This window comes from Thrips palmi, unplaced genomic scaffold (assembly GCF_012932325.1).
Source record: "Thrips palmi isolate BJ-2018 unplaced genomic scaffold, TpBJ-2018v1 HiC_scaffold_19, whole genome shotgun sequence".
In the NCBI taxonomy this organism is placed as follows: Eukaryota; Metazoa; Arthropoda; class Insecta; order Thysanoptera; family Thripidae; genus Thrips; species Thrips palmi.
The window spans coordinates 1,979,232-2,088,999 of NW_023144628.1; the positions used below are offsets into that span (position 1 = coordinate 1,979,232).

Consider the following 109,768-nt stretch of genomic DNA (forward strand, 5'->3'; position numbering starts at 1 on the left):
CCTTCGTCAGCAATGTGAGGCGGAGGGGCGCGGGGGGGGGGGGGGGGGGGGGTGATTGGCGTGGGCATCCCGTGGTATCCCCAGCGGGCCGGCCGGTTCTCCTCTTAGCTTGTCCTGCCCGAAGGCGAAAGGTCCCCGAGCGCAGTGCCATCAACATTTCATCGAGTCCTGCAAACTGCAAACCTGCAGGCGCCATCCCGACGCGTCCCGGATGGCGGTGAGGTCATGACCGCCTGCTACGCTCGTCTCATTGCGGACGTTGTTCCCCTGCCCTCAGTGGTGCCCGTCAACTCGGGCGCGGTTCGCCAGTGGCTTCGGGGCGGCGACCTGGACAAGCTGCAGCAGCTGGTGCTGGACGGCTACGGCGCGCGGCTGCTGGGCGAGTACTCGCCCGACGCGCGCGTGCGGGCCTTCATCCGGTGGCTGCCCAGCGGGCTGGTAAGGCTTGCGAACACTCCGGTGCACACTCGCGGCAACGGGCACCGAATCCTAAACCGCGTGTCCTCTGCAGAACAAGGTGGACGCCGCCCACGCCGCCGCCGCCGCCGGCCAGGTGTCCAGGCTGGAGTCGGCGCTGGGGGCGGGCCGCGCCAGCCAGGGCGGAGGCGCCGGCGCGCGGCTGCCCCTGGTCATGTGCAAGGACCGTGCGGGGGCCGGGCTCCTGCACAAGGCCGTCTTCCGGAGCCAGCGCGAGGTGGTGGACTGGCTTGTCACCAACTACCCCGACACGGTGCACCTCAAGGACCGGGTGAGTACGACCATCACGCACGGCGGCCACCTTGACCTCCTGGCAGCACACACGTCCCGCACGACCTCTGTGGTTGTGGTTGAGCCCAGCCTGTGGCGCGATTGATTTGCACCCCGCCCCGCCACTTGAGTGTGACCTTGTCAACGGCGGGCTCATACACTTACCCCGGCCCCGAACGCGCCCCGCGCCCCTCGCGGGCTGACTCGGGTCGGCCTATCTGAAACTTTGATACCTCGGGGTGGCGGGGCGCGGCGGTCCGCATCCTCAGCGGGGACAGGACGGACACGGTGGACACGGTGCGCGCCGGGACCGACCGCTTTGGCATCGACCCGGCGCGCAGCCGCACCGAGGCCGTGACCAGGCTCATCGATCCCCAGACTCATCTCGATACAGTTTCCGGCCCGAACGGGAAGGCCGAATCAGCGAGGAGTGCGAACCGGGAGCACACTCTCTGAGCACACGGCACGCACACGGCACAGACACGCGGAGAGCCGAGCGGAGGGCCCAGGCGAGGGCCGCCAAGAGAATGGCGGTTTCGATTTCCTTTACTCATCCCCCCCCCCCTCCCCGACCCGCCTGGCATTATTTTGGCGACGGTTGGTGCGGCGCCGGGGAAGGACGGCCGCGGCGATTTCTTTGGGGGTAGCGAGCAGACGTCTGTTCCAGGCAGAGGCCGGCCTGCCAATGAGCCGGTGCACCTTCGGTAGCGTGGGGTGGCCGAATTGATGGAGGCTTCGTTCTGGGGGTCGGAGAGTGCGGGTTCGATCCTGGACAGATCCCTGCCATTCGCCGTATACATTTTTTAAAGCCGCAAAGGGCGATGGGGTTGCGTCCAATGACAGCGGTTTTTATCGTGTGGCGCGAGGTGCGGCGCCACCACTACGTTATTCCAGTGCAGTGCAGTGAACTGAAAGCGTTCCGCCCCCAGGAGGGCCGCACGCCGCTGCACTACTGCGGGGCCTGCGAGGACGCCGACGGCATGTGGCAGCGGCTGGTGGACGCCGGGGCCGACGCCGGCGCCAAGGACAACCGCGGCCGCACCGCCGACTACTACCTGGAGAAGTCGGACGAGCTTCGGTTGCCCAACTCGCCGCAGCACCCTGCCGAGTCGCGGGGCAAAACTACTGACAGTAAGTTACCAGGGTTCGAATCCCGCCATTTCTTTTTCAGAGGACACTGTCTTTGTATTCTTTTTCTGACGGTTCCGGACATTGACCTGTCCGAACGCGAGCACAGGTGCGTCGTTGCCGCTTGTTGGCGTGGCTGGGTGCGACCGATGCTCTGTCCAGATAGCAGTGCGGTGTGCACCTAGCCCAGCGGTTCCCAACCTTTTGCGGTTCGCGACCCCAAATTTGTAGCCAAAACTTTCCGCGACCCCCAGGAAAAATTTCGCGACCCCACGCGACCCCTCCTTGCCTTTGTTATGGAGTGCGATTATCTGCCTTAGTTTGGGAGCAGTATTGCCGCAAAGTTGATCAAAACGGTCACAAATGTCTTAAAAAATCGTGTTTTGGGCCGACTTTAAGCATCTACTGCGTCTGATCCGAGGCGGTAAATCGTCCTCCCTCAACGGGCAATTGGTCTTTGGACGTTCCTTTTGCATGCCTTTGTTACGGAGTGCGATTATCTGCCTTAGTTTGGGAGCAGTTTTGCCACAAAGTTGATCAAAACACGATTTTTCAGACATTTGTGACCGTTTTGATCAACTTTGCGGCAAAACTGTTCCCAAACTAAGGCACATAATCGAACTCCGTAACAAAGGCATGCTAAGGTAAGGTCTAAAGACCAATTGCCCGCTGACGTAGGACGATTTACCGCCTCGGATCAGACGCAGTGGATGCTTAAAGTCGGCCCAAAACACGACTTTTTTACAGACATTTGTGACCGTTTAGACCAACTTTGCGGCAGTACTGCTTCCAAACTAAGGCAGATAATCACACTCCGTAACAAAGGCATGCAAAAGGAAGGTCCAAAGACCAATTGCCCGTTGAGGGAGGACGATTTACCGCCTCGGATCAGACGCAGTGGATGCTTAAAGTCGGCCCAAAACACGATCTTTTACAGACATTTGTGACCGTTTTGATCAACTTTGCGGCATTTAAGCAGCCAGTGCTCGGCGTGTGGGCCAGCCGGGAAAACACCGCGACCCCAGGCGACCCCAGCCACCTCGCCGCGACCCCTCGAAATTTTTTCGCGACCCCAAGGTTGGGAACCGCTGACCTAGACAACCAGGGCCGGTTGCCCCCGCGATGTGACGGTCACCCCATCTGCACTGTCCGTCTGCACGGTCCGTCGCGACCCGCCCAACTTTGGTCATTACGAGCACTCCCCGGCCAGGCTATTGCCCCGCCCCGCCCCGCCCCGCTGCCGGCCCGCGGCCCGCCGAAATTGATTTTGCAGCGGGGCTGATACATGCACGCTCCTCGGCCCTCGGCGCCGCGAGCATTCACCCCCCGCGCCCCCCTCCTCTCCGGCCGGCGCCGCCCGGGCAAACATGCAGTGTATGCAGGCAAGACTGTTCCCACGGTGTAAAACGGCGCGGCGTTCGCGGCCCGTCGATCATGCATCGCGGAAAAACAGGGAAAACCCGCGGCGGCCGCCCCACACTGTGCACGGTACGCCACAGGGGGCGCCGCCGGGGAGAAAAGGCAGGACGATGACGTGAGGCGTGTCCACCGTGCCCCGCAGGCCTGGTGGTGAAGCCGGCCAACATCCGCATCTGGATCCACGACCGCGACATGGCCAAGCTGCAGCAGCTGCTGTGGGAGGGCCACGGCGCGCGACTCCGCAACCAGACCAGCAAGTACCCCATCGTCAAGCGCTTCCTGGAGGGCGTGCCGTTCGTCATGGTGAGTCGTCCTGGAGCACCTTGCAGTGGTGTGACTTCCAGCACCTCGATCTGGTTTTCGCTTCGGCGTCGCTCACGGCGTTGCTTCCCAGGGCGCCATCAAGGACGTGCACGCCGCGGCCGTCAGCGGCGACGTGGACGCCTTCGTGAAGCGGTCCGCGGACCCCGTGCCCAAGGACATCCTCACCAGCAAGGACTCGAACGGGCTGACGCCACTGCACAAGGTGACTACGGCGCGCTCGCGTACCCCTTCTCGCCCACCGCGGCGCGGCTCAACTTTGTGTTCTCTCCGCGCAGGCCGCGGGGCTGGGCCACGGCGCCATCGTGGACGAGATCCTCCAGCGCGCCCCGAACGCCGCGTCCGTCACGGACTCGGAGGGCCGCACCGCGCTGCACTACGCCGCGCTCCCCAAGGACGGCGGCGAGGTGTACAACAAGATCGTGCGCGCGGGCGCGGACGAGCTGGCCCAGGACCACGTACGTACACGGGCAGTGCGCCGCTCTGTCTCTGTCGCACTCATGGGGCGTCGCGCAGTGGTGCGAGAGAGACAGAGCGACGAAGCGGCTGTTCGGAGTGGCTCGGTCGGCCGGAAGCCGAAGCGGGCCGAACAGATTGACGGAGGGGCGCGCGAATTGAAACAGTGACTCAGGGCGTTCCTGGCTGTCTGCCCACGTGGAGCACCGCGGAGCGCGAGCACCACAAGAAGGCCAGCGGGCCGCCGAAATGGAAGCCGCCGCGAAGGTCGGCTCATCCACCGCCTTTGTTCGGCCCAGGGCCAGGTGGGGGTTCGGCCCAGGTGGGGGAGGGAACTGGAAAGGGGCAGGCGGCCTCAAAGGCGCACGGCGCAAAACGACGCATTGACGGATCACGGTGTTATCGTCTATCGAGCGACGCCCACGACGCCCACACCAGAAATCAGAATTCAGGTTCGTCAGTTCATTATTCGCCTTCAACTCATTTTCTCATTTTCCTGGTCTTCGGCAGCTCGGTCGCACCGCCGAGCACTACAGGAGCAAGCCCAGCGACATCGACGCGGCCCTGCTGCGGGTGGTGCCCGACGCGCCGCGGACGTCCGCCATCTACCCCCCGGGCTGGGACTGGAACGTCATCAGCGACCCGACGGCAAGGGTGAGGAATGGCCTTGCATCCAAAACTATTATTTATTCATCTCGCGAGCGTTTTCGAGAGTGATTCACTTGGCCGCTGCTGCAGGTGACGAACGGCCGCCGGGTGTACGAGAACGGCGACAGCGAGAGTGCCAGTTCGAGAGACAACGAGGTGAGGACGCCGCGACGCCAGGTCGCCGATGGCCTTTCCTACTTGCTATCACTTTACTACTTAGCAGCCCTTTCTTCTTACTCTCGAAATCTTGGAGCTAATCCAGTTACTATTAGACTTTGTTTAAGCCTTGTACAAAGCAGTTAATGCTCAGTCGTGCCTTCTCGTTGGAAAACATGTCTGTAGTGTAATGGAGTCGCGGCCTTGATCACTAGAAATCTAGACTGGGAAAACGAACGGTCGCTACGGCTCCAGTGCGCCCCACTGCCTGGTTTCGTTCAACGCCGACCCTTCGCCCCCACCCACAAGGCGCTTTGGAATGGAGCTGGTCGTCAGGGACACGGCGTGGGCTGGCTTGCCAATCTGGGGAGACTGGTGGAAACCGGCGGTGTTGAACGTTAACGGATTCGGAACTTCGGAACGCGCTTCCCGCTTGGCTCTTGGTCTCGGCTCCACTCCGGACCCTCCGGACGCAACGCAACCCGCAACGCTGGGCCTGCTCTGCCGCGGCCAGTCGCACTGTGCATTGCAGCATTGCACTGTGCGTTGCAGCATTGCACTGTGCATTGCAGCATTGCACTGTGCGTTGCAGCATTGCACTGTGCATTGCAGCATTGCAGTGTGCGTTGCACCACTGCTTGCCTCTAACGGAGTGTTCCCCACAGGACGTTGTCACGCCGCAGGGCAGTGCGGAGGGGGGCGACGCCCCCAGTGAGGATCAGGGCGGGGGGGAGGTCAACGGCCAGGATGGCGACGAAGCTGCGGCCGAGGACGCGGCGCCCACCGACGACGGCGATGTCGCCGAGGGTGGCGGCGAGAGCGGCGAGCTGCCACCGGAGGCGGCCGCGGCCTCGGCCGACCTTTTAGAGTCCGCTGGCGAAGTCGCTGAGGCTGCCGTCGAGGCCGCCGAGACTGCAGCTGCCGAGGCCGCAGAGACTGCATCTGCCGAGGCCGTAGAGACCGCATCTGCCGAGGCCGCTGACGACGGGGATGGAGCGGCAGAGGCCGCCGCGGCTGCTGAATCTGTTTCTGAGGACGCGGACGCCCCCGCCGAAGCCGCTGGCGATGCCGAAGTTAGCGAGGTAGGCGGTGGCGATGGCGAAGGCGGGGTTGAGGTGGAGGACAACGGCGAGGTAGGTGGCGAGGACCCAGAGCCGGAGGAGGGCGGCGAAGAGAGGGACGAGGACGCCGAGGAGGTCGTCGTGGAGATTAGGCAGGAAGAGCAGCAACCCGAAGCCTCAGACGAGCAACCGGAGGGGGAAGCTTCTGAGGAACAACCTGAAGGAGAAGCTTCTGAGGAACAACCGGAAGGGGAAGCTTCTGAGGAACAACCGGAAGGAGAAGCTTCTGAGGAACAACCGGAAGGGGAAACTTCTGAGGAACAACCTGAAGGAGAAGCCTCTGAGGAACAACCGGAAGGAGAAGCTTCTGAGGAACAACCGGAAGGAGAAGCTTCAGAAGATCAACCAGAAGGTGATACCCCAGAAGAAGCCTCAAGGGAACAACCTGAAGCGGATGACCCGCAAGCTAGTCCGCAAGGGGAACCTGAAGGGGAAGCCTCGGAGGAACAACCGGAAGGGGAAGCCTCAGAAGAACAACCGGAAGCGGAAGTAGAGGCAACCAATGAGGAGGTGTCTCAGGACGAACGCAGCGCCGCCCCAGCTGAAGAGGCCGCGGGCGACGACGGGGAGTCCGGAGACGTCCCTGGAGAAAAAGAAGATGGGGACGGTGACGGAGGGGAAGACGGCGGGGAGGGTGGTGATGAGACTGGTGCGGGTGGTGGTGACGGCGACGCAGCGGACGGTGCCGGCGATCAGGCCGACGATGAGGCCCAGGACGGCGCTGACGGGGGCTCCGAGGCCGCCGCCGACGCCCCGTCGGACGAGCCGGTCGGCCAGCAGGAGGGGGAAGGGGAGCAAACGAGGGAGCCCGAAGAGCCGAGAGTGTCCGAGGACGCCGCGCGCCCCCCGCCGGTGAGTGCAGGAGAGCGATGGCCTGCACGGCCTCGGCCCGCGTAGAGGCCGCCTCGCCACGTCTTGTTCACGCGTCCACGCGTCGTGTCGGCACGAGGCACTGGACCGCGAGGTGGAGGGGAACACGCTATGGCATGGGGCGTAGCCCGTAGCAGCGCATGGGCGTAGCCATGGCATAGCGCGTAGCATGGGCAAGCACGCACAGCCCGGCGCGTTCCGAAAGCACGCCCCAGGAGACTCATCCCGAAAGTCGTTTTCGTCGCTCTGTCTCTCTCGCACCTTCGCACATGGGACGCCCCAGAGTGCGAGAGAGTGCGACGAAACCGATTCTCGGAATAGGTCGGGGGCCAGGCGAGGGTCACCTGCTTCTGGAACGCCCTCGGAACACAGAGCACGGTGAGGGTTGGGGCAGGGGCGGCCAGAGTGGCCGCGGAGAAGGGAGTCTTCAGGCTCGTGAGGGCCACCCGGGGCCACCGCCGTGGGGGCTCCCTCCTTCGCCGGACCAAGCTTCGCGACGCCGCGGCCCAAAGCCACGGCCAAGCCGGGGGCACACTGGCAACACGCTGGAAACGGACGAGGCTTGCTTGCAGACCGCGGAGGAGATCGCGACGGTGTCGCTGCTAGCGCCGGGGGTGCACCGCCGCCGCCAGCGCTTGGCGCGCATCGTCAAGGCCATCACCATGCAGATATACATGGTGGAGCGCGCGGCGGCGCGGCGGGAGGTGGACGCGACGGCGCCCAAGCGCGAGTCGCTGGCGCGCGCGCGGGCCCGCTGCCTGTGGCGGCTCGCCGACGTGGTGGTGGTGCGCACGCTGCGCTGGATGCGGCAGGGCTGCCCGCTCGAGGCAGACACCGACGCGGCCGACGAGGTGGCCGAGGTCATGGAGGACGCGGAGCAGCTGCTGGCCGTGTACTTCCCCGGCCACGGCGATTGGCGGCTGGACCGCGCGCGCTACATGTGGTCCCTGCTGCGCAAGGAGGTGTTGGACATGTCCGACCGCACGAGTGACTTAAGCGACCCGAGCGACGGCCTTGCCGACGTCCGCGACGGCAGCGCGAACCTGCACTGGGCCAAGCTGCGCCGGCATCTCGCCGAGGTGCTGGTCTTGGGTGGCCGCGGCGAGGACGGCGACGACTCAGGGGTAGGACGGCCTGCCAGGCCCGCCGTGCTCTGTGCTCTGTCGTGTCGTGGCGTTGCGTGGGGTCCATGTCTGCGTGTCTTTGTCTGCTTCTCGTGAACCTTTTTTTCATTGCTCTTTTAATTTTTTCGGTGGAAACATCAAATTCATCGTAGACGGAAATTGGAAATGATATCTATCGTTGGGAGCTACGAATCTCATGTATACGCACGAAACTGGGGTAAAAAAAACCCTCGCTTTTCCAATAATCTATCCTAAATTTTCTACCATAATTTAAAATTTCTTCCTTTCGTTAATTTTGTTTTGCCTAAAATGGGGAAACGTGGTGTCCTGCGTGTGTTGAGATTGGTTTTCAATGTTCGTGCCTCCGTCCTGTGGTTCAACGTGCGCTTGCAGCACCTGTTCGTCGTCTTCTGTTTTGGTCTCGTTTGAAGAAACGAATGTTTTTGTGTGGAAGTGGGAGGCTGATTGGTGGTCTGTTTGAAATGGAAATCTCCGGGCAACTGCTTGCTTCTTCGTCGGAATCATTTAGCACCAATTCAACTAACGCCAGCAATATGTTCTTCACCTCTATGGGTTCCACCGTGACTTGACAGTATGTAACCACCCGCATCAAGACCGTGTTCACCTATGTGTAGATACATTAGAGAAAACACAGACTGGTTAAATGGCACCCGTGAATTCATGTTTTAGAGTAGTTATGTGTAATGTTATGTTACGTGGAATGCATTTTAGAGCAGTGTTCTAGACAAAATAACCTTTCTTCTTGGTCGGAGGGGAGTGACTACGGTCAATATCGTCAATAATTAAAATATAAATTATGCATGTGCTTCATAGAACTCACGTGCATGTGATAAATGTTCCTACATGTTTATGTGTTCAGAACAGTGCTAAAACGGATGTACGTTGCACCATCGTTCCAGTTGGAGAAGGTTGGTTTCTTGTCACCTATAAATAAAGTAAATTGGGAACCCCGGGTCCAACTGGACCGTTGGTTTTGAAATGCTAGCCATGCACTTTGTATTTACACATTATAGCCTGAAAATACGTTCACCCAGAGACCGTGCCCAAACTGCAACGGCCGATTGTAGGCGATTTTAGATCTGTGCTCAAGTCTCTCCTCCCTATGAAGTTGAGAAACAGGATTGCGGCCCAAAATCGGCCCTTTAGTTTTGGTACAGTCCCTGCCTTAGCGCACAATGGGATGAATGGAAGAAGTCGACTGGGTCTTTGTGTGATATTTCGGATTTGGCGCGCTCAAACATAGTTACTATTCTAGACGAGTTAAGGATAACCGCTCAAAAGTACTGACAAGTGTGTTCGCGAGAAAGGGGGAGGAAAGTAGAGGATCTGACTGATTTGTCGAAGACTGTTGTTTGCAATTTGGCATGAGAAACTGACGGTTTGTAGGAAGTCTGTTGTAAATCACGGAGACTGCACTTCTGTTTAATCCGATAAATGTTGCTTTTTTTAGTGTGGCACTGTCCGTTGCATGTCTTTTGTAGACTAAATAAAGTTGACGTAGAAACATAAACACTGTCGTTTCGTTTCATCCTTTTGCTCTAAACCGCAAAATAATAATACAAGAAAAATAAAAAAAAAATGATTAAATAATCTTTTAGCACACATTTAAATTAACATAAGCGGTCGGTTTTTACAAAATAAAAATAAGCTTAAACGCGTAGAAATAAAACATAGTGTAACAAGGAGTTCTTAGCGGCTGTGTAAGGGCGCTGATTCACCACTCCTCTCCTTAACCCGAGTCCTCGGCGTGTGGGTTCGCAGGGCGGCACGGGTACCACGGGTACGGGGCAGAGCGCCGCCACCACCGTGGCTCTCGACGGCACCCCAGACCTACAACCAGAACCACCAGACTCACCTGTATCACCTGAACCACCCGAACCCAAAACCCAAACCGACGAGAACCCGGAGGTAAAGTTGTGTGTGGCCCGTGTGTCGTGTGTCTATGTGTGTGTGTCACGACGCCGCGGCCGAGGGCCCCACCCCGCCCTGTCACGCACCACCCCGTGTCCCCGCACCGAGGGTTCGAGCAGCGTCGGCATCCGTAGACAGATCTCACGCCGAACACGGCAAAGTGCTCGCAGGCCAGGGGGAAGGGTCAGGGCGGCCAGAGCGCCACGGCAGGCCTCCCTGACCCTTCTGGCGATGCGAGGCCTGGACAAGGCCAACCCGACCGAACACGTGCTTTACATATTTAGCCGACGCATGTTTGGCGCGGGTAGGGCGGGCCTTGGGACCAGGGTGGTCCGCTGCATCATGCATCGCCGCCCTGGCCAAGGCCCCGGCCAAGGCCGCCAAGGCCGCCACCGAGGCCGGCGACCCTGCACCAACCTGCCCCGGCCGTGCATCATTGAGGGCCTCGGCGGCGGCAGGGTCTCGGCCGCACCGAATCGGACCCCTTCTTTATGGCCCGGGACCCAGGGCGCGTCCCATGCCCGAGGGCCGACGACTTAGGCCTCGGCCTTGCCGATCATGATGCAGGGTCGAGCCTTCCGCACGCGGGCGCCGACGCCGCGGCCGCTGGGCACGGTGCTGGCCGACGGCGAGGATGAGGAGGACGAGGGCGTCGGCGAGGACGACGACGACCGCGAGCTGCGGGAGCCGGGGCAGTTGTCCGAGGCCGAGCTGGACGAGCACATTGCCCGCGGCGATCTGACCGTGCTCGCCGACCTGGTGCTCAGCGGCGAGGGCGACCGGCTGCTGAGCAAGAACACCAGCAACCCGGAGGTGCAGAGCTTCCTGGACCATGTGCCTACCTATATGGTCCGTACCGAAAGAAGTCAAAACAAAAGACAAACGAAATAGAAATTAGTTTCGAAATGAATGTGCTAAATTCCCCGGCCTTGAAAACCGCAGAGCAAGATCCGGGCCGTGCACGACGCGGCGCGGACGGGCAACCTGCGGCAGCTGCAGGCCGCGCTGGACCGCCGCAAGTTCGCGGTGGCGAGAGACCGGCGCGCCGCGTCCGCGGCCACGCCGCTGCACCTGGCCGTGCTGCTGGGGCAGACGGCCGTGGTCCGCTACCTGGCGGGCCGCTTCCCGGAGACCCTGGTGGCGCGCGACCAGCGCGGCAGGACGGCGCTGCACTACGCGGCGTGCCTGGCCGACAACGGACACTACTACAACCTGCTGCTCAACCTGGGCGCCAACCGCACCATCAAGGACAAGGTGGCGGCCCGGTCCCTGCATGTCCCCTCCCACCCTGTCGACCCGCACCCCGCTCATCTTGGCCCACTTCTTTGCAGAGCGGGCGCACGGCCGACTTCTACCTGCAGAACCCCGCCTCGCTGACACACCGCCAGCTGCTGGCTGACATTGGTGAGCCGGAGAACATCGCCGACGAGACGTTCAGCGACAAAGGTACGTGCAGGCACGTGTGGCGTGGCGACCTTCCGCGGAGCAGAGTCCTGGTCCCTTGCACCGTGTGCGTCCTGAGACCGCCACCCTCAGCACTGTGTTCTCCCCCTTCCCGCGGTTGCCTTCAGTAGCAGGGGTGAATCTGTGAGGGCGTGGGTGTGCGTGGGCGTGGGGTACAGCCAGGGCAGGGCGCAGGGCTCGTCTCGGGGGGTATCTCCGTCCAGGCCAGGCTTGCCACGCTTGACGTTGCGTGCCGGTGCAGTGCCCAGCGACACGGTGTCCAGCCGGCGCGACGTGCACGACTCGGACGCCATGTCCATGATGGAGCGCTGCTTCCGGCTGCTGATGGAGTCCGAGGACTCGGACAGTGAGGACTCCGGAACGGCGGGCGCGACCGTCGTCGAGGTGCAGCCGCGGCCCCAAGTGGTGGCGTACCGCGACCTGCGCGAGGTGCCCGAGGCGCCGCCCGAGCGCGGCCACACTGACACCGCCGTCGTGCTGCGCTTCATGCCACGCCACGTGTTCGACATCTGCAAGCGGACGCTCACGCGCCGCGACCACAGCGTGCTGGACGTCCTGTGGCCCGCCATCCTGGACAAGCAGGACCGCGACGACGTGCGCAAGGACGGCAACCCGTACGCGCGCCGCGTCCGCGACTCGTACATGGACGAGGCGGGCTTTGTGGCTCCAGACCTCGAGTCGTACGCTGTCTTTGCGCCGCTCATGCTGCCCGTCATCAAGTTCCTCAACGGGCTGGACACGCGTGCCGCGCTGCGCGACCACCCCGCGTCGCAGTTCTTCGAGGAGCCGCTCGCGATGCGCACCACGCACTCCGTGGACGACGGCGGCGGACTGGCGGCGGCCGCGGCAGGCAACGGCAAGGTGTCGACTGGGGAGCGCGCCTCGGCCTCGGCCGCTCCGTCGCCCGTGTCCGCGCTCACGCACTTGGAGGTCCGCGCCGTGGACCACCCCGCCCTGGACCTGGACCCGACCGGGCGCGTGATCCTGCGCAGCGTGGTGCACGTCGGCCGCAACCTCAAGGACGTCCGCCTGCCGCTGGACATGACCGAGACGCAGCTCACCGAGGTGGAGGACGCGCTGCGCCGCGCGCTCCTGTCCATCGACGCGCGCCTGACCCCGCGGCAGCAGCCGGCCGCCACGCCGGGCCGCCGGATGAGCCAGCTGACGGCGCTGCAGGACGCCATGGCGCTGCAGAGCAACAACAGCGAGTACTTCTCGCTGCCGGACATCCCGGCCGCCACCAAGGAGCGCCTGCGCCGCTCGCGCCTCTGGCCGTACATCCCCCGCGAGCGCGACGGCGACGACGAGCGGCTGCGGCGGCTGCACGGCAAGACGTGGCCCACGGGCCGCGGCGTGTTCCTCAGCGGCGACGCGGCGCTGGCCAGCCTCGTGGCCTGGGTCAACGTGCACGACCACGTGCGCGTCATGGCGGCCTCGCTGGACGGCCGCGGCGGCCAGCTCGGCGACGTGTACCGCCGCGCCGCCAACTGCGCCGTCTCCCTGAGCCGCTCCGGCTGCCAGTTCGAGCGCGACGACAAGCTGGGCTTCTTGCTGGCCAGGCCGTGGGACGTGGGCTGCGGCGTGCGCTTCCAGGTGACGGCGCGCCTGGCCATGCTCGGCCGCGACCCCGACGAGCTGGCCAGCCTCTGCAAGTCCAGGGGGCTGCGCCTGCGCCGCACGCTGCACCCCGAAGTGTTTCTCATCGCCAACAAGCAGGTGCTCAGCGTGTCCGAGCACCAGGCGTACCGTGACTTTGTCACCGCCATGGCCAACATCATCCAGCTGGAGCACCGCGCCGAGAACCGCTCGTTCAAGCTGACGGCGGTGCTGAGTCGCATGTTCAAGCGGAGGCCCTCGTAGACCAGGACAGGACCAGACTGAGGCCGCGTCACCGTGGTGCCCGTGACGAACAGACTGGCCGTCCCCGCGGTCCCCGCGATGTGCCAACAGTGTAGTGTAGTCTCTTCCCTGAGAATCCCTGCCATCCCCAAAGTGACTGACGGCCCTGCGAGTGGCGGTGTCCGGCCAAGCCCGGCAGTGCCCGGCCACGCTGGGGTGCGAATAGTGGCGCGACTGCCAATAGCGGACGCCGTGCAGATCGTCGTGACGGAGGCCACGCCTCGAGGTTAGTGCGTGTTCGTGTCGTCACGTGTCGTGTCGTGTCGTGTCGTGCCATTCGTGTCGTGGTGTTTGTGTTGCATGCGCAGGGTGCCGGGCCGCAGGGTGCCGGGTCCGGCGGGCCGCCGGCGGACTGCCGGTGGAGGGGAAGGCCCAAGGATGAAAAATTACGCGCGCCCTCTCCGGGGGAGAATAAAAAGAAACAAACCGAATGCATCATTCCTTGCCAGCCCATCCCGTGCTCCTGCACGCTGCCTTTTCTCACGCAGAGTGCACCGAGTGGCAGCCTGCACCACCGCATCCCGCGCTTTGCCTTGGGCATGAGTGGCTTAATTACTCCAGTGTGGCCAGTGCGAACAGTCTATATGCACCACACACATACACTCACACACGCGCTCGCGTGGCCTGCTGAGGGCGCTCATCGATTAGCGAGCACTCACACTGACACACTGCCGCAGTGCCGCCGTGCCCGCCCCGCTGTTGTCTCTCTCTTGCAGCTTGCTTCCAGCCGCGTAGCATTTCCCGGCCTTGTCCAGCCCCGCCGGCGGCGCGCCGCCCCGCGCGTCGCGGTGCCCGCCGAGTCACGCCGCCACTCAATGTTTGATGCGGCACGCGGCACGGTGGCCGAGTCGGCAACGAAATCGAACCCCCGACGCGTGGGCAGGGTGGGCAGGGTCGCGAGTAGGGGAGCGAGCGGTAAACAGCACGGTGTCCGGAGACTGAAAAAATGAGGGGGAGGGGAACTTGTTCGGCTCCTGCAGTGCGTGCAGCTCTCCGCACTCGTCGGGCGTCGGGCTGCAGTGGCGCGAGGGGGAAGTCCGGTCGGCGGCGGGGCGGGAAGGCGGGAAGGTCTCCGCCAACGCAGCCAACGCCGTGGCGCCCAATGGCGCCGCACGCGGCCCCACGCCGCACCGATGCACGCATGCCAATCGTTGTATCGACCTCGCGCTGCCCCGCGCCGCGCCGGGCAGGGCCGGGCCGGGCTTGTCCACCTGCCTGTTGGTGGCCCGGCCCGGCTCGGCCAGCCTGGGGTGTAGCGTGTGGTAGCGTGGCGCAGCGCCCCGCCAGTGGCGCTCCCTCGTGGCGCTTCGCAGCCCCGGCGCGCTGGCGGTCAATTCAAGCCCGCCCGCCGCGCCAGCCCGTCGTCGCCCCGGACCCGCACTCGATTCGCTGCGATTCGCCCACCACCGTCGGACCTTTTCGCGCGCGCTCGCGCCGTGCCAGCAGCGCGACCAGCTCGACGTCGGCCGGCTTGAAGTCCAGCAGCAGCGAGCGGCAGCGTCGTGGCCATGCAGCAGGACGCGCTGAGGGCCGTCATCGCCAGCCTGCTGGACCGTACGTACCGGGCCACGGGCCTCTGGTAATCGCTGCGCTGCGTCGGCGCCGCCGAGGCCATGCAGGCCGCGGCAACGGACACGTGCATGTCGGTCATTTTGGTCGAGGGACAGGCCGCGCCAGGGCCGCGCTCTCATTGGCTGTCATTCGACGAATCGCTCGGCCTTGTCCGGCAGTGTGCTGACGGAGGGCGCGGTGCTGGCGGTGCTGTGCCACTTGAGTCGCCGGGATGAAACTTTGATGTCGCCGTGGCCACCGTGTGCCTTCTGGCCCTGCGGTGGGCGGCCCCGGCTCCACCCCGGCGGGCCCACGAGGCCGGCCGGCCATTGGAAGGTCGAACATGCATTACTCATTCCAAGGCAAACGGGCAACCACGGCGAAGACATGCCAAGGCCGGGGCCTGGAAGGGGAATGCAGCAGCCACAGCACCTAACAGACCGAGTTTCGGATTCTCCCGTTGGCGAATTCCGCGGGGCGTCCCGACGTTCCCGACCGGGATCCCTTTAGGAGCTTCCTCGCCGCGGGCCAGCGTGGCCGAGGCCGAGGCGGCGCCCGCGTTTCACCGAGTGCGGGGCCCAGGCCCAATGACGACCACGTTGCGTCAATCACCGGCCGCGCGGCGCGCTGCGGGGCGCCCGCCTCCAGAACTCGATATCAGTCACTGGGGCTCGGCCGGCGGACATGCAGGGGGAAGCGGCGCCGTCCTCGCGCGCGGAGAACGAAGCTCTTCCGGGAGAGCCTCAGGAAGACCCTCTGGGAGAGCTCCTGGGAGAGCTCCTGGAGGACGCCTTCGGCCAGCCCGTGGAGGAGCCTCCTGATGGTCCTCTAGAAGGGACGGACAACGGATTGCTAGGTCTATCTCATTCAAGGGCGCTTTATCTCTCCCCTTCAGGCAGTTTTCTTTTCAAAATGTGTTGTTTGAAGTGCACTCTTGATTCGCCCGCCACAAAAGAACGACGTCTCCTGTTCCAGACCCGTTGACTAAGGCCGCTCCCAAGCTGGGCACTTTGTTCGGTAGCGAGGATGGCAAGTACCTCGCGGCCGGTGAGTAGCATGGACAAAAGTTAGACTTTATCGGCAAAACCGTATTTCGGGTAGAGCGTTTAGTGTACCGTAGAACAGGAGAAGCAACGTGGAATAAAACGTCAGCTATTAGATAAGATTATTTGGTAGAACCATGCCACAGATTTAATTCGTTTGTTTGTAACTTAAACGTCTGTCCGCTTCGCACCCCTTTATCCACACGCTTCCTGCACTCTCGGCACATCGATACCTCCTAACGAGAAGCGCTTACCAGGACCCATGCCAATATATAACCGCTTACCAGCATAGGAAACCCTGCAGCGGTAAGCGGTTATGAATCGGCATAGGTGCCCGTACGCGCTTCTCGTTAGGAGGTATCGACATGTCCCCTATTCCGCAATACAAGCGTCCTCTCTGTCCTTTGCGAGACTGTATATACACTGCCACGAATCCAGTTCTGCGTCATTAGCCTTTCGACCCACCGACCTAATCGTCTCGCCGTGCTTGTCTCCGCAGCATTGGGCGAACCGCTCCTGCAGGGGCTCAACGAGATCGCCGAGAAGAAGCCTCGCGACCCGGTCGGCTACCTGGCCAACTTCCTGTACAACTTGACCATGGACGGGAACGCGCCGGCCGCGCCGGCCGCCGCCCCCGGCGCTGCACAGGTGGGGAGAAGTCGCCTGCAGTGGCATTGGAGGGCGCCCGGCAGGCTGGACTGTCCCGTCGAGCACCAGTGTGCAGCGGGACTGCCTACCCTGCAGGCGCCCGGCAGGCTGGACTGTCCCGTCGAGCACCAGTGTGCAGCGGGACTGCCTACCCTGCAGGCGCCCGGCAGGCTGGACTGTCCCGTCGAGCACCAGTGTGCAGCGGGACTGCCTACCCTGCAGGCGCCCGGCAGGCTGGACTGTCCCGTCGAGCACCAGTGTGCAGCGGGACTGCCTACCCTGCAGGCGCCCGGCAGGCTGGACTGTCCCGTCGAGCACCAGTGTGCAGCGGGACTGCCTACCCTGCAGGCTGCAGGCGCCCGGCAGGCTGGACTGTCCCGTCGAGCACCAGTGTGCAGCGGCTACCTGCAGGCTCAGCGGCAGGCGGACTGCCCGTCGAGCACCAGTGGCAGCGGACTGCTACCCTGCAGCTGCAGGCGCCCGGCAGGCTGGACTGTCCCGTCGAGCACCAGTGTGCAGCGGGACTGCCTACCCTGCAGGCGCCCGGCAGGCTGGACTGTCCCGTCGAGCACCAGTGTGCAGCGGGACTGCCTACCCGGCTGGCCGCAGGCGCTCCTGGAGGGCACCCGGCAGGCTGGATGGATTGTCCCGTAGAGCAGGCTATTGCTATTGATGGCGTGCTCCGCAGCGCGGAACAGTCCTCCCTCATGGCTCTGGTTCTTCTTGCCCGTGACAGGAAGGGCCGGTGCTGCGCGCCGAGGGTCTCCCCGACATGACCGCCGTCGGGAACGAAGCTGTGCTGCAGAGATCCGACTCCCAGGGGTCCGATCTGGTCCCGCCGGAGTCCGCGTTCAACGTGTCGAACCGGGTAAAAAGCGAAAAACAAAGCACTCAAGTTCAAATACAATGAAGTGATAACTAGCATTATTTTGGCTTGATTGGCGTGCAGGACGAGTTCGGGCAGTCCCCGCTGCACTTCGCGGCGGCGCGCGCGCACGGACGCGGCGGCCTGATGCAGCTCATGAACGACGTGGACCTGAACCCCGCGCTGCGCGACGAGCTGTACCGCACGGCGCGCGACGTGGCCATCCAGGCCGGGCTGCTGGAGAACGTGGCCGAGATCGACCGGTGGGTGCTGTCGCTGGCGGCGCGCGGCTCCACGGACAGGCTGGCCGAGATGCTGCTGGCGGGCTACGACTACATCCTGGGCGCGAGGGAGGGCCCCGACGTCGGCATCGTGGACGTGGCGGCGCAGCGCGGCCACAACGAGACCGTCGCCTTCCTGGAGTCCATCCCCGCGTTCGAGGTTCGACTCCCTTTAAAGCCTTGTGAATGAGTAAAAGGAGATTGTGGTACTCGAACCCGCGCCTTGTCCGCTTCCTCCAGGAGCGGCGTGACCGCGTGCTGCGCGCCGTGCGCATGGGGGGCGGCCAGGGCACGCAGGAGGTCGCCGAGCTGCTGCAGGTGGGGGACTCACGGGCGCGCCTGCTGGCCACGGCCAGGAACACCATGGGCCGGTGCTCGCTGCACGTCGCCGTGCTCTGCCAGCAGGAGCAGCTCGTCGCCTTCCTCGCCCACAACTTCCCCGAGACGCTCGCCGTCGGCGACAACGTGCGTACCGCGACGCAGTACTTTGTGAAGGCCGCTTTCGAAGGTTTCCCGTTGACATGTTTGTTTGGACCCGCAGCTGGAGCGCACCGCGCTGCACTACGCCATGGGCGTGGAGGGCGTGGAGTCCCTCAGCAAGCTCCTCATCAAAGCAGGTGCCAAGCGGGTTGCCAAAGACTTGGTGCGTTCCGTTTCCGCTTTGTTGTTTTGTTTTTGGTGCCCATCAATCATTGGTGATATTTTACTCTCATTTTTTTTCTCTTTTCTTTTGTTTTCCACCTGCAGAAGGGGCGTCAGCCTAGCTACTACTTCATGAACAAGAGCGACATTCAGAACCTGCAAGAGGAGGAAGAGGCTCAACTGATCTAGAAAGCGGAAGACTCAAGAGTGTGATAAAGTATTCAGAATTTCCAAATGCGTTCTGCTCCTTCTCGGGATCAACTGGTGTTTTGTAGGCATGATTCTCAGGTAATTTAGTAAGTTTTACGATAAGGTAGCAATAAGGGAACGATGTACCCATGGGGGACCTATTTATTGCTAATTGTAGTTTTGTTATGTTTATGTTATTTAATTAGTTTCTTTTAGTACATCACAAATTCAGAAAAAGACGAAGGGAAAAATGTAGCGATAGGTTCGTATAAAATCAAGTGCCACAAATTTGTAGAAACGAGAAAATTCACTGGGTGGTCGGTAATGTAACCCTAGCCTATTACAGACACTCTAAGCAGCTGATAAAAATGTGATTCTCGTCCAATAAACGACGATTTAACAAACGAAAACAAAAACAAGTGTCCCTTTATTGCTTCCTTGCCCCGTGCCGGCCACCAGGCCCAAGGCCAGGCCGCTGGCCCCCGCGCGCCGCCTTGGTCCACGGCACCGTGTGGAAGGCCTCGTACGTGGTGACGCCCGTGGCGCCCACCGGGCCGGCCTTCTCGTCGGCCAGCTTGCGCTCGTGGATCGTGTCCAGCCACCTCGTGAAGCTGTCGTGCGCGCGCCGCTGCTTCTCCGCCGCCGCCTCCTGGGCCGCCTTCTGGGCGGCAGTGGCAGCTTGCCGCCGCTCTGCGCACCAGGACACCAGGACGCCGTCGTCAGACTCACGCGCTCCCCCACCCTCGCGCGGTCGCACGCGCCCCGGGCCCCGGCCACACCTCGTTGCTGCTGGTCCTTGGCGCGCCGCCACTCGGCCAGCTGGCCGTCCCGGTCGACGCGCTGCTGCAGCGACGCCTCCTTGCGGGCCTCGCCCCAGCGCCTGGCCGCCTCCATGCGGGGCGAAAGCTCTACCGGCCGGCCCGCCCGCCGCGTTCGCAGCCGCCAGTCCAAGTAGCGGCGGTACTCCACCTCCATGCGGGCCTGCGCGTTGGCCTCCGCGTTGCGCGCCGCCATCGCTTCCCTCGCTGACGCAGCGGCGGCCCGCTCGCGCCGCCGCCGGTCTAGCTCCCTGCACGAGTACCCAGTTTGGCTTTTGCTTGGAAGCCAATCTACGGTGCAGTCGGGACGTGACGTACTTTTGCAAGGGGCGATAGTGGTTCCACGGCCGCCGCCCGTCCAGCTTCACGTTGTCCACTACCCCCTCCACGATGTCGGCGGCCTCGTGAGCCTGAGGCGCCTGTGGCCCTGCGGTGGACGGCGGCCTGCTCGGCTGACGCTCCACCACGGCCGGGGAGTGATCCTGGTGCTCCTCCTGGGTGTCGACGACCTTGTCGTCGAGCAAGTGCTGCTTCTCCAGTTGTTCACTCAGCTGCTGCACCTGGTCCTGGCCAGCGTCGGGGCTGGCCGTCGCTGACGCCTCTTGCTGGCCGCGGAGGTGCTCTCGCTGCCGGCCGCGGCTCTCCGCCACCTGCCAGCAGCCATGAGACACAATCTCGACGGCGCGCACGGCCTGCGGCAGGCCGGGCACGGGCAGATCTGCGGGGGATGCGCCCACCTGCTGCATGCGCTGCTCCTCCCGCTGCTCCTCCCGCTGCAGCTGCTGGTGCAGCTGTTGCCGCAGCAGCTGCTGCTGCTCGTCGTGCAGCTTGCGGACGTACTCGTCGTTGCGGTCCTGCCTGCCGAGGCGCAGCAGGTCGTTGCGGATGTCCTCCCTGCGGCGCTGCAGCCGTTCGCGCCGCTTCTCCTCGATCTGGCGCAGCAGGTCCAGCTGGTAGTGCTGGTCCCGCTGGCGCCGCAGCGCGCGCACTTCGTCCTCACGCCGCGCCGGGTAGCAGTCCTCCAGCCGCAGGGCCAGCCCGTCCCGCCGCGGCCCTGCGGGGGTCACGTCGCCCTGGCCGACGTCGCCGACGTCACCGCCGTCCCCGGGCACTTCTGGGAAGCGGGGTGGCTTGGCGGTGACGTCCGGGAGCGGCCGGTCCTCCGCCCCGACGTCGCCGTGTGGGGTGGACGGTGGCGCGGGGGTGGCGGCATCGCGGCCCGCGAGTGCTCCGTCAGGGTCCGCCATGGTGGCGCTCGAGGCTGCGCGGCCTCACCGCGTACAGCTGTCAGTGACGGGCGCGTTTCACCTCCTGCAGTCGAAGTTGCTGGCGTCGTGGAGCACGGCGTCGACCAGGGAGAAGGGCGCGATGCGACTCTGGCCCACCTGTCAGCGCGGCCCCCGAGCTGCAGCCGGCCTGGCGAAGCGGAGAAGCCCCCCGCGGAGGGCAGGGGGAGGGGGAGAGGGGGCAGGCATTGTCGTTTCCCCGGCACTGCCGGCACTGCCCGATCCCCCGGGTTTCATTCTTATGGCGTGTGTCATTGCCATGCTATTATTGCCGCCCGCGTCAGCGGCCAAGAAGCAGTTTGGTCATGTTTTTTAGGGAGTTTAGAAGGTTTGCTTGGAATGATTCTCAATTTCTCAAGATGAGTTCAATTTATTTAAACAAGGCAAACATAGCATTTTGGAAAGAAAGATGACTTATTACATGCTATGGCGGTACAAAAATAATAAATTAGTCACGGCACATTTACAATATTCATCACAGAATGATCGCAACAGCCACGGCTAGAGCTGTCACTTACACAATACCTAACGCCATGTTTTCTTTGAGTGTATTGTTGTAACATCACACGACAGCTTTCCCACCACAAAGTTGGATGCTTGTTTATAATACAGTAGTTTAACATTACACCAAAAAAAATGACTATTAGCACAGTATGGCCACAGAGAGACTTCCCTAGTATTGATCACAAAAGCCGTGTTTAAATAATGGCAAAGGAAAAAGCAGAGCTTGTGCAGATTGTCGTTATACATTTAACCTTTGCAAGAGACGACACTCTATACTTTTAGATTGAACCAATCTAGTAATACTAGCAAACACGCGTGATACCCATTCGTTCCTAATATTAGTCATGACCTCACGTCAATGGAAATCAATTGTAGCTTTTAATTGATTCCCAAAGTGGGAAACCCTCTTCTTTGTCTTGTTTCATTATCACACTAAAATTATTTGACACACTTTGTGGCAACATTATAACAATATACAACTAAAAAAATATATTTTAACATCAATACCCTTACAATAAGACCAACCATACGTTAGTTTTTAAAAAAATATTTGGTACAAGATTTTGACACAATTAGCTAACTGTTGCCCACTGAACACATCACGTAAATACTAACTGATTTGATGTGGTGTGTCTAGTGGGCAAATATTTGGCAAGAAAGACAAGCCTCATAAGAAGAAAATAATCACAGTGAGGAGTAAGTAGTAACTGTGGCCAAGTCGTTGTCAATTGAGAGCTTTGGCAAAAATATACATTTTTTTTTAACTTTTCTGAGAAACTTTCAAATTTCAGGCTAAATACAAGGGGAACGGGATGTGACGTGACCTGATTCATTGAACACAATAATACGCAGTTAGAAATTCAGAGGAGATTTCTACGGTGGTGACTTGAAGCTTGAACAGAATGTGGAAAGGGGACCAGGCAAAGGGCCAAACGAGCAAACTGGATGAAAGGGAGGGGGGGAGGCTACGGGGCTAGCTGGAGCCCTACCGTAGGACGGCAGCTCCGGATGGCCGGGAGCGTGGACGCGGCCGGGACTGGCCCGTCTGGCCGAGTCATGTCCGAGGCCAGTCGCCCTGGCTGCCCTGGTCGGCGGCGTGCTTCCTGGTCTGCACCAGGCCCTGGCCGAGGCCGCCGAAGCGGCTGTAGTCGACGACGGGGCCCAGCGTGGCCACGATCACGTCCTGGCGGTGCATGGGCAGCATGGGCTTGGAGGCGCCGACGCCGCGGCGCCGCTGCACGCGCTGCATGAGGGCGCGGAAGGTGAGGAGGCTGGCGATGAGCGACACGACGGCCAGCGCCAGCAGCACCGCCACCAGCACCGCCTGCGAGCTGAGCAGCGGCCACGCCGCGCCCACGTAGTTCCACGACACGTCCGCGTCGACCGCGTCGACCCCGTCCGCTGCAACGAGAGAGGCAAGCAGGTAAGCACGAGGCCCGGCCGGTTAGCTACAGATTGGCGGCATCAGATTCCCACCCGCTATCGGGGTCCAAGGCACTGGCCACTGGCCGCTGGCCCGATAAGCGGGCCATAGCGGGCCATGCCGATCGGGTTCGGATCGGCTAGACACTTTTCGGCACTGTAGGCCCGCCCCCGCCCCGCCACGCTTTGGCGCGCGGCCACGCGACTGGGATGCCGCGCTGCCTTACCTGACGCGCTATCGTCGTCGCTAGGCTGGTCCGAGGACGGCGACGTCTCCTGCTCGGCGTGAAGCCCCGCGGCCTGCTGTCCAGGCCGGTACGCGGCGAACACGCTGTCCACGCCGTCGTCCACGCCCGGCAGGGGCCGCGCGCTCATGGCGGCCGAGATGTAGGGCGCGCCGCAGGTCTGCTGGTCGTGGTCCGTGTCCACGAACTTCTCGGCCCGGATGTCGTGCTTGCGGAACGCGCTCCTCAGCGCCTCCTGCGCGGCCTCGGAGAGGAACGGCCGCCGGCTCAGCACCCAGGACACCACTGCGAGTCGGGGAGTTGAGTCACATTTGGTTCAAACTCAAAAAGTCTAGAAGCAGGCCTTAAAGAAGGCGCAGCCGACGAGTAGCTTACCGTTGCGTTCAAACAGGTTGGGCTCGTTGCACCCCCACAGCAGGGCGAAGTCGTCGTAGTCCGTGGCGATGAGCTTCATGTCCACGGAGCGCGGCGCGGCGGCGCCGGCCAGGTCGTGGAACGTCAGGTTGAAGCGGGGGTACCTCTCCGAGTTGGTGTACTGGGCGAACGCACGGATGATGCCGTCCCCCTCCCTGCGGTTCCAATTCCAAAATAACACACGTTGCGCAAGAATAGGCAAAAGGGGATCAGTTTCGGGTACTTGAACCCGCACCCACCTTCCGCGGTACGCCAGCCGGGCGTGCAGGCCGAGGCCGTCGTCGGACTTGGCGAAGTGCCAGCGCGTGCAGCCGGGGGAGAAGGCTGCGTCGTGCACCCCGGGCACCGCGAAGGCCTTGATCTCGTACCACGGCTCCGACACGAACTGCAAGCAGCGCAAGACAGTCACAAACAGGCCTTCTGGCCGGCCAGACAGAGCGGCGGCTGGGCGACAGGGCGACACTCACCTGCTCCTCGTTCCAGTCCGACACCGGGGTGCTGAACGGACAGATGCCGGGCTCGGTGATCTGGGCGCGGACGGCGACGAGCGCTGCGAGCGCCGTCAGCAGCGCGCCCGGGGCCCAGCCCATCCTGGAGGAACCTGGAACACACGAGACGACCGTCACAGACAAGCCCCTAGCGGGGTTGGCGGCCAGGAGAGGGGGCACGATGCACGCCCTGGTGCACGCCGCTCTGCGATTGCAGCAAGCCCATCCTTTTATCGGTCAGCGCGACGCTGTCACGCTGTTGCCGGGCAAACGCCTAGCAGGCTAGGACTAGGCGCGGCTAGGCCGGCCAGGTGTACTGTGCCCCCGCCCCCGTCACAATGGTCAAATCTAGGCAGCCCGCTAGGAGCACGCGTACGTGCTCCGAGGCCCGTAGGCCCCTTCAGCCATGCCGATAAGCGGATCGCGGGCTGCAGCCGCCACGCACACTCGCAGACACACACATACAGGCAGCTCCCCTACCCTCCAGTGTACTGACACTGCGGAATAATAGCGACATTTTGCGGCCCCACCGCAGGCTACAGTGCGATGCGAGAGAGACAGCCCGAGCCGCGTTCGGCATCAGTCTGCAGGCGGGGACTGCGGCTGACTGCGGCCTGGCTCGGGGCGGTGCGTCATCGTCGCCGTGCCCGAGCACAAAGAGAAGCGCGTCGCGGTGGCGGCGTGGCGGCCGCCACGAAGGCCGCCACAAAGAACCCGCGCACTGTACGGCCAGCTGCGAGGTGGCGCAGGACCACCCCAACGCCCGGAAGACTGATTCACACTGTCTCTCTCGCACTCATGGGGCGTCCCGTCAAAATGCGAGGGAGTGAGACAGAGCGACGAAACGGACTCAGTCTCCGATGCGGGTTGCGCCGGTCAATTCCCGCCGTTTCCCACGCTCGCCCTCGCGTCATCGGCAAGGTCACGAGGACTGTCACACGTGACGGGACGCGCACCCGGCACCCTTTCTCTGTCTTCCTCGCACGCGACTTTCGGCAGCGCGACGCTTTCTCTGTCTCTCTCGCGCGCGCGACGTGACCCTAGCCGGCGTACGCGCGGCGCGCGGCCCACGCACGATAGGCCCGGCCCGCCCCTCCAGATGCCGCAGCCAAGAAGATAAGGCACCGAGTGGCGCCAAGCGAGGCCTGTTTGAATAAATTCGCGCCACGCTCGGCGAGGACGAAGCCTCTGTTGTGCGTTTCCCTTTGTTTCTGCGGCCGGCTGACATGACTTGCAACGACTTGCACGCGCCGCTTACGGCCCGCCGCCACCGCGCCACGAGGGCCGGGGCCACCTGGGCCACCTGGGGCACCTGGGGCGAGTGCACCGCGATGTCCACCAAGCAAGCAAGTCGGGAGGGGAATTTGGGAAACGGCTCAAACGCACACTCTACCACCAGACTCATTCCGAGGGTCGTTTCCTGTCCCTCTGCTTTGGTGCGAGAGAGACAGGGACGAAGTCGTAAACAGCAAATAGAAAAAGCACTGGTGCTCGGCAACACGGCGCACATGGCTGCACCACGGGCCGGCAGGCGAACTTGTTGGCCGGTGGAGGCAGAAGGGGAGGGGGGGGGGTCGACGCATGCGCGGCGAGCGCGGCGGTGCGGCGGGCATCGCGCCGCGAGCCGTCTGACAGGCGGCGTGACAGGACAGGCAGGCCGCACGCACGGTGTTGTGACTGCATCAGCTGTTCGCTGCGGCCAGGCTCCAGGGGCAGGCTGCACAGACTCCAGGGGCCTCCAGCCTGCCTCAAGCGTGCCGCCACTGATGTTGCTCCCGCTTGGCGTTCCAGGACGATTGCTCTGGAGACGCGTTCGCTCCAGGAACAAAGAAGAGCGCGCCAGTGAATGGTCCTCTGTCGCGGCAAGTCTGGGCGTGACGAGCACCTGACGCACTAGGGCGAAAAGGTGCTGGCCGGTCGCCAGGTGTCGTCACAGACCACTTCCTCAGAACCTCCCCCACTGCCCACGCCCCCACCCTCCGCCGGGTCACGCCACCCACCGTCACTCTCTCGCACTGTCTCCCAGATTCACCCTCCGGCACTGTCACTCACATTCACTTCCCGCACTGTCACTGAGGTTCGCTCTCCCACACTGTCACTGAGATTCACTCCCCCGCACCGTCACACAGATCTCCTTTTTCCGCGTCAGATTCACTTTCCGCGCGATCACTCTTCTATTCACTTTCGCCTGGACGTGCGGCGGACGGCGGGCACCTGCTGGTCGTGAAGCAGCGGGTCCGGTTTACCTGCGGACGCGTTCACGACGTCGAGGTGGTCACGGAGTCGCGGCCCGCGGACGACCTTCCTTGACGGCAAATTGGCGGTTCGCAACGCTCCGAGAGACGTTCGCGGACGAATCGCGGGTGAGTCTGCCTCGGCTCGGCCTGGCGCGGCGCGGCGCTGTCAGCGTAGCGTGGTGGCGTACGTGAGCCCAGGGCCCCCGCGTTCGGCTCGCGGTCGGCCCCGCTTCGGGGCACTTCGCGCTCGCTTCGCGCTCGCTTCGCGGCCCCGGCTCGGCTCCGCGCTCGCTTCGGCTCGGCCAGGCTGGGCTCGGCTCGAAGCGGCGTCCGTCGCGACCGACCGGCTGTCCTTGGCAACCAACATGGACGCATGTGGCGTGGCGTAGCGCAGCGGCGTCGTTGCCAGCGCCGTCGCTAGGTGGCGCTGGCGCGGGCGTCGCGGCGCCTTGCCGCCCTGCCCACCCCACAGACCCACCACCCTACCCTCTGCCCAACCCCGAGGCTGCGCTTGCACCACGACTAGGCTTCAGAAAGGCACACTGCGAGTGCTCCAGACGGAGGGAAGTCCGCGTCCACACAGGCCGCCGCCGGGCCGCCGCCTTGTGTCTCACGCGGTGGCCGATAAGGCTGCCGCTGCACTGCAGCAAGCAGGGCAAGCAGCAACCGCTGTCGCGAAGCAAGGCCGGCGATACCCCGTGCTGACAGAGCCTGCACCACACGCACCACACGCCCGCCCAGCCCCAGCACGGCGCGGCGTCGGAGTGCGATGGGCTGCCAAGCTGGCAGGCGGCGCGACGACGCGCAGGACCCCCAGGACCCTGATGGCCTGCTGGGTCGCGAGGACGACGTTGCCGCACTCAGAGAGGCCAAAGTCGGGTAGTGGAAGACGTGGGCGGTTCAAAGAATACTCGACGGACACTGGCATGCTAGTGAGTCGAGGTACACGGTTTTCTTTGTCATCGTTACGATCGAATATCCCAAGTTACGCACCCACTACATACTCACCGTGCGAAAGGCGAAACACGACACGCACGAACACGCACACGAGCGCGCATGCACACTCACACACACACACACTGACACAAACGCGCTCTCTCACACACATACACACACGCGCGCGCGTGAGCACGCGGCTATTGGGCCGTGACTAAAATTAGCGACACGCATCGCTTAGCACGTGTTGATTTGCTGTATATTTCCTGCTCTCTCACAGGCGCCGGCGAAGACGACGCCGCGACCTGACCCGACCCCGGTGACTGCCACCCACGCGCGGGGACACAGACACAGACACACACACACAGACACACACACACACACACACGTCCACCGTGTCCCCCCAACACGCCGATGGGCCACCACCCTTCAGTCCCTTCACCGCCCGGCCGGCCGACTAATCCCTACACGTGTCAGACGCTGAGCTCGCACACCACTTGTACTTTGTCACACATTTCAAAAAATCGAGTTGCAAATGTTTTCAGAGTTTCATGGAGACAGCTGCAGAAACAATCCCGGGATCGCCTCCCCCCCCCCCTCCCCCCTGTCCTCCTCAGCGGCCTGAGCGATCCCCCCGATGCCAGTGTGCCAGTGCGGCTGACACGCAATCATCGGGGGGCCTGATGGTCCGATCACCCCGGAATAAGAATGGAAGCACCCTCCATCTTCCCCGACACTGTCGAAACGCTGCCCCGTGCCCCACGTCGCCCTGTTGCCCGATCCGGCGGGGGCCTCCAATTCTGACGGTGTTCCGCAGGAGGTGGATGGTCGCCGTCAAAGTGAATCGCTCTGTTCCGAAAACTACTCCGTCATCCGATCGGGGAGGCTATTTTTCAAATTTTAAACATCGCCGTCACGGGGCGACGGGGCGGGCGGGACGGGGCGGGGCGGCGTGGCGGCGGAGGTGCCCCGGGCTGCGACGACGTCGGCGTGGTCGTGGAGGCGGCGGAGGCGGCGCGAGAGACGCGGGGCCGTGACAGAGTCAGTCCGAGTGGTGCCTGCGTGCTGGTCGCGAGGGTGATCGCACGAGGGCGCGACGGAGTGACGAACAGTGTGACGGATCGCGGCGTTGTGACAAACAGTGTGACAGAGGCAACGTGACGGGTCGCGACGTTGGGACGAACAGTGTGACAGGGGAGAAACGTGACGAGTCGTGACGAATCATGCTCACCGGCCACGGTTCGAGCGCGGTGCTGGCCTAAGGAGTGGCGGTGGCAGTGGTGGTGGTCAACCAGTGAGTCAAGTTGAGGAGTTCGTGACCTAGACGTGACCCGCGTCGCTCTCATGAGACTTCGGCCGCCGAGGTGAGTCTTCCAGGGGTCGCCGCTCTGTCTCTCTCGCACCCCTACGGAAAGTGCCGTGGGTAAGAGAGAGATAGAGCACTCCTCGGAATGAGACTGCAGGTAGTCCGATTTGTCTGCAACCAGCTGCTTGCTGCACAGGCCATGGCGGCATCCCGCCCACCTCCTGCTCGCCGTCTTCCTGGCGTCGCAGCTGCTTCTGCTGCAGGCCGCTGCACGTGAGTACGAAGTGCGAGGTCGGGCCCGGGTTCGACCCCGCGCGCCAAAGACACTTTGCCGCGCGGAAAGGCAAAAGGAGGAGGAGGACTGAGTGTTGCCGGTGTCGCCGTGGCGGTGATTTAAAGCCCTCGCGTACTGCGTTGCGTGCCCCCGACAGAGAGCGGAGCGTACCCTGACGGACCGGAGGACGACGGCGGCGAGGCGGACCCCGCGGACCCCGCGGACCCCCAGTGGGACAATAACGTGGCCGACTACAGCGACGAGGATGGTGAGGCACAACGCAGCGCGCAGCGCGCAGCATGGCGGCAAGGCGGCCAGGAGAAATTCACTCACTTAATTGAGTTGAAATAAAAAGCTTGCCCTCACCGGGTGTATCAGTCAAGACGTTTCAGTCGGTTTCAGTAGTTCAATCTGTTGACTGGTGCGCCCGATCCGTTCTGAAACTGTCCTCTTCATGCTCATGAAAACAATCCCTGATTGTGAGCGCAGAGGACCTCCGCGGCTCCATCACGGCCAACACGGCGTTCGACGGCCAGGTGGACGAGGCCAACGGGCCCTGCTCGGACTACAAGCCCGGCGAGGACGACCTGCAGGCCTTCGACTTCATCCGCAAGTTCCGGCTGGACCTGCTGGGCACGCAGTTCCCCGGCGTGACGCGCGTGCGGGGCTCCAACCGCGTGCAGACGGCCTACCGCCTGGAGAAGGAGGCCAACCTCACGCTGCGCACCCGGTACGTCTGGCCCGTCTGGCCCGTCTGGCCGAAACCCCGGACGCGTTTTGAGCTCCAGAGTCGCTGAGTGGAACTCGAACCGAACGTGTGACCCCACCAATGGATTGCTCTCCGAACGAGGAATTCATTGGTGGGGTCACACGTCCGATTCGAGTCCCATTTAGCGACTCTGGAGCTCAAAACGCGTCTAGAGTTTTGGCCGCCTCCACCGGTCTTCTGGCCCACTGTGCGGCGCCGCTTGGAACCTAGATCGCGCCCTCCGCAGATGGGTCACTGTCCACGTCGTGTTTGTGTTGAAGTCTAGCCAAAGCCACAAAGCTCGCGGGGCGCGGGGCGCGGCACGCAATCTGAAAATCGGGCGGTGGCGAGGCGATGGCGATGCCGACGGCCGCCGCGCGCCCTCAGGGGAGGTGCCGCCCGCGCCATGCCCTACTTCGCGTCCACGGCGCGCAGGAATAAAACAAACCTTTGTCGGTAGGGACATCTTCCCCACGGGGCTGCCGGAGCAGTTCTCGTTCGTGTGCTCGTTCCGCGCGCGCAAGGTGCCCAAGACGTCCTGGCACCTGCTGCGCGTGACGGGGGCCTCGGGCGCCACGCAGCTCGCCGTGCAGCTCAACCCGCAGCGCGAGAGCGTGGAGCTGCAGCTGGCGGACTACCAGGGCCGCCCGCAGACCATCGCCTTCACCAACGCCGTGGTCAGTGCGGGAGTTTCGCTGCAGGCGTTTCGCTCAAAAAACATCTCTCTTAAACCTAAAAGGAAATTCTGCTTTTTTGGTTAGAACGTTTTTGACAGGAACTGGCACAAGATCCACTTCGGCGTGTTCCGGGACCACGCGGTGCTCTACGTGGACTGCGAGGAGGCGTCGTCCGAGCAGCTGGGGCCGCGAGGACACCTGGACGCCAACGGGCGCATCTCCATCTCCAAGATCGTGGACAGCCAGCAGACCGTCCCCGTGAGTCACTGTGCCCCCTAAGTTGTCTTGTACACGACAAAAGTACAGAACCGACACCTCCGTGCTCCTGCAGGTGGACCTACAATGGATGGTCATGAGCTGCGACCCGCACCGGCCCGAGAGAGAGACCTGCGACGAGATCCCGGTGAGTGGTTCGACGAGTGGCCCGGGCAGTGGCTGTCCGTCGGCGTGCTCACGGTCTTCTTCTGCTGCAGAAACTCCCCGTCAGGAAGCCTCCGCCGTCCATCGTGGTGCCGGCGTCCTGCGAGACCATCTGCCCCCAGGGACCGCAAGGCTTCAACGGCACAGCGGTAGAGCAGCGACGGTGTAACTGATTTTGTGACTTTCTCGGCACTTGTGCTCCTGGTTCCAACAGGGCTGGTTGCTGTTCTAGGGCCCGGTCGGTCCGCCTGGTCCCGCGGGCTTCCCTGGACCCCAGGGCCTGCCCGGCCTTCCTGGACTGCGCGGCGAGCCGGGGCCGCCGGGCATCGGCGGCATCTCCGGGCTGCCGGGCCCACCAGGCCAGCCAGGGCCCAGCGGCTTCCCGGGGCCCGTCGGCATCAAGGGGGAGCGCGGAGAGAGGGTCAGTCGCCAGTAGAGCACCACGCCGTCGGCCGGCCTGCCGCCACGCGCGAGTGGCGGTTGGGCTGCCTACCCGCCAGGCGCCTCCAAGTGCCTCAAGCGGCGCTCGCGCCATCAAGTTCATGTTCTGCAGCCTCGCCTCATCGACCACACGCTCTCGTTCTCTTGTTGCAGGGTGACTTTGGCCTAACGGGGGAGAAGGGCGATCGCGGCGAGAGCGGCTACCCGGGACTGCCCGGGCCTCAGGTAAGACAACTGGCGGCACGCCGTCGCCGAGGTGGTCGAGGAGGTCGAGGGCGTGGCGGTGACTAGCTTCGTGTTGCAGGGGCTGCCGGGGCTGCGAGGGCCTCCAGGGGACGTGACCAGAGCGCCTCCCGTCGTCGGGCCACCGGGCCCCGCCGGACTGATGGGGCCTACGGTAAAATGGCCGACAATGTCGTCAGATGGTCCCCATGTCATTCAGGAACAGTTTGCTCCAGTTTTGGTTTCTCGCAGGGAGCGCCCGGTCTGGAGGGAGCCGTGGGTCCGCGCGGCTTCCCCGGAGAGCCGGGCCTTCCTGGCGCTGCCGGCCGGGACGGCCTCCACGGCGAACGCGGGCTGAAGGGCGAGCGCGGGGAGCCCGGCCTCGCGGGCCTGCCTGGCTCCCAGGGGCCAGCGGTACGTCACGCCAAATTTTACAACCCTTAAGAGAAAACCCCGGAAGTGACTAAATCGTCCTCGTTTTGTGCACAGGGTCTACCGGGCGCGCCGGGGCTCCCTGGCGCCCAGGTTGAAGGCGAGCACGTGCCGGGTCCCGCAGGACCGCCTGGACTGCCGGGAGAGGCTGGCTTCCCAGGACTGCCCGGGCCCAAGGGCGCTAAGGGGTCGCAGGGCGACAGGGGCGAGCCGGGCGCGAGGGGCGACAAAGGTGAAGGTCACAGCGAGTTTCTCATATTGGCAGGGAATGCCGTGCAGCGCCTGCAGGCTCGCCCCAAACGGTGGATCCGTCCCGCGGTCTCTCTCGCACCCAAGGCGCGTCCCGAAGGTGCGAAGAGACGGGACGCTGTTGTTTGCGAGCGTCCTGCAGCTTCGTTATTTGAGTGTGTCCACATCCTTCATCCTTTCTCTTTGCGCTCCGAGGCACTGTCTGCCACACACGCCATACTCGCGCCTGCATCCGCAGACACGCGGCACGTGGCCTAGGCGTGTTGTGCTGCACGCCAACCGTCCCGGGTTCGAGACCCGCCGAGGCCGCTGTTGACGCCGGCCTTTTCCTTGCGCAGGTGACCGCGGCCCCGCCGGCATGCCCGGTCTGGACGGCATGCGCGGCGAGCCGGGCAGAGACGGCCTGGCGGGACCGCTCGGCTTTAAGGGAGAGCCGGGGTGAGTAACTGAGGAACTGTCCAGGGGCCCGTGGTCTAGCCCTTAATGGTAATGGTAATGGCAAGGTAGGCCACCGTCTCCGCTCGGCTGTGTTGCGCGACGGATCGGTGGCCTACCTCGCAGGCGCTACACTTCGCATCAGGGGCAGACTCTCTGCGGCTGGAGCGTAGAGTCGGCAGCCCTCGATTCTGGGGACCGGCGTTCGAAGTCCGCCATTTCTTCTCGTTTTTGAGCCGCGGTGAAACAATAAAGTTGACTTTGCCGCGTTTGCACCGATTCGACCTCGTTGCCATGCAACAAAAATAATTTAAAATGTCCCGAATGTGTGTGAATGTCAAGAATGTTTTTGAATAACTTAATAAGCAATATAACTGCAGAACAGTGAATGCCCTCTCGCATCGCCAAAGGCATTGTAGCGCGAAGGCGCCCAGCAAGTACCCCTGGGGCACTGCATGTAAGACACCACCTGGTCCTGACCCTACTTAATTTAAATTGCAGGAGGCCTTCAATTTGCAGTGTCGGGGAGTTCAAGTAGTGCCCCTATGATGACTCAGCTTTTAATAGATTAGTCACTCAAATTGCAGTTTTAATTTTATGGGTGTCATATGGGACATTAATTTTGTGCCACATTTCCACCAACAAATCCACAGCATCGTAGACCGCTTTCCATTGGCTTTCCATTCATTGTAAACAAACGGTTACGCGCTTGGTTCATGGACTCGAGAGTTAGAGCTAGCTGGCATCTCAATTTGCCTTGACTGTTCTATGTATGTTGTAAAGTTAAGGTATCATCTGCCAAAAATTTTTGTTGATGGAAGCCTTGCAGATAAGTGGCTGCTCCTGAGGACTCCGCCACGCCCCGCCACTGTTGTGCTCGACTGTCGCAGGTTAATGGGGCCGCACGGGCCGCAGGGTCTGCCGGGGCTCATCGGGCTGCCTGGGCCGCAAGGCGTGCCGGGGCTGCCGGGGTCGGCGGGACTCAAGGGCGACGCGGGACGGCCGGGGGAGCCGGGGCTGCCCGGGTCGGCGGCGGGCATTGGTGAGTGGTGCAACGCGCCGCGTCGCCGCGTCCTCGACCCAGCGCAACGTTGACAGAGCGGCGCGGGTTCGAGTACGGACGCGGCCGGTGCCCTTCCTTAAGCTTTCGTGCTCAGGTGAACCGGGCGCGCCGGGCCCGATGGGTCCTCGCGGCCTCCCCGGCCTGGACGGCGCGCGCGGCGAGAAGGGCGAGCCGGGCCCCCTCGGGGGTCAGGGCCCCCCGGGGCTGCCGGGGCTGCAAGGCCCCCCCGCCAAGGACGGCATGCCGGGCCAGGACGGGCTGCCGGGCCGCGTCGGCGAGCAGGGTCCGCGCGGCTTCGAGGGACCGCCGGTAAGTAGGCAGCCCGCCGAACGACGGACTTACCTAACCTAACCTCAGGCCGCTCATGTCCCGTTGCGGTTGCTTCCAGGGCCTGCCCGGAAAGCCAGGGCTGCAGGGCCTCATGGGCAAGATGGGCCTGAAGGGTGACTCCGGCGACAAGGGTGAGCTGGGGCCGAGCGGGCCCAGAGGTCTGCCCGGGAACACGGTGAGTGCAGCGCAGTGCAGCGCCATGAAAGGTCGCCTCGTCCTCGCCATCCGCCTCCACCTCGTCCTTCTGTTGCAGGGCTCCGCGGGGCTGCCCGGCGTCCCCGGCACCAACGGGCTGCCCGGCATGGAGGGCAAGCCCGGAGCGCCGGGGCCACCAGGACCGCCGGGGCCACCGGGGGAAGTGGTGCACAGCCCCGTCGGCTACCTCGAGACGAGCAGCCACCCCGGCGCGGTGGGCCCCAGGGGGGCGCCAGGACCGCCAGGACTGGTGAGTCGCAGCATTCACGATTCGCGCCGCAGATTCCGGCCTGAAGATCCGACTGTGTCCGGCTACAGCCGGACCGTCTGGCTGAACGGTGTCTGTAGCGCTGCTTTATTCTGGCCCTCTATTTGCAGCCTGGGGAGCGTGGCCACGGCGGAGAGCGCGGCCCGGAGGGATCGCCGGGGCAGCACGGCATGCCAGGTGCGTACGCCTGCGTCTTCGCGGAGGGCGGGTCCCCAGAGTACGCGAGCCGGCCCTCTGCTTCACGCTCTCTGTGGCCTCGCCGCATCGCCGCAGTTTAATTTTACTGCGAGTCATAACGCGTCCACAGCGGCTTGGCGGCTTGGCGGCTTCAGTGCCGGGGCAGTTTCCAGCTCCAACGTCGACGCGATGCTGATGAGTCGCTTCCGGCGAGCATGCCGCCGCGCCGCCCACCCGTACCGCGGTCCGCGTACCGAGGCGTCTACCAGCCCTTTGCCTCGGTCCAGGGACTGTCGCCCCACTTCGCCTCTCTGGTGTTTCATGTTCCACTTCGTCCACTTTGCAGGCAAGGAGGGTCCACCCGGCATCCCTGGAGCGCCAGGCCAGCGCGGCCAGCCAGGGCCTCCCGGACTGAGCGGCCCCCCGGTAAGCTGAACCCCTTGGCGGGGACCTCATCGGACACGTCATCGTTCTAGTAGCTGGCTCTCAAGCGTGTGGTCTTTGAACCGTTCCAGGGACGCACCTACGCCGAGTCGGAGTTGCGGGAAATCTGCGCCGCCGTTCTCAGAGGTGAGTGTGCACAGTGTGTGGGATGCAGACGACTTTGGATCTTTGCGGCCACAGTTAGCGAGCCGAGTACACGTTGGGCACGTTGTCGCGACGCGACCGCGCTTTCCGCGGATGCGGATCGCCTCCAAGTGGACGGAACGGAGTGGCTCCAAGAAGTTAGAGTCGGTGACGCGGCGCCGGCAGGGCAGGACAGTGAGGGGCGGGGCGGGCGGGGCGACTCGGGCGTCACGCGTCGGCAAATAAGATATGATAACAAGCTGTCGGAGGCGTGTCCTCTCCTCTTCCTCGTGTTGCAGACCAACTGACCGAGCTCACCGCCACGCTGATCGGCCCCCCGGGGCCTCCAGGACGAGGGCGCAACGGCCGACCCGGACCACCTGGCCCGCACGGACCCACCGGTAAAATCGATCCTCAAACAATTTTGCTGACATTATCGCAACCTGGCGCGCTGGCGGCTTTGACGGCGGACTGTCATTTCTTTCCTTTCCAGGGGAGCCAGGCCGGCCCGGGCTGCAGGGCGAGCGCGGCTTCATGGGGCTGCCGGGGGCGGTGGGGCCCCCGGGGCCTCAGGGCGGCCAGGGCGAGCGCGGCGACAAGGGAGACCGCGGCCCAGAGGGGGTGGGGCTGGAGGGGCCTCCAGGACCCAGAGGACTGCCAGGTAAGCGAGGGAGCGGACGCCTGCCCCTTTCTCTCGCACTCATGGGACGTCCCATATGCGAGAGAGATAGGCCTTACTCCGCGGAACCGCACCGCGAGGGGCGGGTTCAAAGGTTCAAACGCCGCCTCATTTTCGTGTTGCAGGGCCTTCGGGGCCGCCGGGCGTGGGCGTGCCGGGCCGGGCCGGCGACAGGGGCGAGCCGGGGCGCGGCGGCCAGCAGGGGCCGCGCGGGTCGCCCGGGCCGCAGGGGCCGCCGGGTTTCTGCGAGTACTGCAACATGTCGCCGCCGCAGATGCAGGCCGGCAACTACAAGGGGCCGTGACCGTCAGCGTGACGTCCACACTGGTAGCGCTATGCTATGCGGTACATGTCGAAGCGAGAGCATTTCATATTTGTACGTAGCCCCTGAGAGAAGAGAGAAATCGTGCCGCCTTTTGGTTTTGCTGTTTTGATCTCAACGACGTCAGTGGCTGGAACTGGCATGCATCCAGCTTGGGAACAATTTTCATATTTTACAATAAAACATGCGTTCAGTGGTTTCGACATGGTTCCGCTTCACACCGCTCACCCTCCGATCACCGCTTCAGCCTGCATATGCCCGGGTACAGAAAACGGAAATCTGCAAGAGAAATGTGGGTCACTTTATGAGATCTCAGTTGATTGGTGGACCGCGGCGTTGTCGCTGAACTCACCAGACCCGCTCACGCAGTTCTGCGCGTTGAGGGCGCACAGGTTGGCAAAGTTGTACATGAGCCCCGCGCCGTTGACGGAGCACAGGGGCTCCCAGACGGCCGGGCAGTTGATGTTGCAGGAGCCGTAGGGCGGCACGGGGGCCGGCGGGTAGCCACCACCGTACGGCGGCAGCGGGTACGGCAGCACCACCACGGAGGGGCCGGCGGGGGGCTTGGCCGTCGTGGTCGTCTCGGTGGGCAGCTGGGCCAGCACCACCGTCCACCACAGGGGCCCTGCCATGGCAATGCATTGCCCGGGGGAATGAGAGGCCGTAGATCTCACAGGTCGCGGCCGTGCACGTGGCAGAGGCCGTCGGCGTGAACCCATTAGCACAGGGCGTCCATCTACCGTCGAGACCGGCGCCGGACCGGACCCCGGCGTGCCCTACCGACCTTACCAGCTGGTCCGAAGGGGTTGCTCAAGAAAGGCGGCTGCAGCGCACTGGTCGGCACGGTGAAGACGGCGGGGGACCCCATGGCGACGGCGGCGAGTGCTCCGCTGCGCCGCGGCGACGGCTCCCAGCCGCTGCACCGCCGGCACCGCCGGCACCGCCTGCACCGCCAGGGCCGCGGCGCCTCAACCCTTTACGGCCACTTCCGGCCAGATAAGACCGCCAGGATGTGGTGCCGGGGGCCGGGACCCAGGATCCTATCGGCCGTTTACGCGTTTAGGGCCAATCGGCGGCGAATAAAGGCGCCTTTCTCGGACGCGGCGGCCGGCGGCGACGTGCAAAAGTGCTTTCAGGATCCCTAGGCCGCGGCGCGGCAAGGACACGGACCCTGCGAGCCAGGACCAATGACCAAGGACCGCGGCGGCGGCTGGCGCCGTGCCAATGAGCCGCGGCTAGTCTTATCTGTGAGGCCGGACCCGCACCCCACACCGCACCGCACCGCGCACACATGGAGGCTGGTGTCGCACCGCGTCCCGTCCCGTCCGTCGCGCTGCACCGCGTCGTGGGGTGCAGGCAGCGCGGCGCCGACGCGGTGCAGCACAGCGTCGCGCCGTCCCACACCCCTCCGTCGCGTGTGCGCGCCGCGCGCCGCGGCAGGGAACGGGAATGGGAGCGGAGGGGTGGCGGGCGGCGCGACGCGGCTGCGCAGAGCAAGGCGGGCAGGGCGAAGGCAAAGGGCGAGAGGGCGAGGGGAGCGCGGCGCGTCGCGGGGCAGCGCGACGGCGCGGTGCGGCGCGCGGAGGGGGAGTAACCACTACAACTACACGGCGGCGCACAGGCCGCGCACAGGCCGCGCCGGGCCACACCAGAGCGGAGCGCCGCACGGCGGAGCAGATCGGTTCGGTCTCGTTTAGCTGCGATCCAGGGCGGTGCCCCCGACAGGATGTCAGACGCGGGTCGCAGGGACTCGGGCGGCCCGCAGGAAGAAGCCGCCCAGGACAACGGGGCCGTCATGAAGAGCACGGCGTCGGACGGCGCCGAGAAAATGGCCTGCAGTCAAGACGTGTCCGCGGCCACACCGCCCTGCAACGCCGCGGCCGCCGCGGTGCAACCCCAACCCCAGCCCCAGCAGCTCGCCGTCGGCACGATCGATCGACCGTCGGCGCAAAGGAGGATAGTCAAGAACGTGCAGAGCGTGATCCCGAGGAACAGGTGAGGCACGGGCTCGTTTTAGAAGTGTGTCGCCGTGGCGGTTGCCCTGTCAAGACCTTCGTCCTTCCCTTGGGGAATGCGGCGCGCGGCGAGGCGGCCGTCAACCACCGGCACATGGTTAGGTTATGTCGCCCTCCGCCCAACAACCCCATCCCCTTGGACAGTGGGTCCCAGACCGGCCAGTCCGTCCTCCTCGTCGCGTTGCAGGGCGAGTGTGTCTACGCCTCCCTCGGCCCGCGCTGGCCTGCCCAGGCCTGCACGACAGGTGCGGTCACAGCCTCCCCCCGTCACACCCCTCCGCTCTGTCACTCCCTGGACCCCCGGGCTAGGCAACCCGCTCAGCGTGGGAGGGAAGTTGCAATGAGGGAGAAAGTTTTCCGTCGAATCCAGGACAGGAATCTCTGTTTCATCGCACTGCGCGATTTTGTTTATTCCTGTGATTATGTTCATTCAATTTTAGTATTTAAAGAAAAGTAACAATCTTTATTTATGGTAATTTATTTTTTTTAAACGAGGTTGGAGTTGCTGAAATGGAATGGCTGGGGCTACAAGGACTCCATGTTCGAACTCAAAGGAGACTTGCTTTGCTTCACGGGAAAGAGGTAACGTATTAGACAACCCGCAGGCTTAGTCGCGTTGAACCTCTTTACGCCTCTTGAACGCCTTGGTTGCTGCAGGTACCCCATCGGCAACCAGACGCTGCCCTACTTCACAGAGTGGGCCATCAACAAGCTGGGCATCGACGTGAACCGACGGAACAGGGCCCAGCCGCTGCCCAAGCCGGCGGACTTCCCTAAGCCCCGAGTCGAGACAGGTAACTTTTGCGCTAGCTCCCCTTGATTCGGCCTCGTCGGTCTTGTTGGTGGCTGTCACCGCGCACGTCCCGAAAACAAGTCTCGCTTTCGAGGAGGCCGTCGCGGTGTCCGTTGTGTATCATCTCAATTAGCACGTGTTACACGCGAGGCCGACCGCCGCAACGGCCGCAACGGCGCAGAGACAGTGTTTGCATTTCGCACCCTTGTTCCGTGGCGCACTTGCTCCAACCCCCCCTCCCCCTCCCCGCCGAGAAGGTCGTTCTGGCCACCGGGATGGAATAACAACGGGCCCCGTCGATTTCATGTCTTGAATGGTCTTTCTGTTTTGTTGTTTTCAGCGTTTTTGTCGGAGCTAAAGGGGCACCGCATAGCCCATTCCGTGTCCGGGCTGGACCGCCTGGTTCGAGCCCACGGCCACACGCTGCACGACATGTTCGTCCTGCGCGAGGGGGCCTTCGACCGCATTCCCGACGTTGTCGCGTGGCCCGGTAAGCCTTCTCTCTGTTCTCATGGCTTGCTGGGTGAGCAATGCGTTCCTGGTTTTATTCTGTGTCTTCTCTCCGCAGAGTGTCATGATGATGTAGTGAAAATTGTGGAATTGGCGGCTAAATTCAATGTCGTGGTCATTCCCTTTGGGGGTGGCACGAGTGTTTCTGGAGCTGTGTCCTGTCCTACAAAGGAGCACAGAACAATTCTTTCTTTGGACACATCTCAAATGGTGAGCATATAATTTTGGAATTTACAATATTTTTAAATATTTTTATGTAATTCTTTTGGGGGATTAATTTAATATTCTTCCATTTAGAATCGAATCCTGTGGATTGATCATGGAAATTTAGTGGCTTGCTGTGAATCAGGAATAGTCGGACAGGATTTGGAGCGAGCATTACAAGCGCAGGGCTACACTACAGGCCATGAACCAGACTCATATGAGTTTTCGAGGTTGGAACTAGCTTTTATTATAAACCTATACTTAGAGGATTTTTTCTCTAATAACTATTATTTTATGATTTTTCAGCTTAGGAGGCTGGGTTGCTACTCGAGCATCTGGGATGAAAAAGAACACTTATGGAAATATAGAAGAGTTACTAGTATCTGTTCGATTTGTAACGCCTACAGGAGTGCTTGAAAAAAGAACTCAAGTGCCCAGAATGTCTTGTGGTCCAGATTTCAACCATATTGTGTTAGGATCAGAAGGTAAATCACTGCTAGTTTGAAATGTTTTCTTCTCCATCCATACAGTTCATTCCTTTGTAATGTAAATTTGTCTTTTGCAGGCACTCTTGGTGTCATTACCGAAGCCACAATCAAAATCCGTCCACTCCCGCCCTGCAAGAAATATGGGTCCATAGTTTTTCCAGACTTTGAGTCAGGAGTGAAATGTTTACGAGAAATAGCAAGACAGGTAACTTTATTGTTGACAAATAGACTTTTAAGAATTTTAAATACTTTGTTGGTTTAATGTTGCACTTTTGAATGTTTTCAGAGGCTCCAACCATCCTCCATACGCCTTATGGACAATGAACAGTTCAAATTTGGACAGACACTTAGGCCAACTCCTGGATATCTAGGATTAATATTTGATGGGCTTAAGAGGATGTATATTACTAAAATAAAGGGCTTCAATATTGACTCAATGTGTGTGGCCACTCTGGTGTTTGAAGGTAAGAAAATGGACAAAAATAAAATAAAGATTTGATTTGAAAAAAATAATTTAATAACTGGCTTTTGCTTTTACAGGCGAGAAAAAAGATATAGAATATCATGAGAAAAAGATTAATGCTATTGCTGCAAATTTCAATGGCATCCCTGCAGGCGAAACAAATGGAGAGCGTGGTTACATGTTGACTTTTGTGATTGCTTACATTCGAGTAAGTTTACCCACCAACAATCATTTAGATAAGTCAAACAAGAATACATAATTTTCAGTTTGAAAATATCTTTTTCAGGATTTGGCACTTGAATTCAACGTTGTAGCTGAGTCATTTGAAACATCTGTTCCATGGGACAGGACAATTACACTGTGCAAAAATGTGAAACACAGAATAGGAGAGGAGTGTAAATGTAAGTATTGAAATACACATATTCATAATGATGTTACTAACAAAAATAAATCAATAATGATTCCATATTGTTTCTTTACTAGCATTAGGAATAGAGCACTACTTCATTTCATGTCGTGTAACCCAGACCTACGATGTTGGAAGTTGTGTCTACTTTTACTTTGGATTCAATTGGACCACTCTACCAGAAACATCTGATCCTCTGTCAGTTTATGAACGGCTTGAGGAGATGGCAAGGGATGAAATACTTGCATCTGGAGGTTCCCTATCCCATCATCATGGTGTAGGCAAACTACGTGCTAAATGGTTCTGTGGTCAGGTGTCTCCCCTTGGTGTTCAATTGTATAGTGCCACAAAGAGGCAGTTAGATCCCAAAAATATATTTGCCTGTGGAAACTTGGTACATATACCAAGTTCTTCTTTGTAAAGCTGAGAAGCTTTACATCTTGTTGAAAGTGTAGATCAAGTTACCTCAAATACTGATTAAAAGTACAATAGGTTTTGTTTAGTGTCATTGACACAATATTTAGACATGTAGCTCATAAACAGGGTCAACAATCCCTGAAAATCTTGTCATCCACATAACAAGTCATAATTGTCACCATTTTACTAGTCTTGTTTAAAGTACCCTGTAAATGCAACTTCACTAGCTTGCTAAGTATTTTGTAGATACGGTAAACGTTTTTATAACATTGAGCTTGTTATGTACATCACATTGAGGTTACAATGTGGTAGTGATGTTTTTGTCATGGCATTGTTGTGAGATATTTAGAGTACCTAGTTCAATCATGTTTCTTTGATGTAATTCTCTGACCCTCTTTAGAGATTATGCCAACTCTTAAGACTGAAGGCCATGGAGCTCTATAAATTTTAAAGAGACATGAAGTTTCCCAGAGTCTAATTTGTTCTTAACTAAAATTGTGAAGCTCAGGTTTCTTTGCAAGTTTACCATTGAAGTGTTTCCAATCTGATAAGGCTTCACTTAATATAGAGCAACAATAAAATTCTTTATTAAAACAGTAGTGTCATGTGTAATTCATAAGGCTGTATCTACTCTCTGTGCTAGAACAATTTGCTTTGCGAGCACAACTTTGATTAGCCATTTTGTTTATGTGTGCCATTTTTCATTTGCAGCACCGAATTTCCTGTGTTGTACCTAAGTGCACAGTGAGTGCAACACATTTTTCAACAGCAAACATTCTTAATAAAAAAATAGCAGATGCTTTTTCAACTTTACATTAGTGATCCTTACCCCTTTCAAAATAATTTTCTTGTATACATCGTTACTAACAAGACTAGAATAGGAATTTCAGTAAACAAAACACATAAATATTTATCACAGTAAAATAATTTAAATCTCGTGACCAACTACAGTACTTCTTGGGGTAGTTTCCAGTTAAACAAGTCACTCAGGGCTGACACTGAAACACCAGAAAGCAAAAGTATGAACTTAAGCATAAACAAATGAATAGAAAGCATGTAAAATTAAGCAGACTTACAGTGCTGTAACCATTCTTCTTCAGCCAGAGAATGGAGGGAACTAGCAAGAAAGCGATGGCAATGAACATAACACGTCTCCATGTTCTTTAGCTTGCTCATGGATACCTTGGATAATCCACATCGCCACATTGCATGGAGTTTTTCAGCTAAAACTACAAGCTGGAAATGTACATATAAAAAAACAGAAAATATATAAAAATAATGTCATTGTATTAACATCAAGATCCATCAGCAATTTCAAAGCAGCAAAAATGTCTTTGAAAATATGCTATATTGTATTCTGTACCTGGAAAAGTGAATTCTTGATAGGATCTGGATTGGAGGCATTGATACCTTTCAACAGAGCATTTTCCAAAAATCTTTCATGGACTAAAGAAACAAAAAGGATAGGAAAATTAATTGAAAGTCTCTTTGAGACTACATTCATGACATAATTTAACAAATGTACAAGCAGAATGTCAGTATTACCCTTGATTATTGAGTGCATATCTTTGGCATGTTTCAAGTCCTCCTCAAACTTCATCCAGAGCCCATTAAACACATATCCGGCCAAAAAGTTATAGGTGCCTCTTATAATATTAAGGAGCCAATACCTCAGATGATACATTCGCTTCAAAACTGGAGAATTGCCAGTATCATTAAAGTCTGAAAACAGGATAAAATAAGAAAATCATTTGTAACTTTAAACTATTTGATTGTTTGTATTAATTGGAACACTCACCTGCCACATCAAGCTTTTCTAAATTCCAAAGTCCCCATCTCATTTTAAGAAGCAACTTGAAAATCAAGTTGTAGGCTTTCTGACTCTCACTTTTTAAAATAGCGCACAATGGCCAGTCCACCTGATAAGTAAAGAAATTATAACAAAATACGTAGTTACAAAAAAACTAAACAGCAACAACAACAAAACTAATTACTTGGTATTTAATCTCCACCAAATCAATTATTTCTAGACTGTTCAAGTCTGAATAATTTTTATCCTCAGATGTGGTTGACAGTATAAAATGGTCTGAATCCATACAATCCTGAAGAAGGATGCTTAATGTATGTGAATTGATGACTTCTCGGTTTAATATCTGCAACAAAAAACAAGTACTAAAGTACTCTAGTTGACAATGATAAATATAAACGAAAGAATAGACCAAAAAGGAAACGCACCAGCTTGAATAATTGTGATAAAAATGGCTGCAATTTATAAGAAGCTTGTAAAAGAAACACATTGTGAGCAGTGTTCATATGATATGGGAGCTGATGTTCCTGGACTAAAATGTTAGCAACTAGAGCCCCAGCTATACTATTCCAATCAGCAGAAAGACACAAAACTGCTCTCTCTACACAAAATTCTAGGGGTAAGTTTTCTACAATTGAGTGAGATATAAGCAACAACCTGAAAAAGAGGCAACCGTTAATGAAAACTTAGATAATTTTTAAATTGGCAAAAACCAAACATATTTTGATTAACTGTACTTCTTGAGGGAGTCATCCTCAAACTTTTCTGGCTTTGAGTCACACAATTTGATTCCAGGTATATTTTTAAACATAGCTTGAAAATCTTTCATAAAACCAGGCTCTGGAATACGCTGAAGCTGACTCATGACAGCTTTCACATCAACAGCTGTGTTCTCATATGGGGTGGGATGTGGTGTTTCTTGTTTTGTTTCTGACAATCCTTCCTGGAAAAATTTCAACACACAATGAACAAGCATGTCAGGGCATACTAAACTGCAAATGAGATGTAGGTTTTTGTGTCTTACTGTAGAAATCAAAAGGTCATCCAATTTATTCCACCACGCACTAGTAGATTCCATGAGGTTCTCATCCTTATTAGTTTTAAGTAACTGAGAGGGGCTCAGATCGTGGAGCAAAGTCTGCAGGAATTGGTGCTCTAAACTATCTACATTGTCAATAGAACAATAAATTTATCAAACAATGTGTTATTCAGGCAAACCTTTCAACTAAGGATAAACAAATGAAATGAGAAATTTTTACCTCTTCTGGATGTGTGTTTACTAAGCTCAGGCAAACGGTTTAGCTCACAGAGGACGAGGAGAGGTTGGGCTGCCTCCAGCAAACAATGTGCAAGGACTTTCAAAGCCTGCGGGGGTTCAGCCAATCCAAGGGCAGCCAACTCCTTTTCCCAATCTCGCATTTCAAACGATGTTTGAAAGCTCAAACAAGTCTTGTCCCTCCTTTAAGAAGAAAGATAACAGAACAGGTAGGCATGCAAAACATAATCTCAAAAAATACAGGAAATACTGTAATAGCATACAATCTTACTTGAATATAAAGAATTCATCATAAGTATCGTAGAGATGACCACTTGTTAACCACAAATCAATTATCTTAATGTAAACTTGGAATGTTTGCACAAATATCCTAAAGAATATGGTGACATTTTCAGCAAATCGCAGCGACATTAAAACATGTGAAAGCAAGCTGTAAGCCAAAATAAGAAAATCAGAAGGCGGTAAGCACAACAGGGTATTCCAGAGAGACTACAATCTTCAACTAGGTGTTAGTGCACACCTGCAATATAAATAATGGTCTAAAATGAGATAGATGTTTAAGAGGTAATACTAGGTAATACATACTGTGTGGCACAGAGCCAGTTTGGATTCTTTTTCCAGTCCAGTACAGCTGATTTATGTACTTTGTACAAAGAGGAAATGGTGACCATCCATGGTTCAAGCTCTTTCAAAAGAGTTAAAAGAGTAATAGTACGGTCTGGAAAACAAAAATGAGTCACACAAAATCCTTTTGAAATAAAATTGAAAGGTGAGCCAAACACTCACTTTGAATATGTTCTTGTGATTCTATCTTTGATATTGCATCAAGAAAATGTTGCAGTTCACTTTGAAGGGCATGACCATATGCTTTGTATGTGCCACAAACTTGTTTTTGTCTCTGAACCTCTGAACAAAAATTTTGCAGCTCCTCAATCATATCTGCATGGCTACAAATAGAACTCATCAGAGAGGCAAAAACATCTTGGGTAAGGCTCGGTATTGTTACATGAGGACGGACACAGAAGTTACTCCTTAATCCATCTTCACTTATGACTCTAACAAAGACAGCTGTATCTTGAGGAGCTGACAGCAACCACATGCATTCTAGAATTACTTTGTGCTCACTCAATGTTGAGGTTTCAATGCTTTTATCTTGAGAAAAATCACTGAAAATGAAAAGACAAGAAATAACGATACAGTAGGTAAATACTGACAGTAATAAGCATTTAGAGCTTTGTTTAAAAAAATATTTCGTACTATAGAAATGCAGAGTTGGAATAGTTGTGATTGCTTTCAGGCTTTTCTTTGACATGTGCTTTGGACCACCAGCTGTTTTGTAAATTTGCCTTCAACCAGCTTTCAGCATTTAAAATACTTGGTCCATTCAACATAATGTGTGGCTTAACACTGGGTGAGGGTTTCACCGTCAATGAATCTTTACATTCATGACTTAATGCAGAAGCAGGTGTGCCATGCAAAGTATGCTTCGAAGTTGATGGTAAGCAATGCAGCTTTGACTCTTCGGTCGCTGGTATCATTCGATCCACTTCATCTTCCTTTTGAACAAAGAAACCAATTCATTACATAGTGATCGGGGGAGCAATAAATACAACAAACCAGCAGACAATCGTATTTCTTACATCACTTGGACTGTCATTCCAATCTTGATGAAATTCCTCTTCACCTTCTCTTAAATAGGCCCCCCAATCAAATGCTTCTTCAGCTTCTGATATAGCAGAACATTCAAGGATGCTCTCATCTTTGAGAAGAATATTGGTTGGGTTTTCACCCAAGAGAAGAAGAAGGGACAGCAAACTCCACTGAATATCCACCTTGACAGAGAAAATACAAATAATAAGGATAAGATGATACTTTACAAGATAGTAATATGAATCAGTCGACAGACTTACAGTTTCGTGACCTTTAAAGTGACAACTTTGCAGAAACTGATTCACGAGGGAGTGTAGTTGCTGCCCTCTATCAGAAAGACCGTGAACTTGAAATTTCAGAACCATTCCCTCTATCGATCGACGAACGGCGTTTGCATCAACAGACAAGAACCGATGATGGAGTAGGTTTGACAGTATGAAGCGCTCACTTGCTTTGAAATTATCATCATTTTCCTGCAACACGAGCGTTAGGTCAAGGATTTAAATTAACACGACACGGAAATTATTAATATTCAAATTTTGGCAAAGTTCTTACCTCAAAACCAGTTAAGTTCCTAATTAATGCACGAACGTCTTCTAATATTATATCTTTGAGTTTAAGAGCCATTGTAAATGACAGCTAAGGTTAAGAGAATCACAACCTTAAATGTGACGATTTTTTAAATGTCATGACGAGAGATTTGCACACACACACAAAATAAAGATTGAAGTGAGATGGGTTGAATTTTAGTTCGCGCTGCTATTGAGTCTTGGACAAAATAAACCAAATACGACGAGGAGTAAATAAGACACTCTCCACTCGCTCCCGCGTCCAAAATTCAATTTAGTCTCATGGACAGTACCAACCAACAGCTGATACAATAAAGACTCTTTGTTGCAAGAAAAATAAATAAATGTGGCATCAGAACTGTAATTTACAGCCAAAATGGCTGAAAAAATAATATTTTCTTCAATCGAAACGCCTTGGTTTCACAATAGTTAAGAATGAAGTTTAATTTTGGGTTTGTCGGGTTTGTCTTGTCAAGTTTTCAGTTCAGTTGAAGGGAAGGAAGACGTTTTCCACTTGTCTAGAAGGCAGTGCCAAATAATGCACAAATTTTGTGCGTCGTAAACTGGATTATTTCCAAACGTTATATTTGGATTCAGTAATTTGTTACGTTTAGTCGTTCTCATAAATTTATGAGACTTCAATTCTGCACCAGGAAGTTTATCTGTTTGAGAAAGGTACTTTTGATTAAATTTATCATGTGGTGGGGTTATGATCATTTGGAACTCCCCCAGTACACATAATGTCATTCATCATATTGTTTAACAATTATGAGTGCATTTAACGGGAAAAGAAAGCATCAAAGTCCAAGCAAGCTGCCAGCCCGCTCCAACGTTGACTACCATCGCAAGTTATCCGGCCTGAAGAGAGTCATCAAAGACATAGTACTCGAGAATGCTTACCTTTGTGATGAAGTAGCTCAAGTCCATGAAGACACTTTGGTTTTGAAGGAGGAAGTGCGCTCTCTTTTGAAACGGCTGCACCAAATTGAAGCGAGTGCTGGTATTGAAAGTACGTTGCAGCCTCTGGGCTTCAGTTCTCAGGACGGCCAAACTTCATCCCCTGCACCAAAAAAGACTGTTAAGCGAAGGGCAGTTCCAGATGAAGAGGTGAACGGAAGTGCCTTGCCACATGTCTACAAGCAGAAAGTTGGCGGAAAGAACAAGGCAATCAAAGAAGAGCACTTTGAAGTAGATATTGCTGACTAGTAATTGACTTGATAATACTCTCAGTGGATAACCATCACTTCTGAGACTATACATCTTTTTAGACTTGTGGTGTGTACTCTTAAATAATCTTAAAGTGTTGTCTGAAAGATGAACCTTTTTTTTTGCAATTGCTTTCTTGTGCCTTTTTTTACCCAAAATTCATTGTTAGTTTAATTTCAACTCTTATAGCCTTTCAATTCATACATATATTTTGGCTCATGTAGAAAAGGATCCCCAACATTATTTGCTCACAACTTTAAAGAGATTCTTTTGTAGTGAAGCTTATAGTTTTACCATATAAGCCTTATTTTCACTGAGCTTTGTTACATGTGCATTTCTTGCTTCCAGAAATCAAAGCATCTATATCAAGATGGACGATGAATTACAGCATATGGCAATGGACTCTCCCATCAGTGCTGCTGCGTTAGGACTTCCTGCCCATCTGACTGACATCACCCTGACTGCAACGTCACCAAACCTCCAACGTGTAGCCAATGGTAATGGCTTTCAACAGTTACCTCCAGGCCACTCAAAGTATGCACAGTTGCTTGCGGTCATAGAAGAAATGGGCAAAGACATTCGCCCAACATACGCAGGCAACAGGGGTTCTGCAGAAAAGTTGAAAAGAGGCATTGTGCAAGCTCGAATCTTAGTACGAGAGTGCCTGATGGAGACTGAGCGAAGTGCTAGACAGTGACCTGACAGTAACCCTGTATCAATATATGTATCAGGACTTTAATTTTGGTGTTAGGTCTTCAAGCATCTTATGCTCTTTTATATGAAACTTTTTTCTCTAAATTTTGTGCTTCTATAGTACAAATATGATGTTCATTCTCCTTCTGGAAATTCTTATCTAATGTAGGTTTGATGTGTCAAGTACCATGTTTGTGTTGTCGTTATCTTTTCATTCTTAGTCAATTTAGTGTTGTCCATTACCATAGTTCATTTTAGCCCAATATATATTTTACACCTATATTTTTGATTGTATATATTAGAGGCAGCTTTGTGATTAATGTGAACTCAGGGATTTGGTACTTGAAGTACTCAGGGATTTGGTACTTGAAGTACTCAGGGATTTGGTACTTGAAGTACTCAGGGATTTGGTACTTGAAGTACTCAGGGATTTGGTACTTGAAGTCATTGTGTACCGAAGTGATATGTTGTTCATTTGCTCTCAAAGATATGCCAAGTTTATTGGTACTTTCTCTCTTTTTTTAAAATGTGTAGGGATTCACTAATTTGTGCACTCCAATGGGTGCTTCAGTGATGTGGTTTTAATGTATCTGCACTTGTAAACCATTGTGACTGTTAAATTAGTGGCCCTTAAGCCTTCCTGTTCACTTCCTGGTGGGTGGTTGCACCTAGCTGTATACTGCAACTAAAGAGTCTGACCTTTATTTCCCATTTCTTTCAAATGTACCTGGGTTTTTATTTTGCTTTGAATTTTTCCAAATGGTAGCTCTTGTTTAAAATTTTAAAAAATGTTGTTTCCCTATTTAGTTTTTGGTAATTGTGATTTTAATACTGTTGAGGCTGAGTCACTATCAAAGCTGAGATATTTTTGTTAACTGATTGTCCCCTCTAAGCAATATTTTGGTTAGGTATTTTCTTACTCATGTAAAAGCTTATGCGAAGACTGCTTTATCTAGGTTGTTTGTGTGTGATGTGATGTAATAAACCGTGATTTATTCAATCTGTCATAATTTAACATCCTTTTCCCTTGAAGTTCATTGAGTAAATTAGAAATGAAACCTAATTTGAAACTTAATTTAGTTTAACTGATTTGATTTTATCCATTCTTTGCAGACATGACTACAGCAAAATTTACAACAGTCTTTGACTGGGATACAATCCAAAGTGCTGATTCAACTGAGTGGTGTCCACTAGCTCCAAATCAAAATGTATTTGTTTGTGGTACTTACCAAATAGAGAAGAAAGAGGGGGAGGGCAATGATCCCTCATCCCCACCAACGCATCGCCTTGGCAGAATTTATGTTTTTGAAGTATCTGATACACTTGCTCTGAAGCCGCATCAAGTCTTGGACCTTCCTGCTGTTCTTGACTTGAAGTGGTCACTCCAGAAAATCTGTGGAAAAACCCTCCTGGGTGTTGTAACAGCCACTGCTGCATTGTTAATACTGGAATTGCAAGAAGACAAACAGCTTGTAAAACTCTTTGAAACTGAGGTGAAAGGTCCTAATGATATCAAAGAAACACTGGCTCTTTCTTTGGATTGGTCTTGTGGTAGATCTTCAGTTGATGCCTTTGGGGATAATCAAGTTTATATTACTGTTAGTGACTCTCAGGGTGGAGCAAATCTGTTTAAAATTTCTGAAAATATGGATTTGACTTTATTGAAAAGGTGGCAAGGACATGAATATGAAGCATGGATTTGTGCATTTAATTATTGGGAACCATCAGTGGTGTTTTCTGGTAGGAATTTCTTCGTTTAATTGCCCTCTGTGTCATTAGGCTGGATTTTTCATGCTAACCTTTGTTTTATTTTTATTTTCCGGCCAGGTGGTGATGATTGTGTACTGAAAGGGTGGGACATCAGAACAGGTCTGGACACTCCTATCTTTTTAAATCGCTCACACAATGCGGGAGTCACAAGTCTTCAGAGTAATGCGTTATTTGAAAACATATTGGTGTCTGGAAGGTCAGTGCATACGTAAAGAGTTCCAGAGATGACAATAAAATATGTTCATGCATGAGTTTCCTGGTTTTATGTCCATGTTGGAGAATAATGGTTTGTTCTTTTCACGTTTCAGTTATGATGAGCAGCTACGGATGTGGGATACTCGAAAAATGAAGAATCCTCTTCATTTGCTCAATTTATCAGGTGGAGTGTGGCGTGTAAAGTGGGATCCTTTCTCTCATAATTCGATTTTAGCTGCATGCATGCATGGAGGTTTCCATGTGGTCAAATGCAAGGACACCCTTAATAGTTCAGGTGAACCAACAATCTTAGCTTCCTATAATAATCATGCTAGTATTGCCTATGGTGCTGACTGGTGTCATCTTGACTCGCCATCTGTGAAGATGTTGTTTGCTAGTGATGAAGGTGCTCTGCAACCAACTTTGGAATATGATCATAACTTAACCCTGGTCTCTACTTGTTCCTTTTATGATCATAAACTTTGTGTTTCTGTGTTGTCTGAAAAACAAACCTAAATTAGGATCTTTCTTTATTAATAAATTTTAAATATATGTGTACTATGTTTAAATATTACAGCAAAAAAAAAAAGGTTACATAATTCAATCAATGACTAGAATTATCACAGTGTGCAGATGTAAAACAATGCAATGAACACAATTATTTTGTGGTGAAGTGAATATGCAGGGCTTTTCCTAATGATTCACACCATTCCTAACAGGTCACAAACAGGCATATTAATTATGGCTGCTAAAACAGGTTGTGATTGTCCGTCTTTTACAACTAAGACTCTGACTTGATCTGAGAGAGCTAGTTCCGATATGTTCCGAATCATAGTTTCAAAGGGATACTCTAATCCAGGCACCAAAAGTGGGACCTGTAATAAGCAGTTTTAAATAATTAAGGACTTGTCTTTAACTGAAATATTCATTTAAACAACAAAAGTTTTTAAATTTTACTCACATTGATGAATGGTTTATCCATAGAGTACATCTTGTCATCAAAATGAAAGAGGATACCCAATCCTTGGATCATAGAGGAAGCTGATATGTTCTGAAGAGAAATTACCATTTTAAATAATGGCCCCAGTCCCAAAACCTGTGATAAGAAAATTGTCACAATCTGTAGAGGTAGCTGGCATCACTAGGTTACTTTCAAGACTTTGCCAAATTACCTGTGCTGAAAGTTTGAGTGGTTCTGCCCCTTCCAGAGAAACTGGGTTGTTGCATGACTGCAATGCTTTCACACAGGCTCTGGCCACATCCACTCTAAGCTGGAAGAGGTCTCTTTGAAAAGTCCTGTGCATCACTGCAATGATTTAAGTAAAAATTAATAATAATATTAAATGAGAGGGGAAAACAACAACAAAATGGTGTCTACTTACTGACGCAATTATCTCGTTCTCGCATTGTCTGGTCAAGAAATAGTCGGGTCTTTTTGGGAATTTGGAGTTTTATTTGTTGGGCAGCACCAGGTGCAACACTGGCAGTATTGCCTCCACCATTCAAGTTAAAATGAGCAGTCCTTTTCAGAATCTTAACCAAAAGACTGCCATCTAATAGCATTAAAAAAACATTGTTACTTTCAATAAAATAAGAGACACAGAAACAGACTGCAGACTATTCTCTTAAGAAAAGCAAATAATTTTTATCAAGAAGTCTTAAAGGTGCACTTACCGACAGTGAACATTATAAGAGCATTTTCTTCTTGCCCAAATCTACCAAAAACTAGCCCTGACACAGACTGTGGGGCTTTTATCACATCGACCAGCTGTCTGCCATTGTAAAGTTGAAGCAAACCACCATTCAAGGAAACAGCAACAAGAGTTGCACTCTGGTGCGGCAAGGGTACTGGACACAATGCACATGCAGCAGCAGGTAAATTGATCATCCATTGCAGCTTGCCCTAAGATATGAGGAAAATTAATTAAAATCATAGTCAAAATTGTGGATAAATTAAGGTTTATAAGTAGCGGCTTAATCTCGAACCCAATGCAAGCAAAGGAGCAACAAAATACCTTTTTTGAATAGCACTGCAGTGTTTGATTCATCAATGCAATGGTTATTGAAGCATTGTCTGGACTAATAGTCATGGCAACAGGTTGAGCAGGAAGTTGAACCAAGGTTTTAGTTTCAGTCCATCCTCTACGAGCAAGCCTCAAACTGCCATCTCTGCAAGCTGCCACTATGCGAAACTCCACAGCATGCAGACCACATGCAGAAAGTACAGCTGGCACAGCCAGTGTTGTACTATCTTCGTCTGAAAGTTTTATCTGAATAAAAGAAGTTTCAAGAGTTACATTAGGGGAAAAGTCACCTGTATATCCTGGTTATTAAAATTTTAAAATAACATACCTTTTCTAGGATAGTAAATGCTTCTGGATCTAAAACCAATATCTCAGAACTTTCTGTACCAACAACCAAACACGACACTGCAGTCTCCTCAGCTAGGGCCTTTTTTAATGTTGTCATGCATGTAACTACAGTCTGTAAATAATTTTTATTCATTATTTTTCTAACGATTGAAAAACATATTTCATTTGATGTTAATGAAGATAAGACTGACCTGTCGTTTTACAGGAAATTTGCAGTTTTGTTGGACAAATGACGATGTATTTGAGGAGTCTAAGGTTAGCAGATGTTGAGACTGTGTACTCATCTGGGAAAACCCAATTTCAGCGCGTAGATTGTTCAGTAACTCAATGAAGACTCCATGTTCAATTTGTTCATCTCGTACCTGGAAGAATAAGGAGAACATTACGTCAAATTTCTGAACTTGAAGTGTCAAAAGACCATACAAATATCTACCTGCATCCACAAATCTTTCTCCAGAGGGTTGATATCCATTGAAGGCAGGGAAAATTTAAAATAGGGACGCATATTTTTATAAATGTAAATGTTGGACCCTGATGCTACAGCAATGGCTGTAAATATACATTGAAAGTGGTCAATTCAAAAACTGGGGAGTCTCCAAATGTTTCAGTTTTAGGAAAACTTGACTACCTGGCATTCTAGGCTCATTTAAATCCATGTAAAATGATGTTACGCCAGTGGGTACATCCAGTAGGGCTGTCTCAGAATGTAAGGAAGTTCCTTTATAAACCTGAAAATAGTTTAATAATTTTTAATTTAAAAAAAATTTACAGTTTAATAAAAAATTTGTTTCAAAGAGCAATACACTCTCAAAGAGCCTGGTATATATATCCTGATATACCTTTAGTTTGACATTCGTTGAACCAGTACCAAGATCTGCAACTACTAGCTTAAAATCACCATCAGCATTTAAATCTGCCAACGTTATACAAGAGCTGAACGTATAAACTGCTGCACGGGTGTCAGTGTGAGCATTAAGCCATAGCTGCTCGTATTCCAAGTTTCTTGGGGAACTCATCATTGTAATGATGTGTGCAGTCCGAGGACTTCCACGATCAAATCCTGCAAAACATTCCAGCGCCCAAACAAACAAACAAACAAAAACAAGTAGCAGAAAGCAGCACAGGTAGCGCCACCGTCGCGGATGGAAGCGAGCGAGATCTCGAGAGCAGACGACTTGTCGGCGCAGATGGCGCTGCGGTCGCCGTGTTGTGTTGCTGTGTTGTGTCACGGTTTAAAGTTTTCCACAAATTAATGCACTTCAGCAGAATCAGAGAAAAATTTGGTCTAGCTGGATTTTGGAATTCTTAAATAATGTTAGTCATACCAGGTCGTTTTAACTTGCTTCGACACCAATATTAAGGAGTTATGTCTTAGTTGGGTTAACATCTGCTGTTGCTGAAATTTCTTCATAAGAGACATTATTTGCTATTTTGCTGATGTGTCAACGAACATTTTGAGATGTTGATCGATGACACGCTGGTGTTGAAGTCGTGAATATGCCGTTTATGTGATGGCAACCTTGTCTCATTCTTCTGAACCCAGAGGGGACTGGAGTTTTTGCAAATATTGTTCAAATGTGAAATTCAAAGTCCTCCAGGACTTAACTCGGTATAAATGCATAAAATTTAGTATTAAATTACTCATTTATTTCTTCTTAAGATCCGTTCTATTTATTTGTCTTAATTGCAGACATTTACGAGAAAAGCACTGTACGAGAGAGGGAGGTTCCTATGTGTGTCGATATGGACACAATGGTGTATGTTCATCTCTTCCTGTTGATGGAGTGAGTGATGTCGACTACGAAGATCATGTGCTGCGACATCATGTTGGAGTCACTGGCTTACCTGCTCTAGTTACTAATGGAAGTAATCAGATCAGTCAGCTGGAAGTGCATAAGATGTCGGGGAACTTAAGTCGAAGAGTCAGTTACAGTGATGCACCGCTTTTAGCGACTGAAGGAAGTAAATGGACTGTATACTCTGGCTCTCAAAACTTACCAGCTGTTCTAAATGACCCAAACAGGGGCAAGCAGGTTTGTAGAAATTACAGTGATGCTAAGGATAAATACAATTGATAGTAGTTGTATGTATTCATGTTCCAAATTATTTATCTCTTGCAGAAAGATTTTTTCACTAAACTGTGGGGTGATAGTTTTGTTGAAAGGACTGACATTCAACCTTCACCTTATTTACCGGAAATAACAGCAGCGCATTTTGAATCATATCTTCGAAAAATTGGAAAGGTAGGGTTGTGATAGCTTTTTTTAAACTTTTGTTTAAGTGGTAATATTGACTTTATACTGAAACATTTTTCATTCAATGATGCAGAGATACAAAAAACATGAACGTATGAAAGTAAGTGCTCCTCAACCTGAGAACTTCCAGCTGCTTCACTCATTTCCTAATTTAAGGGTTCCTCCCCTCCGCTCAACAGGTAATTTTTGTCAAAATTTATTTTATGGTTTGAAAATATTTTCAATTTGCCACTAATTCAATTTTATATTGTTTCTATCTTTTTTACCTTGCAGATAAATTGAAAATTGAGGTTGATGCTATTCCCAAAATTTTTTTGCAATCCAATTTTAGCCTTAGTGACCCTGAGACTTTTAATGCAGTGTACCATGCATCTGCAGACAATGCCTCTGCATCAGTATCTAGTGTGTCATCTGGAAAATTACTACAAGAGCAGGTAAATTTTCCATCTCATGAAACCTGAGAGGTTTCCTTTAGGTCAAAATTTTACTATACTCTCATTTCTTCTTATTATGCAGTTAAGTCATTACTTGGATATGGTTGAAGTACAAATAGCCCATCAGGTAGCACATAAATCTGATGCCTTCTTCTTGGCTATGAGGTCACATGATGCCCTCATGGAACAAATGACAGAAACCATTTCTGTGGTTAAATCATTGCGGTGAGCTTTTCATAAGAAATTTGGTAATGTTACAAGAAATTGTGGTGTGATAACTCTTCATCATTTCATTTTTTCTGTTATATTACAGAGGCAGTGTAAAAGTATTAGATGAAACACTTGTTCAAGATTCTTTGAAAATTCTCAAACTCAAGAGAGCTCGGTCCAATTATGTACGGGTCTATCAAAAGGTATATTATTATTATTAATTTAGTCTGAGTGTGTGAACTTCTGCTATTTGACTCATAACTATATTTTCATTAACCATTTTGCAGCTTAAGCTTATGGCAAGTGTGAGAGAGACTCAGCCCATGATTCAGTTATTGCTATCAACTCCTGACTATGTTGCTGCTCTTGATCTTATTCAAACTTCTCAAGAGATGTTGAAGCAGGAGCTGCCGGGTATTTTGAGCTTTCGGTATGAAACAAATTTGATAAGAGCTTTGTTGTTTTGACCTGAACTTTTTATCAAATTAATGTAAATGATTTAATTTGAAACAGACATTTGGGCTCCCAATTAAATGAGATGGGTCGTTTGATTGACAAGATGCTTAGTGCTGAATTTGAACGTTATGCTACAGCTGACTTGAACCGTCCCTTGGATGGTGAGCAGGGTGTTCTTGAAGGAGTAAGTACTTTTTCTTGTAGAAACTTGGTTCATTTACAACAATGTATGATTCAAATGCTCATCAAAAAATTTATTCTAGGACAAATTGGTGTCAATCATACTTGGGCTTCTGAGGCAGAAGCACTTCAACTTCATTGATACATACAAGTCGGAAGCATTCACAACTATTCGTGCTGTTGTAAAACAGGTGAACCTCCTTCCTCCTTCTATCTCTGATTCAATCAAATTACAGAATTGCTAATGTTTTCTTGTGTATTTCAGCTGGTCATTGAAGTGGTTGCAGCAAGTGATGGGATTTCAAATGATGCGGACTTGTCCCTGGGAGATCAGATGCAAGCTCTTTCTGTCTCAGAATGGTTTAATCTTATTCAGCGAGCCACAGATACATTGATGAATTTGGTACTCCATGTTAAGGTAATGTGCTCTCAACAGACCTTTTTTCGTTTTTGAAATGCTCTTCATCACATCTTGACTTTGATTTTACGTTTGAATCTAAATCAATCTCATTTTTCTAGGCTGTCTATGATGTTATGAGAGATGCAGCAGATGTTAGTGCTGGAGTCACATCCCAAAAATCAGGAGAGGCGTCTAGTGGTCAAGTTTCTGTGTAAGTGTCTGTTTGAATTACCGTAATGGATTTATGTTTAAAAATCATTTTATCATTTTAAGTACTTTTTCCTATTTTTTTATTTTAGGTGTGAGCCTCCAGATATTTTTTTGTCACCTGAAGAACATGAACGTGTTTGTGGCAAACTTGAAGAAATGCTGGGAGCTGTTTGTGATTCAGTTCATGAAAGATGTGCTCAGTTACTCTGTGCTCAGCCCTCTAGCACACAGTCTGCATCATCCCGGTTAGTTATAGTTTAATCAGCAAGTCATGTTGTTTGTTGGACCTTGTCTATTAAAATTCTTGATAAAATTTAGGGACTCATCATCTACATCAGCTGTATCGCACAATACTAGTACTGTCAATGGAAATGCAAGCAGCAGTGCCAATAGCTCCAACCCAACAGCTGGGTGGTTGGTAGAGAGAGCTTCTCCTTCACAAGTCTGTACTCTAAACAGGCTAGTGGAGAATTTTTGTGAACGTTGCCACCAAATATCGGGTAGGCAGAGCACTGCCCTGCGTTCTGCTTTCAAAATGCAGGTTAGTGGTTTAGAACCAGAACCTAGTTGTCCTATATTAATATATTAAGTCTTTTGGTATTACCGTAATATATTAGGCCCTTTTTTATGAACACCTACCTCCCTTTTCAGGCAAGCAAATTTGTAGTTAGATTTAACCAAGAGAGACGAAATAAGTTAAGTCTCATTCTTGATAGTGAACGATGGCGCCAGGCAGATGTCCCTGCTGAATTTCAGGCTCTTGTTGGTCGTATACATTCTACAGGTGAGTGTTCTCTAATATTATCAGACCAATTTGTTTGAAGTTTCTTTGATGTACACCTAATTGAATTCAATTTTATTTAGGAATATTTGGGACATCTCGCCCTGAAAGCAAAGCTGATGAAGGTGACTCTGAGCAGCCAAGCTCTGATTTACTTCAAGTTGGAAATGAGTCGTTTGCTGTTGTAGGGTAAGTTACCAAAACTGCATCTCACATGAATTTTGGTTGGCCATTTATATATTTATATTTATGAACTTTCTGTTTTTTTCTCAGAACTGTGTTGCTAATGGTCAAAATGACAGCCGATTATTGCAGTTGTGCGTCTGCTCTTCCAGTTTGCGCTTCTGCTCTTGCTCGCTCAGTCGCAGAGCTGTTGATGCATTTTAACTCTCGCTGTTGTCAATTAGTTCTTGGAGCAGGGGCAATTCAAAGTGCAGGTTTAGATACAATTACGACAACCAATCTTGCATTGGCATCTCGAGCACTGCAATTACTTTTATGGCTCACTCCACATGTCCGCGTTCACTTTATGGGTAAGTGTAAACTTGGTTATGCTGCACTTGATGCTTTAACATTCCATGAACTTTTTTGATGAATCAGTATAGTTTACCTACAATGATATAATTTTTCTTGCAGGATTACTTTCAACTAATGGTGGGAGTGCAGTGGGAAATCCTCTGGTGCGCGCTAGCCCTAGCAATCCTCTTGTTCAGCTAGACACAGTAGAAAGAGATGTAGCCAGCCATGTTCAAGAAATAGAATCTAAGATTCTTACAATTGTGTCTTCATTACTTAGTGTCCAACTGGATCGATGGGAAGTAAAGCCCCCTGTACCCAGCCAACCTTTCAGGAATATATCGAGGTATGTTTTCTAGGACCCCTTTGCATGTTTGTATTTTTTACTTCAAGTCAATTTGCACACTTTTCTTATTTTTGTTGTTTTTCTTTGACCAGGCATTTAACAAAGCTGCACAAAGCGGTTGCAAACATCATGCCTCAGGAGCAAGTTCAGCGCTTGTATCGTGGAATGCATCGCAACTTCAAAGACCGTGTGTGGGATCATCTTGCCAGGATTGGTGTTGTCAATAATGGAGGCCCCCAACATGGGTGTGTATTTTGATTTTGATTTTTATGAACGTGACTCGTTTGAGATAACATGTTTTAAAATACTGCATTGCACTATTTCAGAGTGGTCACAGCAGAACTAACATTTTACTTGGAAACTTTGCGGTCATTGAAAGTACTTCCAGCAGAAGAATTAGGAGATCAAACTTTGCAAGAAGTGTGGAGGTGACAACTTAAGTGATAGTTTCTTGAGATAACATGGTAGTATTTGTGAGGAAAATATTATTTGCCATAAGACTGAAAATGTCTAAATATTTAGTGTATTTTGTCAGTTTTTCTTTGGAGTTGTTTCCCTCATTGGATGTGCAGTGCACTCCTCTCAGCCAACTCTTTGCCTTTGCCTCAATAATGCAAGAGATCACTAAATATTGTTTCTGTAAAGTTTCTCTTTTATGTTTGTTATGCATGATGCATTTCTATTGTCTAGTCATCATTGGTTTGTTATGTTGTCATACCACGTGTGTCAGAGTCTGTGCACTCCTACCAGCATTGTTGGCATTCTTGATAGAGATCTGCTGCCCATTTTATGCATCAATCTCATACTGATTGGTTATTTTGTTTTGCTTTTATAAATGATTAATATAAAGTGTTTTTCTATTATTAAATGTTTTTCTAATGTTAAAAACTCTTTGGTCACTTATTTGGGATGAGAAATGAGGACAGGCTAGGTCTAATTTTCATATTCCACTATGTTTTGATTTTGTATTTTCCAATACTGCTGTCTTGTTCAGCTTTTTGAAATCAAATTTTTTAAGAGGTTGTATGTTACTATGTACATCCTGGATTGTCTATGTCAATATTGTTATCAATTTGGAGATCGTGAGGAAACAATATGAACTAACCATTGCTGGGACCAATTTATCTCCTCTCTTTGTTTTTGTATCCCCTGTGACCATCATGCTGTGACACTGAATCTAGTAAACTCAATCAATCTTACTACAGGATAATCATTGGTTTACTCCATGTGTCAATTAAAATATCAAGTCCTTAAATAAACAGCAGTATTATATTTTAACAATTTATTCATTTCCTCTTCAAACTACACACAATCTTACCCTTCAAACCGACTCCTTTCGCAGACCAGGTGCTCTGCTCACAGCGAATCGCACATCTCAACTCAGTGTAATCTGAGCAGGCCACCTTCACTCTTAAGTTTTAGCGGCCTCTCGTATTATGGAACCTTTAACGCCTGTGAGGTAGGCCACCGGGCCGGCCCGCAACAGACCTGTGTGGAGACGGTGGCCTGCTATTCTCGCAGGGGCTTGGTAGACCGCCGTCTTAACACCTGTGTATTGCGGGTCGGGCCGGTGGCCTACCTGGCAGGCGCTACCATTACCATTAGAGGCTAGACCACAGCGCCAACAGATCATGGGCACGCGGTGCTCTCGAAGGACATGAGGGTAGCTATATCAAACTCAAACGACGAAACTGATGGGGTGACGTGCTATACGTCGATGTACTACAGCCCTCACAATTGTAGATTCTCAAACTCAAACTCCTCGGATGTTTTCCCCCTGCCACCACCGAATGCAGCGCCGGGGCGCAGTTCCAGACCAGCGGTTTCCAACATTTTCTGGCCTGTAAAAAGAAACGGCTGCAAAATTTTCACCCCCTCCCCCTCTATATTCATCTCCTTCCCTCACTCAAAATAATTTAAAAACATAACAATGATATATTTTTTCAAAGTATTGGTTTGTGCCAGGGTTGAAAACATTAAAATTTTTATGAGACACTGATTTTTGGGTCGCAAGACATATGGAACGAGTGTTTTTGCTCCTCTTAAATGTGGAGGGATATTGCGGTGCGACCACACGCCACCCTAGCCACAACGACAACAAGGGTTGGGTGGAGAACCGCAGCGCTGGCCGCTAGCCGAGCCGAGCCATTTCAGAGAGTCCTGCATTGGCTCTTCGTTTCGTCTCATGGGACACCGGGGCACTCATGGGACAGTGGAGAGACAGCGACGGGCCGCCCGCCACCCTTGGCGATGCCGTGACGATGCCGCGGCGATGCACCACTGGAAGCGCGGGAAGCAACAAGCACTGCGAAGGGGGAGGGGCCGCGCCGCCCGCACCGCGCCGCGGGATAGGCGTGCTGGGCCATGGCGTAGCGCCGGTGGAGGGGGCGGGGTCGGGGCGGGGCAGGCGGGGGTCCTGAGACCGGCGCGGCGGCGCGGCCATGTGGAGTGGAGCCCCAGTCGCACCGCACCGCTTCGCTCAGTCAAGCCCGCCGCCCCGCGCCCCGCACCGCTGCAAACACGCCGCGAGGCACGGCGCAGCACGCGCAGCACGCGGCGCAGACGACACGACAAAGTGCCTGGGAGCCGGCGGCGGACACGAGACACGGCCGCCATGTGACGTCAAGTGACACACGCCCCGTCCACCCGGCAGTGCCGAGCGACGCAGTGACGCAGTGACACAGTGACACGTCGAGGAGCGACTCGCCTCGAGTACCCGGGACTCCCCGTGGACAGTCCGACAGCCCTCGGCCCCGGTGCACCGGGGTGGCTGCGAAGAGCCTCGTCCTGGTGGCGTTCCGGGCCGAGCGAAGACCGAGCGCGGTGCCCGGCCTATCCCAGCCGGGGATTCCCGTTTCAAATCATCGCGGTCGCCTCCACCCTCGAGCAGTCCAAGCTGTGCTAGTGTTGTGCGGCGTCCCGGCGTCGCTGCGGTCGGCTATCCTGCCACCGCGTTGCGACGAGACACGAGAAGACCAACTTAGAGCGCGATCGAACGGACAGGGCCAGTGCGAGTTTCGATTATCTCTGAGTGCCTCAAACTAGAAAAGGAACCGCGGTGCGTCGCTCCACCTAGTGATGCCCATCGAGAGATAAATCTGGCCGGTGCTGCGTCTGTGTGCGTGCGTGCGTGACCGCTGCCCCGCTGCCCCGCATCTCCGTGGCGGCGCTAGCGCTAGAGCCGGCCCGACAGGCCCCACACCGGTAAGAGGAAGAGGCGACGCCTCCCCGTTTTGTTTTCGTGTCGGCGCGCTGCTGACTGATTCCGAGACTCGTTTTCATCGCGCAGCCATAGGGTCTCCCGTTCAGGTGCGAAAGAGACAGAGCGACGATAACGACTCTCGGAATCAGTCTGCAGCGTTCACTGCGTTTTCTGCAGCAACACACCACCTTGCCCTCTGCCCTGCCTGCCGTCAGTGCGTTCCCTTCCCAGTACCTTGCTGGGTAGTGTTGCGCCTTTTCCTTCTAGCAGGGCCGAAGTAGTGCTGTTTGCCTACCTTGGTGTCCAAGGAGTCCCGGATCCGCGCCTGCTTGCCGTGCCTGCCGACAACTTTTTTCATTACCAGGCACGCCGTGCCGCTCCGCGCCGAGCCGAGCCGCAAACAACGTGCGGGGCCGCTTGTCGCGCAATTCACTTTTTGACAACGTGTGGGATTAGCGCGAAGGGACAGCAGCCGGAGCTAGCAGCACACGTACTCCGAGAGTCGTTTCCGTCGCTCGGTCTCTCTCGCTCCTATGCGGGACGCCTCGTGATTGTGAGAGGGACAGACAGAGCGACGTAAACGACTCTCGGTCTGCAGAAGCGGCGGTGGCGGGACGCGTCCCGCGGCGTCCCGCGCGCCTCCGCCATCCCTTGGTCTCGCCTCTTTATTTTCTTCCAAAGTAGTCTCCACGGCCAATTGTCGCTGGCGTCGCGGAAAGTTGCAGCGATGTAACGGAGAAGTTTAGAGTCCGGTCGCCCGGATGCCAATGTGTCCCCAGGGTATCAATAATATCGCACTGCTGGAACTCTCCTCCACCACCACCAGCCAGCGCGCTCCACCAGGCTCCACCAGGCCCGACCCGCCGGCCACTGTTTTCCCAAACTGTCGAGGCGTGCAAGAGAGAGACCGCCCAGCACTCGGCATCAGTCTACTGCCTTCTGCGACAGCAGATGCACGTGCAGAAACGGCCACCATTCAGGTGTAGGGTTGCCAACCTTGTTGTCCGCGTGCCCGTGCGAGTGTGTGTATGTGCGCGCTCACACCCATTTTCGCGCCAGTTCGACCGCCGTGGAGGAGGGAGCTCATTTCCGGCGGGAACCGCATCCGGAACTGCACGGCTTGCACAGCGACGCCGCGCGGTGCCGCGGCTAGGCGGCCAGGCCAGGCTAGAGTCCTATAGTGGTCCTATAGTCCTATAGTCCTAATTCTAAAGAGCATTTCGAGGGTGGCTGGCGATCAGAGTATGAAAAATTCAGTTGGTTCACTCTTCTCTCCCACTATAGGACTCTAGGCCAGGCTAGCGGCCGGGCTAGGCGAGGCGGCCGGGTCAGGCTCCACGGTGAGTGTCCGCGGCGGCGGCGGCGGCCGTGTGTTCGCCGCCTTTGCGTTCGCACGGCGCGGCTCGCCACGGCCGGGCCGGGCCGGACAAAGCGCCGGAAGAAAAGGAATTGTCAAATTGGTCGAGACCGGTCGAGACTCTCGAGCGGCAAATGGAGCCGTGGGCTTCTCCTCGCGCGCCACTTGTTGTCGCGGGCCGGCAGGGCAGCGGAGGGCCGCGTTGGCATTGTGCCCCCACCACCCCTCCCCCGCCCTTCATTACTGCCAATATGCCGGCGACAAAGCCGTACAATGCCCGTTGGCACGCCTGTCGGCACGGCCCGCCCGGCCCGCCCGGCCCGGCGGGGGTGTCGCCCAGTGTCGCCACTCTTTTCCATTCCGAATGATATAATCCTTTTGTAAACACGATACGCTAATAAGCCGCCGCGCTGCTGTGTGCTGCCCGTGACATGCCAGCGAGGGGAAAAGGAGGGGGGGGGGCTGTGCGTTTGACGGGCACGCGGCGGGAGTCTCACCCCATCCCACCTCTCACAGTTTGGCAGTGTCCGCGGCGCCTGCCAAGCACTGCCCAAGTGGAGGGTCGTTTCGTCGCCCTGTCCCTCTCGCACTCGCCGGGGCGCCCTCTGAGTGCGAGAGGGACGGAGCGGCTCTTGTAACACCGGCCGTCATCATCAGGAGGTCGAGACCCGACTCGGGACGATCCCGCCTCCCTGAGGACCTTCCGCTGGCGCGCTGTTTTTCCCCGTTGGGCTGGGCAGTGCAGGGGCCGGCGAGGCCCAGCACCCAGCATCCCGGCCCGGCCGGCCAGCACCCCGACAGGTGCGCCGGCCGTCCTCGTCACAAAGCAGGCAATCACGTGGTGACGTCCGGGAAATTGCTTTCTCGAATGAGGGACATGGATCGGGGTCCGCACTGCCATCGCCGAGGTGGCTGGCTGGAGTCCTAAATCCCGAAGCCCGGTCCCCGGTATCCCAGGCCCGGTGCACTCGTTCCAGAGATGCGGCGATGCAGCCAACAGTGTGCGGGCCGTGCCGTGGGGGCCAATCGCCCTCCTCCTTTTGTTCCGTTTGGCGGCAAACTTGATCCGTTGTGACGGTTGTGATGGGTGGCGGCGATGCGGGCCGCGGTTCGATCCCGGCTCGCCCCAATTAATTTTTTTGCGCGCTATCGCGCGGGCGACGGGATGACGGGGCGGGCAGCTGCCACTGACGGCGCGCCGCACGTCGCGTCGTTAGGAACGGATTCAGATTCAGATTGGGATCGTGTCGCTAGCGGAATGCCAATAATAGGAATCGCAATCGGGCGCCGTGCCGCCGTGCGCCTCTCTCTGTTGCTGGCTCCTTTTTGTTATTTTGCTCGGCAAAGATTTATCGGACGCGTTGACGTTGTCGCCACCAGAGGGACGCCGCAGCACGCCGGGCAGCAGCACGGCCAACACGGCCAACACGGCCAGCACGGCCAGCACGGCCTCGGTGGCGATGACTGGGATGACAGATGACACCTGACGGGGCCGGACGCCGCTGCATCGAATCACGGTGCATTTCCGCTCGGCCAGGCCGGAGGGCCGGAGGCGGGGGCCCGGCAGGGTGGCTGTCAGGGGGTGGCGGCCCGGCGGGGCGGCCAGGCGGCCCTGCAGGGCAGGACGTGCCCTGCAGGGCGGCGTGAAGCGGCCAAGGGAAAGGGGCTGGGCTCATTAACATGCATGCCGGCCTACAGGCAAAGCACTGCACCAGCCCAGAGCCCCCGTACAAGACCGTGGCTCGCGTGGACCCCTCAGCAGACAGCGTGCAGCATGCAGCGGCGTGGCCTCGGGGGGCGGCTCGACGGCGGCCTCGGGCCCGAGGCGGCCATCGGCACGCTGGCGTCCGGCCGGGTCCAGCGGCGCGCGCTGCCGGCCGGCTACATACAGCTCGCGTTAATGGACGCACCGCCACTTTGTGTCTCTTAGCCAAAAATTAGAGAGGCCTAATTCGATAATGTGTCTGGACCGCCCCCTGCCCGCCCCCTGCCCCCGCCTCCCAGTGGGCTGGCCGCTTTCCATCCTCATCTCTCTCGTTTGCATGTCCGCTGGCGGCCTGGCGGCCTGGCGGCGCGTAAAGAGCCTCACGGCGGTCGTGGCCGCGATGACGCGGACCGGGCGCTGCCGGGGACGACGACGGGGACGTACGAAGGGCCCCGTCGACCGCCAAACGGCAACGGCCGGCCCCGGATCACGTCGCGCCCTCATTATGATTTCATTATGATTTCTAATTGGATTAATCGTTTGGCTGCCTGCCTGTCTGCCTGCCTGTCTGCCCGCCAGGCCCGGCGGCCGCGAGGCGGTGGGCGTGGCCGGCGTGGCCGAACCACTGCGGCGAGGCGGCCAGAGGCAGATGCGACGTGGCGATAGGATGCGCCTCGTTCATTCATATTATTGGACACGTCCCCGATGTTGTTGTTGATGGTGCAGCCCGCTCGGCCCGTTCGGCGTGCTGATGGCGGTGGCGCTGCAGTGCGGCAGTGCGGTGGAGTTTGGCTCGGAACGTCAAAGCTTCCGGGGGGCTCGGAGCGTGGCGCCACGTCCTCGTTCAGGGTGCGCCTTGGTGACCGTGGTGGCCCCGGTGGCCCCGGTGGCCCCGGTGGTCCTGGTGGGGTGTGCTGCCTGCAACCAACTGATTCCCTGGGCCGTTTACGCACGCCGAGCGTGAGAGCCACTTTGGCGCGGAATTTGGTCCGCGTTTCTCGGCGTGCCTCGCCAGCCCTAAAACTTGTGTTGCTGTTGTTGTTGGCCGCGCTCTGGCCTTCGGCCTGGGCAGTGCTCGGAGGCTGTCATTGTTGTTGTTGTTGTTGTGCTGTTATCGTTTGTGTTGAATCGCGCGGCTGGCGGTGCGACGGTGCGCGGCCGAAGATCGGCCCGCTCGCCGCTTTGATCTTCGGGCGTTTCCGGTCCGACTCGAAGCGACATCGACAGCGCGTAGTGGTGTAGTGGCGGCCGTGTGGCGGTCGACGTGCACCTGCCCGCCCCGCCCCGCGGCCCGTGAACCGTGAACGCCCGCGAGCTGCGAGGTAGGCCACCACGGCGCGCAGCGGAGTGGCGCGGGCCAGTGCACCCCGCTGGCCGCAGGCGCTTGTCCGATCTCCAGAGCAAGCCGGCGTGGTGCTGCGCTCGCCTTGCCGCCCCCGCCTTGCCGCCCCCGCCTTGCCCCGCCGCCGCGCCCCCGCCTTGCCGCCCCCGCCTTGCCGCCCCGTCGCCGCTTGCCGCCGCTCGCCCGCCCCCCCACCCCCCGTCTCGTCTGCTCGGCGCGGTGCAGCGCGGTGCAGCGCGAGGCGACAAGAGAGTGGGGGAGGGAGAGGGACCACGGCGCCGAGCCCCTCACGGCCGAGGCGCCCCATTCAGCCGGCCCGCCGTTTTGTCGTTGCAGGTGTCGCAAAACAGCCACCCTGCTTAACGCGGCCCTTCTAAAGAACAAACCTTCCGCTTGTCAGAATGTTTGACGTGCCGTCCAAAGTTTCAAAAAAGGATTACAAAAAAACGGGAATAAAGAAGTTGATTTCATTTAGCATGCTCTGATTTCACCAACAGATTTAAATCATCTCAGCAGCGAGTGAGACGCTTTCGGGAGTCGGTCAAGCCATTTTGAGAGTCAGTGAGGCCATTTCTAGAGTCGATGCGGACGTAGGCGGACACGGACTAGTCGCTGTGGAGAAAAGAGGGCGATGCTTCTTCAACACGTGTTTAAAAACAACTACAACAACAACAGCGAAAAAAAGACAAGGAAATTCTAATTTCTGAATTGTTAATGAGATTAGGCGGCCAACTTGGAAAGTTTGCACGCGGTGCGCCAAGCGGTACGCGGCGTCGACGTTGTGCGTCGTCTTCCTCTTCTTCGAGGCATCGCAGCATGGCGGCGTGGCGGCCCGCCCCGTCCGTCCGAACGCCGCAACTCGGAACAACACCTATCCCCGCTCGTAAACTTGATAAATGAAGCCATCTAATAAAATTAGCATGGAGGCGTGGCGCGGCGCGGCGCGCCAGCCTGCCCATCAAGCGACACTTTGTAATCTCGCGTCCCGACACGGCACGGCTCGGCACGGCAGTGTTAATTGCTAATGAAATGTTATTGGCAGTCGTATGAGGTACTGGCCGTACTGGCCGCGCGCGTGGTTGATGGCGGCTGCGTCTCCGGCGCGTCGTCGTGCTGCGTCTGTGCAGATGCGCGAGAGAGAGAGAGAGAGAGAGAGAGAGAGAGAGAGAGAGAGAGAGAGAGAGAGAGAGAGAGAGAGAGAGAGAGCGGCGTCTAGCCAGGTGCGAAAGGGACTAGTGCGTGCGTGCGTGTCATAATTCTCAGCTCGTGTCATCGATGCAAATCCCCGGGCCCGTTCGTCGTGTTCGCCGGCGTTCGTCGGCGAGGCTGTCCTGGCTGTCCTGGGGCTGTCGGTGACGTGACGGCGTGACGGCTGTCGCCGCCAAGTGCGTGGCGGTTCATCCCGGCCATCCCGGCGTTCGACGCGCCGCCTCACGGCACGTCGCCCGGTCCCGGGCCTGCGGCAGGGCGGCAGGCCGCGGCCGGCGGGCCGGGCATTCACTCCTCGGCCTCCAGCGCCTCCAGCGCCTCCAGCCTCCAGCAGCACCAATCGTAGTGCAGCTTCTGTAATCGCTTTATGAGGGCCGGGAGCGAGTCCGGCGCTACCTCATTTGCATATCAAGTCGCCGCCGCCGCTTGCGCCGCGGTGGGCGATCCGCGTACCTCTGGAATGTAACGACTGGGATTACTTCTCGCCTGTGTGTGTGTGTTCGTGTGTGTGTGTGTGTGTGTGTGTGTGGTGTGTGTGTGTGTGTGTGTGTGTGTGTGTGTGTGACGTGTGCGTCGTGATTAGCTCTTTCTATTGCCGGTTTGCTGTGAAAAGAAAATCAAAACAACAACTCCTTCCTTGGCCGGTATTCGAACGCACGACCACGACCGCCATAAAGTCGGTCATTTTGTCTGCGAGACGTTTCGGCTTGGGTCGGGCTGCACGGCCTGCGACGGCCTCGGCCTCGGGGGAGTACTTTATCGCGTGGTGCCGTTGTCCCCCAGTCCCTGCCCTGCCCCGGGTGGCCGTCGCCGCCGTCGCCGCCGTTCGTGTGCGCGGCACACTGTCGGGGCCCAATGAGCTGTCTCGCTGTCTCGTGGAGCCGGCCGAAGTTGGGTGTCACGTCGCGTCGGTGCCAGGACCGCCAGGACTGCCAGGACCAGGCCGCGGCGGCCTCCTCCACCTTGTCCCCGCCCCGCGCCGCGCCGGTGCCGGTTCCCGGCTTGTCGCCGGCGGAGGCATCAAGGCGGCATTATTGGGGAATAAAATGTTAATTTACTCGCGCCCTTGGCCCACTGGCTGACTTCGCCGAGTTTGTCGTCAAGCTGTGCCAGCGGCCCGGCCCCGGCGGCGCGGCGGTCGTGGCAGCCAGCGGCAGCCAGCCGATGCAGCGGCGGCGCCAACGACTCGCTGACGGCTGACGTCAAACGCCGAAGTGATCCTGGCGTCCTGGCGAGGCCTCCGCTGGAACTGCCGCGGAACTCGCGCGGGCCGGGCGGACGTCTGGCGAGGACTTTGACGAGGCCGCGTCCGTCCACGGCGGCCGTGGCGGTTAGGTTCGGGCCGGCCTAGCGCCTGCAGGGTAGCCCGGCCCGCGGCGCCCTGGAGTTTGGCGGGGCGGCCTACCTCCCGGTTCGCAGGCTCTCGGTGCCCCGAGAAGCGCCACTGACTGGCCGACGAGCGGAGCCCTGCGAAACCCTGCGGAACCCTGCGGGCAGGCGAGCGGGTTTACCGCAGTAAGCCTATCAGCGGCCTGTTCCTCCCGTCCAGCAGCCAGCCCCGCCAGCCCCGCCAGCCCCGCCAGCCCCGCCAGCCCGACGGCGACTCGACCCCGCAAACAAGGCGAGGCGGCAGCGCGAGAGGCCCTGGTTAGCCCCGGTAGGGCCGCGCCGGGCAGGACAGGACAGGGCAGGGCACGACAGGCCGACCCACCCCGTGCCAGGGCGGCCCAGCAGGGCGGCCCAGGGCCTGGCGCGCCACGCCACGGCCAGTCCTGAATTATTCCCACGTCACTCATCCGTAATGGGGACTGTCGCTGTCTCTGTCGCGCTGTCGCGTCGCCGTCTTGGCTGCAGGGCTGGGCTGGGCCGCCGCGCTGGAGCGAGCGGGGCGGGCGCGACTAATGACTTCATCGCATCGCGTCCCCCTCCCCCCCTCCCCCCGCCGGGATCGTTTTGTTTGGCGGCGGCTATTTTCCCCAATCGCTTTCGTATTATACTGACTGGCGGCGCGCGGCGAGGCGAGGGCAGCCGTTCATAAGGCATGCGGGCGCCTCGCGGCCCTCCGCGGCCCTCCGCACAGTGGGCCAGAGGACCGGTGGAGGCGGACAAAACTCTCGAACTCCAGAGTCGCTTAATGGGACTCGAACCGAACGTGTGACCCCACCAATGGATTGCTCTCCAAACGAGGAATCCATTGGTGGGGTCACACGTTCGGTTCGAGGCCTGTTTAGCGACTCTGGAGCTCAAAACGCGTCTGGAGTTTTGTCCGCCTCCACCGGTCTTCTGGCCCACTGTGCTCCGCGGCCCTTGGAGGCGCTTCGCCCTTCCGCCGCCGTTGGCCTTTGTCGTTGCCGGGATGGCCATCGCCAGCCGTCGGCAGTGTCGCGGCGAGGCAGTGTGCCGCGACCTCCGCAGCCTCCGCAGTCCGGCGCGCAGATGGCGCCACCAGCCCTCGCAGGCGGGCCTTCCCTCCCGGCCGTCCCGGCCGTCGGAATAATGAATTTCGCCGTGAATATGGCCGGTTTATATCGCGGCTTTATCTCGCCGTCGCGCCATTCCGCCATTCCGGGGCAAATCAGACAAATAAGTGCCGCCCGAGTCGCCCCGGAGCGCCGAGACGGCGACGACGACGACGCGCAGGGCGAGCAGGGCGAGGACGGCGGGGCCGCAGCGCCACGGGCAAGGGGCTTTTCCAAATAAAGGCCGAAAGAAATGCCGCTCTCTCTCTCTTCTCTCTCTGTTTTTTTTTGGCAGTGTAGGGGCGAAATGCGGATCAATAATTTTGTGGTGCCATAGCCATAACGTGTCACGGCCCCGGCTTCCGTCGCGGCCCCGCCCGTCCCTTCGAGCCTCGGGGCCGTCGGGCCGCCAAAAACGAAACCCTTTGATGTTTCTAATTGGCCGCTAAAGACGAGCAGCGATGCTGGCCAGTCATCAGCGAGGACAGCGTCGAAACCTTATTTCTCCAGGCTTCGGGAAACCACGCCGCGCGCGCGTGTGTGAGAGAGAAAGAGAGTGCGAGAGTGTGAGTGTGTCCCGAAACCTCTCCTCCACCGTAAACCCAGGCCTGTCCCGCATACTAATTGGACGTTTCACTTTTAATCTGCGACGCGATGAGGCAAAGTGGCCGCCTCTGACAACTCGCGGGGCGTTCGGGCGCGGTTCGCGGTTCGGGGCGTCGGAGGCGTTCGGGACGGCGGCGCCATGGCGGCGCGACGCAACACGGCCGAATGGACCAAAGCGCTTCAATTTAAACGAAAGCGCTTTTCCGCGCCGAAAGCAAATCGGCTTTCCCGCCCGCGCACCGCGCCGCGACGCGCCGGCGGTTCCGTCGTGTTTTTCTTTCAGTGGGTTTTGGTTTTGTATCGGCATCGGCTCGGCGCGAGGCTCGGCGCCGCCGCCTGTCCGCACGCTCGCACCCTCGGCGCCGCCGTGCCGCACCGCGGGCCGCGCCACTGTTAAATATGGCTCTTGGCGCGATTACTACCGGACCCGCCTCGCCCTGCTGCTGCTGCCCCCACGGACCTGGCCATCCCTGCAAGGCGGGGCGGGGCGGGGCGGGGCGGGGCGGAGCGGGGCGCCCAATATTTGCTCCGAGTATTGCCAAACACACTGGCTCCGCCGCGGCGCGGCGCGGCCGTGCTCTGCCGGTGCGGGCGGCGTGGACAGCGAGGACGCCAGTAGTATTTAGGATGTCAGCCCCACCCCGCCCCGCCCCGCCCCGCCTCGCGTGCGTCGGTGCGTGCGTGCGGTCGAGGAAGGGGGTGTTGTCGAGATGGAATTTTGTTTGCTGAGTAACCGCTAGGGTCCCCGCCTGCCACGGGCGGCCACACCGCACCACACCACGCGTGCGTCGGCAGGGACCGGGATCGAATCCCCGCGAACCCACTTTTTATTATTTTTGGAGTGCTCAAGTCCTTGGATCCACATCTGCTGGGAAAAACGCAATATGTTGACGAGGGGGGAGTTGAACCTCGCTCCTCACCAATGGAAGACTGCAGCGCCAGTGCTCCTCCCAAGGCTGCGCCGTGTTTACAGCGAGCACTTTTCTAGACTCCTCAAGTCCATTTGCCTTCTTTTACCTGTAGCCATTCCAGTATTTTCTGTTTTTTGAAGGGGGATTAGCCTTTGTTCGAAATGCGATGATTTTTCGGCGACCCTGAATCGAAAGTGCGCAGGGGGGCGGCTGCTGCAGAGTCGTCCTGAGCGGCCCGGCCCACAGTGGGCCAGAAGACCGGTGGAGGCGGCCCCACGCGTTTTGAGCTCCAGAGCCACTAAATGGGAGTCGAACCGAACGTGTGACCCCACCAATGGATTGCTCTTCGAATGAGGAATCCATTGGTGGGGTCACACGCTCGGTCCGAGCCCCGTTCAGCGACTCTGGACCACAAAACGCGTCTTGAGTTTTGTCCGCCTGCACCGGTCTTCTGGCCCACTGTGCGACCCGGGCTTGCCTCGGCCGGCCTTGGCGGACACAATAACGGAACCAATAACGAACGGGCAGCCGTCCGGCGCCGCGCGGGATTACAATCTAAACCGAAAGAAATTAGAGATTGCGATCGCGCGCGTACATTAGCGAAACAAATGTCACAATCTGTTGAGGAGGCCGCGCAAGCCGCGCCCGGCGTAATGGAGGCGGCAGTGTATCTGCGTGATGGATGGAGGGGTCGGGCTTCGGGCCGTGCTTCTTGTTGACGGCGATCAAATTACAGTCTTTGGCGCGGTGGCGCGGCCGAGGTGGAAATCGGTCGCGGGTTCGACTCCCGGCCGGGGCGTCGCCGATGACGGCGGCGAGGTGCGGCCGGCGGACTGCAGGGACTGTACCACCACCGCGCGTCACCGAAGTCATTTTTTTTCGCTGCCGTTGGGTGACGAACGCGGATACTCGTAGGAATTACTAGGTTGCGCGCAGCCTGATTACTGTCTCTCTCGCACCCCCGCGGGGGCCCCGCCCGGCCCCGCCAGACGCTCAAGAGCAAGCGAGACAGAGCACACGTTCAGCCCGCAGCGCAGAACCCAGCACGGCTCTGTCAAATAAAGTGATTCCATTGTATACAGTAAATAATGAACACATGCCACGGCAAATCCTGGCTCTGCCAGTAAACCCTGAGCATTTATTAGATGTGTACGTACATGGCATGTAAAATACGCAGCCTTGGCCGTAAACAGTCGGTTGACAGAGTGGCCGGCTGGCTGGCCGGCTGTAACGTATTTTGCTCGGATTTCCACATTGGCCCATCGGCTTGAACAATCTGATAATGGAGCAATGGGACGGCTAGGGGGTGGGCATGGCCGGGCCGGGCCGGGCGGGCTGGGCTGCCCACCACGGCCAATGATAGCGGCGCGGCCTTCCGTCGCGTTGCTGCCTTGCTGCGTTGCTGCGTTCCCAAACTGGATTTATCGTCCCCGGCTGTTAACAGAAGCAAGATGGATTGGGTGTTTTTTTTCCGGCCGCATGGAGAAATGGTGTTCAGCCGGCGGGGTCATCGCGTCGCATCGGACTGTGGCGCGCACTGCCGAGAGGAACGATTCCAAATGGAAAGGCGGTGGGAGGCTGTGGACTGATTTCGAGAGGCGTTTTTCATCGCTCTGTCTCTCTCGCACCCATGGGGGACAGCCCATGAGTGTGAGAGAGACAGAGCGAGAAAAGCGACTCGGATTCATTCCGGTGTGTCCAAGGGCCCAGCCGGCCAGCCGCAAAGGGAAGTCCAGGAGCAGCTTGTGGAGCCGCCACGCCGCCGCGGTTGGTAAAGCCGGGGAGGTCAAGTGGGGTTTTGGTGGTGGTGGGGAGGGGGGGGGGAGAGGTCCCCGTTTTCCTCCTGGGTGGGGTCCTGGTGGGGTCTGCGGTCCGCGTCGACGATTTGTGCCCCGGAAACCAGCTCCAATCACGGCGACGCACTCTGACGGCTGGTTTGTGAGTGACCGCTCGCGGGGAGGGAGAGGGGGAGGGGTGGCAAATGGCAGCCAGCCCCGCCGGTCCTCGCTTGAGGTCGCCCTGCCGGCCCTGCCCTGCCCTGCCTTGCCATGTCGCTGGCGGCCGTCGGCCACACGCATTTTTCTCGAAAGCGACACGGTTTTGCGGTGTGTGCGGCCTGGTGGCCGGCACGGCGTGTACTGGACACGCGCTATGTGTGTGCGGGCGGAAGGGAGGCGGGGGGCGGCCCCCTCCCCCTGTTGCCCAAACGTGAGCTGTGGGACATGTTCTCATAAATTTGTCGGCCCATTACGGACACTGGACCCGACCTAACCTTATCAAACGGCCTGCCGGCCCGCCCGGCCCGGCCCGCCGCCACAACCCCACGGCCACGGCCCTGCACGGCCCCACGGTAGCGCAGCGCGCGCAGCGACAACAGCCGTGTGGCCGCCCCGCCCCCGTCGGACGCATTAATTTAAGCCAATCTTGTTTCGGGCCGCCGTATCTCCGTTATTTTCATTGTGTGACAAAGACATAAGGGCCGGCGAGTAAGTCACGGATCGGCCCACTTAGTTTTCAGTTAAGTACGCGAACCCGCGGGCCGCTGGCCGCCGCTGGCCGCAACCCCCGTCGTCGTGCCTCAGCGCTTATCGCGGTCCCGGCGACAAGGCCGCCGCACGCACGGCACGCAGTGCCACGCAGTGCCTCCTCGCTCTGCCTCTCTCGCACCCAGACGCCGCTCGAGTGCGAGAGAGGCGGAGCGACGAGGAGGATCAGCCCGCGGGCACACGTGTTGCTTTTTGGCGACGGAGACAGAAGAAGCGGGCGGCATTTGCATTCGCGGGCACGGCGGCGGCGGCGGTTGGCGGGGCCTCCTCTCCGCTCATCGCGCCAGCGACGCTACGCCGAAGCAGTCCGATGACGTGCTCGAGTAAGGGAACAGCCGGCCAGGTTGGAAGGATGCTGCAGGCTGCAGTCCATCTCGTGGGCCCCAGCTGCCTCCGTGACTGTCAGACTGTCTGACGTCCTCCAGTGCGCCAGTTCGCCCGACGGAGCGACGCCCTGACCGCGTGACGGGCCTGCGACTGGGTGTTACCAGAAGGTGTTACCGGGATCGATTCGGGTGCCGCAAAGTTGGTGGTTTGGCCGTCGGGCCGTCGTGTCCTGGCCGTGCCGTCCTCGGCGCCCCCGCCAGTAATTGAAATTGAACTTGGAGTCGCAAACATGCGACGCTAAATGGGTCGCAGTCCCGGAGCCCTCGTGGCGCGGCCTACGGAGCCCCGCCCTGGCTGCGCTCGGCCTGGCCTGCCCCGCCGCGGCGGCGCCCTCCCCTCCTACAACTTGGCCTAGCGTATTGTGGCGCCAACTTGGAGGCGTCGTGTTCGTCGCGCCAGGTGAGGTGACCCCCGCACAGTGGGCCAGAAGCCGGTGGAGGCGGCCAAAACTCTAGACGCGTTTTGAGCTCCAGAGTCGCTAAATGGGACTCGAACCGAACGTGTGACCCCACCAATGGATTCCTCGTTCGGAGAGCAATCCATTGGTGGGGTCACACGTTCGGTTCGAGTCCCATTTAGCGACTCTGGAGCTCAAAACGCGTCTAGAGTTTTGTCCGCCTCCACCGGCTTCTGGCCCACTGTGCCCCGCCCCGCCTCGCCCCGCCCCGAGCACCCCGCCGGCCGGTCGCCGGGATGGGGATGGGGTCGCCGGGTTCAAGGCTGCACCGGCCCTGCTGGCCTCGCCCTGCCGCCCTGCCGCCCTGCTCGCCGGGACGTTGAGCGATGGACCGCGGTCAGCGTCGCGGCGGCGTCCACGTGTCGCGGCGGCGTCCACGCGACGCAGGCCGAGTCCTGCGGGACGGAGCCGCGGCCGCCAGGACGGCGGGCAGCGTCGCCGCGGAAACACGAATGAAAAGGGATGGATTTGACAGTGACATAAATCGGCACTCGCTCGCTTTCTTTTCCACTTTTCCACCCAGAGCCGCGCGCGCCTCCCGCCTCGGCCCTCCGAACAACCCCCTCCCCTCCCCGCTCACGAGCCCCTTGGCCTCCTCGGCGGCCTTGGAGATCGCGCGGGGCGGCGGCGGGCCGCGCGCCACGCCGGCGGAACGTGGTGGGAATTGTGTTTGTGTTTTGCCCGTGTGTGCGTGGCGCGCGTATCGGTGCCGGCGGTACCGCGGCAATGCGGCACGCTGCAGCGCCGCCACTGCAGGAGGAGGAGGGCGTGGCGGTCGCGGTGTGCGCCGCGCTGCCTGGCTTGCCGGGCCGGACGTCGCGGGCTATCGCAACGCAACAACGCAACGCCGCGGCGTGCGGGCGGTGACCGACCGGGTGACCGGCCACGCGGCCCCGCGGCCCCGCCCACACGGTAGGGCCCATAGGGACCGCCAGGGACCGCCAGGGACTCCCGGAGGGCCACTCAGCGCCCACCGGCCCTTCCGATAAGCACCTGCCCTGCAGGGCAGCGCAGGGCGGCGCGGCCCTTTTTACCTGTTTGGATCGCGCGCCGCCGCCGCCGACCCGCCGCTGATAGGGCCGCGCCATCTAGGTCAGCGCGGTGCACTCCGCCAAGTGCTCGGGGACTCTGCGGGCGAGGGCCGAGGCGAGGGCACACTTTGGTGCTGCTCTGCGCTCCGCCCGCGCACCGGCCGCCAGCAGTCAGCCCAGTGGCTTGCTTGGTAGCGAGGTCGATTGCTAACTGTTTCCTACATTCTGGTGGTACTCGTGTCCAAATCCCTCGTCTTTTAAATTTCGCGTTCGTTTTGTGGCTTGCGCCGTGGGTTCGAATCCCGCTTTTTTCCCCTTTCGGTGTGGCTTTGCCGGGCTTTGCGGCTGCAGCAGACGGTGCCCTGGATGGCGGGGGTTGGGGCGTCTGCCGTAGTCTGGCGGCGGGTCGGCGCGGGAGGCTTGGGGCCCCGCATCGGGTGGCGCTGTGCTGTATAGCGGCGCAGCGGCGTCGGCGGGGCTCGGCGGGGTGCCACTTCCAATAGAGATTGATCTGTCCAAGTCCTCCGCCGCGACATGCTCCGAGGCGACGCGGCACGGCGCGGCACGACCTCCTCCTCCTCCCGGAGGGCCTCGCCGAGGGCCTCGCCAAGGACCTTGGCTGCCAAAAGGCGAGGCGAGGCGCCGCAGGAATCGTCTTCCGGCGATAAATCGGAGCGCCGCCGCGGCCGCCTCGCCCTCCTGGAGATGGATGGCGGACTGCATGACTGTGATTGGATGGCCAGGACTCGAAGCGACGCGACGCGGCATCCCCGTCGCGACGTCGGCGGCGAGGGCGGCACGGCGGGGCCTCGAACACCACTCCACTCCACGTGTGCCCCGCCGCCGGCAGGGAAATGCAAGAGTGCAGCTCCCCGCGCCGCGGCGTCTGCGCTGCTCTGCAGTCTGAAGCCCGCCACGCCACGCCGCTCCGCTCCCCCTCGCGAACAAAAAAGCGCTCCTCTTGCCTCTGCACCTCGCCGTGCAGCGTGTGCAGCGTCAACGTGTCGTGTCGCTTTTTTTCGGGACGCCTCGGTTGCCTGCCCGGAGTGAGACGGAGACAGCGAGGCGGAGACGACGAGACAGGCGCCCTCATGCACCATGCACGTGTCTTACAAACCCGACGCCCAAAATGCGAAAAAGGCGAAAACGCACGCCGCCCGACGTTTTGTGCAAAATGGCGGCCACTAGCTCCCCGCTATTCCCTCATCCCTGTGTTCCTCTCTCCCTCGCCCCTCTCCTCGCCGTGAGGGATGGTGCGCACTTTATTTGTCCCGTACTACTTGGCGACTGTCGCGCTGATCGAGCGTGTGTCCCCCCCCCTCCACTTTTTACGAGGGGATAAGGCTTTGGGAAGCTCTGGTCCTTCTGGACCAATATGCTCTGCCTTCGCGCCTCCACCGCCGTGCTCATGCCCGTCGTGGCCGCGGAGTGCGAGTGAAACGGAATGGGGAGGGGTGGGCAGGGTCCGCGATGACCGGCCGCGGTCCGAGACTAGCGACTTGAAAGACCAGCGGGTAGCCGTCACGAGCTACGAGCTGCAGCTGTGCACTCGGGGTGTGGGAGAGTCGGGACGGGGTGGCGAGAGCACTGTTCGAAACGGGGCTGCTGCACTGTGGCAAAAAGGTACGGAAAATCCTGTTAATTTTTTTGCCAGGATTCTCCGTAGCCCTCTTATCAATATTCTCCGTAGGCTCTTACAGTATTCTCCGTAGGGCCGCACAGTATTCTCTGTAAATCCGCACAGTCTTCTCCGTAGGACCTCGAAGACTGTACAGTCCTACGGAGATCACTGTGCGGTCCTACGGAGAATACTGTGCGCTCCTACAGAAAACACTGTAAGAGCCTACGGAGAATATTGATAAGGGGCCTACGGAGAATTACCACAAGCTGTTTACAGAATTTTCCGTAGCTTTTTGCCACAGTGTGAGGCGGAGGCACTGAGGTGCCAAACCGACCGCGGCTGCCGCTTGCCGCTGCATGTGCCGCTCCGCCCCCCGCAGGGAGACAGCCTCTCAGGCCAGCCGAGCGGTCCCAGCTGCAGACTCATTCCGAACGACGCTCTGGTCGCTCTGTCCCTCTCGCACCCATTGAGCGTCGCGCTGGGTAGTGAGAGAGACGAGACCACTGCTCCGAATGAAGCTGCTGTGGGCGTGGCGGCCCCGCGGCCCCGCGGCGGCACGCGGATGGCCTGCGAATCAAAGCAGTGCAGCAGTCTCAATCCGAGAGTCGTCTTCGTCGCCCCGTCTCTCTCCCACTCATTGGCTGCGCCGTTTGGGCGCGAGAGAGACAGAGCGGCGGAAACGACTTTCCGAACCAGTGTGCAGGTGGCTGCAAGGGAGGCCGCTCTCTACACTGTACACAGTACACTCACGAACACGGCGCGCACACTCACCGAACACGCCGTTCATATAAAAGTCGCATAAAAGTCTTGTTAGACGCGCTGCCTGACGACGCGCCCGGTCTGCCGGTGGAGGGGCTTGCATGTTGCAGACCGACGGGCCCGACCACCGCGGCGTAAAGCGTAAATTCGCGATTGAATGTGACAGCCAGATAGCCAGCCGTTGCCGCGGAAGTGCCCCCCCCCAACCCCACCCCTTTCCGTCTGCGTTCGCTGAAGGGATATTATTTGTTTATCTTCCGCCGAGGCTGCTGGCTGGCGGTTCTGGCGGCCCTGGCGGGGACGCGGTGCACGCCGTGGCCCAGGACCGCGTCGACGTCCATCCCCTCCAACGACGCGGAGAGGTGCGCGCCGCTAACAAGGCTGGCGCGATGGAGGACGGGGACGACCACGCCGACGGCGGCTGGAGATAACCACTCCCAACTTGGCGGAGGTGGAGGCGGAGTCTGAGGAATTCGGGCCCCGCACGGCCCGGGCGTGCCCGTCGGATAAAACTTGGACCCTCATTTGTAACGTCGTGCGAGCTCGCCTAGGTGTGTACAGCCGCGTCGCCGCAGCACCGCGGCGGCAAGGAGACTAGGGACTCCCCCGTGGCCAACTTCACCTCCGCGGCGACGCGCAGGCGGGCGGGTGGGGAGTTTCTTCCATTTACAGTGGCGGCCCTAGAAATTAAAGTGGCTTGGTGAGGGGGCGCGGTTGTAGTTTGCAGCGGGGAGGGGGAAATGGGGGGGGGGGCGCCTATGTAGTAACTCAGCATTCGCCCGGGGTGTCTGCCTGCAGTGCTGGGGAGGCTCGGCGGCGCTGGGCTTGGACAGCGAGAAAACAGGAAGTGGAGTTAGCGCGGCACAAGGCCGAGGCGGTGCGGTGTTGCTAGCTGCAGGGCTAACGAAATGATTGCATCTTTTCGGGCTATCACGTCCACAAACGAGTGCGAACGTGCAAAATCGAGTGCTTTTATTTCATCGCTCCAATAATAAGGGACGAAGAGAAAGATGAAATGAACTGGGGGTGGGGTGGGTGTTGAACCATGAACTTTGCGACTGCCATCTCGTGACCTTACGCCTGCGACTACCGATCCACCGACGTAGAACCGCCGTGGATGCTCACTGGTTGAAGCGCGCGACCGCCACTCGCCGCGCCACTGTTTTGATCGGTGTTCCCCGAGTCGTGTCTGCGGCCGGCGAACTTGCGCGTCCTCTGTAAAACAAGCTCCATAGCGCACAGCGCGGCACGCCATCCCGCATTCATGCATACGCGGCAACGCGGAGGGAAGAGGGGCTCGCCCTGTCTCTCTCGCACCCGAGCGGAACGCCCCCAGGAACGCCCCGAGGAACGCCCCGAGGAACGCCCCGAGGAACGCCCCGAGGAACGCCCCGAGGAACGCCCCCAGGAACGCCCCGAGGAACGCCCCGAGGAACGCCCCGAGGAACGCCCCCAGGAACGCCCCCAGGAACGCCCCGAGGAACGCCCCGAGGAACGCCCCGAGGAACGCCCCGAGGAACGCCCCCAGGAACGCCCCGAGGAACGCCCCGAGGAACGCCCCGCGAGGCGGCGAGTGCGAGAGAGACAGACTCGCCCACCTGTCCCTGTCCACGCGGCTGCATGTCTCCGCGGAATAATTCAATAAGTAAGCAGCGCATGGCGAGGCCCTTGCCGGCGTGCTTCGGCTCGTGGGTGCGCCATAGCCGCGCGGGCCGCCAGGGTCTCCAGGACGCCGTTGATCGGGACGCCGCCGTCCTCGCCGCGCCCGGAGGCCCGGAGGAGAAGACGCAGTGGAAGAGGAAGCACACTGCAACATTGTCGCGCGGGTGCGGGTACACTAAACTTGCTAAGCTCGGCGGCTAGGCGGCGTGCGTGCGTGCGCGGGCCGAGGAAGGCCAAGCAGGCCTGGCTGGCGACAGGGTGGCTCCGGAAGCACGCCGCCTCACGGCCTCACGGGCAGAACGGAGCGACGGCCTTGGGCTTAAATGCAGGGAATTACCAACGTGTGTTTCGCCCGGGCCATGGCGGTTTCTTTTGCAGGCGGTTCCCCGAAGTTAGTGCGTGCGTGCGTCTGTGTGTGTGTGTGTGTGTATGTGGCGTTGGGGCATCGGGGACACTGCGTGCGCAGGGGTAAGTTAGTGGCGTTGGCCACGAACCCAATTTACGCGTCTTTTCCGGACCGCGGAGGTTGCAGGTCGGGCTCTGTGCGGGCGCTCGCTGGCTTCCCATTCGGCGGGGCGGGGCGGGGCGGGGCGGGGCGGGGCGGGGCGTGCAACTTGGAGGTGTTCCCGCAGCGGTGCGCAGCAGCCAGCGGCAGGGCGTTCGAGGCGAGTCCGTGGCGCCGGTACCCGAAACGCTTATTGGCAGTTGATGCGACTGGCTGGAAATGGAAACAGCGCGGACAGTGCGCTATTTCCAGGCGAGGAACGGAGCCCCATTGTCGCCGACATTGTGTTGAACACACAGTGTGCCGACCAGAGGCGAGTCTGCTGCGAAATGAAAGGGTGAGCCCGCATGGCGGCGTCCGTCGCAGTCAGGACGGTCGGGACAGTCGGGACCAAATCCTGCATCGGTCACCCCCTAATCGGTCGCGCGACAGCAAACAACGCAGAGCTGCCGGAGCGTTGGCGTGGCACTGCGTGGCACTGCGTGGCGCTCGGATCAGCGGTTTCATCAATGCCCTCCTTAATTCATTGTTAACTCAGCCAGCACAGCCGGGCCCGGGCCGGACCGGCCGGGCAGCAGCATGCAGGCAACAGCCCCCCATTGTCCCTCGCGGCGCCGTTGTTGTCGCCCAGGATTGCAAAGGATTGCAAAGGAGCCTCCATCGACGCTTTGTGACGGCGGCGCCTCGCGCGTCGCTGCTGACGATTGCTGACTCGTGACGAATTGTTGTTGATTGTTGTTGCTGCTGCCGACGGATTTGGCGGCCGCGAGACCGCGTCCAACCCTCTTCCCCCCGGGTCGGTTCGTCGTCAGCCAGCTCGAGACAGATTGGCGGCCGGGGCTCTGGCGGCGCGTCTCTGGCGGCGCGGCGGCGGGTGTGGTGGTGCGGATAGCTGAGCGGAAGGCCATCCATGAAACGGGATTGCGGCGGGTGGCGCGGAGTCTCCGGGCTCCTCCCGTCCGACCACTGTATTCTGCTTTCTGTCTCTTTTCCCCTTCCTAGCCACGCCCACGCACATTCTCGCACTCTCACTCACTCACACACAGACGCTCGCCCGCACACGCACACTGGCGCGTTTCCGCGACATCCGCGCCCGCCACGACGGCTCACTTTCTTTCCCCCGGATCTCGAATCTCGCACTCCGGGTTGGCGGCTCCGGGTTGGCGGCTCCGGGTTTGGCTCCGGGCTGCTCGAAATAAGAAGTCAGCCGGCGGAGCCCTTCAGCGTCATCCCCCATCCGTCACCTCGTTGCGAAGACCGGGGGAGGGGGTGGGGGAAGCAAGGTGTTCCGCGTCGTCTTCCTGTCCCACGGGCGCGATTAAGTCGTGCTGTACCTCGTCGTCGCCGCCGTCGGGCTGCTGGGGTGGGGCGTGGCGCGGCGTGGCGCGGCGTGGCGCAGTGGAGGAAGCGGTGGCGGTCCTTCTTCGTTTCCGGAGAGCCCCGCACTGTTTTGTCTCGGCGGTCGCGCGCCCTAATCTGTTCCCTGTTTTCCCTCCATGCGCCCGCGCCGCCCCGCCGCCCCCGCTCGTATCTCGCAGTGCCGCAGTGTTTCTTTGGCCTTTCCGTGGAGCCTGGCTCGGAGCCTGGTGCCGCCGAGACCCGGGCCGTATCAGTGCCCGCCGCGACTGTTGCCCTGGCCGTAGCGAAGTGGCGGCCGTGCACGCCGCCGTCCCTCACTCCGCGTTCAATCTGCGTGAGTAGCCCAGTCGTCCAGCCTCGGCCCTGGGCTCGGCCCTGCGGCCTTCCAGTGCGGTGGCGGTGCGCTTCTTGCGGCCGGGCGCGCGCCAGTTTGGGTCATGCGGTCATGCGGCCTCGCGCTGTACGGCGCATGGCCTACGCATGGCCCTGTCCTGTGGCGCCCTACGGCCCATTTCGAGGCCGCCCCCTCCCCCTTCTTGCATTGCTGCCGGGCCCTCCCAGGGCACACCCACTAATGCTTGTCAGTAGTCACCACTGCCTTTATTGCATTTGAGCCTAAATGAACGGGGTCTGGACGACGTGCTGGGCGTGGCGCCGCGCGGCTCTGCGGCGGCAGTCCGCTCGCCGCGCCGCTACATGCCCACGGCGGTCGCGGACTCGAACGGCCCGCACTGCCCGGACTCGTCAGCTTGTTTTTTCGTCGCTCTCCGCGCTCGTTGGCCCCAATGAGGACCCCGACGAAGGGCTGCCCCGCCGCCCCGCCGCCCCGCAGGGACTTGCAGCCCCCATTAGCTAAAGCTGCCCCCACGGCGCGGCCCGCCAGGTCGTCCCCGAGGGCGGGGCGGGGCGGGGCGGGGCGGGGCGAGGCGGGGCGGGGCGTGGTGGCGGACAAGGCCTCCCACGCCTCGAGGTGGTCGCTCCCCAGGGACCCCGCGCCGCCCCTCGGGACCCTGCGGGGCTCCACGGCGGGGCTCCACGGCGGGGCGTGCCCCGAGGCTTGCCGGGGCGGGGCAGGCGGGGCAGGCGGGGCGGGGCAGGCGGGGTGGGGCGTTCCGTGATGCAAACGGCGACCCACACCCATCACGGGCAGGCTGGGTACGTACCGGCAGGGTGCGGCCCGACGCATCACTGTAGCCGTCCCTGTTCGGGGTGCCGCCGGACCGCGCGCCCCGCCACTGCCTGCCAGCACCGCCAACTTGGCCCCATCTCGCCAAATCCGCCCTGCCGCCTTGCGAGGGTGTTCGGCTGTTGGCCGCAGGACGGACTTGCCTGCCGACCTACATCGCCGGGCCGGGCGGGGCGGCGCGAGGCGGCGCGGGGAGAGGGCTGGCGGCGTCCGATCGCATTAGTCAGGGTCTGATGAAATTCTCATCATTTAAGCCGGCTGAGACAAGTTTCTAATGGGGATCCCTGCATTACAAGGGGTGCTTCGGCCTTCGGGGCGCCCAGCCGTCGCCGTCACCTCCCTCAGCCCCTTGGCTGCCTTGGCTTTGTTGCGGCTGCACGGCAAGTCAACGCCGTGCCATCAAAATTTCGCCAAAAGTCCCGCGGGAGGGAAAAAAAAGAAGCCATTACCCGTCGCCACAAAGTTAGAGGTAAAACAAAAGCGACACATTACTAGACGGAACGATTCGTGGGATGATAACGAGCAGTGTGGGGGTGCTGCCGCCGTCGGGATTCGAACCCTCACCCTCACCATTCGCCAACCTAATCGCTACCGACTGAGCCACCGAGACCTCATGCGCTGAACGGCCGAATCGACGCCGTGCTGGTTCGATCTGAGTGACGTGGCTACTGCGTCAGCTCTGTCGGACTCAATTACTGCCGCCATTGTCGGACCTATCGCCAGACTCCAGGCTTCCAGGCGCCTCCAGCCTTCCCTCCCCGTGTCCGCAATCGCGCACTTTCGCCACTTTTACTTTAACGTTATAATTAACTTGCCGCGGGCGGGCAAGGCGACATCAAAGCCTCTTTTTCGTACCGCACTTTCGTTGCCGTTATCTTTGTTGTTGTTGTTTTTTTTTTTTTTTTGCGTCGGCGACACCTACTCGAGCACCTACGGTTGGTTCTCTGCCTTTCCAGCGACCGGTGCTTTTAGCTGCAGCTTGCTTTAGCAGTGCCGCAGCGGTACCTACACTGGTTAGCGCGGCGCTGTTTGGCTTTCCTATTGGTGGAGCACGGCGAAGCACGGCAGAGGACGCGAGCGCCACTTCCTTGGACGCCGCCTTGACACGGCAGCCGCGGCGGGGCGGGGCGGGGCGGGGCGGGGCGGGGCGGGGCGGGGCGGGGCGGGGCGGTGAAATTACCGTCATTGGGGAGCCTGAGCGCGGCAGCGGGGCCTGAGCGGCCTGAGCCCTTGGACCCGGGAGGTCGGCAGAGGTCCTTGGAGTCCTTGGACCCTAGCCTAGTCTAGCCCGCCCCGTAAACTGTGCGACCTGTTTTCCCGCGCCGCTGAGGCGCTGACCCGACACTGTAGCGGCCCACCTGCATCGCCCCCCTGGCCCTCGTCCCTCCTTCTGCCTGCCGGCCGAGCCCGCCGTCGCCGTCGTCACCGCCGCCGTCGCGAGGAAGAGCGCTGCTGCTTCTTGTACCACGCCTAGGCCGGCCTAGGCCACACACACACACACACACACACTGAATAGTAATGGCCGGCACGCCGCATCGCCCCCAAGGCCGCGGCTAATGACTGGGTACGACCGATTTAAGACGAACAAACGGCGACACGACGTTAGTCGGCTTCGCCAGGCTTCGCCGCCGCGGCGCCGCGACTCGGCGACCGACCCACAGTGGGCCAGAAGCCGGTGGAGGTGGCCAAAACTCTAGACGCGTTTTGAGCTCCAGAGTCGCTAAATGGGACTCGAACCGAGCGTGTGACCCCACCAATGAATTCCTCGTTCGGAGAGCAATCCATTGGTGGGGTCACACGTTCGGTTCGAGTCCCATGTAGCGACTCTGGAGCTCAAAACGCGTCTAGAGTTTTGGCCGCCTCCACCGGCTTCTGGCCCACTGTGCGACCGGATCGCCAATCCAAACGCCTCGCGTGACCGCGCCGCGCCACGCCGCGCGATGATGGCTATCTGCGCCGACTTGTAGTGCAGTGCAGCCTGGCTGCCTGGCTCCGAACACTGCCGCTCTGTCTCTCTCGCACCCCCGCGGGGCGCCCCGCGAGTGCGAGAGAGACAGAGAGAGACGTTCGGAAGCGGTTCGCGTTGTGACGGCCCTGTAATGGCGGTAATTATCGCTGCACCGCGCGAAAACGACGAAAGCAACGAAAACGTCGCGCGGCGGGAGAGTTAGTCGTCCCGGCGGAACGGAGTTTGTTGGACACTTTTGGAGCTTGTTGGAGGTTTTGCAAAGGGATGTCGCGTTACAAGGGACGCCGGGTACGAGGGGTCTCCTAGCATCTGTGCTTGCATGAACTGAACTGGTCTCCCGACTCGCAACTCACAGCAGACTGTTTCGATGTTGGCTTGTCTGTGCCATTCGGGCGCGATGGGGGTGGGGCCCCGGGTGGGGCGTGCACACGCCTGCATGCCCCGATCATGCATAGCGGTGAGGAGCCCACGGATGAGGGCGAGGCAGGGCTTACGTCAGTTCCACGTCTTATCGGTGCCCTTTTCGGGATTGCCTGCCCCGTCCGCCCCGCCCCACCCCACCCCACCCCGCCCGGATTGGCCCGTGGAGCAGATTGCCGTTCTGCCCCAGACTGTCTCTGCCGCCCGATTCTTTGCGGCCGGCGGAGCGCAGCGGCGGCGGGGCCAGAGTCTGCTTTTCCGAACTCATCGCTCTGTCTCTCTCGCACCCCTGCGGCCCGCCGGGCCCGGCCCGCGAGTGCGAGAGAGACAAAGCGACGTCGCCGTCCTTTGCCGGGCGTCTAATTCGCGTCTCCTTGTCCGTCCGATGTTCACATCAATGTATGAATCTCGCTTCTTGCATTATTCAGCTGCATTTCGGCCCTCGGCCTCCTTCGGGACCGCATTGTCTTTGCCCGGGTCCTCCGGCATCTTGATCATCTCGTCCCTATGGGTGCGAGAGAGACAGAGCGAGCCGGGCGGGCGTCGGAATGGATCGGCAGGCGCCCAATTCTCGACTTTTGATTTTCGATCACGGATTTTTGCAACTCTTCTTCTCTGTCTGTTGCAGGCACCCGCAGCGCGCCTGCACTGCTCGATCGGTGAGTGCATTCTGCATTGTGACAGTGTGCTGCCATTCATCAAGGCAGCTAATTAGGTGCCCAATGCCTAATCGAGTCGCACCTGCAGCGGGCGGACGGACAGACAGACGGACGGACAGACAGACAGACAGACAGAGAGACAGACAGACAGACAGCGCGATGGGCATCGGCAGACAGCCGGGCGGGGGCACGGAGGTGTTACATAAATCATGTTATATTCGCTGACCGGGCGCCATAAGCTTAGCTTAATGGCCTTCGCTAGATGCACACAGCGTCACTGCTAGTTCGATCGCGAATTTCTCCCTGCCTCATGCTCACCGCATTCCATCTTTGTTTGCTGTTATAGATAGACTTGAACAAATATTGAAGAAGGAACTCAGGGTGGGGTTCTTATGGGAAATATCTAAAAAAAATACGAGAGATCAATGAAATCCGGGGATGTATCGAGGCCGTTGTGTGCCATAACTCGCGGGGATAAGACGACCGTTCGCCGCGCCTTTCCCCCCCAACCACACATAAGCGACTTTCTTCTGTTTCCGCACATCGCCACCTTACTTCCTCGTGCAGATTTATGCCTGGGCCAAGTTTGCGATGCGTTGCGCCTGACTCGCTGACTCGTACACACACACGAAGCGGGGCGGGGTGGGGGTGGGGGGGGGGGGGTGGGGGGTGGGGGGGGGGGAGGAGCCTATAGCCTCTGGCGGACCGAAAGTTCGTTCTGTGGACGCGTGCGTGTGCGCTTTTGCGCATCTCTCTCTCTCTCCCTCCTTTCCCTATGCGTAGACGCGCGTTTGTGTGTGTGTGTGTGTGTGTGTGCGCGCGTTTGTGTGCGTTTGTGTGCGTATGTCTGCCTGTGTCCGTGTGTGTGTGTGTGTCGGTGTGAGCGGATGGAAGTGGATATATTTGGAGCGAGAATAATAGTGCGCTGAGCGGCGCCTAAGTTTGCCGAGGTGCGAAATCACTAACAACTGCAATAAATAAGGCAATTCCGGCGGGGCGGCCGGGGGCTTCGGGCGCTTCGGGTTTTCGGTCGGGGGGGCGGGGGCGCAGCAGCGCCATCGGATCGGATTGTGCCGCGCCCTCGGAAAATTGGCGCGCGCTGGTCCTCCGGGAACTCGTGTGTGTGTGTGTGTGTGTGTGTGTGTGTGTGTGTGTGAGGGGGGGGGCGTGAGCGAGGAGGGCGTCCCGCTGAGCGCTTGATTCGTCATACTTGGCTGCAAATGGCACGTACGCTGCAAGCTGCGGGTTGCCAGTCTAGTAATTAGAGCGGGGGCCTCGATGTCTCAATGAGGCAGAGGGACGGGACGGGCACGGCGGCCAAGGCATTGCCGAGTGTAGTGCCGCCCGGACTAGACCGCCAGCACCGCCAGCACACTGCAGCGTGGGCTGCCCGGCCCAGCCTTCCCCCGCACAGCCACTCGATGAATGAATGATGGCATTGTGTGGCCGCACTGGAAAACCCCCAAGGCCCGCTCCGCTCCGGTTCCAGTGTGCCAGCGCCTCCAGCGGCGCCAGCGGCCCCAGCGGCTCTAGCGCCCGACGGGCCCGGGGTAGGCCGCCCTGCACGACGCGGCTGCGTGGAGCGCGCGCCGGCTGCCTACCTCGCGGGCGCTCTGACCGCGTCGCAGCGTCGCTCTGCGTCTCTCTCTGGCACTCCGATGGGACGCCCCGTGAGTTGGACTCAGACAGACGGACGAGACACTGCGACTCTTCCGAATCATTCGTCTGGAAGCTGGAGACTGCAGCCAGCCCTTTAGTGCAGCACGTCCAGTCCACGCCGTGCAGCCTGGACGACGCACACACACTGGCACACACGCACACGGACGACGCACACACACACACACACACACACACACACACACACACAGAGGCGCATTCCATTCCACTTTTCCCCGTTGGTCCTGCTCGTTTGGGCGACCCACACAATTTTCATTCTCTTGGGTGAGAACGCGCTCGGTGAGCTTGCGCAATGTTAATAGCAGTGGCGGGGCGTGGCGGGGGGAGGGGGCCGGCGTGGCGGGCGTGGCGGGGGGGGGGCGGCGTGGCGGGGCGTGGCGGGGGAGGGGGCCGGCGTGGCGGGGCGTGGCGGGGCGTGGCGGGGCGTGGCGGGGCGTGGCGGGGCGTGGCGGGGGGAGGGGGCCGGCGTGGCGGGGCGTGGCGGGGGGAGGGGGCCGGCGTGGCGGGGCGTGGCGGGGCGTGGCGGGGCGTGGCGGGGCGTGGCGGGGCGTGGCGGGGCCCCCACCGGCCCGGGCGACAATCGCAGGCGTGGCACGGCGGAGGCTGCGCGACCGGCAAGCGGGCAGGCCCAGCAGGCCCAGCAGGCCCAGCAGGCAGGGCGCGGCGGCCACCTCATCTCATCTCGTCTGGCCTGATCGGTCGGGCCTCGCGTATAATAGGAACCGCTACATGGCTCCGGGCTGTGACAGCCGCTAGAGGCCCCCACCCCCCTCCCCCTTTCTGCAGCTCGCCGCCGTGCCGTAACAGGTGTCGCTACACCGGGACTGTCGCCACTCCGGCCGCGCCGCTGCCGCCGCTGCTGTTTGGGAGTCCTTGGCACGGAGAGAAGCCCCCCCCTCCCCCTCCCCCGCCGCCCTGTCCCTCCTTACTTCAAATAATTGGCGGCAAAGCGAGGGCAGTGGAATGCGGCTGAGGCGCGCAGCGACGCACTTCGTGACACTTTGAACCAATGGCGAGGGGAAAGAAAAGGAAGAAGGACATTCCTCCCTTTTCTTCTTTTTATTCTTCTTCTCCTTCCTTCCCGCGCGCCTTGACTGTCATTCTTTATTCCGCGACCGGCAAATTGCAGCCAGCCCGACTCCACACACGGGGATGCGTCTGTCTCTCTCGCACCGCTACCGCGCAACGCCCTCAGGTAGGCAGAGAAAGAGAGAGAGTGACTCGGAGCGGCGAGGAGCGCTGTGCGTCTCAGCCTGCAGCGCGCTGCGCGGGTTGCGGCTTTCGGAGCGCCTTCGAGGACAAGGAGGTGTTTCAGGGAAGCAGGGCGGCGCGCTGCCGGGCTCACACGGGCCGGGCCCCGCCTGGCCGAGGGTTGGCCATCCCTTAACGCGTCTGGATATTGCCTTTTGATGGCGCGGGCCCCGAAGCCTCGAAGCGCGTTGTTGCGGAAGGGAAAGGCACCACGGTGGGCGGCGGGGATGGGGAAGGGGTTGGGAGGGCGGAGGGGTCCGGCCGCCCTAGCCGGCTCGCCCGGCGCCCGGCCCGGAGAGACTGGAGAATCTGTCAATCCAAGGCGGGGCCGTGGGGGCCCGTGGGCCGCCGTGGGCCGTGGCCTGTGCTCGGCCAGGTTTACGACGGCCACGTTCCCTTGCTGCATGACCGCACCTTCAAGGACCGCCGCACCGCCGGGCCTCCCCCGCACTGCACAGTGGGCCAGAAGACCGGTGGAGGCGGCCAAAACTCAAGGCGCGTTTTGAGCTCCAGAGTCGCTGAACAGGACTCGAACCGGACGTGTGACCCCACCAATGGATTCCTCGTTCGGAGAGCAATCCATTGGTGGGGTCACACGTTCGGTTCGAGTCCCATTTAGCGACTCTGGAGCTCAAAACGCGTCTGGAGTTTTGTCCGCCTCCACCGGTCTTCTGGCCCGTGCACCGCCAGCGCCAGCACGCACAAGGCGCTGGCCGCCTTCATCGACGGCCAACCCTCGCCGAGTCGTTGCGTCGCTCCACCTCCGTCGCACTCACGCGGCGCTCCGCAAGGGTGCGAGAGAGACAGAGAGAGAGACAGCGCCACCAGGACCGCTAAATCATTTTACGTCGCGCGTTTGTGTGTGTGTGTGTGTGTGTGTGTGTGTGTGTGTGTGTGTGTGTGTGTGTCTCTGTATGCCTGTCGGTCGCCTGTCTGTGTGTGTCTCTCTCTGTCTGCGCGCTGTGCTGCGACAATAACGGCGTCTCGGCGTGCAGTTTGCAAAAGTTGCGGCTGGCCCGGCTGGCCCGAGAGTGCGCGGTGCAGCGGCGAGGCGGGTGCATGTGTGTGCACTTTGGCCGGCACTTTGAAGGCACTCTGCAGCCACTCTGCGGGCACTCGGTGCGCCCGGACGTGCTTCCCCAACTTGAGTCGAACCCCGGCAATCCCGGCGCCGCGCTCGCGGCCGCTCCTTTGTCGGAAACGGATCATACGGGACGGCGAGGCGTCTGTCTGTCTGTCTGTCTGTCTGTCTGTCTGTCTGTCTGTCTGTCTGTCTGCCTGTCTGTCTGTCTGTCTGTCTGTCTGTCTGTCTGTCTGTCTGTCTGCCTGTCTGTCTGTCTGTCTGTCTGTCTGTCTGTCTGTCTGTCTGTCTGTCCAGGCTCGGAATGGCCAGGGCAGACAGGCAGAAAAATCTGCTGGGGCCTTCGGGTTTGGGACCAGTAACGTCACAAAGTTGGTCAAAAAGTGGTCGAATCTCGGAAATTTGCTGATTTTGCTGACTTTGGGTGGCCACTGTGTCCAATCTAGTTGCCGTAAAAGGCCTCCCTCGACGTCCTAGTATTCTTAAGACCCTACTCTTTCATGCCCTGTATCGGGAAGACGTTGACCACAACGATTTTGCCTTTGACCGCAACGATTTTGGGACCAAAGTTGGTCAAAAAGTGGTCGAAACTCGGAAATTTGCTGATTTTGCTGACTTTGGGTGGCCACTGTGTCCAATCTAGTTGCCGTAAAAGGCCTCCCTCGACGTCCTAGTATTCTTAAGACCCTACTCTTTCATGCCCTGTATCGGGAAGACGTTGACCACAACGATTTTGCCTTTGACCGCAACGATTTTGGGACCAAAGTTGGTCAAAAAGTGGTCGAAACTCGGAAATTTGCTGATTTTGCTGACTTTGGGTGGCCACTGTGTCCAATCTAGTTGCCGTAAAAGGCCTCCCTCGACGTCCTAGTATTCTTAAGACCCTACTCTTTCATGCCCTGTATCCGGAAGACGTTGACCACAACGATTTTGCCTTTGACCGCAACGATTTTGGGACCAAAGTTGGTCAAAAAGTGGTCGAAACTCGGAAATTTGCTGATTTTGCTGACTTTGGGTGGCCACTGTGTCCAATCTAGTTGCCGTAAAAGGCCTCCCTCGACGTCCTAGTATTCTTAAGACCCTACTCTTTCATGCCCTGTATCGGGAAGACGTTGACCACAACGATTTTGCCTTTGACCGCAACGATTTTGGGACCAAAGTTGGTCAAAAAGTGGTCGAAACTCGGAAATTTGCTGATTTTGCTGACTTTGGGTGGCCACTGTGTCCAATCTAGTTGCCGTAAAAGGCCTCCCTCGACGTCCTAGTATTCTTAAGACCCTACTCTTTCATGCCCTGTATCCGGAAGACGTTGACCACAACGATTTTGCCTTTGACCGCAACGATTTTGGGACCAAAGTTGGTCAAAAAGTGGTCGAAACTCGGAAATTTGCTGATTTTGCTGACTTTGGGTGGCCACTGTGTCCAATCTAGTTGCCGTAAAAGGCCTCCCTCGACGTCCTAGTATTCTTAAGACCCCACTCTTTCATGCCCTGTATCGGGAAGACGTTGACCACAACGATTTTGCCTTTGACCGCAACGATTTTGGGACCAAAGTTGGTCAAAAAGTGGTCGAAACTCGGAAATTTGCTGATTTTGCTGACTTTGGGTGGCCACTGTGTCCAATCTAGTTGCCGTAAAAGGCCTCCCTCGACGTCCTAGTATTCTTAAGACCCTACTCTTTCATGCCCTGTATCGGGAAGACGTTGACCACAACGATTTTGCCTTTGACCGCAACGATTTTGGGACCAAAGTTGGTCAAAAAGTGGTCGAAACTCGGAAATTTGCTGATTTTGCTGACTTTGGGTGGCCACTGTGTCCAATCTAGTTGCCGTAAAAGGCCTCCCTCGACGTCCTAGTATTCTTAAGACCCTACTCTTTCATGCCCTGAATCGGGAAGACGTTGACCACAACGATTTTGCCTTTGACCGCAACGATTTTGGGACCAAAGTTGGTCAAAAAGTGGTCGAATCTTGGAACTGTTCTGATTTTGCTGACTTTGGGCGGTCACTGTGTCTGTCTGTCCGTCTGTCTGTCTGTCTGTCTGTCTGTCTGTCTGTCTGTCTGTCTGTCACTCGGATCGCGTTCTTTCCCTTTGCTGTTTGCATGACAGCGGAACGCGTCCCGGTTCGTCCGCGTCGGTGCGATGAATTTTAATTTCATAACCAAACACAGAATGTTGACGACGATGCGCGATGCGGCGCGGCGTCCGAAATGTCGCAAAAGGCAAACAGCAAAAAAACACGTAAAATTACGGAAAAAGAAAGTGAGCGACCAAACTGGTGGGGGACTAATGGAATAAAAAGAGAAGGCGCGTGACGCCGTGACGGACGTGCGGTGCGTCCGCAATATTTATTAGGGCGTCCTCACGGTCAATCACGCGGGCTGGTTGACTCCGAGAGTCGCTCTGTCTCTCTCACACCCATGCGGGACGCGCCGTGAGTGCGAGAGAGACAGAGTGACGCAAACGACTCTCGGAATCAGTCCGCGGGCACGTCGCGGTGCCCCCTCATCGCGCAGCGCGGCCCTCGTCGCGGCCGGGACGGGGCGGGGCGGCTTCACGTAAGCCGGGGACGTTATTGAAATCCAGGAGGTTTTCCCTGAGAATGCCACGGCGCGGCGCGCGCGGCGTGCCCAAAGGCGTGCCTGTCCGAGGGGTCCGAGGCCGCGCCGTCCACCGCGGTGCTGGCGGCCAAGTACTCCGCGGCGCCACGCCGATGGCGCGTCCCGAACCTGATCCAGCCGACTGCTGCTGCTGCTCGGCCATTATGGCCCGAATCTGCCCGAATCACGGCGGAATGGTGGAATCGGATTGTTGTGCCGCCGGGCCGCGTCCGTCAAATTAAAACGCCGAATCCGAACGGCGCCGCTCTCGTCGCTCTCCGTCTCTCTCGCACTCGCGGGGCGTGGCGCGGGAGTGCGAGAGAGACTGCACCGCGGTTCGGAGCCAGGCTGGGCACGTGGCGCCGCCCGGACGCAGCCGGCGACCAATCGGACGGCCGATGTGATTAGGCCGGCGGAAAGGGTACGCGCTGCGCAGCGCCGCGCCGGGCAAGTCTTCGGCGGGGATTAGGGGAGGCTGGGGTTATGCAGTGATGGGCTTTAGGGGAAACAAACGGCATGGCCGAAAAAAAAAAGAAAATCAAACGGGGACAGCCGGATTCGAACCGCAGACAAGGCACTCGCAGACCAATGCCGAACCAACAGCGGTAACCTCGTTAGGGCACTGAAACGGCACTGGAAAGCAGAAACTTTTCTTTAGTGCAGTGAAGGCCAACCGAGGCCATCGAATTAACAATATTTGAACTGTTGTGACCGGATAGCCAACAACCGTGTACAGTACTTCCAGCCATGTCGCCACGTGGCGCTACGAGCTTCTTCGGCTGCAGACGGACGGGAAGACGGACAGACAGGCAGACAGACAGACAGGCAGACAGGCAGACAGACAGACAGACGGACAGACAGACAAACAGAAGTATGGCGCGGCGGCGGCCCGGCCAGGGAGCGCCCAGGCCTCAAAGGTTAACGGAAAGATTCCTCTGAAATAGTCCGCGGCCGAGTAAACAGTGCTGGCGGTGGCCACCTTGAGACGGCAGCCTCGGCAGCTCGGCAAGGGGTGAGCCGACCTCGCCTGTTTGTCTGCGGAATCTAAAATTCCGCTAAATTGTACGACTCGCGAAGTACTTGGCGGACACCGGGGGTGGGGCGGAGCCGGCGGAGCGCGCGGACGCTACTTTTGGGGGCCGACTTGCGAGTGGGGGCGATGCCTGGGCGATGCCTGGGCGATGCCGGGGGCGGGGCGCCCGGGGGCGCCGCTCAATGATTTCAGACCCAATATATTATCAGTGCCATAATTTCCTGCAGTGCTCGGCCCTTCTTCAGCCGATTCAGCCCGCAGCCACCACCTATGACGCATGAAGTACCAGTCTGGAGGGGCGCGCCGCCGAGGGGAGGAGGGGGGGGATTTCGGGGGTTAGAGGGGCAAGTGGTTTCCGAGCGATTTGCGAATCCCGGGGGCCCGGGACCGGATTACTCCGGCAGAACGTTGCCAGATAATTAAGGCTGTGATTGGATAGATGGCGGGGGAAGGGGGAGGCGGGTACGTCCAATGTGTATCAGGGGGAGTAAGGGGGGGCAGTTATATTTCAGAGATTTATGGCAGGCTGCCTTCGCTGACAAGTCGCTGGTTATTCAACCCTTGATGAGATGATGACATCGGCACACGCACCTACACAAGCGCGCGCGTGCTCACACACACACACACACACACACACGCCTTGAGTCATTTTTGCCCCGCAAGCGGGCGGCGCGCTCTTTGAAATGGAGATTCGTGGGGGCAGTGGACGGGACGGACGACGGCGTCGCTTATTTGGGGTCCAGCTCGCACTTGTTGGCGGCGCGGCGGGTCGGCGCGGCGGGCCGAGGTCGTGAGTGCCACCCACTACTGTACCGAGGCCACCTTTGTAAGCGCCGTGCGTTCGCTGTCGTGGCGCGGCAGCCGGGGCCCGGCGGCCCGGCGTGCGTGGGGCCCGTGACGGCGTGGGCGTGGCGCGCCCTGAGGACGCCGTCAGCCCTCGGGAGGCTCTCACGGGCCGAAAGGGGTGCTTGGGGCCGCGCTGTGCCGCGCTGCGTCAGGGCTGCGCGCTGCGCCCGCCACACCTCTGCTTTAAAATGCATAGCGTTATGGAAATTCGACATATTTGGCGGCGGCTTATTCATCAGGTGGCTGCGTGTGACGTCACCGCCTCGGCCAGGACGACGGCAAGCCCGGGGCGGCCCGGGGCCGGAGGACGGGTCCTGGACGGAGGGATGCTTGGCGTGCTGGAGGATGAGGGCATAAATGTTTACGACCTGGCCACGCCACGGCGTCGGTCGGCGTCGGCCCCAGGGCGTGCGCAGTCGAGTGTGTCATTGTCTCGGTTTTTGGCCGCCGCGCCGCCGCCAAGGTGGCCATTTTCCTGTTGACGGCGCGGCGGCGCGCTGTCCGGCCGCCCAGCGCGACGACGGGGTGCTCCGCCTCCTCCGAGCCCTCCGAGGCCCCCGTCGGCCGGGTCGCATGGCGGTAATGAGGCGGTGATTATGGGGCGAGAGGACGGCGATGAGATTACCGAGGCCGTGGAGCAGGCCGTGGAGCAGGCCGTGGAGCAGCGCAACGAAGGCGGGCGGCCCATCTCCCCGTTATTGAAATTGAATCAACAGTGCCGCGGCGCTCGCACTCGCCGTGCTCGCTGTCCTGGCTGCCGCTGGCTGGCGTGGGGTGCGCGGTGCGTGCTCGCGTTCGGGCGGTGCGCCTCAAATATATGGCAGGTGTCGTTTCCCAGGTGGGCACACGTGCGGACGGGCCGCGGGGCGGGGCGGGGCGGGGCGGGGTGGCGAGGCCGCGGGGCGAGGCGGGGCGAGGCGGGGCGGGGCACTGTAGGGAGGACGGCGACGCCGCCACATGTGGTGGCGGTGGTGGCAGCGTGCGTGCACAAGTGCCCCGTCGACGACGCCGACGTCCTCGTGTTCCCTCCAAGTTTCAAATTTTCTTCTGCTGACGTTTCCTTGGCCGATGCGAGGGAGGGCTAGGGCTCCTCCGGGTGCGCCGAGGCTGGGTCAAGGGCTGCCTGTGTGCTCTGGGGTGCTCTGGGGCGGGGCGTGGGGCCCCGACGCTGCGAGCCAGGCCTCGCCATCCTTGTCTTGCCCGTGGTGGCGCAGGCGTCCTGGCGGGCGGGCTGCCAGGCAGGGGAGAGACGGCACTGATTGTGTCTCCAGGGAGGCGAGTGAACGGCAAACAACGAGTGTAGGAGCACGACACCGCGGGGAGAGAAGAGAAGACGGCGGGCCTAGGGCGGAGGGCGTCCTCGACGGGCCTCGAGGAGTGTGTGTGGAAATTAGTCAACTCGGAGGAAAACACTTGCCGTTTGATTTGGCAGTGGCGGGGCGGGGCTGAGAGTCGGCCTGTGCTAATGAGCGAAGCGGCCTTTTGGAAAGCAAACGTGCGTGCTTTTGTATGTACGTGGCGGGGCGGGACGGGGCGGGGCGGGCAGCCTCCCAGGTGCTGGCAGTAGCTGGGGCGCGTCTGATATCAAGTTTCTGACGCCTGTTGGTCCCCGCTGCCATTGCCGTCGCTTGAACTTGACGGCGTGGGGCGGGGCTCTGGTGGCGGGGCGGGGCGGGGCGGCGAAGTCGCCCTTCAAGGCCTCTGCTCCTAGCGCACGATAACGAACACACCCCGGGCCGCTTCGCCGCTCCATCGGCCGGCTCGCCTTCCTGTTGCCGTCCTTGTTGTTGTTGGCGCTGAAGCACGTGAAGCACCTTCGCTCCCTTCGGCCGCCTCGGCCGCCAGTCGGCCGGTCTGGCCGTCGACGCGGGGGCGACGCTCCGGCCGCTCCGTCTGCTGAATGCGCTATGACCTCGCCCTGGCTGCCTCGGCCTGCCCGACATTTCCCCGGAGTGAAATTGAGTCGGCTTGTTTCCGCGACTCGCTCTCTTGGACTCGCCTCTCTCTCTCTCTCTCTCTCTCTCTCTCTCTCTCTCTCTCTCTCTGTCTCTCTCTCTCTGCCTGTCTCTCTCCCTCCTGGAGGACCACCAGCAGGACAGCCCAGGCAAGCCAGTGGCGGTGGCGTTTTCCGCTTGGACTTTGCGGCCAAAAGGCAACAAGGCAAAGGGCCGCCCCGCCCCACCCCGCCCCGCCCCGCCCCACCCCGCCCCGCCCCACCCCGCCCCGCCACGCCCTGCCTGTTCGATTCCCGCCCCTCTGAGACCGTATCGCCGCCCTCTTAACTTCCCCCCCCCCCCTCCCTCCGGTGGCGAAGGATGTAAGGAGGGATCGAATTGGAATGAATAAGGGTCGGAAAATAGATTGAAAAACAAGCCCTTTTTGCCGCTGAGCCGCCTAGCCGCGCCGCCGTGCGGACTGGCTTTGGCTTTCGCCCGTGCCTCTCGCGCGCGTGCGTACGGCCTGCGTGCGTGTGTGTGTGCGCGCGCGTGTTCGCGTGTGTCGCTACCGCCCTCATCCGACTCAAGTGATTTCGGGCACGAGCAGGGCATAGGCAATGAGCGTGTTGAATATTTCATACGGAACGTTTGCACGGCGGGGCGGCGCGCGACAGTAACCTAGTAAAAAGGCGTGTGCGCGTGCAGCGTAGTGTAGTTTGTTGTTCGCCGGCAGCTTGGCGCCGGGATCTCTTCCCGCGCCCCGGCAGCCCCTGGGCAGCCCGGCTCGCGCAACGCAGCGCCGTCGGAAAAAACCTTTTTTTCTCCATTTCAAACCACCGAGAGGGAGGGGAAAAAAGGGGAGGGGGGCGATCAGACGCCAATTTACACGCCCGGCACGCGCTTTGCACATCCGCGTGATCCGAGGCGGGGAGAAGTAAGAAGGTGGCGTGCCCTCCCCTTTCATTTTATTTATGTGTTCCATTTTTTTTGGTATTTGTTCGGTGCGATGCGAGGACGACTCGGTGTTCAATTAGATCGAGGCGAGGTGGGCACCCTGAAAGTTGATAGGCAAGGACAGGGGTAGGTATGGGGGTGCAGGGCGCGGGGCACGTCGTGGTGCTGAACCGCCACGCCGCGCCACCACGCAGCCAGGCCGAGCTAGGCGCAACGTGTGTGCCGCCAAATTTCCAGCAGAGACACTTTGGTGACAGGTTGATGCCCGCCTCATTCCGACTGCGGTGGGGCCCACCCCGCCCCACCCCGCCCCGCCTCCTCCCCCGCGCCCTCCGGCCCGCGGCGGGGCGTCGTGCATGTGTATGCGGCTTACTTGTCAGTCGGATCTTATTCTGGCGGCACGCGCGCGCCGTATGCCGCGCCGCTTTTCCCGCCATGAATTGCACCCCGCCCCGCCCCGCCATGAGGCAGCGGCCCGTGCCAAATGGCGGTGCGCCGTGAATGCGCGGCGGGCGGCGCGGTCCTGCTGGGTGCACGGCCTGCACACCAGCAGCAGGTTGGGCGACAAGCAAGCAGAGAAGGGTCTCGAGGTGGAGGAGAACGCGGCTTGCTTTATTTATACCCCCGTTTTCTCAGTCCATTTCCGGCGAGGCGAGGCGTGGCGGTGCGCGCGCCCAACGGGTCTCGTTATCATCTTTGGCCGGCCGCGTAGCCGAGACAGGGACCGTGCCAAAGTACTTCTCGGCGAGGACCGCGACGTACGTGCGCCCCGCGTCGTACTCGCACAGCGTGCCACCGCTCGTGTGTGTGTGTGTGTGTGTGCGCGTGTGTGTGTCGAGTACGTACGCCGTCCGCATCGGGAAGCGTTCGTTTTCGCTCGTTTTTACCGGGTCATTTATTCTCCCCCCCCTTTCCCCCCTCCCCGCTCATCGTTTTTCGTTTTTTACTGGTTCCGACTCCAGGCTTCCCAGAGAGATAGCGAGATGGCTAATCGTCGGCGCGGGGCGGCGCGGCCCTTGCTCAGTTTGATTAGCGACCTGTTTGGCCACCGATTTGTGCGTGTGTGTGAATGTGTGTAGGTGTGTTTGTGTGTGTGTGCGCGCGCGTATGTGTGTGTGGCGGCGCGCGCGGGGTAATTGGAGAGGGTTCACGTCAGGGCCAGGTGTGTGTGTGTGTGTGCGTGTGTGTGTGTGTGTGCGCGCGCGCGCTTGTGCTTGTGTGTGTGAGCGTTCCTCGCGATTCCAGGCTCTTCCTGGCGATGGATGGCGACTGGCGGGCGGTGTTTCAGCGCGGTGTTTCACACTGCCGCCGCGCAATAAAAGTAGGGGGCGGCAGTGTAGGCGCGTACAGTCGTAAGCGCTTCGCGAGTTAAATGGATGTGTCATTTAAACGGGGCGCGGATCGAAGGGGCGGCCTCCGCGTGGTGCAGCCGGAGCCAGGACCGGCGCACTGTCAGAAAAAAAAAACTGCAGTGAATAACTGTCACTTTTTGTGCTGTAGTTTGAGGCCCAGGATTCACTGTGCTTTTCTGACAGTGCGCTCGGCGCCCGAAAGACCAAAGTGGTTTTAGTGGGAGTCCAATGATAGAAATGGATTCCTCCAGACGAGACGAACAAAAAAAAATGTCAACATGTGTCATGGACTCGAAATGAAAATGTTATTGGCCGTAAAAAGACTGTCTGGCCCAAAACGTTGTTTTGGGACGTTTTGAACGAACACTTGAGTGCTTCGTGTGTGCACTCGGTATACGCTCTTTTCCGGCTGAAAGTGTCCTGCTGGTGTGGGGATGGCCCTGCACTGTGGGAGCGGCCTGGAGCCCCGGCCTGGAGCCCCGGCCTGGAGCCCCGGCCTGGAGCCCCGGCCTGGAGCCCCGGCCTGGAGCCCCGGCCGTGCGGTGAGGCGGGCTGTCGCTTCCAGCAGCCACCTCTCCATTGGCAATGGGCACGACGGGGCCACGGGCGGGGCGGGGCGGGGCGGGGCGGGGCGCTGGCGTTGCTCTTGACCCGCGCGGGGCGCATCGGCGCGGCTGCAGCTGCACTAATGCAACGGGCCGGTTTCGTTTCGTCTCGCAAAGCGAACCGTCAAGTCGCGTTCGACACCATAATAACAGTCCACGTGGCCGCGTGGCCGGCAGCCAACAGTGTTTCGACCCGCAAAAAAAAAAAAGTTAATGGAATACATCACATTAAAACAAACCAACTGATACCTTTCGTTCGTCGAAATCGTTTCGAAACCGGCGCCGAGCGTCTATTTTAAAGCCCTCATCCGGAGTCGAACCCATGTCGAGTGCAACCTGCAGCAACAAGAGTCGGCACTCTCTTCGAACTGCCGCCGATCCTCAGCAGGCTTAATAACGGCTCCCGAGAGTCAGTCACGTATGCCCGAAATTTGGCGTGAAAATGGTGCAACGCTAGGGGCCGGCCCTCCTCTAGGTCAAGGCGGTCGTGCTTCGCCAGCTTCGCGAAGCGTCCGGGGAGTTTAATCGATTGACCGCGGTGGAGGGGGAAGAGGGGCGTATCTGATAGCAATAAATCTGACAGTTGCGTGGGAACGCATCAAGTCGCGCCGCTAGAAGCCCTGGCCGCGCTGGCGGTGCTGGCAGTGCCCGCCCTGCTCCAGTCATCTTTGCATAACGCGTCCCACGGCAAATCCGTAACGACGACTGAGCAGGTGGCGCTAAATTGATTTCGCTTCGGGTGTTTTTCCACCGGGCCTTCCCGGGTGGCCCGGCCGGTAGTTGTCCGCGTATCAGTACCGATCGGGCGTCGCGCCTCGCCTCGCCGTGGGATGCATCCACCAATTTACGGTCGTTATGGCGGGCTAGGAGGATGAGCCTGATTGGCCACCCTGATTACGTCCAAATGCCGAGTCATTACGGTTGAAACATGCAGCGCGTGTCACGGAGTCGGTTTGATGTCCAGCCGCGTCCAGCCGGCCGCGCTGCGCCCTTTATGGTCCGTTAGCTCAGCTCAATTTTTTTTTAAATTTTTGTTTTGTTTTTTGTTTTTGTCTGGTTGGAGCCGTTTTGGCTGACCAACGACAACGGCGCACTGAGCGCAGTGGCGTCCGGCAGGCTGTGGCGGCGCGTGTGCCGGTCTGGGCTGGGGTTTTAATATTTAGTGCCGGGAAAGCCACTCTACCATGGTGATGGTGCTGCTGCGCGGCGAACTGTGACAAATATATAAAAAGGTCGAAAAAAAAAAAAACAGCAGAATGTTCATCTGGCAGCTGAACCCATATGTGGGTTCATCGTATCGCCACCTTACCCGGTCGAGTTTTTCGATAATGGTGGCATCAGTACGTTCTAACTATTCCAATCAAAGAGAGGAACTTTGGCGGAGTTAAACTAGGGTTCAGTGGTTAGTATCGTCCTCGCCGCAGTGTTGGCTGGAAGTCCCGATTCGGACCTTTTTCTAAGCAGTCCACACTGTAAAAAATACCATTAAATTTATGTAGCCAATGGCTTCTTGAATTTTCTTAGCCAGACACGAAAGTGTGTTTAAAGCGCCACTGGCTATGGAAAGGTCACTTTCCAAACCGCGACAGTGAATTTATAGTGCCAGTGGCTTATGAAATTCCAAGTTCGAAACGTGAAATTTACCGCTTGGCTAACAAAACGATGCTTCCCTCAGCCAAGACTTTAAATTTAACAGCCCCTTGGCGAAGAAAAATCATAGGTGTGGCACTGAAAAGGCATCCTACCCTGACGACAGTTATGAAATTTCAAGTCGTGGCTAAGGGAAGGATGCTTTGCTTCGCCGCACCTGGTGGTGGCCAGACTAGTCCTCGCGAGTCCATGATGAAGCTCCGTCGAGCGCTCTGCCAAGCAGCGGTGCGGTGGCCGAGGGGTCAGGGCACAAGACATCCAAGTTGAAGTTTGGGGTTCTATGCCAACCGCGCGTGCCGCTTTTTTCATCGGCCCGAGACGAATTCTCCTCGCCACAACTAGAAAGTTCACAATATTGGTTCCGAGTATCCTTGCCAGCGCCACGACTCAAAAATTGCCATTTGGCGTAGGAAGAAGCCTTCTGATCGCCAGTGGCCAACAAAATTTCGTGTGCCATGGCGAACGAGATTTCATTGCCACTGGCACACGAAATTCATTAGAAGTATAACTAAGAAGGGGCGTTTCACTAGCCACAACACGGAATTTCGTGTCAAAATTTTTTACAGTGCACAGCGACCGCTTCTTTCGAAATGTTTTTTTCCCCTTCCCTTTTCGGAAGTAGTCCTTTAAATTGGGCACCAGCACGGCGTTGGTGGGCCGCAGGACGAATGCCTGCCGTTGTAATCGCGGCCGGGAAGTGCACGAAGGCGGTGCTGGCCTCACGCGAGCCGCAGCGGACACGTGAGCATCGCGAGAGGGGCTTCCCTGCTATCAGGGCCAGCCGTCTCTCTCGCACTCGCGGGGCCGTGAGGGTGCGAGAGAGACAGGCCGCGGAATCGCCCTGCCCCGCGGGGCCCGCAGGTCACACTAACTTATTAACGAGACCGCACACCGCAGCGATAAAACTACGGAACGGAACCCTAAAGTCACACCGCGCCGAAAATCTCGCTGTTTGGCCAAGCTTATCGCTGTGCTGGGCTGGCCCTGCCCCGCCGTGCCGCACGCGTGCCGCGTGTCCGTTTGGCGTGACTGGGCGCCGTGCTGGCGGCCCTGGCCGAGGTCCTGGTGGTGTCGCGGAGGGGCCCGAGGGGGAAGGCCGCCGCCGCGTCGCCGCGTCGCGTCGATGTCCGGGCGTCCGTTCGTCACCGCCCGAGCCGCGCCGCTGCGCCGCCGCGCCGTTCGCCGGGCCGTGGCAGCGAGCCAACAGGCAAAACTGCTAGCCTTGCAGCTAAATATCCAGCGCCTCGGCCAAGTAGATGATCCAGCGCCGCTCGGGCTGCTCGGGGGCGAAGCGGCGCAGCCTAGAGAACCCTGGGGAAAGCCACGGCGCAGCGAACCGGCCGACGCCCCCTCGTCCTCTATCATGCGCCGCCCCCGCGCCGCCCCCGCTCCGCCCCCGCGACGCCTCCACCGCCCCCTGACGGTGGACTCACTTATTGCTAAGTGCCCCACCCCCTTCCCCGCCGACTGTCCACGTGACAGTCACGAATGGGGCGCCTTTATCAACAACACCCGCCTGGTGCCCCTCGGTTCAATTTCCCGGCCGGAAGGGGAGGCACGCCGACGACGCGGCACGTGGCCGTCGAGGGAAGTCCGAGGGCGTGGATGGCGCGCCCGAGATTCGCGCGGGACTCCGGGCGACTTGCGGGCGTTTAGGGACTCGGGGGCGGGGCTGCGGGGCCACAGTGGGCCAGAAGACCGGTGGAGGCGGTCAAAACTCTAGACGCGTTTTGAGCTCCAGAGTCACTAAATGGGACTCGAACCGAACGTGTGACCCCACCAATGGATTGCTCTCCGACCGAGGTATCCATTGGTGGGTTCACACGTTCGGTTCAAGTCATATTAAGCGACTCTGGAGCTCAAAACGCGTCTAGAGTTTTGGCCGCCTCCACCGGTCTTCTGGCCCACTGTGGGGGCGCTGGCTGTTTGGCCGGGGGACTCTGCCGCGTCCTATTTGTCCCTTCATGGCGTCCCCGGCGTCGCCTTCCAGGCTGGAGCCTCCAGGGCCACCAAGCGCAGCGCGGCAGCGCCACGCATCTTTACGCGCGCAATAAACGGCCTTGGCGCCGCGGGGCGGGGAGGGAGTGGCAGGGTTTAGCAGTGGCAGGGTGTCCCGGACTCGTCCGCCAGGGTGTTGTTGTTGTTGTGGTGGTGGTGGTGGTTTGCTGTTGTTGTGGCTGTGAGTAACTATGCTATCCTCACTTCCGTTCTTGCTATAGGATCCAATGCAAGGGGCTACCCAACCTATCACAAGACTCAGCAGTGCACAGATAAATAGCGCAGAATGGACACATCCGTTTTCACGATTTTCAGGACATGTTGGAAAATTGAACCCTCAGCGGAGTACGTACACAACATTTTCGAAGCCGTTTTCCAATTTCCCTCTGTTTTGGTTTCGGCCGGCGCGCCGTTAGTGTCCTCCATTGACATGTCGGGCCGCGATGGGCCGCGATAGGCGGCGAAAGCCACTCGATATCTCGCTCGCGTCACACCGTGTCACACCCACTGACACCGGCAGCGACGCCGCGTCACCGGGGCACTACAGGCCATCAGCCAATCAGAGGCTGCCGATCGCGCCGCGCCATTGCCGGCATTGCCGCGGCAGCGCTCTGAGGCGCGCGAAAAAACAAAACAAAAACGGAGAGGCGCGGCACGCGCGGTGTCTGCAGGAGTAAGGGTCCTGAAGGGTAAAGTTTGCGATGATTGATTTAAAGGCGGGCAGAGTAATGGAGCGAGCCTGCTGAAAAAAAAAGAAACAAAAGGAACAAGAAAAAAGCAGAAACAAACAGATTGGAGCCTTGCTCGCGACAAGAGCGGTCCTGTCAAACACGCGGCAAGGTACTGTAATCATGTTTGGCTCAGTCAACGGTGGTGGTGGATCCAAAGAGCCACCTGAAAGAACGCTCGGAAACGAAAGAGAATTTATAACTCTGTAGATTCGAATTCTTGCAATTCTTTCGATCGTGTCTCACCGCACCTAGAAGGGGAACCACGGCTTAATTCCTTATACAGAAGATTCTGCGAAGGAACAGATCGCAGTCTCTGGGAGATTTCGCAGGGTTTTCCGACTTTTCATTTCTTTCTTCGTTTTTGAATGAAATTTCGCGAGATTTGGGTCGAGATTATGTGCTGTTTCAAGAGGTCGCCCAAGATTTCAGCCGCACAAGTGTACGCAAGTAGCCTAATCAGTGCACGCGTGAAATGTTTAAAGTCTGAAAATTTTCAACGACGTTTTTCTCACTGTCCCTTTTTTTCTGGTGGAGCGTGGAGCGCGGGCAGCCAGGCCACAATCATTTCCGACGGGGCAGCACCTTGATCCGGAGGGACCGGCGGGGCTGCTGCGAGGGGAGGGGGAGGGGGAGGGGTGGGCGTTGTCTTTGATCTCGGCCAAGGAATACGTTCCGGAGTCCGTGCTTCCTGCCCGGCCGTGCCCGGCCCTCCGAAATCCGCACAATGATGAAGGACACGCAAAAGTCTTTAGCCGCGCGGTCCCCGGTGGCGGCGGAGCCTCGGTGACGACGTCCGCGACTCGCCCCCAAGACGTCCAAGACGACCAAGACGGCGGACTTCTTGATGATGATCCACTCTGTATCATCCGCGGCGGCGGCCTGGCGCGTGCCCAAATGGACCAATTACGAGCAGCAGGAGAAAAAGAGCGTCGCCGTGTTGGCACCGCCAGCGAGAAGGGGAGGGGGAAGGGGGAGGGGGAGCGAGAAAGAGAGGGAGCACCGTGATTTGTCAGCCGCCACTCGGCGATACTCGATACGATAACTGAAGTGACGGGGCCGAGATGTTGTGAAAACAGACCGTTCATCAGACGCGCCCCGCCGCTACCACCACCGCGGCGGGACACGAGAATAATTACTCTTCCGCGAGTCGAGTTGGCAGCGGTTCGCCGCCCCGCCGCGCGATTTTCGGCCGAGTGAGGACGCCGGCCGTGTCCAAGTGGGCCGAACTTTTTGGCGAAGTGCGCGCGCTCTTGCATGGAGGGCCCTCGATGACGTCGACGACGACGTCGACGACGTCCGGGCGTAAGCGGAGGCGAGGCAGCGGGGCGGCGGTGCTGGCGTGGAGGCGGCGCGCGAGTCCCGAGGGGGACGCCCCCCAGCCCCATTTGGAAATATCTCGCGGGTCGAAGACGAAAGTACAGCGTCGTGGCTCCGCGCGCTCCGCCCGGGGCGCCTCGCATGCCTGCTGAGCGGCCTCGGGGGCCCCGTCACCGCCCCGGCGGCCCCGGCGGCCCGGCCAGAAGGGAACACTTTCGGGGCTCCTCGCTGCGACGCCGCGACGCGCACCCTTCTCGCGCCAGCCACGCCTGCTAGGACTGCTAGCTACCCCCACCGGCCGCGCCGCTCGGCGCCGCTTAGGCCACCTGTTGCGGGCCGCGCGTTTTCGGCGCCCTTCCCTTGGGCCCTTGGCCCTTGGGCTGCGACCCGGCGAGCCCTCAGGGCGCAGGGCGTGGGCCGTGGGCACTGCCAGGCCGCCCCGAAGGCCCCGAAGGACGGGTCCACGGTCCACGGCCCTCCCCGAACGGTCCGCCGCTCAAACAATGCCGATCTGGCCCTGTCCGGCCGGGCCCACTGCTGAGTCGGCGGAAATAATACACCGCCGTGACGGTGCCAGATAAGCTACTGCTGCGCGCAAGCGGAAGCGATCGCCCTGATGACCCTCGACGCCACGGTGGCCGCCGCCACCTGGGGTTGGGCCCCGTTGGGGTTTGTGCTGTACCGGAATGCCAGCGAAGCCTGGCCTCGAGGAAGCCCACGAATAAAGCGTGAAAACGGACCGCCCCGAGGCCGAGGCGCCGAGGCCGGGATGGCGGCGGTCTTTGAGGAGCCAGGGCTTCCCTCCGAGCCTCAGAGGCTGGAGTCGAGCTCGGCGATGAATGACGGCTGCTTTGCTTTATTTTGGGGCCCGGTCGCGGCAGTCGCCCGGTCCCCCGCGGCTCCATAAGGCGCGCAATAAGGCATGGCGGCCGCGGCCCATACGTCAAGACGCAGGCCCCCGTGGCCCCGCGCGCCCCGCGCCGTCTCCCCGGGGACTTGCTTATTTTTGCTATCTGCCACCAGGCTGCCACCAGGCTGCCACCAGGCTGCCACCAGGCTGCCACCGACCGACCGTGCCCTGACAGATGATGATTCGCAAGCCTGCCCCCAAGCGCCGGCCTGGCCTAGTTTCGGCCCTGCACTCGTACACACGCCAGCACGTGGCAGCACGCGGCCTCATCCGAAAGTATGCAATTCGGCCGTAAACAGGGCGGGGGGATTCTAGAAAAGGCTAAACTTCGGCGACATTCGAAGGCTGCTAGTGCACTAACTGGAGGAAATATGGCTACGCTGGGAGCTCATTCATGTCGAATCGGCTGCCTTGTCTGCTCTGGACTGAGACCTCTGCGAGGGAAATTTGTCCCGCTGGCCGTGGAACTGTGGGGGGGGAGGGGACGAGGACTGGGGCACTAGGCCAGGCACACAGAGCCTTTCATTGCCGGCGTCTCACCCTCCCTCCCCCCTCCCCTGCCACCACGCCGTCGCCACCCTCGACAGGGCTCCCTATCTCCACCTCACTAGACCGCACAGCCCTGAGCCCCGCCAGCGCCGCCAGCGCGCCAAGCATCCAGGCCTCCGACTGAAACCGCGGAGCGCCGCGGCGGCGGTCTGTGCCGCCGTCACAGTGTCTTGGCGCCCCAGCGCCACGCGACGCCGCGCGGCGTGCGCGGACGACTGCACGGAGCGAGCCAGTGTGCCAACCACACGCTGCTGAGTCGAGCAAACATGGCGCACGGACCGCGCAGCACCGCGCAGACCTACCCACACACATGTACACAGTTTGCTTTGGACTCAGCGGAACTTGGCGACTGGTTGCGCCCCGCCCCGCCCCGCCCCGCCCCGCCGCTATCGCAGCCCGCCGACTGTGGCGTGGTGTGGCGGGGCGGAGCGGGGCGGGGCTCATTCAAGTTATAAGTACAGGCGAATCTAGGCGGCGCTGTGGCGGCACAGGGGCGCCGGCGCCACCGCCCGACTGCGCTCTGCGCGCGAAGCACTAATTGGGTGCGCCTCGTGTTGGAGGTAGCGGGCTGGACTCCTACGAACCGGCGGGTGAGGAAGGCAACAAAGGGAGAGGACGGAAAGGAAAAAGGGTCGTGGAAAGTTCTGTTTTACCTGACCCGATACACCGATTGACCGTCTTCCGTGTAAGTAGGTGAAAAAGTTGACAGAGCAGTCGGTAGTCGAACCCAGTGCTACGAATTGAAGACCAGCGTCTCTGCTGCTGCGACCATGCGGTGTGGCAGACTGTGTCGTTCGAAATTTGATGTACGATTCCGCGCTTCGAAGCCCGGGCTCTGCTGCCCGCGCTCACGGCCGAGCGGCGCGCCGGTAAAAACCGCCTTCAAGACGGGGCCTGGCTCGCGCCGGCAGAAACCGACTCCGATACGCCGTTGATTGCAGGTTTCCATTTTTTTCAGTGTGGGGCACGCTCGCCGCCCCGCCTCATCCTTGAAAGCCGCGAGCCGGCCGGCTGGCTATTTGTATACCCATATTACGAGGGGCACTTGCCGGGCGCGCTGCGCGGGGCTGCGCGGGGCCGCGAGACGTACACAGAGAGGTGTTTGATGGCCAAGACGGGGGGTGTGGGCTGCCTCGCTGCCGCTTGCTGCCGGGCAGCGCGTGGCCCCAAGGCCAGGGCCGCCGCGGTCACGGTCACCACGGTCACGGCCAGAGAGAGGCTGCACACGCGAGGGCTGTTCTTCTGGAGTCGCCCTGGAGTCGCCGAGGGGCTGTACGCCACACTGTAAAGGCGCGGCCTACTGTCCACATATGATCGCGACGCCGTTTCCCCCTCCCCCTTTTTATGTCCGGCGGTTAAAAAGCTCGGCGATTTCTTCGGCCAGTCTCCTTTTCTCTCTCTTTCTCCCTCTGCTCGGCAGCAACCGCACCCCGCCCCCACCCCGCCGCGGCGCGCCGCCGCCGCCCTCGTCTGGACAGTTTTATTGGGTTTCCTAGTCCGTCCGGAATGGACTCCGGCGCCTTGTCAAATCGCCGTCCTCATAGACGTCATCGTCGACGCGCGGGAGGAAGAGAGGGAGGGAGGGAGGGGGAAGAAGGTCGGCGTTAATTAGGGAAAAAAGAAAGAAAAAACGGGAAAATGGCGAGGAAAGGAGGCTGGCTTGCGTCGGACACACGCAATAACCGCACCGCGGGTCATTAATGCGATGCGTCGGCTGGCCTCAGGAATGTCCCATCTTTTGCGAGCCTCGTGTGTGTCGTCTGGCGTTTGAGATTCATTCTGTAAGAAGTATTTTTTCCAGCTCGGGGCGGGGGCGGGGTGCGCAGGATTCGGTCGGAGCCGGCGGGGCTGTCTGGAATGGACCCGTAACCGCCCCCCGGGGCCCGAAGCGCGGCCCAGCCGGGCGGCCCTGCGGCCCACGAGGCGCAAACAGACGCACTGCTTGCCGTGCTTGCCGACGGCCCGGCAGGCAGACTGGCTGCGTGTGCCTAGGGCGCTGGCTGCTGTGTAAAACACGATATGAATTTCGCTGGCGGGGCGGGGCCGTCTACCCGGCATTCCCTGCCATCTAGTATGGTGTGCTGCGCATAACTGCATGCCGTGCCGTGCCTTGCCGTGCCGTGCCACGCCCGTCAGTGCCAACGGGGTGGTGCCGCGCTGTCGGGGAGCCGGATTCCAACGCCGCGCCGCAGAACTGCGGCGAGCCGCCGAGGACATGTGGTGGCGAGCAGCGCGCTGCTGTCGTATTTTGCTTGAAACAAAACACACGCGCTCTAAAAAGCAGTAGGACGACTGCCGCCGATGCTTCCCTGTCGATAAAGCATTGGCGCTGTAGGCCAAAGCGCGAAGCCCCACGCACCGCATGCCGGCCCGGGGATGCCACTGGCTCGGTGCGCGGTGGGGCTCGGCTTGGCGGGGCGGCTTGGCCAGGCTCGGCGAGGGGCTTTCCCGTGCTTCGCCGACGGGGCTTGCAAGGGCTTGGGGTTCCAACCCGCGCCGACCCGTCGCCCCAGTCAACCCGTCGCCATTGAACCGGGACCCGCGCGCGTGTCTTTCTCCACGCACCCGCTGACGTGCTCGGTGAGTAAAAAAGAGAATCCCCTTTTGTGTGGCGTGGCAGCCTCGGTGGCAGCCTCGGTGGCAGCTTCACACCCCCTACATTTCCATCCCGCCCTGCGTGTTATTCCTGACACCGCCGCGCCCCGCCCCGCCTCGCTCCAGAGGGACTGCTTGTGTTGTCTCGCTGTGGCGCTGTGGCCTCCAAGCAGCCCCAACCCGGGCCGCGCTGCCGTGCCCGCGCCGAATGGTGGCGCCTCTGCCCTGCTCTGCCCCTCCCCGGCCAAAGCCTTTTCACGAATCGAAATATTGCGGCCGCGTCGCGGCCGGGGCTGAAGACGACGGGGCCGGCGGGTTATTACTTTTGTCAGTTTTTAAAAAAAGGGAATCCCTCTTGCAGTTCGCCCCACATTGCAATGTGAATGGCCCGCTGCGAGACAGCGACGGGGACAGCGAAGAGAGATGCGAGGTGCATGGTGCAGGCAGCCAGGCCGCGCAGCCAGCCAGCCAGCCGTCACTCCACTGTTGGGCTCTTCTTTTTGTGCCCAGCGCCCACTAACCTCCTTTGGCGCCAGACACGTCCACCCTCCGCCCTTCCCCGAGGCCGGCGAGGACGCCGGAGCAGTGCGTCCGCAAGAAGCATCGCCACTCAATTCCGGCGGCGGCTTGGACCGCCCTGATCAGGCTCAACAAAACAATGGCAAGGGCTGAGATGATTTGATTTTTTTTTTGCTCGGCGCCGCGCCGAGATTTGATCCCCAGACTTGCTCCGTCTGCTGGAAGCGGCTGGGAGGCACCCCGCCTCGGGCGAAAAGGGTTCGCCTCGCCGCGACAAACTTGCCGGCGCGCGGCGCGAGTCGCGACCAACTTACACGGTACATTCCGAACAAGAACTATCTTGAGCACGGCCATGGCACCGCCATGGCGCCGCGGCGGTAACCGGGTTGGGTGAGAAGCCAGGCCAACTGTTGCAGTGACCTAGTTGGTTTGGGGGTTTTTTGCCGTCGTCCCCGTCGCTGCAAATGGGACGCTGTCCAGGACAAGTCGTCTTCATCTTGCTCCGGGAGGCATGCTCTTTTTAAACTCG

The 109,768-nt window shown here is 58.4% G+C and overlaps 12 protein-coding genes across 13 annotated transcripts; 8 read left to right on the forward strand and 4 right to left on the reverse strand.

Annotated features, from left to right (window-relative positions):
• Window positions 1–1,727: 1,727 nt before the first annotated feature.
• Window positions 1,728–8,625, forward strand: LOC117646222 (retinitis pigmentosa 1-like 1 protein). The gene is made up of 10 exons (XM_034387029.1): window positions 1,728–1,878; window positions 3,437–3,597; window positions 3,689–3,820; window positions 3,894–4,073; window positions 4,582–4,725; window positions 4,810–4,875; window positions 5,541–5,658; window positions 5,710–6,764; window positions 7,439–7,990; window positions 8,584–8,625. The coding sequence occupies exons 1-10, from the start codon at window positions 1,728–1,730 to the stop codon at window positions 8,623–8,625; spliced, it is 2,601 nt and encodes an 866-aa protein (XP_034242920.1).
• Window positions 8,626–8,844: 219 nt separating this feature from the next.
• LOC117646223 lies at window positions 8,845–13,246 on the forward strand. Its single transcript, XM_034387030.1, has 8 exons — window positions 8,845–8,946; window positions 9,773–9,919; window positions 10,583–10,771; window positions 10,865–10,951; window positions 11,015–11,176; window positions 11,254–11,368; window positions 11,628–12,802; window positions 12,908–13,246. Exons 1-8 carry the CDS (start codon window positions 8,845–8,847, stop codon window positions 13,244–13,246), a joined length of 2,316 nt encoding a protein of 771 aa, XP_034242921.1.
• On the forward strand, window positions 13,034–18,905 carry LOC117646225. Its single transcript, XM_034387034.1, has 8 exons — window positions 13,034–13,511; window positions 15,812–15,883; window positions 16,379–16,527; window positions 17,264–17,395; window positions 17,477–17,833; window positions 17,914–18,138; window positions 18,215–18,316; window positions 18,421–18,905. The coding sequence occupies exons 1-8, from the start codon at window positions 13,325–13,327 to the stop codon at window positions 18,502–18,504; spliced, it is 1,308 nt and encodes a 435-aa protein (XP_034242925.1). The 5' UTR covers window positions 13,034–13,324; the 3' UTR covers window positions 18,505–18,905.
• Window positions 18,906–20,958: 2,053 nt separating this feature from the next.
• LOC117646233 (lazarillo protein-like) lies at window positions 20,959–26,077 on the reverse strand. Its single transcript, XM_034387066.1, has 6 exons — window positions 25,928–26,077; window positions 23,661–23,794; window positions 23,433–23,578; window positions 23,155–23,348; window positions 22,762–23,064; window positions 20,959–22,513 (listed from the first exon to the last, which is right to left on the reverse strand). Exons 2-6 carry the CDS (start codon window positions 23,781–23,783, stop codon window positions 22,167–22,169), a joined length of 1,113 nt encoding a protein of 370 aa, XP_034242957.1. The 5' UTR covers window positions 23,784–23,794; window positions 25,928–26,077; the 3' UTR covers window positions 20,959–22,166.
• A 1,837-nt stretch (window positions 26,078–27,914) lies between these two features.
• LOC117646226 (collagen alpha-3(IX) chain-like) lies at window positions 27,915–35,749 on the forward strand. The gene is made up of 20 exons (XM_034387035.1): window positions 27,915–28,218; window positions 28,342–28,433; window positions 28,592–28,702; window positions 28,924–29,164; window positions 29,643–29,859; window positions 29,944–30,117; window positions 30,191–30,262; window positions 30,333–30,428; window positions 30,512–30,700; window positions 30,874–30,945; window positions 32,842–33,100; window positions 33,216–33,430; window positions 33,510–33,626; window positions 33,705–33,896; window positions 34,025–34,091; window positions 34,438–34,517; window positions 34,607–34,661; window positions 34,958–35,059; window positions 35,152–35,319; window positions 35,463–35,749. The coding sequence occupies exons 1-20, from the start codon at window positions 28,199–28,201 to the stop codon at window positions 35,639–35,641; spliced, it is 2,718 nt and encodes a 905-aa protein (XP_034242926.1). The 5' UTR covers window positions 27,915–28,198; the 3' UTR covers window positions 35,642–35,749.
• Window positions 35,750–35,807: 58 nt separating this feature from the next.
• LOC117645959 lies at window positions 35,808–36,567 on the reverse strand. Its single transcript, XM_034386534.1, has 3 exons — window positions 36,449–36,567; window positions 36,012–36,284; window positions 35,808–35,938 (listed from the first exon to the last, which is right to left on the reverse strand). The coding sequence occupies exons 1-3, from the start codon at window positions 36,525–36,527 to the stop codon at window positions 35,895–35,897; spliced, it is 396 nt and encodes a 131-aa protein (XP_034242425.1). The 5' UTR covers window positions 36,528–36,567; the 3' UTR covers window positions 35,808–35,894.
• A 713-nt stretch (window positions 36,568–37,280) lies between these two features.
• Window positions 37,281–41,763, forward strand: LOC117646553 (alkyldihydroxyacetonephosphate synthase). Its single transcript, XM_034387592.1, has 12 exons — window positions 37,281–37,654; window positions 38,170–38,256; window positions 38,332–38,468; window positions 38,808–38,957; window positions 39,036–39,187; window positions 39,275–39,411; window positions 39,488–39,666; window positions 39,747–39,874; window positions 39,956–40,133; window positions 40,210–40,340; window positions 40,419–40,533; window positions 40,616–41,763. Exons 1-12 carry the CDS (start codon window positions 37,386–37,388, stop codon window positions 40,957–40,959), a joined length of 2,007 nt encoding a protein of 668 aa, XP_034243483.1. The 5' UTR covers window positions 37,281–37,385; the 3' UTR covers window positions 40,960–41,763.
• On the reverse strand, window positions 41,521–46,552 carry LOC117646552 (gamma-tubulin complex component 5-like). Its single transcript, XM_034387591.1, has 17 exons — window positions 46,244–46,552; window positions 45,949–46,161; window positions 45,679–45,870; window positions 45,296–45,594; window positions 44,825–45,204; window positions 44,624–44,756; window positions 44,310–44,468; window positions 44,022–44,221; window positions 43,787–43,926; window positions 43,500–43,705; window positions 43,191–43,419; window positions 42,950–43,108; window positions 42,754–42,874; window positions 42,501–42,677; window positions 42,319–42,401; window positions 42,032–42,191; window positions 41,521–41,953 (listed from the first exon to the last, which is right to left on the reverse strand). Exons 1-17 carry the CDS (start codon window positions 46,313–46,315, stop codon window positions 41,901–41,903), a joined length of 2,976 nt encoding a protein of 991 aa, XP_034243482.1. The 5' UTR covers window positions 46,316–46,552; the 3' UTR covers window positions 41,521–41,900.
• A 178-nt stretch (window positions 46,553–46,730) lies between these two features.
• LOC117646555 (diphthine methyltransferase) lies at window positions 46,731–50,679 on the forward strand. The gene is made up of 4 exons (XM_034387594.1): window positions 46,731–46,932; window positions 49,270–49,896; window positions 49,984–50,122; window positions 50,235–50,679. Exons 2-4 carry the CDS (start codon window positions 49,272–49,274, stop codon window positions 50,635–50,637), a joined length of 1,167 nt encoding a protein of 388 aa, XP_034243485.1. The 5' UTR covers window positions 46,731–46,932; window positions 49,270–49,271; the 3' UTR covers window positions 50,638–50,679.
• On the forward strand, window positions 46,930–47,953 carry LOC117646556. The gene is made up of 2 exons (XM_034387595.1): window positions 46,930–47,532; window positions 47,812–47,953. The coding sequence occupies exon 1, from the start codon at window positions 47,026–47,028 to the stop codon at window positions 47,461–47,463; it is 438 nt and encodes a 145-aa protein (XP_034243486.1). The 5' UTR covers window positions 46,930–47,025; the 3' UTR covers window positions 47,464–47,532; window positions 47,812–47,953.
• On the reverse strand, window positions 50,639–53,601 carry LOC117646554 (Bardet-Biedl syndrome 1 protein homolog). The gene is made up of 11 exons (XM_034387593.1): window positions 53,333–53,601; window positions 53,122–53,221; window positions 52,927–53,042; window positions 52,685–52,855; window positions 52,474–52,605; window positions 52,137–52,391; window positions 51,796–52,024; window positions 51,504–51,674; window positions 51,294–51,427; window positions 51,083–51,217; window positions 50,639–50,996 (listed from the first exon to the last, which is right to left on the reverse strand). The coding sequence occupies exons 1-11, from the start codon at window positions 53,510–53,512 to the stop codon at window positions 50,823–50,825; spliced, it is 1,797 nt and encodes a 598-aa protein (XP_034243484.1). The 5' UTR covers window positions 53,513–53,601; the 3' UTR covers window positions 50,639–50,822.
• Window positions 53,602–53,675: 74 nt separating this feature from the next.
• Window positions 53,676–59,559, forward strand: LOC117646551 (vacuolar protein sorting-associated protein 54). Of its 2 annotated transcripts, none has more exons than XM_034387589.1 (20): window positions 53,676–53,807; window positions 54,184–54,526; window positions 54,614–54,736; window positions 54,822–54,927; window positions 55,022–55,182; window positions 55,265–55,407; window positions 55,496–55,595; window positions 55,680–55,822; window positions 55,906–56,032; window positions 56,112–56,219; window positions 56,294–56,446; window positions 56,548–56,639; window positions 56,728–56,883; window positions 56,957–57,179; window positions 57,290–57,422; window positions 57,503–57,608; window positions 57,693–57,952; window positions 58,056–58,281; window positions 58,374–58,526; window positions 58,608–59,559. In XM_034387589.1, exons 2-20 carry the CDS (start codon window positions 54,392–54,394, stop codon window positions 58,711–58,713), a joined length of 2,754 nt encoding a protein of 917 aa, XP_034243480.1. In that variant the 5' UTR covers window positions 53,676–53,807; window positions 54,184–54,391; the 3' UTR covers window positions 58,714–59,559. The 2 variants fall into 2 exon arrangements, with proteins under 2 accessions (XP_034243480.1, XP_034243479.1); XM_034387588.1 differs by having other exon boundaries at window positions 53,693–54,102.
• The last annotated feature ends 50,209 nt before the right edge of the window (window positions 59,560–109,768 follow it).

Coding starts and splice junctions, on each gene's coding strand:
- LOC117646556 (XM_034387595.1), top strand. CDS start 47,026: ATGAGTGCATTTAACGGGAAAAGAAAGCATCAAAGTCCAAGCAAGCTG.
- LOC117646222 (XM_034387029.1), top strand. CDS start 1,728: ATGTGGCAGCGGCTGGTGGACGCCGGGGCCGACGCCGGCGCCAAGGAC. Junction 3,598..3,688: donor AGGGCGTGCCGTTCGTCATG/GTGAGTCGTCCT, acceptor GTTGCTTCCCAG/GGCGCCATCAAGGACGTGCA. Junction 3,821..3,893: donor GGCTGACGCCACTGCACAAG/GTGACTACGGCG, acceptor CTCTCCGCGCAG/GCCGCGGGGCTGGGCCACGG.
- LOC117646225 (XM_034387034.1), top strand. CDS start 13,325: ATGTGCCAACAGTGTAGTGTAGTCTCTTCCCTGAGAATCCCTGCCATC. Junction 15,884..16,378: donor TGGCAAGTACCTCGCGGCCG/GTGAGTAGCATG, acceptor TTGTCTCCGCAG/CATTGGGCGAACCGCTCCTG. Junction 18,139..18,214: donor CGCTCGCCGTCGGCGACAAC/GTGCGTACCGCG, acceptor TTGGACCCGCAG/CTGGAGCGCACCGCGCTGCA.
- LOC117646553 (XM_034387592.1), top strand. CDS start 37,386: ATGTCAGACGCGGGTCGCAGGGACTCGGGCGGCCCGCAGGAAGAAGCC. Junction 38,958..39,035: donor CGACGTTGTCGCGTGGCCCG/GTAAGCCTTCTC, acceptor TTCTCTCCGCAG/AGTGTCATGATGATGTAGTG. Junction 39,412..39,487: donor GACTCATATGAGTTTTCGAG/GTTGGAACTAGC, acceptor ATGATTTTTCAG/CTTAGGAGGCTGGGTTGCTA.
- LOC117646552 (XM_034387591.1), bottom strand. CDS start 46,315: ATGGCTCTTAAACTCAAAGATATAATATTAGAAGACGTTCGTGCATTA. Junction 46,162..46,243: donor GGAACTTAACTGGTTTTGAG/GTAAGAACTTTG, acceptor CTCGTGTTGCAG/GAAAATGATGATAATTTCAA. Junction 44,757..44,824: donor ATCACAAGAACATATTCAAA/GTGAGTGTTTGG, acceptor TTTGTTTTCCAG/ACCGTACTATTACTCTTTTA.
- LOC117646551 (XM_034387588.1), top strand. CDS start 54,005: ATGGCAACCTTGTCTCATTCTTCTGAACCCAGAGGGGACTGGAGTTTT. Junction 54,103..54,183: donor GTCCTCCAGGACTTAACTCG/GTATAAATGCAT, acceptor TCTTAATTGCAG/ACATTTACGAGAAAAGCACT. Junction 56,033..56,111: donor AGCAGGGTGTTCTTGAAGGA/GTAAGTACTTTT, acceptor AATTTATTCTAG/GACAAATTGGTGTCAATCAT.
- LOC117646223 (XM_034387030.1), top strand. CDS start 8,845: ATGTTCCTACATGTTTATGTGTTCAGAACAGTGCTAAAACGGATGTAC. Junction 11,369..11,627: donor CGAGACGTTCAGCGACAAAG/GTACGTGCAGGC, acceptor GTGCCGGTGCAG/TGCCCAGCGACACGGTGTCC. Junction 12,803..12,907: donor GGGTCAACGTGCACGACCAC/GTGCGCGTCATG, acceptor TCCGGCTGCCAG/TTCGAGCGCGACGACAAGCT.
- LOC117646555 (XM_034387594.1), top strand. CDS start 49,272: ATGACTACAGCAAAATTTACAACAGTCTTTGACTGGGATACAATCCAA. Junction 49,897..49,983: donor ACCATCAGTGGTGTTTTCTG/GTAGGAATTTCT, acceptor TTTTCCGGCCAG/GTGGTGATGATTGTGTACTG. Junction 50,123..50,234: donor AACATATTGGTGTCTGGAAG/GTCAGTGCATAC, acceptor TTCACGTTTCAG/TTATGATGAGCAGCTACGGA.
- LOC117646233 (XM_034387066.1), bottom strand. CDS start 23,783: ATGGGCTGGGCCCCGGGCGCGCTGCTGACGGCGCTCGCAGCGCTCGTC. Junction 23,579..23,660: donor CGGACTGGAACGAGGAGCAG/GTGAGTGTCGCC, acceptor CGCTGCTTGCAG/TTCGTGTCGGAGCCGTGGTA. Junction 23,349..23,432: donor CGGCTGGCGTACCGCGGAAG/GTGGGTGCGGGT, acceptor TTGGAACCGCAG/GGAGGGGGACGGCATCATCC.
- LOC117645959 (XM_034386534.1), bottom strand. CDS start 36,527: ATGGGGTCCCCCGCCGTCTTCACCGTGCCGACCAGTGCGCTGCAGCCG. Junction 36,285..36,448: donor CAACCCCTTCGGACCAGCTG/GTAAGGTCGGTA, acceptor TTGCCATGGCAG/GGCCCCTGTGGTGGACGGTG. Junction 35,939..36,011: donor GAACTGCGTGAGCGGGTCTG/GTGAGTTCAGCG, acceptor TTTCTCTTGCAG/ATTTCCGTTTTCTGTACCCG.
- LOC117646226 (XM_034387035.1), top strand. CDS start 28,199: ATGAGACTTCGGCCGCCGAG. Junction 33,431..33,509: donor GCGGCTTCGAGGGACCGCCG/GTAAGTAGGCAG, acceptor GGTTGCTTCCAG/GGCCTGCCCGGAAAGCCAGG. Junction 33,897..34,024: donor CGCCAGGACCGCCAGGACTG/GTGAGTCGCAGC, acceptor CTCTATTTGCAG/CCTGGGGAGCGTGGCCACGG.
- LOC117646554 (XM_034387593.1), bottom strand. CDS start 53,512: ATGATGAGTTCCCCAAGAAACTTGGAATACGAGCAGCTATGGCTTAAT. Junction 52,392..52,473: donor CATTTACTATCCTAGAAAAG/GTATGTTATTTT, acceptor TCTTTTATTCAG/ATAAAACTTTCAGACGAAGA. Junction 51,428..51,503: donor AGAACGAGATAATTGCGTCA/GTAAGTAGACAC, acceptor AAATCATTGCAG/TGATGCACAGGACTTTTCAA.